Raw genomic sequence first — 140,243 nt, 5'->3', positions numbered from 1 at the left:
AGCTCGCTTTCCCTTCGGCTTTTAAGTCAGGAGGTGGGGAGAGACCATGCATCCATTACAATTATCATTTGTATTACACGTGATACCAGCTGCTGGAGCTAAAGCTGTTTCATATGCAAATGGTGCTCCTTATTAGGGTCCTTATGAAGATTAAAGTTAGGTACAACACATGTTCAGACCCTTAGTCGACCCTCTATGAATGGTAGCCACCATCCTGAACAGCTGAAAATTAAAGCCATTAAGAGCAGGAGAAGTACTGATGCAAGTTCCATAACTTCTCTGAGACTTAAGTTCCTTGTTAAAATGGGAATAATACCTTTATTATTAGTAAGGAATAGGCAGGATATTTTGCCAAAATGGCTTAAGCACCATACCTGGTATGTACCCGAAAACTGTGAGCTGTCCCTATTTTGTTATTGTTGAGTGCTATAGCAGATTGAATTTGTCATCGATCAGCTCAGAAATGGGATTCCAGCTGTTAAAACATTCCAAGTATGTGCCTGAAGATGTGTGGATGTAGCCAGTAGTGCTAACTTCCTGAAACTTTCATTTGGTTTTGCTGCAGGCTGGCAGCCCAACCTGTAAGTGGAACTGTTAGTAAGTCATTAAATTCCCCTTGGTCACACTCACACTTCTGAAATGGCTGTGACTTCTCTCCAGGCCAAGAAGCTAAGAGGATTGGTCGTCTTAAACAATTGAGCTTAATGTAATTTTTCTATTTGGAACTCAGCTAGATTCTTCTAATTTCTCCTGTCAATTCTGCTGGTTCTGTTTTCTTCCAAACTTTAGAGTTGTTCCCATCAGACAACCAAGTTTCAAACGGGATATGTATGTTTGTGTTTGGAGGGTAGAGAGTGGGGAACAAGGGAGGAAAATGATGTTTCATCTGATGTCAAAAATAAAGCAAGGGAGGAAAAGTGGGGGTCGTAAAAAAGGGGTTCCTTATATTTACTGAGTACCTACCAGTTGCACATTTATTGTTTTCTTATAGACTTTCTTTTTGCCTTTATTTTTTTCTTATGATCTTTCTTTTGCCTTATTTTACATTTAATTTTTAATTCAAAGTAATACATGTACATGGTCAAAATGTAATTGTATTTAAAGTGTATTTTCATTCAAATTTTGAGCGTATTTGCATCCAAAAAATGTGAATGACAGTAAACGTTAAAAATTTCAAAAATTAAAATTATTTTTTACGTTTCAAAAAATGTTACCTTTTAAAATATTATAAAGGACTTATCAAAACTAAAAGGCAAAATGAAGTTATAGTTAGTCACTATCAAATTTTTAAAGACAAGGAAATAAGCTGAATAGCTTATTATTTTAAAAAAATGCAATCTCTTTCAAAATAACTTAAAAAATGCCCAGTTTTTGCATTCAATGTTCCTCTATTTGCCAACAAAAAAATGATGTTGCACTTCCCATATGTAATGTTCAGATCTACACAAGTGTAAATTTAAGGGTAAAATAAATTGTTTAATATTATGAAACGTTCCTCAGACACTGTGCAGTGTCAGTGACTACTGTGCTAATTTATGAGCATCTTCAGAAGCATGAATTGGAGCACAAAGAGAAGCAAGAAAAGAGCTGCTTGGCACTCTGGGAAACAATACTTTGTTATGCAAGAATCTCTTGCATTCATTCTAAGAAGAAGGATTTGACAAGTTAATTGATTTGTCTTTTCTCTTACCTAAGCATTCCTGCCACTCAAATCCTTCCTGCGCTCCTAAATTGTGCCTCTCTCACATGCAAAACTTCTCAGTATTCTGAATCCCGCACTTTCTGTTGGAGGAACTGGCACAAGAGATGGGAGGAAGGTTGTCTCTCTGGGGCTTGATACTGTTAGCGAGAAGGGTGAGTGTCTAGGTTTACTGGGTTGCCCTGTCTGGCGCTCACACCAAGTGACAAGTGACAGAGGTGACCCTCCTCCTCCTACCACCCCCACGCTGCCTTTGAGTGTTTTTGACGTGGGTAAATCTCTAAACTATGGGTCATAGAGTAGGAGCTCCTCTTGCCTGAGGCTAATGGCGATGCTGTTTTAAAATCTAATTAAAGACCATGCAATCTTTAATGGTGTACAAGACTATTTTTAAAAAGCACTACAGTGAACTTTCAGCAAAGATCGAGCTACAAGGTCATGCTATAAAAGCACTCCTGCTCCAAACATGTAACACCGATAGTTTAAAAAGGAAATTTAAATAAGATGGTGACCACTACCTCACACTATACTCGGCAGCTGATTGAGATGCAACAGGGCCCAGCTGTGAAAGAACAGTGAAAATAAAAGAACACAGAGTATCTTCACAAACGTTTTGAGTTAGGCAAAGAGTTTTTAAATGGGACACAAAAGTAGTAACCATTAAAGAAAGTATTGGTAAATCGGACCAATAAAAGTAAGAGCTTCTGTTCATCAAAGAACGCTATTAATTGTAATGGGGCAAGTCACAAGCTATGAGAAAGTTGCAACACACACACCCACTAAAGGATTTAAATCCAAAATATAAATTAAAAGTTTACCACAAATCAATAAGAAAAAGACAAACTAATTTTAAAATGGACAAAACACGCAAAGGAGGATACCCAAAATGCCACTAAGCCAATGAAAATGTGTTTAACCTTATTACATGTTTTGTAAATGCTAATTAAAACCACAGAGAGATATGCCACTATACCACCACCAAAATGATGGAGATTAAAGAGAGTGATAACATGAAGGTTTGGTGCAAATGTGCTAGTGTGAAAAATGCTAGTGTGATGATAGTATTTTCATACCCTGCAGACAGGTGCAAGTCGGTACAATCACTGAGGAAAGCGGACAGTTCTCCTACGATACAGCAAGAAATGAGTGTATATGACCGCAAAACAGCATTATAAGGATATTCATGACAACTTTATTCATACTAGTAAAAACCTGGAAATGTTCATCATTGAGAGAACGGATAAACCGTGGTGTGGCCATCTAACTGAATACTGCACACCTGTGAGGAGTGACGCCTGCCCACACGGAGCAACACCATGGGCATCGTAAACGTAGCACTGGGTCGGCCAGAAAGTCCGTTCAGTTTTGTCCTTAAAATAAATGGCACATTTTTCATTTTCCCCAAGAACTTTATTGATTTGGGTATTTTTAGTGTGTTGGCTATTTCCCATGTGGCCTAATGTTGGTTGTTCTCAAGTCATGTTGCGATTTGATCGCTATCCACTTCAGCTGGTCTACCCAACCGTGCAGCATTGTCCACTGAGAATTCCCCAGCACAAGCTTCACAAACCACTTTTGACACACTGGATCAGTTGCAGCACCTTCTCCATACGCTGCACAAATCTTTTTTAAATTTCAGTTGCATTTTTACCTTCGTGAAGTAATAAAGCATAATATGCTAAAAATGTTGCTTATTTCTTTCATCTTAAATATTAAAATGGTTACACAAAATTCACCAATTTTGATAAGTTTTGTTTTCAAATGCACACTGATATGCCACTGGTCACAAGACAATGTAAAAAATTGTTTTGAATGAAGTTAAAGACAACTAAACTCTACTAGAGGCATTGTACGGCAAAACCGAATGAACTTTTTGGCCTAAGCAATAGTATGCAACAAAACCCATACTCTATGATTAAGAACAGGCAACACTAATCTATGATGATAAACATTGCCTTACAATAGACTAGAAAGGGGCAGAAAAAAGCCTTCTTGATTATTGGCAAATTAATATATTGATCTGAATAATGAGTAGCTAAGTTTATGCACATAAAATTTCATTGTGCTGGACAATTAAATGAGTGCACTTAACTAAACATGGTATATCTTTTTAAAATGTCTGCTAAAAATATAAATATCTCAGAACACAGAGACAAAGGAATAAAAGCAGCTGAAAATACAACATGATGAACTCTGATTCTATTCATTGTTTCCTTCTTTTCTTTTTGTGTGAAAGAAACACAAATGTCTATTTTTTAAAAATTTATTTATTTTTGGAGGGGAGGGAGAGAGAGAGAGGTCAATTTGTTGTTTTGCTGATTTATAATTTCATTGGTTGATCCTTGTATGCCCTGACTGGGGATAGAACCTGCAACCTTGGCATTTCAGAATGACACTCTAACCAGCTGAGCTACTAGGCCAGGGCCAAAAATGTCTATTTTCAAGAATTGACAAAAAATACCATTTCAATGTAAAAGTTGTCATTTTTCTTTACAGACTTTCAAAAAAAGTTACACTCATCCTAACCAGATATAACATACTTGATGCAAATGTTCTACCTCCTATAGATGTAAGGCCTTCCCTAATTGGAAGGCTGGGTAAGCAATGCTTTAGACCCTCTCTGAAAGAACTACTACAGTGTATATTCAGTAAGAAAAAAGAAGCAAAGCTAAACTGAAGGACTATAGGGCAAGAAACTGTGAACATGGTAATTGTTAAAATATGTTGGCATAAGCATATTAAATATGTTATCTACTGCAGCAATTTTCAACCTTTTTATCTCATGGCACACATGAGATAAACTAATTACTAAACACACACACATTGCCGATCTTGTAACAGGGTGCTGTCAAGAGAGGGAGCCCCAAAGAGGGATTTGTAATGGGGTCCAGAACTCAAGGTGTCCAGGAAATATTAGAAAAAAATATATAGGATGTCCTCACTCCCACAAGTCTGAGCTGGCAGATGGGACACATGGAGCACATCCATTCAGAGCTGTTTTGTACAGCAACAGCTTTGCAACTAACCTCTGGCATGGTCATTTAACATATCTATAACCTTTAACTGGTTTCATAGGTATGTTAAATAGCTGTGTCCATGCTTTGAGCCAGAGGGATGGAAGTGACTTCCACCCAAGAGGTAACTGGGAGGCAGCTCCCCCTGATTACAGTGCTTGCCTGAGAGTTTGGAGATGATTGGCTCCACGCCATGGGCCCACACCTGCCCAGACTCACTATGGCAGCCCAGAAAAAGGAGTAGAATACAGGAATGCTGGCAGGTGTAACTGATTGTAGGAAGAGTGGAAAATGGGGCTGCAGAGGAAGACTGGCACGGGGATTTAAACCCAGGTGAGGCAGCCATACCAGGGAGAATCTCGCAGCTTTGGCAGAGTCAGGACCACATGGCTTTGGGGTGCTTCCTTTTGCCACGTGGCTTAGGAAGCAGGAGAGGCTTTACCTGGAAGAAGAGGGGTGAAAGGACTCTTGCTGGTGGGCCATGACAAGGTGCCACATGGCTTTGGATTAACTGGAGATCGTGGCGGCGACACAGCTGATGGTGCTGGGAGCCTGAACCATGGACTTCTACTTCTCTTCCTGAGATGTGGTACCCCAGACTGGGCAGAGGGAGAAGGAAAGACTGTGTGCATCTGTGGGTATCCTAAAGGACTTTAGTATTTTAATGAAGACATTAGGTCACTACTCTAAGTCTGTGTAGAACCTTTAAATAAATAATTCCTTTCCTTTTCACAAATCTCTGGCATTGAGAGATGTCTTTCCTCTGGTGGTGGGCATAGGGAATCTAGTGGGGGGTCCTTTCATTATAGTATATTGTACACCCCCACTTGGGTCTGTTCTGCAACAGTTTTTGGCGGCCCAGTTGGGACCATAATTGCCCGGGCAGACCAGGCCCCTCAGGTGCGGGAGAGTGAGACTTCGGAATTTTCCCAGTCTCTGAGAATTTCTCTGCACTCCTCTTGAGGGCATCAGCTGCCTAATCATACCCAGAAAGGTGAAAAGGAAATGAAACAGGGAACAGAGCAGAGAAGTGAAATGGTTTGGTTGAAAAGTTGTTTCTGAACACTGTTTTGGAATAATGGAGTTTTAGATCATGGTTTAGTTAGTATGCTGCTCCCAGGTTGCCCCGGTCTGCTCACTTACAGTTTTAGTGAGTCCAGGTGGCACTAAGGGAACCTGTACTCAGGTTTGGGGAGAAAGCAAACCCCTAGGCTCTGTAAGCTGCCCCTGCATGTATGTTGGGGGCTGGACAGCAAGCCATGCAGGTGCACCACCATTTCGGGTAAAATGGAGGATGAGCCCCACCATGGAGGACAGGTCATGCATGCGTGTTGCCATCTTGGATGACCCAGCTGGCATGGGTGCTGCCATCTTGGATGAGGGGTCACGTGAGAGTTCTGCCATCTTGGAACTGGGCAAGGTGGTGGGCTAAAGGTTGTCTTCAGTTTATGGGCTATGTGTTGCTGCTGCCAGTCAGGTTCTCTGTGTAACTGGTTCTGACACGGAGGGCTCTGGTTCTGAAGGTCATGAACTGGAGTCCAAAGGTGACCATCTGATTTATAGGGTGTTTGCAAGGTCTAAGCTTAAGAAAGCTGCAGGACGTCCCTGTGAATCAAGGGAATTTTAGTGGAAGGTATCCCTGTAGTGCTAGGGATTTTTGGCTGCCTCATGCTCAGTTTAAGTATAGTCCTTCCCAGTGTGGGAAAGAAACAGATTAAAAATAATTATGGTTAAATCTGGATGGGTAAAACTGTAGGAAAGGTTGTGAAAGTTTTAAACTGGGAGGAAATGAAACCTCAATTACTTGTTTTCTGGTTCTATGGGAATGTGGTTTCAGTTTGGTTCTGTTTCTGATAAGAAACCCTCTGTATCTGAAGACCTAGTTCAGGTCACCTGTAAGACCTAGGAAAGGTCACCTGTAACCGGCTGGGGAGAAAGCCTTTGCTGCTCGGGACACAGGAAGGGTCATTCAGGACTGATGAGTGTTTCAGCCTGAGGCAAAGGGGCACGTCTCTGCCACTGAGACTGGGCCTGAAAGAGCATGTCTCTGCAGGGGCACCGGTGGACGCACTGGTACAAGAGAATGCCTCTACCTGTGTACTGTTCTATTTTGCTCTGTATCTGCTCTGAGAAGGAAATTGAGGATTCCAGGGAAGTTTAAAACTTCACACCCTATAGGAAAATAAACAAATGAAAGTATAAGATATGTAAATGAAAATGGTATATAAAAGGATATCAGAAGGAAAAGGACTTTCCTTCACACTTTGTATTTTCCTCCCTACCTGATCCTTCCAGAATTTGGCATTCTGAAGGAGTGAGTGATGACATAAGGTTTGACATAAGGTTTCTTTGCATAAATCCATAAAGACTAGTCATTAATGGTGGTTTTGTTAATTAAGATTTTGATTGGAATGTCATACCTGAAGGAGGTATGTCTTAGTTCTGGTTGTTACCAGAAAGCCCTGAGGAACTGGGACCCACTTGGGAAGCTAGCAAATGACCATGAGAAAAAGCCTGATACTTTGGTTGGTTGTGTGGTTTGTGGCAGTCTTTCCAGGGAAGGAATAAAGGTTGTTTTTCTGAAACATGGCTAAAAAGAAACCTGTAGGCACAATGAAAGCCTCAAGGGTTTGAATGAAACAGCTGGTACAGGCAAACCTGGATGGCAGATGTGTGGCTCTGCTTCTGCGCCTCGAGGGGCAGATTGAGAAGTCCATCTAAAGGTTCCTTGTGTGAGTTCCAGCAAAGCGGAATTGAAGATCATAGGTGATCCAGGCTGCTCTTGGTGTGTTTATGCAAACAAACAGGCAAAATTAAAAGCTGGACTCAATGTAGTCCCTTTAATAACAATAAGGGTGATCTTATAACAGTAAGGGAGAAAATTTGTGGTTTAAGGAAAATCACAATGTTTAGCATTGGACATCAGAATGGCGCAGCTGTCTAGAAAATTTGTTTTTCATTTAAAAGTTACAACTGGGTTTGTAATATCACCAAAAATGTGCAGTTTACAGGCATGAAGGACCTGTCAAATTTCCACTGTTAGATGTCATTGCAGCAAGGGCCTTGCAACAGGATGTCTTTCCAAAAGACAGTCTTACAGGCATAGAGACTGGCTTGGGGATTTTTGTGTAAATTAAGATGTGTTCTGCTTTCTGTTTTCATAGGGAGTATGCCTAGGACCTCATTACCTGAGGGATTGGTTGCAATACAGGGCTCACTTAAGGAGCCCATTCTCATCATCGCCCCCTGAGACTCAAAGGTTTGACTGAACTAAGTGGCTGGGTTGGAGCAGTCTGTGGGCTTCATTTTAGAACTGATTTTCCCTTTTCTGTCCCAAAGGCTTAGACAGAAAGGACCCAGAAATCTGAAAGGAGGGAAATCCTAATATATCCCCCTTAGCCCAAGTTCAGTATAGTGAGCCACAAGGGTTTTGGATAGGTGTAGCATGTCTTGTACACTTTCCCCCAGATAAGCCATTCTTTACCTCCAGAATATGACAAGGATGCCAACTGTCCAGTAATGCCAGCCTTTGCACATCGAGCCTGCAACTTCTGATGACAGCCAACTGACCTGGATTCTGTAAGGTCCTTCTCCTTCTAGGAAGGACTCCCTCTGTGCTGCACCCCCCCTTTCAGGGCACCCCGATCCAAGTATAGGTAGAACAATGTCCATGTCCAGCCAGAAGTAGTTACAAGATGAGACCTTTGTCCATTGTCCTTTATATGATTATAAAGGGGTTGTATATCTGAAAGGAGAGATTTGTAACAGGGTTCAGCCAAGAGGGGCACCCCAAAGAGGGATTTGTAATGGGGTCTGTTGCGCGTGGGTCCCTGGCCAGCAGTGACCACGGAACGCTGCGGATGGCTCGCCGAAAACACGTGAGAAAAAACATGCACAGAGACAGACCAGTTTCTGTGGGGAAGTAGGGATGAAATGGCCACCCCCCCTAGTGGGGAGGGTGCAGACTTACAGTCCAAGCCTGCTTTTATTGGGCTCATTTTGCATAATAATTCAGGTAAAGTACAGTACTCATTAGGGGGAAGTAAGGAACCATAGAAAACAAGGAACTCTGCCGGTCTATTTTGAGTCGGGGTCAAAGAGCTGTAAGACTTTGAGGAACAAACTAACTTCCTCCTTGGACCCCTCTCATTCAACTGAGAGCATTCTAAACAAAGAAGGTTTCACAGTAATTTACATGTTCTTTCTTAGGCCTGATCACCTGGAGAATCCACCCTTTTCAGCAACAGAGCTGCACCACCCTGTCATTGTTTCAGGCTTAGGTGGAGCAAGGGAACTAAGGCAACCAAGAGATAAGGAGATTTTCTCCCAGACAAAGAGAACTCAGGCTATGTCAAAGCCGAGGAGCGAGGGTCCATCACCCACTTTTGCTGCATCCCCCCAAGTCCTTCTTTTGGGGGCCCTCCCAAAGTGATCGTGCCTGTCTTAGGTCGTTCCCCCCTTGGGGAATCTTACCCATCTTTGGCTAACCGACCAAGCTTTTTTGGGTTCAGTTATGAATAAAGCAGCAGAAGCAGCATTCCTGCCAGGGAGATAAGCTTTTGTCTCCTTGCTGTCTTCCTGTTCCAAGGGCGTTCCCTTAGCCTTAGCCTAGGTGGGGGTTTCAGCTTCTGATACCAGTCAGGGTGGTTCCCAACAGGGGTCCAGAACTCAAGGTGTCCAGGAAATATTAGAAAAATATATATAGGATGTCCTCACTCCCACAAGTCTGAGCTGGCAGATGGGACACATGGAGCACGTCCATTCAGAGCTGTTTTGTACAGCAACAGCTTTGCAACTAACCTCTGGCATGGTCATTTAACATATCTATAACCTTTAACTGGTTTCATAGGTATGTGAAATAGCTGTGTCCATGCTTTGAGCCAGGGGGATGGAAGTGACTTCCACCCAAGAGGTAACTGGGAGGCAGCTCTCCCTGATTACAGTGCTTGCCTGAGAGTTTGGAGATGATTGGCTTCATGCCATGGGCCCACACCTGCCCAGACTCACTATGGCAGCCCAGAAAAGGGAGTAGAATACAGGAATGCTGGCAGGTGTAACTGATTGTAGGAAGAGTGGAAAATGGGGCTGCAGAGGAAGACTGGCACAGGGATTTAAACCCAGGTGAGGCAGCCATACCAGGGAGAACCTCACAGCTTTGGCAGAGTCAGGACCACATGGCTTTGGGGTGCTTCCTTTTGCCACGTGGCTTAGGAAACAGGAGAGGCTTTACCTGGAAGAAGAGGGGTGAAAGGACTCTTGCTGGTGGGCCATGACAAGGTGCCACATGGCTTTGGATTAACTGGAGATCGTGGCGGTGACACAGCTGATGGTGTGGGGAGCCTGAATCACGGATTTCTACTTCTTTTCCTGAGATATGGTACCCCAGACTGGGCAGAGGGAGAAGGAAGGACTGTGTGCATCTGTGGGTGTCCTAAAGGACTTTAGTATTTTAATGAAGACATTAGGTCACTACTCTAAGTCTGTGTAGAACCTTTAAATAAATAATTCCTTTCCTTTTCACAAATCTCTGGCATTGAGAGATGTCTTTCCTCTGGCGGTGGGCCATAAGGAACCTAGTGGGGGGTCCTTTCGGTATAGTATATTATACACTCCCCCTTGAATCTGTCCTATAACAATCTGACAAAAAAAAATAGGCGTAATTTTGACTCATTCACACCAAATATCTATTGTTGTGTTGGCTTTGTCATTTTTTCATTTGACAATCTAAGGGAAAAGAGGTTAGTGTCCCTGACTAAAATAGTCAGGTATTGCATATTTTAAAAATTCTCAAGGCATAGCCATTGAAATTGCTGATCTACTGCATGTCATGGACTGAATTATGCCCCTCCCCAAAATTCATAATCCTGACCCCTCAGGATGTGATTATACTTGGAAATCAGGTTATAAAGAGGTAATCACAGTTAAATGGGGTGGTTAAGGTGAGCCTTAATCCAATTTAATTGGTGTCCTTGAAAGCAGAGGAGATTAGGATATAGACAAGTGGAAGAGGACTTAGAAGAAACCAACCCTGCCAACACCTTGATTTTGGACTTCTCACCTTCAGAAGTATGAGGAAATAAATTTCCACTGTTTAAGCCCTCCAGTTTCTGGTACTTTGTTATGGCAGTCATAGCAAACTAATATGTTGCAGTAAAATAAGAAGTTGGTCTGTCTCATAAAAGTAGATCAAAACAACAATGAGAAAGACGGGAGTGTTTGGTGGGCAGTTATAACACGTTAATATCCTGTTTGGTTTCCAACCATGTAAGAGAAAGAAGTGTTCTCTCCCAGAACACTACACCTTGGCAGAGCAGAGTAGTTGCAATAGAGACTATGACCCACAAAGCTTAATCTACAATCTAGCTCTTTGGAGGAAAGGTTCACCCAACCCTTCTCTACAGCGGTTATTTTGTAAATGTTAAAAGGCATGAGCAAGACGGGCAGTTGGGAAATGAGATAAAGAGAAATATGAAGAACTATTTTAAACCACATATGTATATAATGAAAATAGTAAGAAAATCTAGTTAGTGAATGTACAGGTATTTTTATCACTCACTGTATTTTTTCTATATGTTTGAAATAGTTTATAACAATATATAAATTTCAGTGCTTTGGAAAAATATGTTACTATGTACAGATATTATGTTTGTACTTTGTGAGGATATCATGTTACCATAGTATCGTTGCTGTACTATTTACTACTTCCCATTTTTCTTCTTTGGTTTCTTTACCCAAAGTGCTTGGTGGTATATAGCCCCTATTTCAGAAGTTGAAACATACTGCTCTGAGCTTTGATTTTAGATCTAAAGAGTCAGATGCAGAGGGCTCAGCGAATCAGAACTTAAGATAAAGGAATGGATGCCCTGGCTAGTGTGGCTCAGTGGATTGAGTGCCAGCCAGCTGACCGAAAGGTTACCAGTTTGATCCCTGTCAGAGCGCATGCCTGGGTTGTAGGCCAGGTCCCCAGTTGGGGGCATGTGGGAGGCAACCGATTGATGTCTCTGATCTGTTTCTCTTCCATATCAATGCTGCTCTCCCTTTCTTTCTCCTTCCTTTCCCCCTCTCTAAAAAGAAATAAACAAAATCTTAAAAAAAAAAGATAAAGGAATGGAGGAAGGAAGTAGGTTTGCCCTTACAAAGGAACACTAAATTAGAACACCTGTCCTGATAAAATTTTTTTTCTTAATTTGTAAAATTATGTATATGAACATTTTCACAAAGTTAGTGAATTAGTATCCCTCTTAGATTAAAAAAAAACAACGATCTGGCAATAACATGAATAAAATTCATGATATTCAGATGGTTACAGAAAATCTAGGTCATACCAAAGTTTGGTTCTTAGAAATTTCATTTTCTTACATAATTTTCAAGTTGCTGAAAGAGATAGTCACATACTGCTTTAGAAATGCTGTCAGCCACTTTACTTCAGTTCAGAAGACAGGAGACTTCATTTTTTCTTAGTTTGTACCTTCATTATAAATGGTAGGTAGGCTGGTGAAACAAGTACATGTTAATATTTAAAACAGAAACCAATGGGGAAAAGCCCTTTTTACAAGGGCAATGCTCAGCCAAATACATTTGTCTATTCATATAAAATATGAAAAATTGTTGTCACTTCTGGTCAAGATGGAAGCACAGGTAAACATGCCATACCTCCTTGCACAGCCACATCAACATTACAACTAAATTAGGCTGTGCTTTATCCTCAGAATTACAACTAAATTATAGAACAATCATCACATAGAACCATTAGCAATTGAGTTGACCAGAAGTCTGACAACAGTGGAATTAAAGAAACCACATCCACCCAGACTGGGACAAGGGTGGTTGTGGCTGGTCCCACATCCCCACGTAGTGGGTAAAAATTCAGGAGGGATATCTTGGGAGTGAGGAGCCCCAGCCCCATTCTAGGCCCCCCAGCCCAGGGTTCCAGTGCCAGGAAGATAAGTCCCTATAACTTCTGGCTGCAAAAACTAGCGAGGATTGAGTCAGTAGAAGAAACTTTTGGAGTCCCAAGCAGTTCCTCATGAAGAACCCAACACACACTTACTGAGACTTATTCCCTCTGAGCTCTAGTACTGGGGTAGCAGCTTGAAGGGCACCAGTGACATACAGGGAGGAACTGAAGTTTCTAGCCTCAAGGTTAGGGCTAGGGGAGAGTTTTTTCCCAGACAGAAAGGTGAGCAGAGGCCATTGTTCCTTTTCTGAACCCTCCCCCGCACAGAGCCACAGAACTGGCACACAGGTGCCTTATCTGAAACTCTATCAGAAACTGGCTAACAGTTTGCCCTGCCATGGAGACCCCCTGAGACTGTGTCCCACCCAACTTACGGGACCACCCAACCTGTAACTGGAGACTTTTCCATATGAATGTCTGGCTTGGCTCATGCTTCATAACTTCCTAAATCCTCTCAAATAAGCAATTGGCCAGCCTCAGTGAGCCCTCACTCCTAGTACCTCTTGCTTAGAGGCCCCAGGCCTGGCACCACCAGCAGCCAGACTAAATTAACAGTTTGGCTTCACCTGGGAATCTCCAAGCCCAGCACAAGTAGCAGTCATCTCAGATTGCTTTATAGCCTAGGCTGTGTGGTTCTGGGCAAAACTCAGGTGGGGCTGACCTTGGCCTGAACCACCCAGGAAATCCCAGAGCCTGCACACCCAGTGAATAGCTGCAGACCGTGTTGGAGCACGGCCACCCTGCCGCTGCACAGCTGATCCTCCACTGAGGGTGGAGGTTGGTGGTCAGTGGTCGCAACCAGTGATTGCAGTTGACTGGCCTGGATAAATCCCTCCATTTGACCTGCCAACAGCAATCAAGGCTTAACTATAAGAGGAGGGTGTACTCAGCCCACACAAAGGGTGCACCTTCAGTACCCAGCTTGGGTGATAGGGGAGATTATGCCACTGACCCCTACAGGACACCTACTACATTGGGGCACACTAACAAGACAGGAAGTCATAGCAGCTCTACCTAACACATAGAAACAAACACAGGGAGGCTGCCAAAATGAGCAGACAAAGCAACATGGCCCAAATGAAAGAACAGATCAAAACTCAAGAAAAAAATACTCTGGTTTCTCTTTAGATCATATAAATCTTTTGTCTTTTACAAAACTCAATGGAGGGAACTAAGCAAAAGGGAGATAAGCAATCTATTAGTTGCAGAGTTCTAAACACTGGTTATAAGGATGCTCAGGAACTTAGTGAGGACCTCAACAGCATAAAAAATATCCAATCAGAAACAGAGGATAAACTAATTGAAATAAAGAACAATTTACAGGGAAATTAGAGTGGATTAAGCTGAGAATGAAATCAATGATTTGGAACACAAGGAAGCAAAGAAAACAACTGATTAGAACAGCAAGAAGAAGAAAGATTCCAAAAAACCAAGGATAGTGTAAGCAGCCTATGGGACAACTTCAAGCGTCCCAACATTCGTTTGCATCATAGGGGTGCCAGAAGGAGAAGGGAAAGAGCAAGAAACTAGAAATCTATCTGAAAAAATAGTGAAAAAAAGCTTCCCCAATTTGATGAAGTAAATAGACATGCAAATCCAGGAAGCACAAAAAGTCCCAAACATGATGGATGCAAAGAGGCTCATTTCAAGACATGACATGAGGAAAAGGCCAAAGGCTAAAGATAAAGAGAGAATCTTAAAAGCTGCAAGAGAAAAGTGGTTATCTACAGGTGAGTCCCCATAAGTCTGTCAGCTGATTTCTCAAAAGAAACTTTGCAGGCTTGAAGGGATTGGCAAGAAATATTAAACTCATGAAAAGCAAAGACCTACGGTCAAGGCAGATAAACGACTTCCCAGACAAAATCAAATGGAAGGAGTTCATCATCACCAAACCATTATTATATGAAGTATTAAAGGGTCTTGTTTAAGAAAAAGATCAAAACTATGAACAAAAAATGGCAATAAATACATATCTATTACCAATTGAATCTAAAAAAATAAACTCAGCACACAAGAAGAACAGAGACAGAATCATGGATATGTAGAGAGTTTTGATGGTTGCCAGATTGGAGGGGTGAATACAGGAGAATGGGTGAGGAGATAAAGGGATTAAAAGGCACAAATAGGTCGTTACAGAAGAGTCACAGGGATGTAAAGTACAGTAAAGGAAATGGAGTAGCTGAAGAACTCATGAGTCACGGATAAAAACTATGGTGGGAGGATTGCCTGAGGGAGTCAGGTGTGTTGGGTGGAAGGGAGCAAAAGGGAAAAACTGGGAGAACTGTTATGGCATAATCATAATATAATTAAAAAACAACAATAAAAGAAGAAAAATTGTTATTAAGAAAAACTAAAAATAAAAATGAATAAAACAGCACTAAAAATATTCTGGGCTAGCCATGCTGTTTGGAGGAGAGTTTCAGGCAATATAGCAAATACAGAGTCCCTGAGGCAGGAAGGAGCTTCCTGAGTTTGTCTGGAGTATGCCACATACTGGGGAAGAGGGCAAGGAGAAGTGGGCTCTGCCCACCAGGTTGTGGAGTTGAAACTGCATTTTAAATGTTATGATAGGCCACTGGAAAGTTTCAAGCAGGGAATTATGGGATAAGGTTTTCATTACAGCTGTAAACCTCTGTACTGCTGTTTAGAGGGGACTGTGGTAGAGCAAGGTAAAAGCAGAGAGACCAGCTAGGAAGTTGCTGTTAGTAGCTGGGGTGAGAGGTGATGACCTTGGAGACACAGTGAACAGATCAAAGACAGAGTTTACAGGTAGAAATACCTACTAGTATTTACTGAACACTTTCTTTGAGTGAGGAACTGGGAATAAACAAAAATGAGAAAAATGAGTTTTACTCAAGGGTGTCCAGTGAAAGGCAACTACTTTGAAGAGTCTTTCTAAATCTTTTCCTATGCATTTGTTGAACTTACACAGAATTGTGCTTTTATGCCAATGTGAGTTTGTCTTTAACATAAATGGTAATGTACTGTACTGGGGTTCATTCAATAGTATTTCTTGGAGATCTATCTAAACATTCACATAAAGGTCATTCTTTGTAACAGCCTCATAAGAGTATCAAAGAGCCAGAAGTAACCTCCAGTGGTCAACCGGCCCTTTACAGTTCCTACTCCCCATGCCCTTTCTTTTCTGATTGTGGCTTCCTTTCCTCAGTAAGTTGTAAATGTTTTTTGTAAGCTAAAGCATTGCCTTTTATTTTCTTAGAAATTATTTTATTAATTGATTTGAGAGGGAGAAACACCAATTTGTTGTATCACTTACTTATGCATTCATTTAAAAGAGAGAGCAAGGGAGAGAAAGGAATATCAGTGTGACAGAAAAGCATTGATTGGCTGCCTCCGGAAGCAGCCCAGGGATCAAACCTGAAACCTTTCTGCTACAGGATGAAGCTCCAGCCAGCTGAGCCACACCGGCCAGAGTGCTACCTTTCATTTTCTTGATACCCACGTTCTAAAAGGACTCTACACACAGGAGCTAAATGCTTGCAACACCCTGATGAGGAAGCCTTCCAAAATCCTTTGCCCTTGAAATGTTCCTGCCTGTGCTTATAAGGGGCTTTGAATAGTCCTTGAAACTCGAGGCCTTCAGCCTAAGGCAATGTGTCATCTGGGTGCTCTGAGCGGGGAAATAATGAAAAATAATGTTCAGTTGATGTCACAAGCAATTCATCATTCAGACAGTGATAGTTTTCAGGGTGGATTGAAATGAGCTTTTTTTTCTACTTCAAAATAACCTGGAAATAGGCTGCACTCTGCATTCTGGGAGTGGCTTTGGAGGGGGAGGTGATAGTTAATATTAAAGCTGGGCTCCTCCTCCAACATTTTCTTATGGAAAATTGCAAACATACAGAAAATTTGGAAGAACCACATAGTGAACACTTCTATACCCACTACCTAGATTCACCCTTAACATTTTACTGTGCTCTATCTGTTCATCTGCTTATTTGCCCATTCGTGGGTGCACCATCAATCCATCTTATTTTTTGATGAATTGCAAAACACACTACAGTTATCAGGGTACTGCACAACTAAACTTTCAGCATGAGCTCCATTAACTAGAATTCAATATTTATGATTTTTAACTATATTTGAGGGAAATTTATATCATGAAATGAACAAATCTCAGGTGGACTGGTCTATCAGTTTGCTAAATGCCTACTTGGGGAACCTAAAATCCTATCAATACCTGCTAATGTTGTAACAGACTAGGATCAAGGGATCACAGCTTTTAAGACTTTCATCCTGCTTGGGTGAGAATGGCAAAAAGATCTGGAAACAGCAGAGCCAGGAGAGGGTAAAAGTGCCCTAGGGATAAAACACACTGAGCAAGTTGGGGGAGGATATTTCCTTTTGCTCCAACATTGCTGTTTAGATCTACAAACTTTGAAAAATTTTCCATTTGTATGTATCACTGTGCTTTAGAAATTAAATGAACATAGAGAATCTAGAAAAAGGATAGAGAAAATTAAGTGGAAAAAACAGGATGGGAAGGGGCACGTCTCCAGTGAAAAGCACATTCCTTAAGGCGACACTGGAATTGGATGAGAGCTTTACGGCATGCCGAGAATTTTATAATCCTCACATTGTGACCTCTATTACATAAAAATTATGACTCACGTTATGAAAGCAGGGCACTTGGTGAAGGGTCCTGAGGAACAGCCCTGGGCTCTTAAAAGCTGCTTTAGAAAGGCTGACCAAGAGTGCACAACTTTCAAACGAAAAACTGAAATGTTTATTCCTTGTAACTAAACAGCACCGTCATTGTCATCAACGATGTAACAGTTTCAATGATAGTTGAAAACGCTGAGTTAAGGTTTTATTTATTTATTTATTTATTTATTTTTTAAAATTGAGGACAAAATCAACACTCATCTTTTTGGATGCTTGAATTTTTTTTTCTTGGTTAGTATGTATGCTAGTGGTATCAGTTTTGAAAATTGGAAATTATAGAAAAGAATAGAGCAAGATTATAATCCCACTATGCAGAGAACAATCTTCCTGTATTCTAACTTTTCCCACTGCGCATAGATTTCACTCCCACAGTGCTTTTAGACAATTGTTTTTAACAACTAGCATTTTCAAAGAAAAATTACAGAAAATATTAATAGTCTTTTTCTTCCTCTGGCAGATTGGATCCAGTAATCGCTACAGAAAAAAAAAGCGTTCTTAATTTTTTAAAAAGTTGGACAGAAAAGTATTTAAAAAGAGAAACAGAAAACATCACGCCTTTATTTTGGTAAATTAGCAACAAAGAAAAGGATTAGCATGCACGGATACTTTTCAAAGATATTTTTTTTCCTCAGACTCCCGCTAGGGTGAAGGAAGTTCTCGGTTCCGAAAGGGGATGGAACAAAGTGGAAGAACAGATGACTGGGAATCTCCCCCGCCCCCCCCCCCCACGCTCGGGAGTACAGGGGTCGGCTTTGGGGTCTGCGGAGATAGAAGCAGCCAGCAGGTGCCAGGGTTCCAGCTCCCAATCCCCCGCCCCCCATCCCTCAACCCCACCCGAGCTTGGCCTCGCCCCCTGGCGGGAGAGTGCTAGGTGTAGAGGCGCGGGGGGTGGGGGGCGCCAACCCCTCGGGCAGCTGGAAGGAGGCCGAGGGAAGCCTCTGTGCTCCTCCTGCATCGCGGGGAGGTTGGCAGTGCCTCCACGCACCCTCCGTTCGCAGCCCGAGGAACATGTCTGCGGCCCGGGCGCAGAGCAGAGCCCCGGGGAGGAGAGCCCGGGGAGGGCGTGTGCAGTGGCGGTGGCCGGGGAGCCGCTAGTCCCCTCCCTCCCAGGGCAGCAGCTGCAACAGCGGCTGCCACAGCGGCCGCCACCATCAGCGCGGGCCGCGGCCGGAGCGAGCCGGCGAGCGGCGCGAGGGGGAGGGCTGGGGCGGGGAGGGGGGTGGGGGCTGGGGGCGGGAGGGCGTGGGGGGAGGGTCTCGCTCTCCCTGAGACTAGAGCGCGGGAGGGCGACCCTGGCAGCACCTCCTGCGGTGCTCCGGGAGGCATGTCCGAGGCTGGCGGGGTTGCACTGGGCAGCGGGGCAGGGGCTGGGGCCGGGGCGGGTGCCGGGCTTGGGGCGCTGCCCCCACAGCCCCCGGCGCCCCCGCCGTTGCCGCCGCAGGGCTCCCCGTGCGCAGCCGCCGCCGGGGGCTCGGGCTCCTGCGGACCGGCGACGGCAGTGGCGGCAGCGGGCACAGCCGAAGGACCTGGAGGCAGTGGCTCGGCCCGAATCGCTGTGAAGAAGGCGCAACTACGTTCTGCTCCTCGGGCAAAGAAACTGGAGAAACTCGGAGTGTACTCTGCCTGCAAGGTACTCGCTCGCTCGCTGCTCCCCACCGCCACAGGGGCAAGGGCCCAGCCCGCGGGACCCCCGCCCTCTCCCCTTCCCCCGCCCGCCCCCGCCTCCTGCCTCCTACCTCCCGCCTCCCGCCTCCCGCCTGGGGCCGCTGCACCGCGGAAGTGCTGCTGTAGCCCGCGCCCATTTAGCTTCTTCTAGGACAGGAGTGCTGTTGGGTTGGAAGAAGGGGGATCACCAAGAGACCCAGCCTTTCATGCCTCCGTCTTGGAAGGAGTTACCTGTGTACCAGCACTCTTGGGCTGTCCTGGGGCTTTGTTGCTTAGTAGGAGCTCGGCAACGGCGCCTTCCAAAGAGTGGAACGGTGCTCACTATGTGGCGAGATGTTCCCAGGACCAAGGGAACATCTTGGGGGGTATCTAAAAGCCCTTCTTGTGTCCTTTCCTTGTGTCCCATTGGGAGGACCTGGGGGAGGGAGTGAGGGTAGGAAAGGCTCCCGGATTCTTGCGCTTTTCTGGAGGTAGACGAGGCGGAACGTGCCTATTGGGAAGGTGGGCACAGCCCCAGATGAAGGTTCTGGAGCTCCAGGCGCCCTCCGATGAGATCCGAGGTGCTGTGGCGCGCAGTTACAGTGTTGTATTATTGTTTAGTTAAAACGCTGGCCCGGTGGCTAGGGGCGTAAACAGGATTTGGCAAGGTGACAGCCCGGCAAGGCGGGCGCTGTTGCTCAGTTTGAGGACACACGCTTCTTTTTTCGCCTCTTCATCCCAGCACTCGGCACCCCGTAGTACCTCAGCTGCAGATCCAGCTGTGGGCGTCGTACTCCCGCAGTGGGAGGAATGCCCGAGGCCGCGGGGCAGCCTGGCCCAATGCTGTCAGCAGGAGCTTTGTTTTGACAGGGTGACAGCTGAGGGGGGCGGGGACTTGGCCTTGTCAGCTCCCTGGGCCTGTGGCTGAGTCCGGGAAGAGACAGCCTCACACACTCACACACTTCCCATGTATTCCTCTTGCTTGCTGCAAACGATCAAGTTCCGAGATTCCAGAGTCCCATAACCGAGCTGCAGTGGCCACTTTTGAATTTTGCTGTAAAGATTATTAATCCTGATAGGACCTCTACCCAATCTGGCTGTTTTTAGTAGTTTACAGGAACTTCTCAACCGCAGTGGAATGTCTGTGTGTACCCTTTTCCCACACCATTCACATCCTCATGTATATGTTGACCACCTAACTGGGAACCCTATACTGGGTCAATACATATTTGTTGAATGAATATAGGATCCAGCCCAGTGCTTCTGAAACTTTAATGTGCACAGGAATCAGCTGGGGTGCTGGTTAAATGGTTGATTCTAATTCAGTAAGTCTGGGGTGGGGCTGAGATTTGTCACCAACCCTCAGGTGATGTGGTGCTAGTCCACTGATTATACTCCAAGTGGCAGGACTGTAGTTCAGGCCTGGATAACATACAGGGTCTGGCAGAAGTAACACCTGTGTGAGTGTGGTTGGTAGAGTAATAATATGGATGTAATAATTTATAGTTTTAATTTGAACATTTCACCTAGAATGTCATATGGTATGCTTCAGTGTGATATTGTTATGTTACAGAATCACATGCTTACGATTTTGTAAAAAAAAATTTGTAATAAAAAAAGGGCATTATTTGTTACGGACTTTGTATTATTTGTCCCTTTTGAATTCAGCTCAGAAAACTGAAACTGACACAGTAATGCCACATGGTTGGTGTTTCAGAAGAAGGAATGCAAAAAAGATAAAGTGGTGAGTGTGCTTCTAAGAAAGGTGAAGGGCCAGGAGTTGGTTATGAAGGGAGTTAGACTAATTAAGAGCAAGGTCAGTTACTTAGTGGACTTGTTGTTTAGCAACCAGAGTTGGCCCTTGTAGGAACTGTGTCAGCTCAATGTTTCCATCCTGGCTTTTTATTGGGTTACTATCATTAGCACCTTCTCTCCCTGTTGCCTGTTATTTGCCTTAGTATCTGAAAACTTTTCCTGAAGTTTTGGTCCTATATGACATTATGTATGAATGAATATATGGGCCTTTGAGATTTCCAAGAGTGAGATGTGGCACTTTTCCTAAAGTTTGTGACTTGAGTCTTTCATGTTCATATTCACAATCAAACTTACAGGAAAGGAAAAACTCAATCATCCAGTATTTAAAGGGGTCCCAACTGGGTGCCAGGCATTGCGCTAGATGCCCGGGCTCCAACACCCAGATTCTGTCCTTCTGGACTTACTGACTCTATGTGTGTATGTGTGCGCATGTGTTGGGGGCCTGGGGAGGTGGGCAGTGAACCAGTTACAATGAAATTTTTAAAAAACTGCTTTCTTAGAGTGGTGATGGAACTTGTAGCAGGGCAATTCGTGGGCTGGAGCACTGCTGGGGTAGGAATGGCTTCCTGGAGGAAGTGTCAGTGGGTGTTAAGGACTCTTGGCAGAGCAGGGTGGGGTGAGTGGAGGCTTCTTGTAGTGGAGAAACTGAAAGTAGTTATGAAAGCTTGGAGTTGTGCCAACAGGAGCTCCCTCCATTGGCTGGGGCCCCCAGGTTGGTGTGTGTGTGTGTGTGTGTGTGTGTGTGTGTGTGGCCAAGAGAGCATTGGGGAATCCAGGAATCTTAACACCTCTGGAGTGACATGATCTCAGATTTGCTTTTGTTTTATTTTTTTAACTACTTGATGGGGCATGAGGGGGTGTGAGAGAGCAGAATCAGTGGTTCTTTCGCAGCTTGTCTCTACTTTTGGTATTGACTGGCCCCTTGGCTAGTCAGAGAGGGCAGAGAGTTTAGAAAATGAGGAGGGACCTGGAAAGATACAAGGTAGTTTGTTGGGGGCTATTGAAAGAAAAACAGGCCCCAGACCTGATAAAAGATCTGGCCTTTAAACTTCACAAGTGAAACAGAAAAAGAAGGGAGCTGGTTCACAGACAGGGTGATGTGCCACACCCTAGAGAGGAGAAAAAAAGAAAAAAGAAACAAACAAACTTGTTTTGCAGGATCCAGTGTAGAGTTTTTGCGCTATGTTTTGGCTGAGGCTGCTTGAGAGTTACTTGGCTGGTGTGTGGCACATAGCCAGAATGATGGTTAAAAATGAGGTCTGACTATGTGTTGCTTCTGCTTAGGCCCCTTTAATTTCTCTTTACTGAGTCTCCAAGGCCCTGCGTGGCCTGGCTATTGCTATCTCTGGCCCCTTTTCAAGGTCATGCTCGCATGGTGTTCTCCTTTCTTAGGGCCTTTGCACATACTGTTCCTGGTACTGAAGGTCTTCTCACCTTCTCAACTTTCCTTCTCAGATCCCTCCAGCAAATCTCAGATTCCTTGCATTTCCTTTTTTTTTTTAAGAGGGAGGGGAAGGAAGGGACAAAGAGAGAGAGAAACATCCATGTGAGAAAGAAATGTCAGTCCATGATGCCTCATGTATGTGCCCTGGCCCAGGACTGAACCAGTAACCTAGGCATGTGCCCTGACCTGGAATTGAACTGGCAACCTTTCAGTTTGTGGGATGATGCCCAACCAACTGAGCCACACCAGTCAAGGCTCCTTGCATTTCCTTTATCGCCTTGCCCAGCCTTCCCATTATAAGTTTTCTGAACCTCTCTGTACTTACTTTTCCTTCCTGGTGCTTTTATCAGGGGTTTTAATTATATGATCATTTGATATGTGTTTGTTTCTCTGGATAGATTTTAAATGAAGTGGTTATTGACTGAAAGAGCTAGAGAAGAGAAAACTGGAGAAATGATTAGCAGTTAGGCTAGTAGTGAAATTTTAACTTGAGTGCTTCTCGATAATTTGTTTTGTTTCATGCAGGGCACGTCTGGGTGTCTTACAGATGTCCACAGACCGGGTTTTTGGTGTTTTAAAAGAAACCCTAAGTGAATGTATGAGCCCAAACCCAAATCTCCTTGAATTAAAATGTAATTTATCTACTAAAAAATGAAAGCCAGGAACTGACTCTTCTTAATGAAATAAGCCATTTATACTTGAGGAGGGGCAGTAGGATTTAGTGGCCTGACCACAGAGATCAGAGTTCAAACTGACTGTAGTTCAAATTTAGGATATCCAGCTGTGTGACCTTGGACAAGGACTTCACCTCGGCCTCCATTCCTTTGTTTGTGAAGTAGGAATGATAATGCTACCCTTATAGCTTAACAGTGAGGATTTAAAATGGGCTAATAGGTTTGAGTCAGCCAGCAGGGTGTCTGGCCCATGTGAGCTCCTTGTAAAGCAGCTCAGATAGAATGCACTTTTAAACTCTGAAGTCAAAAAGAACATGGGACCTAGAGTTTGTAATTTTAGCTCTGCCTCTCGTGTGATCCTGGGCATAATTCAGTTTTTCTCTGAGCCTTGATCAGTTCATCTATAAAATGGGGGCCATAATTTCAACCTTGAAATTAAAAGAGAGAAGGTCCCCCAAAGTTCCTGGAGCCTAAAATTGCAGGGTTAATACTGGCTAAATTGAATTGTCTGGTGTTTGACTCATTGTCTCAGAATCAGTGGCCACAAAGCATTTAAGGAAAACACAGTTGCTTCAGTTCTTGGCATAGTGCCATACCTAGAGAGTCGCACGGGTGCAGGGCTATACAATTAGCCTTAATTTAAAAGACAATGCTTTATATTGGTGTCCAGCCTGCAGCCCAGAATGGCTATGAATGCAGCCCAACACAAAATCATACATTTACTCAAAACTTTTTTTTTTTTGCTCATCAGCTTTCTTTAGTGGTTTTGTATTTAATATGTGGCCCAAGACAACTCTTCATTTTCCAGTGTGGCCCAGAGATGCCGAAAGGTTGGGGACACTGACTGTATGATACATAGAGAGCGGAGGCAGCGGTGCCACCATGAGAGAAAAAGTGGCCTCTGTTGGCTGGGGGCTGGTGACTGGGGCACCAGGACAAGCCTTAAAGTTGGGGAGAGGCCCCAACACTTCGTATTTGTCAGTCACTCCTGCAGAGAGCAAATTTCTTTTTCAGTTTGTCAACATCTAGAGCAGTGACTATCTCCCAGGAGGGATTCTGCCCACAGGGGATATTTGGTCATTGTAATGGGGGGAGGGGATTGCTTCTGGCCCCTAGTGATTGGAGGCCAGGGTTGTTGCTAAACATCCCACGATGCAAAGGACAGACCCCGACCCACAAAGGATTTTCTGGCCCAGAATGATAATACTGCCAAAGTTGAGAAACCCTGCTTCAGAGGAAAATTGTGTTGTCCCATAATATTAATACCATAAATACATTGGCAGCACAGGAAAAGTCAGTGCCTTTCATGTTAATTTGAGTAAGACTCAAAATCTGAAATGCTTTGTCAATCATGGGCATATTTTTTATCACCTTTCCTGTGGTATGTACTCTAGATCATAAAATTCATTTAAGTGTACAGTCAGTTGCTTTTGAGTAAATGCATACAGTTGGGCATCCCTCACCAAAGTCCAGTAAGAACTCTTCCATCTGCAGTGGGTTTGTTGTTTGAAGGTGATACTTTGTATCAGTTGATTATAGGTTTGCAAATATAGGCAATTAAGAATATCTTTTCGGATTGTCTTCAGATAAGTAGTATTGCTACAGCAAAACACAAAACATGGAGTGGGTAAATAAAATGCTTTAAAAAATCTGTTTTTAGTCACATAACGTCTAGAGCATACTGTTATTTCATGTGTGGTGACTTCTCTAAAAGGAGGCATCACGGAGCCAACACACACAGGAAAAATGTTTCATTTGGCAGTCATGATACACAAAGTCTGAGAGAAATAGGACCAATTTTAATTCTGTTTGCTCATAAACTTTCAGGGAAGATGGAAATTCAAGCCTGCAAAGTCTTCAGATTGCAATTTGCAGTTTTATGTAACTGAGAAAGTAGTTTATAGGGCAAAACACAAAATCTGCTGAGGACTGTTTTGTTTTAGGAAGCATATGCTTCCAAATAACATTTTGTGATGCAGTGCTGGTTGGATTTTTTGTTTCTTGTTACTTTTTTTTTTTTTAAGCACCAAGAAACCTAGTCACCTGTCCACATGGGCAGGACTTCATTCTGTGTCTGTGAGGTCAAGCCACAGGGTTGGACCTGTCACGGAGTTTTGAGGGTAAAATATAGAGTTTCAAGGGAGGAGGTACCTTGGAACAATGAGAACATCTGCTTCTCAGATGAGAGATCTGGATACTTAGTACAGTGCCAATAAAACATGGATTTCCAAGGCTCAGTGGCTTCTGATTTAGTTCATTTGTCTCTGAATGTAGAGAAAGGTTGCTATTTAGGAACAGCAGTCAATGGTTTCCTGGTCTTGATGATTTCCTACCCCTAATCTGTTGCAACCTGAAGGCACCTGTGGCAGAATGGCGTGCGCGCTGGTGACCTGGCTGCTTGGTGAAAACCGGGAGCATCCGCGCTTTTCATCCGCCAAGTGCCTTTGGGTACCCGCTTAGCTGCCAGTTTCCTCTTTGGTGAAGTGGGAGTCAAGGTGCTGTCTCCTCGACTTACTGAGAAAATGAAATCGTGTAGCAGATGTGAAAGTTCTTGGAACACCGGCATTTCACAGACATCTATTTTATTTCGGTTTTAAAAACTCCATCGGTCTCAGCAGTTTGTGTTTTGCCAAAGTGTAGGTAGGCCTCTTGTCAGTTGATTTTCCTACCTGGGGTTAAGAGAAAGGCATGGAAGGTCAGTTTACTAGCAGGGAACCGAGACAGACCCAAAGAGATAAAGCAACTTCCTCAAGCCGCAGCGGTTACTCAGGAAGGAGTTAGCCCACCCAGCTTCTCTTTCCAGGGCAGTGTTTTGCATCTCTTCCCAAACTTTCTCATGGGGTAGAGGGAGTGATGTTCCTCCAAATGGTTTACAGGGAGGATTTCCTTTGTTACGGGCATTCTGCTGCTCTCACTGATGTTTATGGTCCCCCTGTTGAGAGGTTTGTTCAAAGAGTTTTCTAGGTCGTTGAAGCCCTGCAGGCCATAAAACGAACAAAGTAAGTGTCCTTTATGACTGGCCCAGGGCAGACAGATGCATACCTTGATTGTTTTAGAGCTGACAATCACGAATGGCAACTGTGTTGGCCCAGTAGGATTTCCTGTAGGAAGGAAGGAAGACGAAAGAGGTCCCTACTCAGGTTGTAGAAGGTGCCAGGAGTGCCAGTGAGGCAAGGAAATGACTGTCCTGGACACTTTAGAAGTCCCCGAACTGCTCTACACAAGACGGCATGCATAGCAGTGTTTCAGCACGATCCAGCAGAAAGTCACTTTTTAACTTTTAATTTCATTATCAGACAGTAAAGGGCTGACGTTAGAAGCACTATATCTAGCCCAGTGAATTTTTACATATGCATGCATCCATGCAACTGCCACCCAGAAAGAACTAGAGAGCATTTCTAGCGCTTGAGAGGGTTCCCTTGTGCCCCCTCCTCACCCCTGGAAACCCTCATTCTGATGTCATTACCAGAGATTCTTTTGCCTTTCTGAAACTTCCCCTACATGGAACCATGCAGTGTGGACTCTTTTGCGTCTGGCTTCTGTCACTCAATATGATGTCTGTGAGCTGCATCCGTGGTGTGGCATCTAGCAGTAGAGTGTAAAGACACTGTTAAAACGAAAATAAGTTAAAAATTGGCAACCATTTTCGGGATGGAAGGCACTGGATGTGGATGGCTTTATAAAATGGATTTTAGTTAGGGTTTTGAAAGAAAAGATGGGAATTCAAAATTCAGGGTCACTGGGAAGACCCCCTGAGGGCAGGCATGTGGACAAGAAATCAGGCATGTGTATTTGGCTAACAGATATAGATAAGGATTGACAAGAAGGGGAGGCAAAATGCTGGGGAGGTGGGGGTGGGGGCGGGATGTCACAGCTGGTGGAATGCCCAGAATGCAGAGCTCTTGTCCCTCGGGTCTCTTTTGGTGAGTCCTTACTCGGCTGTCACCCATCCTGGTTCTGGAAAATGACTGTAGTTAAATCTTTTGTCCTGCATGCCAGGCAGAACCATACATGTTGGGACCTGTGGCAGGGTTCCTAGAAGACTGGGCAGAACCTAGTCTGTGAAGCTCCAGTGGATACTGACACCTCTGTGAAACTGACAGCAATTCATCCCAGAAAACTTGTATTAAAATACAAGATAAACTTATTACTTAATGGAATCGTATGGACCATCCACTTATAAGTTTTTCCATAATCAATGTGTTTAATGTGATTGGATTTTCATCTTTTTTTACTTGTACATGCATGTACATAGGGGTGTTATATCTATTGTCATTTATTTATTCATTTAACATTTATTTCTATGGGCCGCTTTAGAAGATTTCTGCTCAGGTAGCTCCTGTCTAAACTCCTCATGACAATTCATCACCAACTGATAATTGAAATAGAATTGATTCCTTTATAATGTCGAATGGCTTTCATCTGTGGCATCTAGGTGTGCATGCTGGTACTCCTTGCACTGCACACTTTCCTTCTCCAGGTATCCGTGTGGCTTGTTGTCTAAACTCATTTAAGGCCAGCTTCTCAGAGAAGCGTTCTGACCAGCCCCCTGCCCCGCCCCAGGTCTAACATAGCAGCGTCTCATCACTGTATAATCTGACCTTGTTTTGCTTTTCTTTACTGCATTTATCAATACTTGGAAATCACGTGTTTGTTTAAAATAATTTCTGGTCCATTTCCTTTATGATGACAGAAACTCCATGAAGCAGGGGCTTCGGTTCATTCCGTATCCCAGGTCCATGGATCGTGCCTTGTGTATAGTAGGTCCTCCATACATATTTATTAAGTAAATGAGTCATTTCATATTTGCAGTGAATTTCATACTCACCTGTGGGACTGGAGGGAGGAAAATCCTTTCTTAAAGATGAGGACACTGAGGCTTGAAGAGGTGGAGTAACTTACCCAAAGCACGTGGTCAGTGGCGGGGTCGCCCTGATGAACGTCTGCTGACTCGGAGCTGGGGGTGGTTCCCGTGACCCCGGTGCACCTGATGACACGCAGTACTCATCTCGTGGCCTGGATTTCTGCTCTAAGATGGAGCAAGTCACAGCCACTTTTAATCCTTCTCTAAGCAAATGACATGGCCTTCTCTGACCAGTGGTTCCTCTTCCTCAACTGAGAATTAAATTCTCACCAGAGTATCATGAGTATTGTGAGACCAGAGAGTTAAAACCTGTGACGTGAGAAAAAGGCCCTATGGTATAGTCTGAAAGTTAACATTATGTTAGTGAACTAGAAAAAACAATCAATGGCCTATAAAGGCATGTTTTCTAACTATATTTTTTGTTGCTTTGCTGCCTGCTTTATAATAGGGTTTCTTTAATTTATGCTTCTGTTTGCATACAGAGACCCTGGCATACGGCTTATTATTTGTTAATCAGGAGATGAATGTATTTATTTTGGAAACAAAGTGTGAATAATATCTCTAATGATCCACTTGGAGTGATACACCTCCTCGCCCTCGCCCTCGGAGAAAGCTTTGCATAATCTCTCAAGTGACCTCAGGGGAAGACTGGGATGCTTCCATTAATTCCACCCTGTGCTTATCAGTACCATTCATTGTGTGCTCTTATCCTGTGCGACCTTCTGTGAGGCTTCTGTGGCATTCAGGAGATTCCAGAAGCACAGGAACGAGACCTGAGTGCTATCGTAGTGCCTGATGGTGGCAGCTCTAATTTGCATCAGCTCTAACAAGCTGGTGTTGAAACTGGGTGGCTGGGTGCCAAGGATGCGAAGGTCAGCAGACTTTGAAACAGTGCAGTGAGTCATATAACCCAGGATTTGCACATACCCACAGGGCTACCTGACTCACCCCACCTCCAAGGGAACACGTTCATGAGTGTTGGTTAGGGGCCCATGCACAGCTCTGTCCTAGGTGCGTGGTGAGTGATAAAAGGAAGTCAGAGTCACTAGGATCTCCTCATCTTGCTCAGGAGATTGATTTAGAGGGAAAGAAAAATTACAGTGAATAATCACACATGAGGTCAACGGAGAGAGAAGCCATCATGAGCAGGGGTAGGTGGAAGGGTAGGAGAGAGGCCCGGCCCAGGCAGAGTGAACTGTACAAAACAAAGAAGCAGAGCTGATGTGAGTAAAGACTTCAGAATGGCTGGGATGTGGACCTGCTCAACAGATGGCCTGGGTGTGAATTCTGATGCGCAGCTTTCTTGCTGCGTGACCCTGGGGGAGGTTACTTACCCTTTGCAAGCCTCAGATTTCATAGCTGTAAAATTGAGATTGTGGTGATGTCGGCTTTTTCCATTCATTCAACAAATTGTTATTTAGTGTGCTAGGCGTTGATTTAGGGACTGGGGATACAGTGACAGATGGATCCTTACTCTTGCAAGAGCTTGCTTTTGGTGGCAGAAGCAGACAGTACATAAGAAAATAACCAAGTGGTAAGTGCCACACAGAGGATGAAAACAGGGAAGTAAATGAGAGTGCCTGGGGGTTCCCTCAGATGTGTGCCCAGAAAGGTCTCTCTGTGGAGGGTGCAGGATCTGGGGCTTGAGTGAAGCCAAGGAGGAGGGTGCCAGGCGGGGAGCGCAAACACTCAGGCCCAGAAATGGCTTGGCGAGTTCATCAGCTGCCAGGCAACAACCAGTGTGGCTAGATGGGGACAGGCAGGGGTGCGGTGGGGGGCAGAGTAGGAGGAGAGTTGGAAGAGGTAATAGGTAGATGGGGACCAGGTTGCCGAAGTGTAATTTTCACGCCGTGAACTGATCTGATCTTCACTTCAGATCTGTTTTGATGAATGTGTATCAAGACGCAAAACGGTTCCATTGCCCTGGAAAGCACCTTCCTACTCCTGGCCATTCATATCCCTCTCCCCCAGAGGCAACCACTGAGCTAATCGGTGTCCCCCCAGGTTAGTTTTGATATTCTAGATTTCATATAAATGGTATCACATGGTACAATCCACACTCTTCTTCACTCAGCGTAGTATTTTTGAGATTCATCCACATTGTTGCATGTATTGCCGGTTATTATTATTATTATTATTATTATTATTATTTGCTGAAGAGTATTGCACTGTATGGATGTACCACAGTTTGTTTACCCATTCATCTGTTATGGACACCTGAGCTGTTTCTGATGGTTTCAGATTAGATTTGCATTTGAAAGCATCACCTTTGGCTGGTCTGGGAAGAATAAAGTATTCTTATTAATAAAGAAGACCAGCCAAAGAGCAGAAGGAGTACAGAAAGAGCAGAGAATGAGGGCCAGGTGGAGTTGTGGTCTGGGTGTGGGTGGGCAGTGGTGCCTGGCGGAGGGTTAGCTGTTGGAGGGGTGAGAAGTAGATAGTCTGGGGCCGTGTTACGAGTGTGGCAGCAATGGAATTTGATCCATCCCACCCTAATCCATCCTAATCCATCCATTGTTGGAGGGTGTTGTATGAATAAAATACAGAAGTGAACCTAATATCGAATTTGTTGGCCTGAACAACCGAAAGGATGGTAGTTTCATTTGCCAGGATGGGCCAGACCGTGGGAGAAACAGGTTTGGGGTGGGTGGGAACCAAGGGTTCTTTTTGGGAGGGGTTAAATCAGATATGTCTCTTCCTAGTCGAGTGTTTTGATAAAATGAGATAATTTATTTAGCAGTTTGGGATAGTATCTGGAACATTCTAAATGCTCAGGAAATGGTAGCTAATATCACACTTAAAAGCAGTGCTAAATCATAATTATTGTGCTTATAAAGGGACTAGCCAAATGGGAGGAAGATGAAAAAAGGGTGAACAGGAATAGTGAGAAATAGGATCCAGTGGGTAAGGAAGAAATAAATCAGTTGGTAGAAGGTTTTGAATTTCAGGTAGAAAATTTTGAGCCGAATCCACTAGAGAATAATGTGTCCTTGCCCTTTAAGAAGGAGGAGACACACACTATTTAGAGTGCCAGCGAGGAGTTCTAGGTTTTGGCTCCTGACTGCTTGGTTAGCTGGGTGAACTCGGGCAAGCCACACCCCTACTCCAGGCATTGAATTACTTGTCTTATGGGATTGTGGGGAGGGGAAAATAAGATGATGCAAGCTAAAATTACCTTGAAAAGTATCAAACAAATGCTTGACAGTATTAAATGGCTTTTTGGGATTGTATGATGTGTTAGACAGTAGGTGCTAGAAATGGGGCTGGAAGTGGGAGTGACTTGCAAGTGGGGAGGAAGCTGTGTCTATTAGCTGGTTTTTAAGGGCCTTCCCTGGAACCTTATGAGAATGAAGAAGGTATAAATCTGGGAGAGACTTTGCAAGAAGAATCAGATGGCTGAGGCTGAGGGTGTTGAATGCAGATGAATTGAGCCGTGGGAGCTGGGAGAACATTGAGGCTGGTGAAGAGAACAGGATAGTTGAAGAGGGGGTGTTGGAGTTGAGGGCAAGCCTTACCGGGCAAATGTGCCAGAGGTAGGCAGTTGGGAATGTGGGCTGAAAGCTCTGTTATGCAGGTTCGGCTGGTTATGTCTGTTTGCAAGTCATCAGCCCAGATAATGACTGATACCAAGAGATTGTGATCTGTCCAAGGAAGCAACGTATGTGGCGCTGTTTATTTTGCTCATCCCGGTTGATTTGGTGCCAAAACAACATGCTGAAGAGTGAGAAATCCTGTCAGTCAGCTGGTTGTCTGGGCTGCTCAGTGCCAGCCAAGCAGTTTGACAAACCTTCCAGTGTGTTGAAAACTGAGCTGACTGCTTTGGCGAGTTCACCGATGAAGTCTTGAGTTGGATGTGTGTGTATTAAAAGAAATTCCAGGAATTGTCCTGGATTTAGAACTCTGGGACACCAGTTCCTTCGTCCTCACGCAGGACCTCTTGAAGTCCTTTTGGGGGTGGTGCATGTTTGGGTTTGGTCCTGGAGAGGTGACTCAGCTGTGGTGAACGGTCTAGCCCACCCCTAGGACATTTGGTAGTGGTGGAGTCATTCGAGCACCTTCTGAGATAATATCTGAGTGACCTGGGTCCGTGATTCAAGCAGACCTGACTATTTAGCACGAAGAGGACAGTTCCTTGTTCAACTCCAGCACAGACACAGGCACGTCCTCCAGATGGAGATGTCCTGATGCTTTTCTGTTGCTTTGATGTTTGTTAATCTTAGAGAGCATGGAAGGTAAGCTCTCAAATAGGGTGTTTATACCTGTTTTTCAAAATTGATTAATGAATTAACTTTTATCCTCACTTAAGGATATGCCCCCTGACTCTAGAGGAAGAGGAAGGAAGGGAGGGAAACATTGACTGGTTACCTGTCGCATGTGCCCCGACTGGGCACTGAACCCACAACCCAGGCATTGTTCCCTGGCCGGGAATCAAACCCACGACCTTTGAGTTTACGGGACGACACTCCAACCACCTGAGCCACACCAGCCAGGGCTATACCTGACTTGTTTTACCCTGGGTCATTTCTTCATGACACGACTCCATTATCTTTCTTTGTCTTTGACTGCTGTCTTCAATTTTTGTTGTTGTTGTTTCTTGTGGCTTTCCCGACCAAAATTGCACTTGTAATAAAGGTGTTCAGAGATACTTCTGCTACTGAATTACCTCTCTGGTGATCTTCTCTCCCCTTCTAGTTCTCTTTTCACTTTCAATTCCAGGCAGATTTGATCTTCTGAGCTAAGACCTCTTCCCCCACTCCCACTCTCTTCTTTTCACTTGTGCCAAAAGTTCCCAGGTTTCTAAAATCCCAGTTTTAAGTCATAGCTCGATGGTGTCTGCTGGCCTTCTATGTACAACTGGGTGACCCAGGATTGTCCCAGAGCAGAGAAGGAAAGAGGGTTTGTGTCCCGGAAAGCATTACTTAGCCATTTAAATTGAAGCTGTACATGGAAAGCTAATGTGGGGAGAGGAGAATGGTTTTCACACCCACATGCCTCAGACCGTGTTTTTCCCCTCCAGATCTTTGCTGCTCATAGTGTTACCTCACATGTGAACTCTTTAGAAATGCAGAATCTCAGGCCCCACCCTGGACCTGCCAAATCTGAATCTGCATGTCCACAAGATTTCCTAGGGGATTCCTGAGCAGGTTCAAGTTTTAGAAGGATGGCTGCAAATCACAAAAGCAGTATTCAGACTGTTTCCAAAGCAGTTCATTGGCAAAGACAAAATTTATTGGGGTCACAACTGCATGCAGCAGACTCCAGGTGGTGTGGTGCTTTTAAAATAGGATTAAAAGATTTTTTTCCCAAGTAATACACGTACTCCATTAAAGAGGAGAATTCAGACAGCTCACAGTGGCAGCCAATGAAAATGTAGACCCTCTTATCCCAGTTCTCCCTATCCTCAGTCTCATTCCTCACCCCCTTTTAATCATTTCCAGAAATTGTTCGCCTCCCCTCCCTCACCCTGCGCTGCAGCTTACATTTTACACTGCAGTTGCAGGAGGGGAACTCGATTCACTGGACAGAAATCTGCTTTAGATTCCAATTAAGTGCGAGTGAATTTGTGAATATGCTAGAAAGTTGGATGTCAAAGGTGTTGAGTGAGGGAGGCCAAAAGGAACACCAGCAACATGGCCTTATTATTAGCAAGTTTTAATTGTTTCAAACTCGCCACTAATTTTAAAAACAGGGCAACCTACTTTATGACTCACTTATTCCTGTTATTTGCTCTTTCTGTCTTGCTGAGATAAATTCTGTCAGCGGAGGTGTGGCTACCTAGACACTGTAACGCTTTCTTTTTTAGATCAGAAAAGGGCAGATAGAGACCCCCCATTGATGATCTTTTCTACTTTTTCTTTTTTTCCCCAAATGTGATTAAGCTATTTAATTCGTGAGGAGAAATTAACCCTCCCTCAATTTTGGGATGCACTTTGATGCCACTTTGCAGAAGACTCATTTGCAGTGATGATTAGTTGCTTGCTGTTCCTGCCTTTAAAACAACAACTTTATTGAGTTAAAATTTGTATGCCATAAAATTCATAAGATCTATAATCTGTCTCTATAAGTCGGCTTTTTCTGGACATTCATATAAACAGAATTATACAATATGTGGCCTTTTACGACTGACTGTCTTCTTACACTTGGCATACTGTTTTGGAGGTTCATCCATTGTAGTATACATCAGCATTTCATTGTTTTTTATTGCCAAGTAATATTCTAATACAGGGGACTGCTACATTTTGTTTCTACCGTCATCAGTTGATGGACATTGGGGTTCTTCCCACTGTTTTGCTGATAGGAATGCTGTTGCTGTGGACATCCGTGCAGCCTTAGTGTGGGTATATGTTTCCACTCCTCTTGGCTCAGACACTAGGAGCAGGTTTGCTGCGTCCGTGGTAAATGTATGTTTAACCTTAAAAACATTTTTTTTTAGTTGTGGCAAAAGACGGATCACATAAAATTTACCTATTAACTATCCTAATTATTTTTAACTTTACAGTTCTGTGGCATTAAGCAATTCACATTGTTGTGTAAGCATCACACCATCTAGCCACAGAACTGTTTCCATCTTGCAAAACTGAAACCCAGTGCCCATTCAGCAGGAGCTTCCCATTCCTTTCCTCCCAACTCCTGGCAACCACCATTCTGCTTTTTCTATGATTTGACTATTTTATGTAAGTGGAGTCATGCAGTATTTCTCCTTTTGTGATGGGCTTATTTCACTTAGTGTAATGTCTTCAAGGTTCATGTGTGTTGTATCGTGTGTAAGAATCTCCTTTCTTTTAAGGCTGAATGGTGTTCCATTGAATGCAGCTTATCCTGCATTTTGTTTATCTACTCATCTGCTAATGGATACTTGGATCACTTCAGCCTCTGGCTGTTGTAAATAATGCTTCTGTGAACATGGGTGTACAAACACTCTTCAGGTTCCTGCTTTCAGCTGTTTTGGGTATATAGCCAGAGTGGAATTTCTGGGTCATGTGGTAATTCTATTCTTAATTTTTTGAGGCACATCCATACTGTTTTCCATAGTGGACCATTTTGCATCCCCACCAATAGTGCAGAAGGGTTTCAGTTTCTCCACGTGCTCACCACACTTGTTTTCGGTATTTTTGATAATAGCCATCTCAACTGGTGTCAGGTGGTATCTTATTGTGGTTTTGGTTTGCATTTCCCTAACGATTAGTGATATTGAATGTCTTTTCGTGGGCCTGTTGGTCCTTTGTGTATCTCTGCAGAAATGTCTGTTTGTCCTTTGCCCATTTTTCTTAACCAGGTTGTTTATTTTTGTTGTTGTTGTAACATTGTAGGAGTTATTTATATATTCTGGATCTTAACCCCACATCAGATATTTGATTTGTAAATATTATCTCCCATTTTGTGGGTTGCCTTTTCACTCTGCTGATTGTATTCTTTGATTCATACAAGTTTTAATTTTTGATGGTTCGGTCTATTTATTTTTTTCTTTTGTTGCCTGTGATTTTGGTGTTGTATTTCAAGATTGCCAAATCCAACGTCATAAGGCTTTCCCCCTGGGGTTTCTTTTAAGAGTTTCATAGTTTTCGGTTTTATGTTTAGGGCTTTGATCCATTTGGAGTGAATTTTTGTATGTGGTGGAAGGTTAGCGTCTAGCAACTGCATTCTTTGGCCTGTAATTACCCAGTTTTCCCAACATCATTTGTTGAAAATATTCCCCTTTTCCCCACTGAGTGGCCTTGGCATCTTGTTGAAAATCATTTTTTTTTCTAGTTATCTTTTGCCCTATAAATGCCTTCTTTCAAGAGACTTTTCAGGGAAATCCTAGCCTAAACGTCTGTAGAGGGCCCAAGAAAATCAGTCGACCACATATGTGAGGATTTATATTTGGGCTGTCTATTCTATTTCACTGGTCTACGTATAACTTTTAAAGAAACCGCCAAACCGTTTTCTCAGGTGGCTGCACCATTTTACATCCCCTCCGACAATGTGTGGGGATTCCCCTTCCTTCACATCCTTGACAGCACTGGTTACTGTCTGCCCTTTTGATTGCAGCTGTCCTCGTGGGTGTGAGGTTGTATCTCATTATTGTTCTGGTCCTTGACTTTTAAACACTCTGCCATTGTCCAATCTGGAGCAGAGATGTCGTTTAATAGAGTGAGGACCACACACAGCCACAGGACCAGTTTTCTGCCTACGCTCAGTTCCTCTGCAGAGCTGACTGAATAAGCTCAGGCAAGTCTCTTAGCCTCTTAGATCCTCAGAATCGTAGATCTTATGAATAATGGCGAACAATGGACACCTTTCTCACACAAAGATTTAAGTGCTTTTCTTACTTTAGGTTCTTGATAGATGTCAGATTCATGCTTTTACTCCATACATTTCCTGTCAGTGTGTTCTTGCTGTGGGACATCCCTGTCACTGGTTTAAGTTTTCCAGCAAATAATGACTTTTAAGGATGACAGAAGGATGTCTTGCTAGACAGCTTGGCTGTCGCTCTGCAGGTGTGGATGTTACCCAAATACCTGCACACCCATCTTACTCATCCACATGGAGTGAACTGTGCGCGCCCTACTCCCTTGTCTGTCATCTGGGTCATGATCACTTGTTTATCCAGATTAGCTTCCTTCTCACCATCCATCCTAGCTTCTGCATCCTATGACAATGTCTGTTGCATTCTCGACCTCTAACCCTGGATCCTGTTGTGGCATAAACATTTTAGTCCCAGCCCCATCAATAGCATTGTGGCGGCCTTTCCTTCCAAGGTTCTGCTCCGTTTGCAGAGACCTGCTCTTGGGGGCGGTGAAGTCACCTGGGCAGCCTTCCCCTCCTCGTGCCTGGGCTGCTGGCTGCTGCAGTAATTGGCCTGGCCGCACACTCCCTAAAACGCTGTCCTTCAGCTGGTACTTGTTTGAAGCTGCAAGGCCATTTCCCCTGTGAGTTCCCGGAGACAGCAGCTGTCTTGCCTAATTAAGGAGAGACATGGGAAAGGTGTTTTGAAGGGAGCCCTCTTATCTTGAAGAACAGTGGCTGGGCCTGAACATATGGGAGGAAGATATGAAAGCCAAGGTAGAGGGCATGGTGGCAGCAACTTGGAACACGGGGCAGAAAATGCTTTGTTGGCAGTCAAAGGATAATGTCTGAATGCTTTCTAAAGGACTGAATATGTCCTCTTTAGTAAATTGGGCAGTAATCCCCACATGCACTAGAAGTTTTGCGCACTTAGGTTTTGAAGAGTCCTATGATACACATACACAGGCAGGAAGTACTTTTTGTAGCCTACCCAAAAACCTTCTAAAGCAAGTGAGCAAAGCTATCACAAAGGGGTATAACTGTCACCACGTAGGACCCTTTAGGAACTGTTGGGACTATTCTATGCCTAAGCTATTAGGGTCCATAGTGAAGACTTTGGTTTTGGAAGTGGATTCCTTTTAAACTCCAGCACAGCAGTGTCCAATAGGAATAAACTGTTGGCTACAAGTAACTTAACACTTTCAAGTAGCCAGATATGTTAGTTTCATAGGATCACCATAACAAATGATCACAAATAGGGTGGGTTAAGCCACAGAAAGTTTCTTTATTCACAGATATGGAGGCCAGAGGTCTTAAGTCTAGGGGTCAGCAGGGCCATGCTCCCCCTGAAGGCTCTGGGAGGAACCCTCCCTCGCCTTATCGGGGCATCCAGGGGCTCCTGGCAGTGCTCGGTGTTCCTTGTAGGCGTGTCATCGCTCCAGTCTCTGCCTCTGGCTTCACACGGCTGCCTTCCCTGGGTCCCCATCTCCCTCTCCTTTCTCTTCTGCAGACACCAGTTACTGGTGTTAGGGCCCGGGCTAAATCCAGGATAATTTCATCTCAAGAACCTCAAGTAATCATATCTCTTTCCAAACAAGGTCCCATTCTGAGATTCCAGATGGACGTGAACTTTGGGGGAGACACTAGTCAACCCACATTACTTAAAATGTGAGAAAAAGGATCAGTTAAATTTCATTAATTTTACTATCTGATTTAACCCAATTTTGAAGTATCACTATAACATGTAAAAGAATTTTTAATGACGTATTTTAACATTCTTTCTTGTGTGAGTGTTAAGTCTTTGAAATCCAGTGTGTATTTTACACTCACATGGCAGGTCAGTGTGGCCCTGACACCTTTGAAAGACTTGATATCCATGTGTGGTTGGCTGCCGTGTGCCGGCCAGCACGACTGGAAGGCTGTGTGTCTGGCGACGCTGTTGTATTTCTCAGTGTCTTGCCCTGTATTTCCTCCCTCACTCTTGTGTTCTCTCTCTCCCTTCATCCCCCTCTTGGTTTTTAGGGAATTTTCTATTCATTTGGAAGAAGTCTCCGTTGTTCTGAACAAAACAAATTAAAATCTACTTTGTGAAAACTACTGGGATCCCAAGACTCAGGGGGAGAAGAACAAAGTTAGCCAGTGTTGAAAGAAGAGCCCTTTATTCAGTTACATTTCTGAGCATCAGTGTTTATTGTTGGTAGAATTCATCAAGCACTTCAGTCACAAGCGGCTTAAATAAGTGTGGTTAATATTTGGGATGTAACATTTTTATACTGAGTATGGGAAACACAAGACTTTATTCTTATAAACCCTCCTGCCCTTGGCTTCGTGACCCACCCATTTATCTGCCCCCATGAACACTGCCATTATGCTCTGTCAAGTTAATCAGACAAGAAATTGCATAAATTTCTTTCTGGGCTGATTGCTCTTGTCTGTTGTAATAATGAAATTAAACTTTACAAATCTTTAAAAATCTGTGTTGTCTCTCCAAGAACTGCAAGCTTGTTATTTTTTTGGCTGGAACCTCGGTGAGGAGGAGGGGTCTTTATAAGCAGCCCCACAGGGAGGAAAGTTTTGGATCCTTGAATTCTTCACTGTGGTTCGGGATAAGATGTAGTTTCCACCACCCCTAGCCCCAGCTGATTTATGCTGAGCCTGTGTTACTGTCCTTGGAATGTTTCCCTCAGATGAATCAGTGTTAAAGAAAAGTGGCAAACAACCTGTGAGTGTGAGTATCATCGAGAAGAATACATAGTACAATGTGAAGGTCCCTTCTCCTATCTCACTTTTGCCCCCTACATGAGCATATATTTATCTTATCTAGTTGTTCTGTATATCCACATACACATATATATTTAAATTGCATATTCATGTCTTTCTAAAAAACATAATCACATTACACTAAGTATTGTTCTATAGCTTGCTTTTCTGCCATTCACAGGGACTTAGAGAGTTTCCATGTCAGTATAAATAGCCTTATTCATTTTTTTTTAATCATCACAGTGAGGACATTTTTTTTTCATTGCTTTCAGAGAGAGAGGAAGGGAGAAAGAGAAACATCGATGTGAGAGAGAAACATCTTTTGGCTGCCTCCTGCATGTGCTTGGACCGGGAGTTGTATGCACCCAGATCTGGGATAAAACTGCAACCTGAGCAGGCACCCTGACCGGGAATTGAACCCAAAACCTTTTGGTTACAGGACAATGCTCTAACCAACTGAGCAACACTGGCCAGGGCCAAATAGCCTTATTTTTGATAAAGGTGGCATAATAGTCTGTGGTATCAGCCTGCATAATTTTCTTCTGTTATTGACCAAAACTTAGAGGACATTTTTCTTTTGCTCTGATAAATGGTGTACATGTATCATTGAGCATAAGTGATTACTTCTGGAGGAGACTTTCCTAGTGGCGTAGTGGGGCCAAAGGGCACAGACATTCCAGTTTGGCTTCTGAAAGGCTGTGCTGTAACCAACATGTCCTCCCCTACACGGTGTAGGAGATTGGCTGCCCCACACGGTGTATGAGATCTGCTCCCTCAGATCTTGGTCAGCTTAAGATAGCATCACTGTCAGCCCTTTATTTTTTGCCAATCTACTTACTCTGAGGAAATATCTCATAGGGCTTGTGATTTTTCATTTCTCTATTACTGTTTACTTTGATCATTTTGTATAGGTTTATTTTCCATTAGTATTTATCACCTGAATTTGTCCTTTTTTTCCCCCTTTCAGACTGTGCCCTTTTCTTACTGTCATAGATGACTTTTGTATATTCTGGTTAATACTGCGATATTAACTTCGATATATACTTCGATATTCTATATATATATATATATAGAGAGAGAGAGAGAGAGAGAGAGAGAGAGAGAGAGAAAGTATATGTTCTCTCAACTGATCTGACTTATAACATTTATAGATTAACTTGAGAATTGTTATCTTTATAATATACAGTCTTCCTTGAAGAACAATGCTTATTTCTTCATTTATTCAGTCATTAGTAGAAAGTTGTAGTTTTTCCTCCATAGGTCATACTTCTTTTCTTGAAGATTTAAATATTTTATGACTCTTGCTATGAGGATTCTTTTTTCTGTTATATTTTTTAAGTGGTTATTGCCAATATGGAGGAAAACTTCTGAGTTTTATGTGTTGTTATTGTATCTAAATGATTTAGTGACTTCTTTGTTAGGGTTGGTAATCTCTAAGAATTGCCTACCAATTTTTATGTATTTTTTATACTTCTAGTACAATGATGAATAGTGGACAAATTGAGGGATTTCTTTTTTTCGTTAACTTTAATGGGAATGATTTTTATGCCTGTACAGTGTAATGTTTGTTTTCAAGTTAAGCCAATTTCCTTCTATACCAAATTTGCTATTTAAAAAAAATTCAGAAATTGATGTTGAATTTTATGAAAAGCTTTTTGTAATCAATTGCAATGATTTTTTTACCCTTCTATTTTTTTCACGTAATTAATCAGTTTGTTTCAAAGGGTCTACTTTTGCATTTCTGTAATAAACTGGGCCTTTTGAGTGACTTCCCATCACTATCACCTCTGGTGGGAATGAAGCTGATTTATTCTGTGAGGAGCATAATTTGTTTAGTAAGTACTGTGGCCGATTTCATAGTGGTTGGGGCCATGGGGTAACCTCAAGCTACATTTAGTGGTCGCATCATCTTCAAGTCCTTGCTTTAAAGTATTGACTCTCACGGGTCATCTTGACTTATAAAGCCCTTGTCCTCCGCACACCCTTCACCTAACAGGACACTCCTAGCATATTATCATTAACGGCTCCATCGTCTTTATCATGACTTCCATTCATATAGCACCTACCCACATTAATTACTTAATGCTCCAGCAGTCTTGTGAGATGAGTATTTTTATGCTCATTTTTTAGATTGGGAAACTTGGAGAGGGTAAGTGATTTGCCCAGGGTTCCCACAGTTAGTAAACGTTAGCATTAAGATTTGAAACCACATTGATGTAACTGCGAGGCCTATCTTCTTGACCATGTCATGGATACTGTCACTTGTACCCTTTCTGCCAACTTGCACCTAAGCTGAAACATTTTGCTGACCATGATTCTGCCTCTATTCCTTCTCCTGTTGCTGTTGTGGCTTGTTTGAGGGCAGAGTGTTGAGGGACAGTGGGAGAACGGAACAGGCCCTTGCAGGTGTGCTCAGCAAGGACCCCTGTCCCCAGGTCTCTTGCCTGTCTCTCCTGTGACAGAGGATAGCCTCCAACGTTGTATCTCCCTTGCCCTCTGGCCCCTTTTCTCTGTGTCTGGCTACTTTGCTCCTCCGGAATCTGAGGAAGGCAGGATGTTCTGAAAGAACATTCTGGTTTTACTGTAAGAAGATCCAGTCTCTTTCTACAAGGCTACCAGGGAAAATTTCCAGGAAATCCGTTTGCTAAGCAGAACTTCCGGAGGAATAGGTATACCTCAGCCTCTTTGATTCAGTCCCAGAGTTTTATCTTTTCTATGTCAGTAGTTCTTAACCTTTTGTTTTTAACTTAGGTTAATTTTTTAAGACAAACTCCATAACTAAGAAAGGCAAGGGTAATTTTATTTATAATACATATTTTTTTATGGTGATAATTTTAGAGTTTTAAATTACATATGTTCCTCTGTCCACTTCACAAAAATCCTAGAAAATTCTGACATGGGGAAAGAGTTACAACCTCCCCTTATCCCCTGCCTTTCCCCTCTGTCACACTTGAGATGAGCCTCACTGGTCTCCCATCACATAACAATGTTCTAGAGGAAGCGAGTGCCTACATGTATTTGACTGTACATGAGGGGGATGGGAAGAGGCGTGTCCTGAAGCACACACATACTATTCTCTTCTGAAATGAACTATCCCACTTGATGTTCCCCTCATCTGTTTATATCTCCCTGGCATGCCCTGTTAGCATGCTTTTAAAAAAAACAAAAAACAAAAAAACAAGAAACTGAAGTACCATTGGCTTAAAGCATGGGTTCAGGCGCACATTATGATTTGATACCTGTACCTGTGTACAGGTACACAGTACCAGTACTGTGTATAGTGTACCTGTGTACACTATAGCACGTGCACCACCCAGATTCTAGTTTCTATCCACCACCATACATTTGACACCCTTTACTCATTTATTGCTCCCCTCGCCCTCTTGCCCTCTGCTAACCACCAATCTGTTGTCCACATCTCTAAGTTTGTTTTTTGTAATACACATGAGTGAAATCATACAATTTTTGTCCTTTTTCATCTGACTTATTTTGCTTAGCTTAATGCCCTCAAGGTCCATCCATGTCATTGCAAATGACAATAGCTCATCTTTTTTATGGCTGAGCAGTATTCCAGTGTGTGTGTGTGTGTGTGTGTGTATCATATCATATCTTTATTCAACAATCAGTGCACACTTAGGTTGTTTCTGTATCTTGGCTGTTGTAAGTAATGCTGCAGTGAACATAGGGGTGCACATACATCTTTTTGAATTAGTGTTTTCATATTCTTTGGAGAACCCGGAAGTGGAAAGAACCAAAAGGCAACCAACGAAATGGGAGAAGATATTTGCAAGTGATATTTTTGGTAAGCACTAATATCCAAAATATATTAAAAGCTCATACAACTCAACAAGAAAAACAAGCAGCCTGATTAAAAAATGGCAGAGGATCTAAATAGACATTTTTCTAAGGAAGACCTGCAGATGGCCAGCAGGCACAAGAAAACATGTTCAACACCTCTGATTATTAGGGAAGTACAAATCAAAGCCACAATGAGATATCGCTTCACACTCGTTAGAGTGGCTATTAATCAAAAAGACAAGAAAACACAAATGTTGGAGAAGATGTGGAGGAAAGGGAACCCTCAGACACAGTGGATGTGATTGTAAATTGGAGCAGCCAATATGGAGTATGGTATGGAGGTTCCTTGAAAAATTAAGACTAGACTTATCATATGGTCCAGCATATTGTTTTTTAATGGATCCATTACTAGTATGCTTTTCTTTTAGATCAGAGGTGCTTAGCATTGCCTACACATTGGACTCACTAGCTTAAAAAATACTGATGCCTGAGACCTGTCCCCAGAGATTCTGATTTAATTGGTCTGGAGTCAGGTGTGGGTTTTGAGCTTTAAGGATCTCCTCAGTAATTCCACTGTTCCTCTGCATTTGAGAACCCCTGGGGTAGATTTTTATTTTTGTAGAGATTGCTTGTGTCCCCAGTATCCAGTCCTGTGATTGACATGTGGTAGGTGCTCAGCATTTGACGAATAGCTAGATGAGATGAGAGGTGCATGAGAGCAGAAGTTCGTGTTCGGTTTACTCTCTTCCCTCTCCTCTCTGTGCTGTGCCCATTCCCCTCCGAATGCAGAGAAAACATTCATCATTAGCATTGTGTTCTAGATGATCCAGTCCTAACGCTGTCTTGTGTGAAAAGCAATGGTAAGGTCCCATAGGCATGAACCTCAAGCGAAGTACTGAGATTTCTTGCCTGTGGATGCATGTCTTGGAACCAAGAAGTGGTGCTTTGTCAAGGTTGATGGTGCTTCCTACAGAAGTAGAGTGTAGGCTGGATCGATTCAGAGCAAATTTGGCTTCTCAAGCTTCCTTGTAATGAAGGCACTTCATGCTTAACTAGCTGACTGTGTCTGAGATGTGGAGTCACAGTGCTGGCCGTGCTTGGTTTCGTTCTGATCCATACAGAGTTCCTGCCAGTTTTACTTGCTATCCACGGACACCCTGCTGCAGGAGACTTAGACCATGGTTGCCAATGTGTCCAGAGATGCAGAATCCATCACATTTGTCAAAACTGAAATGGTTATGGAGGCAAATGCAGACTGACTCCTAAATCACATGGTTCTTCGGAGTTTTGAACTTCGTTCATTATCCATCTGACCCCTACCCTGAAGTAAATCTTGGGCCTTAATGAGAAATGAAACTTTTACCTAGACACCTTGGCGTCTTTATGATAATTTAAGGAGAATCCGTGTTTCCTTGGTGGGCCTTGGCTAAGGTGTTCATGTTCACATATGTATGTGTGTGTCCTTCCCGATGGCAAAGATTGTATTAGTGACTGTTGTGCTTTCTTGTGCCATAGAATGCACGGTAGATCCCGGCCTGGCAGTTTAAAAGAAAACAGAAATTGGATGTCAGTAAATCACTAACAGGAAAATGGATGCATTTTTTTTTTAAGTTTCAATGACTGTTTTTAATGAAAAAAGAAAGTGGGGATGCTTTACGGTAATGACTGAAACAAAAAGTGAAAGAGAAACAAAGGAATTTGAAGACGTCTGCCTCATGCCCTTATGTTCTGTCCTCATCCGTGTTTCATCCTTGGGAGATCTATTTGAGGACAGAACAGATCAAGTAAACCAGCTAAAGTCCTTATAATTGCCTATGAGCTCGGCCTTATAGGATGTCTTCTACTCCCCACTTACCTTAATGTCTACAACTCTTTGTTTTACTTACTATGCTCCAGCCACACTGGTCTTTGCTCTTAATGCAGCCAGGTACTCTTTGCCTTTGCCTTGGCTGTTCCCTCTGCTTAGAACACTCTTCCACCAGATATCTAATGGTTAACTTCCTCTGTTCCATCAAGGCTTTGCTTTAATGCCACCTTCTTGAAAATACCCAGGAATAATTGCAGTCTATCCCACCCTTCCCCCAGTTCTCCTTTCCTCATGTCTTTACCTTTCATTTCATAGTACTACCACTTAGTGATGTATTATATAATCACTTATTTGTGTAGCCTGTTTCCTCATCTCCCAGCACATTTCCACGAGGGCAGGATCATTGTTTCCTTACATACCTGGCAAAAGTACCTGGCACATAGTAGGCCCTCAATATATACTCTTGAATGAATGACTCAGTATGATTCTTTGCCAATGATTCTTTGGCTTAGAATGCTGTTCTCCAAACTTGAAGGTTCTGGCTATTACAGTTTTTTCCTGTGAGGTTTGGCCTGCCGTACTTAATTGATTTGTTGCGACTGTTTTGTCATTTTTCTGTCTGTAACCAAAGAGACAGAAAGCGCAGTAAGATCAGGCCAACTGCTCAGAAAAGCCGGAGGCTTTGGGAGTCCATTGAAGTCCATTCCACTATTAGGAGAGGAGCCGTCCACAAAGGGGCTGGCTTCCTCTGTTCCTACAAAACTGGTAGGAATGCAAGTTCTCATGAGAGTCTTCCTCAAGAACACAGTCTCTGAGATCTTCCCAGTCTCAGAAGAGGTGGATGGCTCATTGCAGAGAATTCCAAGGCCCAGCTCAGCTTAGTATCAGAGCAGTGGGGTAACAGCCAGGTCCTTTCAGACACCTGGCCAAACGAAAGAGGGTCACTTGAGCTACTTACTCACGAGGGCTTGTGCCTTCGTAGTTGCTGGTGTAGGCTCCTTCTTTTGGTCCTTCCTTCTCCATATCCAGTGTGGTGAAATGTGACGAGCAGTAGGCTGGGGCTTGCCAGATTTGCAGGGCTCAATGAAAAGGACTTCGTTTCAAAAGCAGATTTTCCTTCTCCCCTCTTGACCCTTCTTGCTTTGCCAATTATTTATTGTTTTTCTCCTCCTCTTCTATGTATACACACACTTCAGAAATTGTCCCTGTATTGGAGAATTTTCTGTATGTGGTCAAGGCAGCAACCATTCTGTAATCTTTTACAAATCAGACTTCTACGAACATCAGCTGTCTGGTACACACAGCGGGTGGCATGGGGAAGCCACTGCAGGGAGAGAAGACCTCTGGGGGACCAAGCTCTAACTCAAAGCCCAAGCACAGAAATCCATGCAATTTGTTTTATAGGCCAGCGCTGCCCAGTAGGTGCATAACGTGAGCTGTATGTGTAATTTTAAATGTTCTGGTAGCCACATTGAAGAAGTAAAAAGAAACAGGTCAAATGAATTTTAGTATCTTCCGTTCAATTCCATATAACTAAAGTACCAGTGTTTCAACATGTAATTAGTAATGAGGATTATTGATAAGATATTTTGTTTTATTTTTTTTGCACCAGTCTTCTAACTCTGGTACATATTTGACATCTACAGTGCATTTCAGTTTGGGCACTTCTGTGCTCAGTAGCCATGTGAGGCGAGTGGTTACCCTGCTGGATGTGTACCTAGAAAGCTCTCACTCAGAGTGACTCAGCCTATGTTGCATGTTACTCGAACAGTTTCCTGGTTTCCCAGCCACAGCAAATTTGAAACATTAAATTCATGGCAAGAGCAGTAGAGTGGTAAACAGCAGCAGCGAATGGGTAGAAGTGGCTGGAGTCACTCACTGCAAGCATGCTAGCCTACCAATCCATAGGACCCCAGGAGTATGCAATGTGGTAGCTTGGTAGAGTAATTGAAAATAACCAATAACTTTCCATGCTTGTCCTCCTCTTCATAACCCAAGTCACCCCCAAAGGGCTAAATCACATTCATTGTTCTCTAAGAAGGTAGGTGAGTGTGAAGAGTTTGTGGAAAGAGGTAAGGAAGGTTTCTATCAAGTGTTGCTAAAAATCCTAGTGCCCTAGTACAGGAGATGCAGGAAATAGGCACAGATAGAAATCCCAGACTGTCTGATGAGGCCCTTTCTGTGTGTAAAGCTAGGAGTCCACAAAAGACTTGGGAGAACCTGAGAGTGTGGCTTCACATGGCTGTGTCCCTCCATCACGTCCCTAAGATTGCTAACTTCTTCATTTCCTGCTAACTTCTTAATTTCCAAGGGTTTCCCTTCTGGCCCCTGGGGCAGACCTGCAGCTGGAGCCCGGGAGCCAGCAAGACTTGCCCATAGGATGGGCCACAGCTGTGTTCCAGGGACCTCAGGAATCTGGCTTGTCATTGTGGGAAGCTTTCTGGATGGACTCCCTTGGAACTGACCACTCCGTGGACATTCGCTTGGGGCAGGGGTACCAAAGTGTCTGGGATTGCTGTGTGAGCCGCAGTACTCAGAGTCCAGCCAGCAGAAAACACAATAGCAACAGAAACCAGAATGCTCGAATCTGACACCCTCTGCCTTTTTTTCCCTTTTTGTTTCTTGTGCATATTTAGAAAATTACAAAGTCAGGAGCGGAAGGGTAGCTGTCATATAACTAGTGTGTATTGTTCTCATGTAAAAGATTCGGTCTGTTGCATAATTTTGTCTCTTTATTCCTTTTTTAGGCTGAGGAGTCTTGTAAATGCAATGGCTGGAAAAACCCCAACCCTTCTCCCACTCCCCCCAGAGCCGATCTGCAGCAGATGATTGTCAGTCTGACAGAATCCTGCCGGAGTTGTAGCCATGCCCTAGGTGAGTTCCTAAATCTTCCAGGAAACTCAAATGATGTCATGGTTGCCAGAAAGTTCTAACTTATATGAATTCCGTGGGTTAACCAAACTTAACATGAATTCTGTGGGTTAACCAAACTCTGTATGAGACAACAACAAAAGAGTCTCTTTAGTCTCATGAATTTGCTGGGGAGGGCTTCATGGGAGAGACAAACCCTGCACTGTCTGCTCTGGTTCTTTCCCTGTTCCCCAAGAGCTGCGTTCCACTGGGGGATTGCCAGGTAGGAGGAACCGCACAGCTGAGCTAGAATAATGTGTAGCATGTCCTGATTCGTCCTGCAGGTCTGTGACCCCTGAGGTTGAAACCTCAATGGAGTGGTTGGTTGTCTTATTGCTGTTGTTATTTTCTGGTTCCCTCTGCTTTCTGGAAGTGCTTCATTTTTTATCTTCCTATTCTTTAGCTTCCTTCATCTGGTGGCTCTTTCCTCAGAGGGGTTGTGCTCAGTAAACGTTTACTCGTGTTTTCCCTTTCAGCTTTATCTGTCCCTGCAAGATAATCATCGTCACGCTGGCAGGATGGACTCAGACAAAGTTACTCAACTGGACTGTGCTAATATGGTCTTGACCTCATACTAGTTTGAGGTTATTTTTTTAAAATTGTATTATGTTTGAGTAGATAAAAGTTAATGGGTAATATGGGTAGTTTTCCCTAGATACTAAAATTCTAGTTAATAAAGGATCTTGGAAGATTACACTTAACATTTTTGCCTTCAGTTATTCAGAAGTCCCAAAGAATGTCTTTATGTCCAGTTTACTGTCTAGCATTGCCAGGGCATGTAGGAGAATATTCTCACTAAAGGAGCATTTTCCACCCGACCGTTTATAAGTGGGTGGCTTCTTTTTGACATCATTTTTCTCACAAGCTTCCAGCTGATATCAAATGGTACAGCATTGACCTTCAAGGTCAGCATGGTGTTAGGCCAAGTCTCAGGTTTTATTTTGTACTCAGCCGGAGAGTATCTCAGTACTTACAGAGCAAAACTGGGGAGAGCATGATCCTCCCAGGAAGTTACTGCACTGGAGTAACCTGAAAAGGGAAGTTGAGAACACTGATCTCACAAATGAAATAAACACACTAATCATTGCATCACCGTGTTGATTTAACTGGTGTCTAGAATAGTCTAAGTCCTGATTTTTGAAGCAGCCAGTGCAGAGGACAGATTTCAAAAGTTAGAGAAACACCTTTGCTTATCACTTACCTTTTCTGCAACTGATCCCTGAGTGAATGCCCTTTAGAATCACCTCAGCAAAGCTGGTGCAGTAGAAAGCTGGGCTCAGGCCTCAGGCAGTCCTGTAGCCCTGGGATTGAACTGCCTTTGGTGTTGATTGGGAAACATCAGTTCACGTTCAAAAACAGTCTTTTTCTTAGCTGAGCACAGTGTCTCTATGACACATGTGAATGCCCACAGGCAAGCTAACTTTGTTCCCTTTCATATTTCTTAACCAGATTTGAAAACAAGTACCCTTATTTGGCAGTGTATAATAGAGTGGGGATAAAAGGATACATTTCTTTTACCTGGCAAATTTATAACAAAAATTTAACCTACATAATAATGAGTTATGATGTGCCTTCAAATTAACCAATAAGAGAGTTATTATAGACTTTTTAAAAATGATATTTAAAAACTATAAACAACTTAAACTTCACAATGTAGGAGATAAGTGGTTAAATTATGAAAATCTATGTTATGAAATTTAATATGACCATCAGAAAAAGATGTATTTTCCCACATGGAAAGATATGATTAAAATTAAAATATTATTAACAGAAAAAGCAGGTCATAAAGCAACTTAACTGGAGGTTTTATAATTTAGGAAGTATAGGATCTGTCAGCCTGGGTTCAAATTCTGGTTCTACAATCAGTAGCTGTGAGTTGGAGCATTTCATTGAAATCCACCTGGGTTTCAGTTTTCTTGGTTCTTCAAAGATGGAGTTAATAATAATATCTAGCCCTGGCCAGTGTGGGCTCAGTTGGAGTGTTATCCTATAACTGAAAGGTTATGGGTTCGATTCCCAGTCAGGGCACATTACCTGGGTTGCAGGTTCCATTGCTGGTCCAGGTGTGGGTGTGTGTGACCCCTGGTCTGGGCAGTCCCTGGTCCGGGCAATCCCTGGTCCTGTTGCGGGTCCCTGGTCAGGGCGTGTTCAGGAGGCAACTGATTGATGCTCCTCCCTCACATCAGTGTTTCTCTTTCCCTTTCTCTCTCTCTTAAAGCAATGTAAAAAAAGAAAAAGTTCTGGTCCAGGGTGGTGGTGGTGGGGGATAAAAAAAAAATAGTATCTACCTCATAGGATTGTTGTGAGGATTCAATGAGGTAACACATGTAAAGATTTTAGAATGGTGCCTAGCAAATTAATGCATTATGAGCTCTTCTTTCACTTCAAACAGCACGTATGAATTCTATGTAGTTTAAATAAGAAAACAGGGTTTATGAGAGGGGTACTGGTATAGCTCCTCGAAGCTGAAAACAAAGGGAAACCAGGTTTCAGTAGACGATCTCAGCTGCTGGAGTTTATGGGCCTTCTGTCCTGGACATTGCTGCTGGGTGATTCTGTTCCAACTGCCTCCATCCCTGAGGTTTGGAATCTAAATCCCCAGAGAAGGGGATCTACTTGGTGGTGTGCCTGTCACGTGCCCAGCTCTCAGCATGTCACCGGCACGGACAGCTACATGGAAGGCAGTCATTCCCAAGTGCATGGATATTGACTCAAGAACAGCCCTATGAAAATAATCTCATTTTGTTAGTTTAGAAAATATGACATTTTAATATATGTAAACAGGAAAATATCTGGAAGGATGTATGTTGAGTTGCTGACAGTGATTTTTTTTAGGGTATTGGGGTTATTGGTGCTTTCAAAATGTTTTCCCCTTCTTTCTTTTCTCCCTCTTTACTGTTCCTCTTCAGTTTGCTTTCTTAAATTAATATGTCTACACCTTTTCAAGTACTCTCTGAATTAATTACTTCTGAATGCCATAGTATCTTAGCATCAAGGCTGTAGAAAACCTTTTTCTGAGATTATGCTTCCTCCCACTTCCTCCCTTTAAGAATTTGTTTTATTATGGAAAGCTTCAAACATATATAAAGTAGGAAGAATAGTTTGCTAAACCACCTTCTTCCCATTACCTTATTTACATTTGCCATTTACCCTCCCTGTTTTTCCCCTCCAGAGTAGTTTAAGCAAGTTCCGGACATCTTGTTCATGCAGATCACTTTTTTCCAAGTGGATATTTTATTTTATTATTTATTTATTTATTTTTATATACCATGCCACGTGCCCCCTCACAAATTTCCAGTGTCCATCTGACACCATACATAGTACATTATTATTGACTATGTTCCCTGTGCTGTACTTTGCATTCCCGAGACTATTTTGTATCTGCCAGTCTGTACTTCTCCATCCCTTCACCTTTTTTCACCTAATCCCCAAAGCCCTCTCCCCTCTGCCAGCCATCTGCCTGTCCTCTGTATCTAGAGTCTGTATCTGTTTTGTTTGTTTGTTGTTTGTACTCTTCTTTAGGTTCCACATATAAGTGAAATCATATGGTATTTGTGTTTCTCTGACTTACTTCATTTACATGCAGATTACTTCTTAATGTTTACCAGCAAAGTAGAGGTTGGGGTCCAGGGAATTCTGCAAAGCATCCTGCAAGCCTTAATTCTCAAATACCTTTCAGTTTGTGCATGCCGTTCTGCTTTCACTGTCACTATTCTGAGCATGGTTAGTTTAGGCAGCAGTAATCATATACATGTGTCAATGTGTAATACTGCTGGACTGGTCGAAACAAAACATTCAGGCTCATCGATTGAGGTGATATCTAGTCTGTTGATTTGCTGTTGGGCATCTCTTGGCTCAGCCGTATGGGTTCTTTCGACAGTGAGCTCTGGTTTCATGTGGTCTGACAGTCACTTCCATGCCAGGCATCCTTGGCCTGCCATAATTTGATACTCTCCTGTGTCTCCTGGGTATGAAACACAGGGCTGACAACAGTCCCGTCAAGTGGAAAGAACATTCACCTGGGAGTTAAGAAGTAAGCATTCTAGGCCTGGCTCAGCTGGTGACGAAGTCCTGTAACCTCGTTTCAGTTCAGTATCTTCATCTGCAGATTGAAATGGTTAGTCTCGTCCTTCTGTCTCATAGTAGAGCCACTCGTTACATGGGGCTAATGAGCACATGAAACGTCGCTCCTCCGATTTCAAATGTACCATAAGTGTAGACAGAATACATGCGAAATTTTGAAAGCTTATTGTGAAAAAAGTGAGATATCTTATTAATACTGACTTACATGCTGAAATGATATTTTGGATGTATTGTGTTAATAAAATTTATTAAAATTAGTTCCACCTATTTTTTAAACACGAAATATGTGTATGGCTCATATTATATTTCTGTTGCATAGTGATGGTCTAGAACATTATAGTCCATTTTCTGAGATTTGACTTTTGAGATCGGTATAAATTTATTTATAAACTTTTAAAAAAGATTTTATTTATTTTTAGAGAGAGGGGAAGGAGGGAGAAAGGGAGGGAGAGAAACATCAATGTGTGCTTGCCTCTCATGTGGCCCTCACTGGGGACCTGGCCCATAACCCAGGCATATGCTCTGACTGGGAATTGAACTTGCGACCCTTTGCTTTGAAGCCTGCACTCAGTCCACTGAAGTACACCAGCCAGTGCTATTTTATAAACATTTGATGAAGGGTGCTAACAAAGCACTTCAGTTGGCCCAAACATATCTTCTTATATTATAGAGCATTAATAAAAATTCCTGATTTTGAGCCAGCTTGTTTAAATAGCTACCTGCTTCCATGATCAGGAAAGGAAAAAACACCATTGTTATCAAAACACAACTGGAATTTTTGTCATTTTGGAGTCCATTGTTCTGGACTGTGCCAGAACATACTGATTATTAAATTTGACTACTAAAATTTTTTTTGTAGTTTTATGTAGAAGGTGTTGATTATTTTTCAACACCATCAGTTTTTTTCTGATATATAGTTAGTAAATATGATATAATACTTAACATATATCATATATATTATATACACACATACATATTTAAACATTACAGTAATGGAAAGTGGCAATTGTTTATTACTATGGTTACCTCTGCTACCTGCTTATTTACAATAGAAACTTTCAAGGAAAGTAAAAAGTTAGCATTAACAATTACTCCAGAACTTGTTTCTTGAATAGTATGACGTAGGAAGGGACTGCCAATATTTTTTTATGGACTATTTCAGGCATTTAGCTCATAGGCAAATCATTTGGTCTAATACATTTTCTTTGGCCTTCCCACATTTGCTTAGACCCTCTGCCACCTCAGTCACCCCAGAGTCCCCATTTCCACGTGTGCTGTGCACATGCCAAATGACATGGTGCTCAGCCAGCATGCTGACACAGCCTCCTGAGCCAGCATACTTCTCTTGGCTGGGTGTCCTTTGTTTTTCTAATGCTGCCTTTTACACACAGGTCTCAGAGTTGTCCGGACCTGTGATTCTGGGACAGCAGGAGGGAAGGGGATAAACTGATAATACTGTTTTTGCGTGATATAAGTTACTTTCCCCTACCTTCCTCTGGTCATGAAGTCCTGTTGCTTTTCTCTCCGTGTGCCCCTCTGGCACTGCCCGAGTTCAGGCTTGTTCCCTCTATTCTTTGGCTGTGTCTGCACCGGCACCTGGTGTACTTACCTCCGTTCTTATGCATCCAACTCCTCAAGGAAGTAGTGATCTACTCTGATTGCAGTGTAACCCCTCAGAGCTCCCCATTATTCTCAGAATGAAGCCCAGCTTTGGCTGGGCATGTGGGATTCTTCAGGCTTCTACTGTCTGGCCTCCACGCCCCCCCATCCGTGTTGCATTTTGGCCCCCAGGCTGTTTCATGTTCTTTACACTTCCTCCCACCTATACCTTAGAAGAGGAGGCTAATACCACCTGCAATGCCTTTCCTTCATTTTCTGCCAGGGGAACCCTACTCACCTTCAAGGTCTTACTACTATAGAACTCGGTAGAGAGAATAGAGAGACCTTCTTGGAGTTTGATTGCAATGCATTTTTTTTGGACAACTATAATTATCTATACCCTTATTGGTTTTCTTTACTGGGCTGAGATTAAGGACTGACTTTTGCTCTAGTTCCTAATATATGTAGTTCCTTCATTGATAAATATTCATTAAATTCGGTGATAGTAACAAGGTGGCTGGTTGCTTTTATCTGAGCAGAGGCTTTCATAGCTTATCACCTGCACAGGCCAGCACAGCAGTCACTAGATATGTGTGGCTGCCCTGCTGAGCGCCTGAAGTGTGGCCAGCTTGAATTGAAATGTGTTGCAAGTGTTAAACACACACGGTTTTATTTATTTTTTAAAAGATTTTATTCATTTACTTTAGAGAGATAGAAAGGGAGGGAGAAAAAAGGGAGAGAAACATCAATGTGTTGAGAGATACATCAGTTGGTTGCCTTGTGCACACCCCGAACCAGGGACCTGGCCCACACAACCCAGGCGATTGCCTTGACTAGGGACTGAACTGGTGACCTTTCAGTCTGCAGGCTGATGCTCCATCTACTGAGCCACACCAGCCAGGGCTAAATAAATGCACAGTTTTAAAGCCTTTGTATGACAGAACAATGTAAAATATTAATACTTTTTTATATTGGAAACATGTTGAAATGAATAATCTGGTATGTATTAGATTAAATAAGATGTATTATTAAAATTAATTTCACCAATTTCTTTAACTTTTTTAAAGTGGCTACTAGAATATTTAAATGGACATATGTGGCTTACATTGTATTTTTACTAGATTCAATTCACCTAAAGGACTCTTAATCTTAAACTTCTCTTTTTCTCCACTCCAGTGGTGAGATTACAAAAGATGAAACCACTTTTAAACTATAAGCCTTTTGCACATCATCAATTCACAAGGTTTCATTGAAGGAATTTGTTTTACCTCTTTTAGCCTCGATCTCAAATTCCCATGAACCAGAAATGTATTTGAACAGCTTACAAATCCTACAGATGCTGTGCCGTTTGCTTTCTTTCCAGTGCAAGGAGCCAGAGACACATTAGCTGCTGGCCTGGCTTCTGCCTGCTCACCCTGCCTGGCATGTGAGGACTGGCAGGCTGTCCTCCAGTGGTACATGGAGCCAGAGCTTAGTGAGGGTCACAGCACACGGTGACAGTGCACTTCCTGCTCCCAGCAAGGCAACAGCTGCACCATGATTCTTAGCAGCAGGCTTTTGGCGGTTCACTCTGTGGCACCCTGGGTATTTGCAAGTCTGACACAGCACTGAGAGGTGCCGTGGCACACCCTCCTGGAGAGATGTAAAGGCAGAAAAGCCTTCCCCTGTCCTCTGACTCACACCTCCCCTCCCCGCTGCCCTCCACACGCAACCAGGAGGAGTGAGCTCTTCCCAAGAGTCGGGTTGGCCATTCTAGGGTAATGATAGCAATGCTTTGTACCAGGCTCTTGGAAGGCTGTTTGAAATGACAGCACGGTTGTTTACATTTGATAATGAAATTCCAGGTGGAGGAAAGATTTTTTAAAAACTTTGTATTTGGAAATAATTTTAAACTTACAGAAAAGTCTTGAGAATGAAAAGAAAGAACATCCTTTTTGTCTTTGCCCATATTTGCCTACTGTTGTTGGACCTGGACTGGGACCAAGGTGGGTCTGCCAACCGATCTGGAAATACGATTCTTGTACAGTTGTGAGAAAAGAATTCCAGGGACTCTCACATGGGAGCCTTTGAGGTATAGTGGAAGATTTACTGGAAGTGGAATGGCACACAGGGTACAGATGCCCCTGAAGATGCAACTGCACTACTGCATTCATGACCAGGTGGCTTAGCTCCCTTGTTCTGCAGGACTCCAGCCTCTGGGACTGCACAAAGCCCACAAAGCCACGACCCAGAGATTCTGTGCCCTTACCGCAGAATCAGCATCCGAAGCTTCATTAGTCTTCAGCTTAGCCTCTATTCTCCTGCGACCCACTTTCCATATTATGCTTTGTCCTGTGTGGCTGCTACAGAGAGAGAGAGAACATGTATGTCTCGGCCTTTGTTAAGCTTTGATTATATTTACTTGGGTTTGGGAATGGCTAGGCTTTCTTTTAAAATATTCAGTCTGTTTCCTGGGGCTATGCTGGTGCCTCCTGCTATCCAATTTTTTTCCTGGACCTTTTTGGGTTCTGTGCCCTTAACCTGTCTGATCCTCTCCGCAGATTTTCCCAGGCTAGACTCCTCCTCTTTATGATTGCCATGTTAGTTCCTACTGTGCATGCCTCAGAGTTCTGCTTCATCATCTGGCTTCTACTGCACATGAGTTTATTAGCAGGATGACCTGCCCTGTGCTGTCTTGACTTCTACTGCACCTGAGCCCAACAAAGGAATTTTCTCCTTACTCTTTATGGCTCCCCTCTCCCATCAGTAATCTACTTAATGGAGGCTGGTTGTTCACCAAAGAGATTAGAAAGCCAGCCTTTCCTGCCTGGTCAGGATTAAGTCCCCTGCAGCTATTGCCTGGGGTTCCGTGTAGCTTTCTAGTTAATCAGTCTTAGTTAGTTAATTTCCCTTCTCTTTTTTAAAATACGTAACTAGCTACCTGTGCTAATACTACAGTAACATTTTATCCTATTTGGTTTTTGAGTTTCTCATATATATATATATTTATATTTATATTTATATTTATATTTATATATATATAAATGAATGAGCATGTACACTGTGTAGCTGTTGCATTCAAAATGACTGGGTAAGTAGAGCAATGAATCTGCATCACATTTTGTGTTAAGCTTGAACATGAAGGAAATAGTTTCTTCCATGGAAACTATTTGGATGATTCAGAAGCCCACAGCTATGGGCAACTGGTGATTGGCAGCTTCATCACATCAACGTGTCCGCTCATGCATCACATCTTGTGCAGAGTTTTTGGCAAAACATCATATCGCCCAGGTGACTCAGCCCCACTACAGCCCAGACTGGGTGCCCTGTGACTCCTGGCTTTTCCCAAAACTAAAATCACCTTTGAAAGGGAACAGATTTCAGACTGTTGATGAGATTCAGAAAACTACAGTTGGGCAGTTGATGGTGATTGGGAGAACTGTGTGAGGACCCAAGGTGCCCAGTTTGAAGGGGACTGAACTGTCATTGTCCTGTGTACAATGTTTCTTGTATCTTCTTCAAAAAACAGCTCTATTTTTCATACTACATGGCTGGATACCTTCTGGACAGACCTTTTGTGTGTGTGTGTGTGTGTGTGTGTGTGTGCGCGCGCGCACGCAGGAACCTGTACATATGTGTTTGTATTTGTACATGTATAGTTCTTTTTTTCCTGGGGCATATGAGAATAAGTTGCATGTATATCATGGCCCCTTCCCCTATATACTTAAGTATATATTTCCTAAAAATAAGGATATTCTTTCACATAACCTCAGTTCAGTTGCCAACTTCAGTAAATTTTAACATGAATGTAATACTTTATTTAATCTACTCTTGGTAGTCCAGTTTTATGAGTTGAGCCAAAAATGTTCTTTACAGCATATTCTCCTCTCATTAAGCATCTAGTCTGGAATCGCAGACATGTGTAGTTGTTATATGAAAGGAAAATAGTTTCTTAACTCACACTCAACAGTTCTGACATCCATTGTGTGGGCTTTCCCTCACCACACAAGTCTTCCAGCTCTCCAGTGGACACCGAGTGGATGCCCTGCAATTTAACTCAATTCTGACACTAACTGCACGTAGGTAGTGCAGACCCCACTCGTTAAGGGCTCAGTCCCCCTCTACTCCCCACTTCAGATGCCAATCTCAAGTCCAAGTTACTACCTGTGTTTCTGACAAACCTGCTGTAAATGGGAGGTTCCCACGACCCCCTCTTCAAGTTTGATAATTTTCTTGAGTGACTCACAGAACTCAGGAAAACAGTTTAGTTATTAGACGACCAGTTTATTATAAAAGGATGCAACTCAGGAACAGCTGAATGGAGGAGATGCGTTGGGCAAGTTAGGGGGAGGAGCATGGAGCTGCTGTGCCTCTCCAAGTGTGCCACCCGCCCAGCACCTCCGCATGGACATTGGCCTGGAAGTACTTTGACCTTGTCAGTTAGGGTTTTTATGGAGGCCTCATTAGAAGGCATGATTGATTAAGTCAATGGCTATTAGTGATTAAGTCTACTTCCAGACCCTCTCTCCTCCTGGAGGTGGAGTGATGGCCTGAAAATTCCAACTGCTTAGTCACTTTTTTTGTTACCCTGGGAACCAGTACCCCCTAACCTCACCCTTAGGGATTTCCCAAAATCAATGAATATGAACTCAGGTTTGGTGGAAAGGAACTTGTTGTAAGGCCCTCCTTTCACCTGTATTGCTCTCATTTCTTATGAAATTCCAATGGATTTAGGAGCACTGTGCCAGGAAAGGGAATTAAGATGAAATATATTTATTTCTTCTTATAAATCACAGTATCAAAGCAGGTCTCTTTAGCCTCTTTTAATTGGCAACAGTTCCTCAGCCTTTCTCTTTTATGACTTTGACATGTTGGTGGAGGGGTGTTTTAAATTAAAAAAAAAACCTGTTAAATAGCTGGTAGAAAATACATTTTGTTATCTTTTGTTCACAAAGGAAAGACTTTTGTAAGCAAGACCTTAAAGAAATGTCAACTGTAGATTTCACTTGTAAAAAATTAAAAATTCCTATACAACCAAACCAGCCACCCAATCCAAACCCCCAGCAAAATCCAGGAGCATTTGCACTGAATATGACAGACATAAAGCTCTTTCGAGGCACATAAAAACATAAAAACTAAAACAAAACAAACCCCCCCAAACCAAAAAACCAACATCCTCAAAAAGCAGGCAGAGGACATGAATAGGCAGTGCGCAAAGGGACAAACACAAATCACCAGCAACGTGAAAAGCAACTCCAGGGGCATGTCAGTGAATGCTGATCAAAACACTGGGGGGCCTGTGTTAATTTTTTGGAATGATTGATTAAATTACTGAGAATGATTCTCCACTGTTGGCATGGGTGGGGAAAGGTGTGTTCTCTCACACTATATGATACATTGATGCAAAATTTATTGGAGGGAAAGTTAGAACATATATCAAAAGTTTAAATAATGAAGATTTGGTGTTATGAGTTCTGTGGCAGATTACTACTGATTTGTGCACTGTACTTTACAGATTTTTGTTTCATTTTGTTATTATTTTTACTTTTAATAATGCTTCCAGACTTCTGTAGCAGAGGAAGGAACTTTACTCTCTCAGGCTCTTTTGGCTGGTCTAATAATTTAATTGAAATGAGATGGATTAACAAGAGAAAAGAACCAGGTTTAATTACATACGTACACATGGCAATCCCACATACATGGGAGAGTCAGAGACCTCCCACCCCACGGGAGATTCCAGGACAGAAAGTTGAGATGAGGTCTATGTGACATTCTGAGCTGAGGACGAGGGAAGGCGCCACTTTGGAGCTTCAGAGGGGAGGAAGGTCACTGTGGATGCTGACAGATGTTTGGTAATCAGTAGTTTGCTCTGCCATATAGATTGGTCAACCAAAAGCTGTTTCTGGTGATAACTCTTATTATGGGCGAGGCCTCTAATTTAAATTCTTTAAGGGAGAGATAAAAGTTTCTCACGAGCCTCTTGATCTTGATTGCCTTCAACTCAAAATAATTCGCATGTCAAAGTGGAACATTCTGGGACCCCCTTTCGAAACCCCCACACTTGTAACTAATAGAGGTATATCTTTTTAAGAAAACAAAAACATGCTTTCAGATAACTGAAGGGAACCCCTTTGCATCAAAAAAGCTCCTTTGGAAAAGATTAAGAGAAGGGTTTCTTTCAATAATGAGTGACATTTTAAAAATTAAATCTGAGTTGATTTTCAGTACAATAAATAGTTTAATTTTACAGCTAGAGGGAGGTGTGCCCCTGGGTGTTGGCACGAGTTGCGATTGGTTGTGGGCCCCTGAGTAAGCCCTGTCTCATTCTGGTCAGCAGCCTCAGAGTCAGGGGCAGCATTTGGATTTGGGAGAGACAGTTGTCTGCGGGAAGTGGTAGCAGAGAGCACACACAGTCTGGGGATTCTGTTGGTGCTGTAGGCTTGAGACCAGAGGTGGGAGTGGTGATGACTCTGGGAGAATTAGGAAGCTCAGCTGACTCTGGTGACTGGCCATACGTGGGAGGGAAAGGACAATGATCGAATGAATGATGGGCTCCTGGGCAGAAACAGGTCTGGCAAGAGAGAGACACCATTTTGAGGAGGGCCATGAGGCTTTTACTGCTCGAGTCAAGTTTGTTGTGACGGTGGAACACTCGACATCGTTAGGATGGGAAGGCTGTGAGGGGGAGTGTAATGGAGACCTGAGCTTCAGGAGAGGTTAGCTGGTGATACAGATTTGGTGAGAGAAAAAGCAAAGAGTTAGGTGCTCAGAGACTGAAAAGGAGTCTTGGTCACAAGGAGCTCCTGGTGGGAGCATCTGGGAACATGGCAGCCAGGAGACTAGGTGTTCAATATTTGCAGTTAGTCATAACTGTCCTTATCTGGCTTGTTTATGACGGGGAAGCTTCTCTTTCATAGCAGCTTGTCCAGACCGTCTGTTTTCCTTCTCAAGCAGGTGGTTCACTCCCTCTCCTTTCCTCTGATCTTCCCTCACCCCCTCATTCGTTCTAGGAAGCCTAACTCTTTCCATACCTGTGTTTACCCTCTCCCACCTGAGCCCTACCTTTGCTTCATTCTCTGAGGAAGAGAAACCCATCTCTGCTATAAAAGTTGTCCTCATTAGTCCAGTAGAGCGTCACCCTGCCCCTCTTGGGAAACTTGCAGCCTCCTTCACATTTCCCTCCATCTCCAGCTCCTTATTCCTTCATGCTTTGGGTTACACTCAGAGATTTGAGAAGAGATCACAGATTCCCTCCTCAGCAGAGTCAGAGGGCAGCGAACTTCCTCAGGTCTCACTCTTAAGCATTTTAATTTTTATCTGATCTACTCTTCAAAATATGTGAGAAGATGTTTCCGAACTGGTTTTCAAACCAGGGAGCCCCCGCAAGGGGAGGGCCTTCTGAAAATAGGACTTTCCACCTCCGTTTCAGAACAGTCCTTTCTAATTCTGATTAAGAATTCATTTGGGTGAAGTGTTTTATGGGTTAATAAAAAGCGAGCCACTGGTTTTAACCATAAATCATGGCACGTTCTTCTGTGAGTTATATGCTAACACTATATGTTAGCACCTCAGAGTGTTTCATCTGTAGACATTTATCTTACATTGTAGACTGCTTCTTTTCACAGCTTATCACTGGAAAGAAATGAAAACATGGCTAGGTAAAAATAGTCTTAAATAGAATTACTTCTGTGCATAACTGACATAAAAATCTTGACCTAATTGTCTCCAGAATGAGGCTTATCTCCCAAAGGCTTCAGACTGACCTCAAGGGAAATGTTTCAGTCATCAGGAAAGAATGACCTGACAAACGTACTACTTAAAAGGAGGTCTAATTTCGGGCCTCCTTTAGAATGTGAGGGAGCCGTAGCATGGAGAGCCAAGTATAAAATAATAGATTTGAAGACTAATTTTTGTGTTTCCACACATACATATTTGTAGTTTTTCTATGATGCAGGTCATTTATGTTCTTAGAAACACTTGAGTCCATTGTTCCCTTTCTATTGTAATAATACAATATTGGCATTTTCAAGTTTAGATGCATCCTTAGATTTGCTCTGCAATATCTAAGGCAGACAGATCACCAAAATTTCCTTCCTCCATCTTATGATTTAGAAATGCTCTCTAGGGGCACACACGCATGCACATGCAGTTGTGTGTACACGTACACTCATTGCCAGTGTCCTATGACCTTGGGCCCATCACTCTGCCTTTCCACTGCTCCGCTGCATTAGATAGGAATTTCAGCTGGGTGGCCTCTGTCCCTCTAATTTTAACCCCATTAATTTGGTTTCCTCGTGGACATTTGGAAAGTCCACTCTCGATATTTAATCCTCCTATCTCTCTGAAATTGCTTTTGATCAGCTATCTTAGTTTGGACTCCCTCAGAAGCAGACTGCAGACAAGGATTTGAGTGTGAGTAGTTTTTTCAGGGTGAAGGTCGGGAGTGGAAAAGTGCGACAAGGAGGATGAGAAGGTCAATAAAGGGTGCATTACTAAGCCAGCTCCCACTGGGGATGGGACGGCTAGTGCTTGAGTCTGGGGGAGAACGTGGGAGCTGGTGTAGAATGCTTTCCTCACAGTTATTCCACCTGAGGGGCAGGGGAGGGGAATTCGTGCTCTAACTTCTCTAGTCTTTGGTTGAAGGCTGCTCTTGCGGGGCAAGAGTGTGGCAGAGCTTAGTATATAGGTCGGCAGCCAGGACGTGTGCCCCGAAGTGGTAGGGGAAGGCATGTGGGCAGGGCACCCGCAGCAGTTTCTGTCCTAGGCTCCTGGCTGAACTTTGTGGTTTAATGTCAAGAGCACTGTGGTTTCCGGAGTAGACTGACCCATGCTGACAGCTCGCAGGTATTCCTGAATAATGCTCAGTCCCATCTCCCTTTAGAAAGGCAAGGCAAAGCCTGCCACTCTTCTACACGTTAGTCTTTCTCTAAAGATCATCCCAAGCACTTCAGGGTCTGAGCAGGAGCAACACCTGAGAGGATCGTGTCCACTCCGCAGCAAGCGTGGTGATAAGTGCTGGGGACCCAGAAAGGAGAGACCTGCTCCTGGCCCAGAGGAGCTCGAGGGCTAGCGGGTGGTCATTGGTTGGCTCACCTAGAGAGGCCTTTTCAAGCGGGGAAGGACTTCAAGTGAATCAGCTAATCATAAAAACTTTGTTTGTGGGTGCTTTAGAGTTTGGGTCAAACATTCCTCACTTTCAGGCCCTGGTTCTTCCTGGTTGGCTGAATGACTTTGGGTGAAACAGCATTCAGTCTCTCTGGGCCTCAGTTTCCTCAGCTGTCAAATAAGATTACTGATACCTATTTTATGGGATGGTTTGAGGCTTAACAAAGATAACCTTGAAAACCAGGCTGGATTTGGGTAGAAGAGAGGACAGGGACATGGGAGAGAAGGTCAATGGATAAGTCACGTAACTATTTTAAGACAGCAGGCCAGAGACAGGAAAAGTGGGTTTGGGGTCTTGATCCTGGAGGATGTTCAGTCTCAAGCTCCAGTAGGAACTTCACTGCAGAGAGGGTGAGGTTCAGTGTGTTCAGAAAGGCTGGGGGAAAGGGCCTTCATTTAGTCTTTGTACTGATAGGATATTCTTGGCTGACTGAACTGTTCACAGGATCTAGAACTCAGCTTTCAGGGAGCTTGGTTTTAATCCCCTCAAGCCCCTCCAAATCCCAGGTCCACCTCTGGGACCACAGAACCCTCTTGATGTGGTGGAGCATTTGCTGATGTGGAAACACATAAGACTTTAACACTATCATGACCAGACTTGGTGCTAACGAGTTCTGGATTTTAAATATATGTTAGTATTAGACTGGTTAGCCACTGGTTCGTTTTTGAGGCAAAGACTCAACAAGGTGTCAGTCTCTTAATTACAAGTCACTTTTGTGAGAAAACTTAAGTCTTACAGGGGTTCAGAAATTTCCTGTTTGCCATGCAACCTAATGGATTGGTATCCTCGAAGGTCTGTGAGAGAGAACCTTCCATTTTGAAGCTGAGAGTGTTTGCAGTTTCCAACTAACTTCTCACATGTATTCCTGTGATCTTTGTCCTAAGCTGCTCACGTTTCCCACTTGGAGAACGTATCGGAGGAAGAAATGAACAGACTCCTGGGAATAGTGTTGGATGTGGAGTATCTCTTTACCTGTGTCCACAAGGAAGAGGATGCAGACACCAAACAAGTTTATTTCTACCTATTCAAGGTGCGATTTTAACCTTGTGAAAGGCTGTTCCTCTTTCTCTCATTGTTCGAATGTGCTCAGTGTCTGTACGCCAGGTCATGGGTGAGAAGGCTCTCAGCTCTTGCTACATTTTCCCCTCAGGGTTTGCTGACGCATGCGTTTCTACGTGACATACCAAACGTTGAACAACACGTGACTGTCCTTGAGAGCCTTCATACTTGTATGCCAAGTTCAGTGTCCTTGTTTGCTCATGCTTACGGATTTCTGTCCATCCCCCATCCATTCACCCACCTGACAAACGTGTGCTGCACTCCCGCTCTGCGCATGGCATCGTGTAGGCATGAGGGATAGATCAGTGGGCAAGGAAGTCTTTGCCCTCATGGAGTTTCCATTTCGGTAGAAGAGGCAGACAACCAACAAGTAAATAATATATTTGCAGGTGGTGATAAGTGCTGTGAAGAGAAACAAAGTAGGGTAAGTGGAATCAGAATGGCAGGGATGGTAGTGGGTGGGGGGCCATGGTAGTGAGGAAGCCCAGTTAGGAGAGGCCTCTCAGAGCTGACAGTTGAGCGGAAATGCAGATGGGGTGATAGGAGCCATTCCTGAGCAGGGTTGGGGGAAGAGCCTTCCAGGCAGCAGAAGGAACAAGTGTCTGGGCTGTGCATCAGTGAGGTTGATGTGACGTGGGTATAGCAAGGAGGCCAGTGTGTGGAGCCTAGTGAGTGAGAGGCGGCTTGGAGGAGACAGGGTCAGAGGGTGGTGCGAGGGCTTTGACTCTTAGGCCTCAAGGGGAGCAATCAAGAATTTCCATATTTGCTCTGGCATCTGACCTCTCTTCTCTGCGTCTTGTTGACACGAATCACCGATTCGTGCCACCACTCTCCGTAGCTGTGTCTTCATGGCTCTACCTCAGCTCCTTTGGATCCTGTCCCTTCCCTTCTTACAGACATATGTCCCCCCAAGCTGCTGATTGCAGCCGGACTGAGACAGGCGGGAGGGAAACTGGTAATGGGACTGGATAGAAACACTCCAAGGTGCCAGAAACAGATTCAGAAAGAAGATTGACAAAAGGAATAATTAAAAAAAAAACCCAAAACCAAACACCCTGTTATTGAAGACACTACTATGTTGTAGTTTGTAACCTTTACAAGGATCTTTTAAAAACAAAAACAAAACACAAAACACTCCACTCAGAGCTTATAGCTAGGGAAAGTTTTCTGCTTCCAATGAATGCTGGGCTTCATTTTATGTGATGAGTTCAGATACATTTGCCATTGAGTTTCCTCTTTTGCTTTTGCAGCTAGGAATCTCGGTGAAAATTCTGTGCCCAGTTCCTATAGTTTTTTTTTTTTGGTTGTTTGTTTGTTTGAATTTATTTGGTACACCATTTTCCCTTCTCTTTTTAACTAATGGGTTTTTGGGAGGTCAATAGGGGATAGGAGTGGAGAATTATATTTTTAAATTTTGGGGTCACATGGAAATATTAACTCCAAAGAGGTTAATTGGGAGGAGAAAGAGAGAAAAGGACAGAGAGAGAGAATATATGAATGAATAACTGAATTCCCCACAGCCATTAGCAGGCACTGGGCTGCTCCAGGTGACAATTTGTTGACATGGCTCTGAGGCCTGAGTCATCAAGACTGAGCCCTGGCAGGTTCATACGGTTTAGAGCTTCTTTGGAAAAAGATCTTAGTTGAAGAAAAACAACGCTTGCATGACTGCAGCTATTATTTGTCTTGGAACTTAGCTCCCTGGCAGTCCCCTGCCACCGTGTTGGAAGCAAAGGTGGTGTCAAGGTTTCCATCCTGTCAGCCTCCTCTTGATTCTGTGTGTAACCAACCGAGCAGGCCGCAAAGCACTGCTCTGCTTGGAAGTACATTCTCTCTCTCCCTCTCTTACCTCTTTTTTTCTTTAACAGTGCCAATATTTTTGCTTGGGGAACAAAATCCAAAATACTCAGCATTCTCCCCCTCCCCCCAAAATCATTCTTTGGGCAAATATGTTCTCAATCATCCTTCCTTAACTTTTGAAAGGCAGCTCCTATGTCCTGTATGTTTCAAAAATTAAAATGTAGTATACATTTTAGTAGCATTAAAAATAAACTGAAGCCTTAGATGTTGAAAATAAACTCAGTGAAAAGCTGCTTGCTAAAGCTCAGTGTAGCCCAGCGCCTGTGAGTGTGGCCCCGGAGCCCAACTCTCTGGGGTTAAATTCAGCTGCATCACTTATCAAATGGGACCTTGGGCAAGTCCTTCTCTCTCAGTTTCCTTATCTGCAAAATACAAAAAATAATAGCACCTATATCAGCAGATTGTTTTGACTATTAGATAATATGTACAAAGAACTACAAAGAGTGTCTGGCAGAAGTAAGGATGCAAATGCTTGCTGCTATTATTAAAATTTGTTGATATGCCCACTTATCCCAGCTTTATTCTTTTGTAGAAAATAAGATTCAACAGCTCTCCAATCCAGCAGTTTATCTCCACAATGAAACCCCCAACGGGCCAAGTTCCCAAATGGTCTTATTTTTACTGGAGGGAAAAAACGGCAACCGGAATTATTTGTATTTAAATTTTATGATCAATTCTTATGTATTCTTAGAATCACACACAATGGCTTATAGCACATTTGCTCTTGTAAAGATGGGTGTGATACGGTGACCAGATCAACAGCGCCCGGCACTGATAATTTACATGGCACCCTTGGAGACCACTGAGGCCCTTGTAGTACATACCCAGTGGGGTCACCTGGGGACCTGCAGCCTTGTGGGGTTGTCCATGTTCCTTAACTCCTGGGAGAATGGTTGCCTTGTTTCGTTTGTATTGAAAAGGCAGTGCGTTGAGAGAGGAGGGGGAAAAAGTAACTTCAGTAAATGCAGGGTAACGTATCATAACCGGCCCACGTGTGAAGGTTCGAGCAAAGGTGGAAGGTAAAGAATTTTAATATTAAATTTATTTTCAAATTAGGTCTTGATTAGAGGCTCTCTGTTCCCTTTTCGTTCTGATACTTGCTCTTCGAGGGCCTGGAATTCCAATGGCAGGGATTAGAGCAGCGTTTTGTTTTGTGGGTATTGAGATGCCAGAACACTTGGCCTGCATTCTGTGGGCGGAGAGGAAATGAAAAAAGACCGCAACAGTGAAAGTTGCCAGTTGAGAGCCCTGCAAAATTCCTTCCAAAGAGCTTGGGCCCTGGGATTATGACTGTGATATACAGCTGCCACAGACAGTCCCTGTCCCCCCAACCCTCCCACCTCATTTGTGCACAATGGACCTCGGCCTTTCAGGGGCTTAAACAAGACCCTCCAGGGTGTTGTTTAGCACACCTTCAGTGTTCTAGATGGGTGTGTGCGAAGTTTACATGGTGTACACCAGACCCCTGAGTCAGTGGAAAGCCAGAAACAGAGTGGGGAGAGGGGACAGTGCATAGGATACAGGTGTCTGGTGGCCCCTGCTGCCCCAGGCTGCCCGGAGTGTGAAAGGTGCTAGTTGCTCATAGCTGTGGTCGTGGGTGTGTGCAGACTTGGGTTACCGGGTAGTCCACCCGTTTTATGATTTGAGGCTTTGTTTACATGTAGTTTGGATAAATAGAATATGGTGACTTTCCTTCAAGGCTGTGTGTGTGTGTGTGTGTGTGTGTGTGTGTGTGTGTATGAGAGAGGGGGTGCGGAGAGAGGGAGGGAGAGGGAGAGGGACAGAGAGAGAAGCTCTGATTGATTTTTAAAAATGATTTCTTTGCAGCTCTTGAGAAAGTCTATTTTACAAAGAGGAAAACCTGTGGTTGAAGGCTCTTTGGAGAAGAAACCCCCATTTGAAAAACCTAGTATTGAACAGGTAAAAAGAAAAAAGAGAAGCACCCCGCCCCTTTTTTAATTGCTTTAAGGCTGAACAAACCTTTTAATCTTCCTTTCACATCTTTTTTTCTATCCTCCATCCCTGCTTGAGAGATGCTTCCAGTCTGTAGAAATTGTCCCGGGCCCTTTGGCTCAGAAGTGAATACTTAATTTAATAAATGACCTAGCTTTTGTCTTTTAGGGTTGCTGTATACTCAGAAATCACTGTGTATTTGGGGAAGGAAAAAATTAAGTAGAACATGTAATTTGTAAAAATACGTGAAATGTGCTTTTTCTTGGTGTTCATGTTTAAAAATGAAGTCTTTTATCCGTTTGCTTGGAATTGTCTGAAAAAGCTTGTTGATGTGAGGGAGTTCACGAGCAATGTGAAAAAAACAGTAAGCCCAGCAAGCAAATCAAAAAAGAAATGAGATTTTCGAGTCCAGAAATTGACTTCCTGCTGTATGATGATTACTGGAAAGAAGTCGATTTACTCGGGGAATCTGTTGACATGTGCAGACTTTTTCTATTAGGTGTCGCCAGTCTCTTTCATCAGCATCACTTTCTAGCCTGTCATTGTTGGCCGAATAAATCTCGTACTGTTGACTGAATTTCTTGACGAGGATGATTCCAGAAGACATGATATCAGAGCCCTTACAAATAAATGTATTTTTATCAGTCTGTTTTCAGTAGAAGAAATTTTGTTTCTTCTAAACTCTATTAAATAAGAATTCATTGTTGTTGTTTAAAATTTGACATTAGGTTAGATGGGACTGTTCTGTAGACAGATTAAATTAATCCACAGATTCTTGACAAAGCTCATCATTTTGAATAGGATTTGTTTTAGGGGGGTAAGCTTGCTGAAACTGAGAGTGACAGTAAAGAGCTTAAAATCTAGTGAAGTTTAGGTTCAGTGGAAAGTATACTAGTATCCTTTTCATTAAAATTTTCCTAATGTAAAAACATATTTATCCAAGAGCCTCATTATATGTGAGCTATTGTGTTGATAGTACAGCAAGAATTATTCTGCAAAGTAGTCATATTTTATTAAGGGGCTTTGACCTTTTCAGTCTGCGATTTTGATTTTCTTTTTAACCTGTCAGGACTGCAGCAGGCACAGAATTGCAACTCACAGCCTCTCTCTCCTGTCACTTTTCATTTGCTGTGATCTGAGGCACAGCGGATGCCCTCTTGGCATTCCTGCTCTCTGACAGGGAGAAGGAAGAGATTTTCGTGACTAGGGAAATGTCTGTTCCTTTGCTAAGAATCCACCAATGCTGCTGTCTGTGTGGGTGTTCAGAATTAGTGTGATTCCAAAGCTGCACGAATAAATTGCCTTTCTTCCTTTTAAGGGCGTGAATAACTTTGTACAGTACAAGTTTAGTCACCTGCCACCCAAAGAAAGGCAGACAATAATGGAGTTGGCCAAAATGTTCCTAAACCGTATCAACTATTGGCATCTGGAGGCCCCGTCTCAACGAAGACTGCGATCTCCCAATGACGATATTTCTGGATACAAAGAGAACTACACAAGGTAATCAGGTGACCAGTTCTTTTCCTTTGGGCCCCATTGAGCACATCGCATTCATAAAATTGCTACTTGTCTCTGCAGTCAAGGGTTGTCCAGGTCTCGAGGTGACACCATCAATTCAGAGAGAATGTTTGTGTAATTTAAGTCTCCAGACTTCCACTTTTCACTCATACTGTGATGTTGGGGGCGGGGGGTGAGGAATGCAAACCATAGAGCTGTACTTTCCAATATGATAGTTGCTAGTCACAGGTGGCTTCTGAGTGCTTGAAAAACGTGGCTAGAAAAAAGAATGTAAACTATTTCATCAATAGTTTTTTCTGTTGACTACATTTAAAAATGATGTTATTTTAGATATAGTGAATTAACTAAAAACGTTAATTTTACCTGTTTTCATTCTTTGATGTGACTCGTGGAAAATTTTAAATTACACCTGGCTTGCGTTATATTTCTATTGAACATCGCCAATCTAGATAACAATACTATAACTCTGTAATTCTTACACAAAGATCTCATTGGAAAAATGCAATGACCATGAATATAATAATTTTTAAAAGTGATTTTATTTATTTTTTAGAGAGAGGGGAAGGGAGGGAGGGAGAGAGAGAAACATCGATGTGGGATCAATTAGTTGCTTCTTCCACACCTCCAACCGGGGACCAGTCCCGTGCAAACCAGGCGTGTGCCCTGACTGGGAACTGCACCAGCGACCAGTCTGTTTGCAGGCCGGCACTCATCCACTGAGCCACATCAGCCAGGGCTAAAGAACTTTTTTTTTTTTTAAGAAGGAAAGATCACCCTTTTTTTTTTAAAGAAGGAAAGATCAGTCCCAGCACCATGACAGAACTAATGTCATTATATATGTTGTCTTCCAGCCTTTGCTCTTTTAAGTAAATATTTGACATTAGTTAGAATGAAAGAAAATGCAGAATTTGCATCCTTTTTGTCTTTCCACTTAACATCGTATCATTTTACTAGCTACATTACAGTTCACTGAGTTGATGTACCATAATTTACCTAACCATTTCCCTGTTGGTGGGCATCAAACTCTGAAGACCCTTGGACTGCACATGTTTTTTTCTAAAGTGGGAGTTTATTTTTATTGCTTATGAACTGAAAAATAACAAGTTGCTTTAAAAAGTCTTAAGCATGGGGTATACAAAATAGAATGACCTATATTTGTTTTCATTAAAGTCAGAAAATGACTTGGATTATCCATTCTATTCACCTTTTTATACCTTTCCGTGTAAATTCAATATATATATACATATTTCAGATTTAAAGTACAGAATGATTTTTGATAGCTAGTAAAGACCACTTGTCCCCAGGTTATTTTCTGTAATGGCTTGCAGGAATGGGTATAGTTTAAGATAAGCTTTCCTTCCTGTTCACTGGCCTGATTTCCTGAGAACTTCCCCATTTCCCTCTCCTCCCTCCTTTTACAGTAGATACAATTTGAGTATAAAGTATTTTCTCTTAATTATTGACTTTTTGAGGAATTTCAGATTTCTTCAGAATCAATTGTTAAAATATACCTTCATTTCTATACCTCCATTACATTGGAGTTGGAGAGTTTTACATTAACAACCATTTCTGTATTGTTGTAATTTTTGTTTGAAATGAGTTGAGATAAATCTCTCAAAAATAAATACCCTTTAACCCCATCTGTGACAGTGGACAAAACCGAATGTTTGTTAGAGCCCTGGAAGTGTTTGCCATTCTTAACAGGAAAAATTGTTTCATCAAAAAGAATTAAATGTGAAGTAGCATAGAGAATATTATAGTGTTTTAGAAAGCAGGATAAAAATACTATTAGCACTTAGGACTCACCAAGAAATGGGTGGAACTTACAAATATTTAGGGAGTAGTAAAACTAGAAATAAGCTCTGGAGTGAGCGATGGGTTTGAACTGCGGCCCTGTTCCTTCCTGGCTCTGTGCGCTTTAGACCAGTCCTTTCACCTCCTGGACCTTCAGTGTCTTTCTCTGTCCAAGTCTCACACATGAGGCTGTTCCATGAGGTGGTTTTGTGCAGAGTGTCTGGAGCACAGAACAGGTGCTGGGAGGATGCTAGTCATCAATTTCCTCCCACACATGTTGTCGCCTAAAGCTCAGTCACTGCCAACATGGGACTCTTAAGCTGGAGCGTGTACCACTGAATAAGTGCACTGAGAGTGCACTTGGAACATCGCTTTAGAAACTAAGGTAACAAGGGGAAAGGCAGCAGCAGAGTCCTCTTCAGCCCAGCAGCCTGCGCCAACAGCTGAAGGCAGAGGAGGGGAGTCAGCCAGTGATGAAGAGGAGCCCGCTCAGAGGCTGAAATGAATAGGCCCCGATGAGTTCTGAAACCTGCTGATTTCTAGGTGGAATGTAGACCAAGAGCCTCTGTTAATAATACATAAGGAAATGAAGGTAGACAACCCTTCCTCTGCTTCCCCACCATCACACCGTGGCAATGAAGAAAGGGAAGTAGAAACAACCTGTGAAAATTATGAGGATGATTGTTTCAGGGAGAAACCTCACTATCCTGACTACTTGGGAATTTAAATAACCAAACACCACTGTGACATGGTGTCTCACTGATACTGGTCGTCTGAAAAATGGGTAATATTACAGGCTGCAGGCACACTGGACTTTATCTTGATGTGTAAGTGAGCCTTAGGGCCGGTAATGCTGGCTCAGGATATAATTTACGGCAATTGTGGCGATGAGAAGAAAGGGGCTGAACCTGGAGCTTGCATCAACATGAAAATGGGGTGAGATGGGATTCTCTGAGGACAAGAGTGGACTCAGAAAACGGTTCTGTTCATTACAGAGCTAACTCCTGAAGACTGATCCAATAAAAAATTGAACATAAAATGAATGATAGAACTGCTTAAATTACTCATACTGTCTGTTCTGAGTGAAGGAAAAAAAAATATATATATTGAAAATATTTGACATCAATGTTAAAATATACTTAAAATTGATCATTGATACAGGTATATGTCAAATATGCATTATATATATTCCCCAGAAATCCCCATCGTTTCAAAAAAAATCTGGACAAATTTTTGAAATTCCCTGAATTTCATGGTGGTGCACTAATATAATTCTATGAAGAAATAACCTGAAAATAAATTGTTAGAGGTATATGATATATTATAAAATACACCTGACCAACAGAATCTGCTAAAGGAAAGTGGCAACTAATTTGTCTTTGATGCTGAGATGTGCAGAACTTTTGAAAGCTAATGTCACCTCTATATTGGGGAGATGTTTTGTAAGACTGTAGGGCAAGTTAGAAGTAGCTAAGTTGATTTTGGTGAAACAATTTTAGGTAAGCATCGTTCTGTGAAGTATGGCCAGCCACCATACTTTCTGAGCATTCATAACTAGGCTAAGTCTAGGACAGTCTATCAGCACGCACAAAAAGTGGACTAGGGGATAGGAGACCTAGCTTCTAGTATAAACTCTAATAGTAAGTAGCCTTTAGTTCAGGCAAACTAGAAGAGGTCATTTCAATCCTGTGAAACCCTTAGGACTTTCAGTCCAGCAAGTAAGGAGGAAGACATGGTCTGCTGCCCTCAAGCTCCCCAGTTCTGTTCGTGCTTTAAAGAAAGCAAGGTGGGTTGCAAATGATCGCGATGCTGTAAACAATCTGAGTTATTTGAACAATCAGTAAAGAGCATACACAGGCCATCACTATTAGGCATGCAAAAATGAATGAGCTAGCCTTTCACTTCTTTTCAGAAGACCTGAAGCCAGTCACCTAGGCAGAATCTTTCTGTACAGTTAAGTCTTTGGAGGGATGTGTGTGCAGAGACGGGGCATGGAAGTTCCCATTTCCATCTCACTGCATGCAGCATCCCCATCAGTTACTAAAACAGCACTGAAGCACCACACTGTGACTCAGTCTCTTTGTCTTATCAAACTTATTTATGAAGTAAGATTGATCTTGGAAGCAAAAACAAAACTAAACTAAAAAGTGTCAATGGAGTTCTACAAAATAATTCTCAAGAAAATGAATGGAAACTTGTTATTGGAAAGATTTTTCTAGATGACAATCTATGCTGCCTCCCTCTCATCCTGGGAAGATTAAATGACCCCGTAAGTACTTTTGGGTAACATTTTGTGATTTTATGATGATACTTAGAACCTACCTTTGCTGTAGCAGAAATAACATCTTTTGTAAGTAGAGTCGCAGATATCTGTGACCCTTTCACAGATGGAAATGCTATTTGAAAATTAGCACTGCCCAAGAGGTACATAATGTGAACTATATATGTAGTTTAAAATTTCCTTTAAAAAAAGATTTTATTTATTTATTTTTAGAGAGGCAAAGGGAGGGAGGAAGAGGGAGGGAAACATCGTGTAAGAGATACATCGATCCATTGCCTCTCACATGCCTCCAACTGTGGGGACCTGGCCTGCAGCCCAGGCGTGTGCCCTGACTAGGAATTGACTCAGTCTGTTTGCAGTCCAGCACTCAGTCCACTGAGCCATACCAGCCAGGGCTAATCTAAAAAGTAAATAAACACAGGACATTCACTTTCATGTTTTATTTTACCCAATATATAAAAATATTTTTTCACTGTGTAATGTGAAAAATTATTAATGATATATTTTTTTCCTACTAAGTCTTCTAAATCCAGTGTGTATTTTATACTTACAGCACATCTCAATTCATTCTCTAAATGTTAGGTGGTCAAAGCTGCATGGAGACCTACCAAAACAATAAAGTAGTGGTTAATAGAAAAATATTTCACATTGTGTCCATTTAAAAGTAAATTTAAACTCAATTAAAATTAAGTAACAATAAAAATTAAGCTTCTTGGTGTACTAACCACGTTATAAGTGCTCAGTAGTTACCTGTGGCTGGTGGCTACTGTACCAGCACAGGTGGAGGACATGCTCATCATTACAGACAGCTTGATTGGACACTACTGGTCTGAATCCCGAGACGCTCAAATCTTCCATTGGGAGAGATTGGACATATTTTAACATTAAGTCTTTCAAATAGCCTCGTGAGAGCCTAAGTCTCATGAAACTGGACTTCACTTTGTTAAAATTTGTGACCGTTTAACTCTTAACATTTGTAGTGTCATAATATTTTTCTAACCTCATTAGGGGGCCACAGACTGACTAACATCCAGAAGTGAGTGGCCTTGACGGTGATGAATGTCTATGTGAAGTGCCCTGTGGATTAACAAAATAAATGCACTTCCTAGCTTGTTTTTGCTACCACCCAAGATCGCTGTTTCCGACTTGACAAGATACAGCACAACACTTAAGATCCTCATTTTGGTATTACAATCATAAAATGACATTTGAGTGTAAATTATTAAGACAGAAAAGTTGAGTGAAATGTCGAAATGATAGCAGAGTTTTAGGGTTAATTTTGAATGGACTAGCACTTCAGGAAAGTTTTCTTTCCCAAAAGATGAAACACCACACACATGCACCAACACATGGGAAATATGAAGTAATACAGAGGAAGACAAAAAGCTAATAAGCACCAGTAACTCCATATTACTCCACTCCTTCCTGAAGGGCTGAGAGCTCCCGGGGAGCTTCCCGTAGCTGCTTGGGCACACCAGAGCCCTTCCGCCCACTCTAAAGGAAGTCCGGAAGATAGACAGGGCGGCTCGGTTTCGATTTTTAGAAAGCAGGCCCGACCTGGAAGAGGATGTTTAGATCTGCTACCAAGGAATAAGGATCTGTGCAGTGAAGCTTCTGACCCTGCCCTGGTCTGGTGCTGCCCTCTGTGACCCTCAGGGTACATTCCTGTTGCTCCGTCGTCCTGGGAATGAAACTCCCATTCCCCGTAGCTCTGGGAGACCAACATGAAAGAGGGCTGATGTTTGAATAGCTTTCCCGGACTGAATGAGCTTTCCAAATCACGTGCCCGACATAGCCAGAGAACCCCAGAACCGTGGTCAGATCTCAAGAAAGCCCCTGGTTTCCCTCTGGGCCTGGGCATTGCTCCAGCCTTGTGAAATGCTGGGGCATAGTTTTGACTTTGAGTCTGAGTCATGAAGATGTACCTAAGCAACAGATGGTGGAAGCTCATTACTTCCTGCATTTTGTGACTGAGTTTTAAACAGCGTTGAAGATCTTTATCTTCCCACCAAAGCTTCAGGGGTATGTTGAGTGCTGTGTAGGCATTTTAAAGAAGCCTTAAATTTTTCTCAGAGGACATGACGGTGAAATTTTAATTCTTTCACAAAAGCTTCCCCTTTAATTTCTTTAAAAAAAAATTAAACTACTATTTATGTGCCAGAATCTCTAATTGCTGTATGCACTTTCGTGCCCATTTTACAGGTAAGGAAATGGAGACTTAAGAGTGTAATCAAATTTCCAAAGTCACGCAGCCAGCTAAGTGACAAAGCAGAGATTTGATCCCAGGTTCTCTGACTGCAGGACTCACTGCACGACACTGTAAAGTAGAAGGGTTTTCATAGAGTTGGACCCAGGTGGTTGTCCAAGGGCGGGCTGGTCTAGTTCACAAGTTTCACTAGCTGGTTGTGAGACTGCTGTTTGTCACTGCAGCCCCAGTTTCTCCTGCTCTGATTAATAGTGTGAGAGAAGCCCTAATTAAAGATTTCAGATGAGCTGGGGGTTTAAGAGATATTGACCGTGCTTGTCTCCTCTTGTCACAGGTGGCTGTGTTACTGCAATGTGCCCCAGTTCTGTGACAGTCTACCTCGGTATGAAACCACCCAGGTGTTTGGGAGAACACTGCTTCGCTCTGTCTTCACCGTTATGAGACGGCAACTCCTGGAACAAGCCAGGCAGGAAAAAGACAAACTGCCACTTGAGAAACGAACTCTAATCCTCACCCATTTCCCAAAGTAAGGGAGTGGTCTTGCAAGTCTTTGTTTCCTCTGGGAGCTTGAGATCGATAAATACGTGCCAAAGCTGAATCAATAACAAGATCAGGAATGCTAGGAAAAGCATTCAGGGACGAGGGACAAAGGGACCCCCTCCTTTTAACCACCCTCCCCAGAGTCCTCCTGGGGATTGCACAGCCCATCTATTGTTAGCCTTGAATATGTGTTGACTGCGCTCATAGCTCCCTTAGCCCCCACCTCATCCCACCTGGGTGTCATTGTCTCTGAGCTTCATAGAATGGGGTGGTGCTTTGTTTTGTGTATTCAGCTGCCAGGAAGCTAGAGGGGGATGGGAGGGGGGTAGTGTACAGAAGCAGTTTCCATCTACTCAGAAGTGGTGCAAGAGAACTCAAGTGGTTGGTTTTTTTCCATTTTAGACCTCCAACCCTTTCTAAGACGAGTGAGTGAATCACTCCTGCCTCAGCTGCAGTGGGCCTGCCCCCTCACTCTTTGTAAACCAGACCCCAAGAGCGGAGCTGGACAGGAAGAGAGGGGCCTTCTTCACAGTGCTCTTTGTACTTCAAATGCTCAGTTTCTTGAAGAACGTACCTATTCTCGTGCACCTTGCTCCTTGCACCTGCCAGAGCTCCAATATACAAATAATCCCGAAAATATTTTTCAAATGGCGGCCACGTGTCAAAGAGAATAGGAAGTTGCGATGTTGCACTATTGGCTTTGGAAATGCATTTTCCGATCTGAGAACTGAATATCTGAGCTAAGAGGCTGGCTGCCGGTGACAGGGGGCGAGTGTGCAGTGGATGACTTGTCAGGGAGCAGTGACAGCAAAACACGAATGAGACAGTTCATTTTGTGGGTGTCATCCTGCCTAGAGCAGTGCTGGGTAGGGGAGGTACAAGTTAAAATCTAAAAAGGCTTTCTAGGCTTGCTGGTGTAAAGAAAAAACAGAATTTAAGAGAGAAGGTATTATATTCTTTGACCAAAGACAGAGGGAGCCCTGTTTTAGTTGTAAAACTAGGTTTTTATTATTAAGTTACTATTACTGGATTACCCAGTTTGTGTCTGAAGAATGACAATTCTAATTTTTTTTTAAATAAGCTAGGTCCATGCCCTGGTTGGTGTGGCTCAGTGGGTTGAACATCTTGCCACAAAGCAGAAGGTCCCAGTTCGATTCTCAGTCAGGACACAGGCCTGGGTTGCAGGTTCAGTCCCTGGTCAGGGCGTGTGCGAGAGGCAACCGATCGATGTTGCTCTTACATCGATGTTTCTCTCCCTCTCTTTCTCCCTCCCTTCCCCTCTCTCTTAAAAAAAAATAAGTTAGGTCCAAAACAACAACAAAAATGATTTTCAGGTAGAAATCAAATGAAAATTCCTTTGTTGCTCAATATAAGCCCTAAGCCTTAGGTAAAGGTAAAGGATGTCATGGGTGTATCTGATGAGATTTCAGTGAACATCCAATATTCGCATGTAAGTCCTAGTATCCTGATTTTCAGTATTTCCCTGAGAAAACCGGCAGCTGAGACTGAGACAGGACGTGAACAATTTGTCTCCCTCCAGGGGGGAAGATTTAGAAGCACTTAAATGGCAGTGTGAATGTTACCCCTAAATGCATTACGAACTCCGGGCATGCTGATCTGTTTCAGTGGCTGCCTTTTAACTAGTCTAAGCGCCTCTCCTTAGAGATTAAAGCAATTTTCTTACTACTGTCTCTATTGCATTTGCCACATAAGCAGCATTTTATGTTTTCAGATTATAGTTGTCATTTGGTCTCTAAGCCAAGGGACAAAGAGGAAAAGAGGACCCCCCTCCCCACCTTTGATGGTGCTTAAAGAAAAATTTTAATTACGTTGCATAGTGACAATTTTTTCCCCATAGCAAATGTATTTTGCTTCTTGCAGATATTTGCTAATTATAGGGCGGTTTGTTCCTTCAACCCATAGTTCTGGCGTGCTTGTGCTGTTGAGCTAATCAGTGCTGCTTTTCCTTCTCTTTTACTAATGGTAGGGTAAAATTACCACCCACTTCTCTTTTTAAATCTCTTTTCATGGACTAGGACAACATTTGAGGTTATTAGGGATTTGTACCAACAGGTTTGGCAGCAGAATCACACATGTGTTGAAGCCCAAGGTTGAGACTTGCGCACTGTCACCAAGCGAGAGCTGCGCACGCTCCCCCCATCCCCCCCAGGGAGGTCACTGGTTCTCCAGAGGGATTTTCAGGGCCTTCCTCCTTACCTGCCTCCTCTTCATGCATTGCCCACGTGGCTTTAACTTGTGCCTTTCCCCAATCTATCGGCTTACCAGGTTATTGTTAAGAGGAGTTTAGTACCTATATTTCATTCTAAAAGTGATAAATGTGCATGTTGGTGAAAAGCTGGTTAAGAAGCAGAACACCAGCCACAGCCCTGCCTTTAGTGCTTTCAGATATTTCTATATATTCTATATGTCTTGTGTTCTTTTGTTCTTCATACAATTTTGTATCCTGTGTTTATAAAATAAGCCCACTCTCTTGTCATTACAGGAGACCGTTCTTTATTATTATGAAAAAACTACATATGTATATACATATATAACACACACATAATTATTTTCCTAAAATTGCTAATGGCGTTTTTCTTTGGCAGGTCTGTGCCCCACTTTGTGAAGAGTGTTCTGATCATATAATTACTAACAAAGAAGGAGTCTAGGTCTAGAAGAGGAAAGGAAATTCACTTCTGTGATGAAGGGCAACTGGGAAAATCTTGAGGGCTGTGTGAGGGAAGGCAGGTCTGCTTAGGAAAAGGGGGCAGTGAAGCAAGAATCTCTCATCTGCAAGATCAGCGTGTGTGTGATCTTAGGAAGGATTTTAGCTCCTGCTGCTGTCTGTCATTCTGTGTTTGGCAGGGCGCATGCTAACGTGTTCTAAAACATGCCTTAATGGTGGCTTGCATAGCAAGAAGAAGTGACTCCTGTGGTATCTATAAAGCATGAATTATTCTACCGAGTGAGGTTAGGCCTTCACTCAAATGGATCTTGTTTTTAAATCTTCTATGAGTGGCAAGTCAGAACTCCCAGAACCTTTTCTCATCTGTTTTTACTTCAAGAAACCAACTCCTTTCTCCTCTGAAACCATCTGAAATCTCACAGGCATTGATAAATGAGAAGAATAGTAGTATTTTTACTAATAGTATTGATGCTACTGATGGTGCTGCTGCTGATGATGATAACAAGTCTTTGATCAGTTATTCAAAACCTCGGTACTAAATATGCTTTACAATACAAATATTTAAAGCTTTTCTAAAGGTAATCAATATAATGCATGTGCCATATATTAGCTCCAGGGATGGGGTTAATTCTCCTAAATTTAATACATTCATAATTACAAAGACTACAAATAATCTTATGTAGGTTAAGGTCAGTTTTTGTTACCAAATGGGATATGGGAAATCTTTCTTTAAGGGCTTTTGGATTTTACAATTTTAGAGAAGGGATATAGATGGCGTATAATAGCTAGCCTTTATTATATCGTTACCTGCAGACTCCATGAGGGCAGGTGGTTGTTTTGTTCACCCTGTCCTTCTAGCACCTCACTCAGTGTCTGGCCCATGGTAGGTGTGCAGTCAATATTTGTTGAATGAGTGAATGAATGAATGAATGAATGAAGCACATGCTAGGGACCATCTTAGGCATGCACATTAGCTTATCCCTCCTGACCACCCTATGCAGGAATTACTGTTGATATTTCCTTTTTATAAAACAGACTGGGGAAGAGGAAAGTTAAGAACTTGTTTCAAGATCATACAAATAAGTGGTGGTGAGCTTTGTAAATGAATTCTGGAGCCCAGGCTCTTAGCCATTATTCTTTGTTCTTCCCCTAGAATTAGTGTACCTTAAAAGTGGCTTGCAGGAAAAGATTCCAGGACGAGAGGTGTAGATTCGTGTTGGTATTTTAACCATAGTTCTTCAGTTTTGGTGTACATAAGAGTTGTCCAAGGGACTCACCAAAATTTAGTCCTCAAAGCCTCTCTCACGGACTCGGATTCAGTATGCCTAGGTGAAGTTGGGTAACTATTTCAAACAAGGTCTCCAGGTAATTTCTTTGGGCCCCTAGAACTTGAGATTCCATTGAGTTTATAGCACAACAGGCAATGTAATTTAGTAATTAACCACTGGTTCAATCTTGGTCTTGAATTTACTAGTTGTGGGACTTGGTACCAGTTATTTAACCTCTCTCTGCCATAAGTTTTTTCATCCGTAAGGTTATGAAGATCAAGTAAGTTAGAGTAAGAGCTATGGTATGTGTGGGATAAAGAAAAATAAAATGTGTAACTCAGTGGGTTGCTGTGAGGATCCAGTGAGTCATGAGAACAGTGCAGGCTCATAGCAAGTACTCGGTGAAGGTTAACAGCTTCTGTTACGGTAATGACAGCTGCCTGGAGGATTGGAATCTGCATTTCCACTGGTGTCATGCTCTGTGTAGTCGGTTGTCAGTCTATGCAGAGTCAAAAGAAAACAAATTTCTAGAATTATATTTTTGTGAATATTCCAGGGCTACTCCACTAAATCATTTGAGTCATAATTGACTAGCATGTCTCTGAGTTGAATGTGAGATGCTAATGTTCAGGTGATTGTCACAGATGGTGAGGGCTTCCATTTCTCTGGCAGTGCATGAGTTTTGGGTCTTACTATTGCTTTTGCTCTTGTGTCCAGGTTTCTGTCCATGTTAGAAGAAGAGGTTTATAGTCAAAACTCTCCCATCTGGGATCAGGACTTCCTATCAGCTTCTTCCAGAACCAGCCAGCTAGGAATCCAAACAGGTAAATTTCTTTTTGCATCAACCAGAGAACAACCAGGAAGTGTTACTTGCAGTTCACTCTGCATTTATTTGTGTTTTTCATCAAGAAATTGAAGACTGGAGCCAGCAAATTTTGCATCTGCACCTCTGTTACTGAGAAGAGCAGGTGCAAATCAGTTAAAACAATTACTGCTCCTGCTCTTGGGTTTGCTTAGCTTGCACATTACAATTTTGTAATTGTAATGGAGGTGTAAAATACCAGGCAGTTCAGCTCTGTAGTCTATTCCTGGCTGTTTTTAAAGATACTTACAGTCTTCGTCAATGGCCTGATATGCCCAGGAATCAAGGTTCAGTCTGGGTTCTCCATCCATGATGTCTGTTTTGTGTATCAAGTTACCATCATGTATAATGACAGGATGGTGAGTGGAAGACAGCAATTTTGAGTCTCAGGACACAACGAACTTCCCAATGGGGCCAGGACATCCTTGCCATTGCTTTGAGTCAGCCAGTGGCATCACCTGGCAATTTGGTGAGGATGGAAGGCATGTGATTTGTGGAGTCACACTGATTCCAGAGAGAGGGTCTGGATTTTTGCCTTTGAAACTAGAAGAATTGAGAGATGCCAAAACAGTCATTTATATGTGGCCATTGGGAGAGACAGAATGCAGAAACTTTTAAAAAAGATTTTATTTATTGTTTTTAGAGAGAGGGGAAGAAAGGGAGAAAGAGAGGGAGAGAAACATCAATATGCAAGAGAAGCATTGATTGGCTGCTGCTTGCGTGCCCTTATCTGGGGACCTGGCCTGCAACCCAGGCATGTGCCCTGATGGGGAATCAAACTGGCTACCTTTCAATTTGCAGGCTGATGCTCAAGCCACTGAGCCTCACCAGCCAGGGCAGAATGCAGAATTTTGATCTTAAGAGCTTTTAGTAGCTCTAGGTCAGTGTGTAATAGGGGGACTTGTGGCCATCACTTCCAGGAAAGATACTTTTATTCTTGCTATTTTTTTCCAAAAAGAATTTTACATGAAATAAAAGTGACCCTTTTTAGTATATGGTTCTGTGAATTTTGACAGACACATTACTGTGTAACCACCACTACCATCAAAATATAGAACAGTTGCATTGCCCTGGAAAATCCTGTTGCACCCCTATGTAGTTCTTTCATTGCCATACTCCCAGCACTGGCGACCCCAATTTGTTTTATTTTCCCTATAGTTATTATTATTTTTTGCCTTTTCTGGAAGGTACATAGCTTTTTGAGTATGGATCCTTTTACTCAGCATCGTGCATTTAAGAAGGCATTTAAAGATTTTTTTTCACCTAGACCCCAAGTTTGGGTGTAAATATAATTAAACTCCTACAAAGCAGAATACTTAAGGAATGAGGTATTTTGTTTTGGATCAAATCATTTTTGTTTGCATTTTTGTTACCAAAAACATGTTTGTGTTTTTTTTTTTTTAACCTTAGGCCATAGAATATCATGACATGTTTTTCTGGCCCCAGACCTGTTGAGCTTTGGGGTCTGTCTGTGCATCCTGCATGCTTCCTCCAAACCTGAGTTCACCAGACGTGTTTTCTGTGGTGACTGGGCGTATGCCTTTGTGTCCCTGTGCTGTTCACTGTATCTTTGTCCTGACTCGGCTAGCTTTCAGATGGCATCTCTCCCACAGACTCCTCCCTAATTCTCCCTGTGCCTTCCAGCCAACACTGGATCCCCTTTCTTCCTCACTGCCACGGAACCTCGACTGTGTCCTCCCCTTGGTTCTCAAACTTGGCTGCACAGTGGCCTCACCCATGGTGATTTAAAATAATACTAATTTCTGAGTCTCTTCTCAAGAATGTGTGATGTAATTTGCTTAGGGTGCGGCTTGGATGGTTTAAAAGCTCCCAGGTGATTCTCATGTGCAGCAATATTTGAGACCTGCTGGGTCATACAACACTTCTCTCATGTTATGCTAGACCCATTTTTTATGGGTGTCTTCTTTCTCCTCTGAGTATAACTCTTAACTGGTCAGAGACCCATTTTGTCACAGTAATGATAATAAATGATACTTCCATTAAGTGCTTGTCTATGAAGTGTGCCTCACGTCTTCAAGCTTTAACACAAAGCCTGGGAAGTTGCTATTTCAATCCCTCTTACTTATAGGTGGGAGTTGCCCAAGACCCGGCCTTGTTTAGTGATAGAACTGGGTTTTACACCTGGGTCTGTCTAATTCTTAAACACCGTATCCTGAATTACAAGCCAGAGTTGTAACTGCTACATTGCACTGCTTTGCTGTGCATTGCAAATGTACAGGCACGTGCTTGTGGAGGGAGTGAGTGAAGGACAGTTTCCTCCTTCAAGCAGGGGGATACTGAAGCTATTCAGCACTTAATTCTTCTCTGGGGGGTCTTCTGGAGAGACCCTCCCTGTTCAAAAGTCCCCCTGACCCTTGCCTGCTCAAAATGCTTCCCAATTTGTCCCGCTTCAGCAAATTACCTGTCATGGCACGGGATGGAGAAGGTCGAGGTTGTCACTGTCCCTCTGGGAATTGCATGTTTATTTCTGTGGCTAAGGTTGTAACCCAGTTCAGCTGGATGGTACTCATCAGTATTACCTGGAGCCATCGGAAACAGGCTGTCTTCTCCTGTTCTACTTTAATTGCAGTGTGTTCTCTTTGGGGAAAGAAGAGTGCAATCATCCACTTAATTGGCATGTCTGCACATCTGTGCAACTGTGATAAATGACATTCATAATGATGGCTCTGTAGTTGTGCAGGATACTCAGATGTCTTCAGAATCATCAGAGCTACCTCTTTGTGTAGACTCACTCTAGTGTACTTTGAAATTCAGGAGGCCTGCGTGCTGGAAGAAAAACCATATAGCCTGGCACTTGAGTATAGTCTCAGTCTTTCATGCAGACGACTATTACTCAGTTAGGAGTGCTGTGGGCTGGTATCTCTCTGTGGCTTGGGTTACTTATTCCATCTCTTTCTTGGCTGCTGGGAATGTCCTCTGCACACTGAACATGGCTGCATTGAAACTTAGATAAACATTGTCTTTGGACATCTGCCTGCCCTGCTGTACTCTGTTGTATATTTCACCAGTGACACTGAAAGTGTCTCTATCCCTCAACCACTCTCACCTCATCAGCTACAGATCAGGTGCATGCCAGCAAAGCAACATCCTATTTCTTACAATGGCTTTAAAAAAAGGTTTTGTTTGGAAATACTCTCAAACTTACAGAAAAGTTACAAAACTACAAAAAAGAAATCTTGTGTACTGTGTATATTCCCCCCCCCACTCACCGATTATTAACATGTTGCCATACTTGCTTTCTCGCCCCTCCCCTCTCTCTCTGTTTCAGTTCTATCTCTGTCCCTCTCTCTGTTTTTTCCTAAACCACTTGAAAATTGCAAACATCATGCCCCTTTACTGACTTCAGTGGGTATCTCCCAAGAACAAGGCCATTCTCTTACTTAAGGGTATAGTTATTAAAGTAAGGGATTTTCATCTTGATGCAAGGTCAAACCTTATTACTTAATCTATGAGCTATTTTCTCCTTTTGCCTCTTACCTCAATCTGTGGTTTATAGCATTTTTTGCATCACATCAGGGGGCACATAATGATAGCCTGTCCTGTTTTGTTGGTATGAAGTTTGATCACTTGGTTAAGGTGGTATTTTATGAGGTTTCTCCACTGCAATGATACCACTTTCCCTTCTGTAATAAAAAAGTACTTTCGTGGGGTGATACTTGGAAATTACCCGTCTTCATCAGCATTATACTCTCAAGGTTTAGCCTGCATGGATGATTCTCTTGAATTGATTATTGTATACTGGCTGCCATTTGTTCTAATTTCTATCATTCCTTCCTTGTTTATTTGTTGGCATTCTTCTGTCAGAAAGAGCTTTACCTTCTCCCCACTAATTTATTTTTCTTGTCCTTTGTGATTTTATCAGTATGGACTGAGATATTTGTATTCTGTTCAGTGGGCTGTAATGCATTACTGTCTTTATTATCATGCTCACATTGACCCCATTGCTTTTATTTTAGAGACGACTTCTCTGAGGCATTGGGCAGGAATGGGATGCTCACGTGCCCTTGGTTCCTCATTGCCTAAGAAAAAAGTCATCTAATACCTTATTTTCCTTTCCTTGGGACAGTCATCAATCCACCTCCTGTGGCCGGGACGATTTCGTACAATTCGAACTCATCTTCCCTTGAGCAGCCGAATGGAGGGAGCACCAGTCCTTCTGGCAAAGGCTCTTCTGGGCTTGAGGCAAACCCAGGTAATCATGGAGGGGACATTGCAAAGGGCTGTGAATTGCCTTAGAGGTTCTCTTGTGATCCGAGAAGTACCAGAAGTAGAGTTAGACCAACTACAGGTTGTTCATATCCAGGATTTTAATGGCTAGAAATGACTTTGATCTGTATTGGGTAGTTACTATTGTGTAACAAACCAACCAAAATGCAGAGCCTTAAAACCAAACCATAATCTTTTATTATCACAGCTCGCTCATGCTGTGTGTTGCCTGGTTGGTGGCTGCTCTCAGCTGCCGCATTAAGTCTTAGCCGGGCTTCCCGAGTTCTACCTGCCGATGGGGGCTTTGTGCCGGGCTGGACAAGAGTGTTCAAACTGGAGCATCTCTGTTCCACACGTTTCTCACCCTCCTGGGATCATTGGACTTTTTTTTCTTTTCTTGGAACAGAATATGTCCTTATAATGATGCCAAAAGCACCAGAAAGGAGGCAGAAATGGTTTCTTGAAGCCTAGGCTTAGAACTGGGATACCATCACTCCTGCCTCATTTTATCAGCCAAAGCAAATCACATGGCAAAACTCAGAGTCGAGGGCTGGAGAGATATTCTCTACTCCTTTTGCAGGAAGAACTGTGAAGTCACAGGGCGGAGTGTGGATACCAGGAGGGACGACATTGGCCATTTATGTAATCTGCCACGTGGGCAAAAATGTCCCTTGATCCTAAAGTTTTGATTTCACAGATAGAGAGTGTTTTGAAGGTTGCATTTCTGTCCTCAGGCTTGACATCCAACAAATCTTGGATATGACCAAAGTTTGACCTTAAAGAAGTGGCACAAAAGAAGGAGAGGAGAGGATTTCATGCGAAGCACCAGATTTTTAGCGTGTGTGTCACCATGCTGTGTTCTCTTTTCTGCTTTCAAAGCAGACACCCCTCGATCCAGAAACTCCACCAGTGAGCTTGGGTGTCGCCTCAGATTCTTTCTTATCATAACACTATTGGCAGTCAGTCCGTCAGACTGGGGGCTGATTAGGCATACACCTCAGCTACAGAATAAGTAGTTCACAGAGTTACTTTCGGGGCATCATGGAATTTGAGGTTTGTTGGTCACCTCCCATACAACAGCGAAGAGACTTATAAAAACAAGTACTCAATGAAGTTCATTTAGTAATTAACATAATATTTCTGGAAGCCTCTCGCATGGATAGGATACTCTACATTGCCCTTCTTTTAAATGAAAGCTAGTGAGATTGCTGCATGGAAACATGCTTAGTGGGATTCACTCCTGAAGAATCAGTTAGATGGGAATATCTAAAATTTTTAATAAAATTAACTATAAAAATAAATACATGATATACAGAAAAAAATTAAGGAAAATCATGCATGATAGTAGAAAAGAAGAAAACCAAACGCCACCATGCAGTCTAATGAGGAAATTGGGGGAAAGTCCTCCTGGTCTTTGCCTGGCCTTCCCCAGCATGTGACGAGTCAATAATGGCCCTGCTTACTTTCTGAGGCATCATTTTAAGGCAGAAAAGCATTTTGAGAGATAATGAATGAAAAAAATTTTTACTAGTATATTTCAAATATATATAGACATATATACATAAATACCCACACATACCTAAATATATATACATATGTATATAAAGGAGAGAATTAACAGAACTACAAGGAAAAATAAATCAACCCACAGTTGAAAATGAAGAAACATCTCTGGGTAATTCATAGATCAAGGAGACAAAACTATCAGTAATAATATAGAAGTTCTGAAAACATGACCAGCAAGCTAAAATGGTAGTATAGAAATTATTACTCCTAAAAGTCAGAAAATATGCATTTATTCCAAGAAGACACGACACATTTATAAATAATTGTCCATGTTTTAGGCCATAAAGCAAGTTTCAAAAAAAAATTGTGATATTTTGGTATTACATGGACTATTTTCTCTAACCACAAAGGGACTTAATTAGAGAGTAATAATGAACGATAACTAGAATTACTCCTTGCATTTACAAATGGGCAAATTATGCTTTAATAACTCATATATTAAGTTAAAAGTTATCATAGAAAACAGGAAATATTCAGAGTGGATCTGTAGTTGGCAGTTATTGGGACTTCCTCCTTTTTCCCACTGTCCATTGCCACCTCTTTCCAGGGTAAATGGAGATCTGACTTTCATACCCATTAGTGTTACTGGAAAATTGTTTGGATGAGTCAACATATGTTATCTGTGTTGTGTTTAAAATAACCCACTGTTTGCCCTTTTATTTTGATCCTCATAGGAGAAAAGAGGAAAATGAATGACTGTCATGTTTTGGAGGAAGCCAAGAAACCCCGAGTTATGGGGGATATTCCAATGGAATTAATCAACGAGGTCATGTCTACCATCACGGACCCTGCAGTGATGGTTGGACCAGAGGTCAGCAGGGTGAACCTGGGCAGCCAGCTGGTAGACCCCTTCTGCTCTCCTAGCCAATCTAGTTGCCTAAAATGGGAGTGGTATCACTGAGAGCGTGTCATGCTACCCTAGTTTGCATTTAACCTGGTGGTCAGGGCAGAGAGGGCAGGAACAGCTGGTTGGAGAAGCGATTCCCTTTGATGAATATCATATCACAGGGAAACTGACTAATAATCTCACACTGTTGAAGCCATTTCTCCTCTCTCAACTTTTTTTCTTTTTAAATCCTCACCCAAAGATATGGTAATTGGTGGGCAAATTATGCTTTAATAATTCATATATTAAAGAGAGGGAGGGGGGAGAGAGAGAGGGAGAGAGAGAGAGGGAGAGAAAGAGAGAGAGAGAGAGAGAGGGAGGGAAACATCTGTATGAGAGACAAACATTGATAAGTTGCCTCTTGTCCACACTCTGGCTGGGGATTGAACCTGCAACTTTTTGGTGTACAGGATGATGCTTCAACTAACTGAACCACCTGGCCAGGACCTCCCTCAACTTTTTATCTTGAAAAATTTAAACCACCATAAATGTTGCAAACATTCCATGATAAAGACTTTTTAAATTTCCCAGTTATTAACATTATACTACATTTGATTTGTCTCTGTGTCCCTCCTTCCCTCTCTCCTTTGAACCTTTTAGAACCATTTCAGAATTGAATACAGATGTCATAACATTATATCCCTAACTATTTTTCCTGTATCTTGTAAGACTAGACTATATTTTTACATTAACAAAATGTAGTTATCACTATCAGAAAATTTAGCTAGGTTATAGTATTGTCTAATATGTGGGTTGGCAAACTACAGCCTGCCGGCCAAATCTGACCCACTGTCTACTGTTGTCAGTAAAGTTTTATTGAAACATATTGTCTGTGTCTGCCTTGCATTACAAGAGCAGACTTGAATGCTTGAGTCGGGCCATGTGGCTTACAAAGTCTAAAATACTTGTTAACTGACCCTTTATAGAAAAGTTTGCTGACACCTCCCCTAATGTGCAGCCTATATCCAAATTCCTCATATATCCAAATTATGTCCTTGATAACATTTGTTGCATTTAGTTCTAATCTCTTCAGTCTCTAATCAAGAATAATTCCCAGCCCTCTTTTGGTCTGTCATGGCAGTGTCTTGTTGAAGAGGCCTGGTCGCTAGTTTTGTATAATGTCCCTCCATTTGGATTTTGTCTGTTTGCTCAAGGCTGGATTCAAATAAAACATTCTGGGTAGAAGTGCTGCCATCACCTCATGCCTTCCCTCCAGTGGCAGGGCACTTTAAGGCATTTGTGACAGGTTCCAGGAAATCAAGAAATGGCTTGGAGATTATTTTGCAAAACATCTTTTTAAACATTTTTTTAAGCGTGGCTCTGCTAGATTAAAATATCTATTTTTTATTTGTCATGTTTCCTTAGATATTTATTTCATGGTATTAGGATAATTTAGAGAACTAGAATGTTGTAAGAGAAAGATCTCATTATAAAGTTATCCTTCCCTTTTCCTTCTAGTTACCCAAACCTGGGGACAAAGGCCATATGTAGTACCTTTTGTATACCTGTTTTTAGGGATTTAGGGATTTCACAGATTCGATGAGCTCAGATCTTTCAGCTGTAAAATGTAGATGCAGTCACAACTTTCAAAATTTGTTGTGTGGATGTAGTAGTGTACTGGAGTTGGTTCCTACTGGCATGCAGAGCCAGTTGTGAAATTTTCAGGAATTTCATGAGCTGGTTGTTAAATATGTTGGCAGTTTGAAATGACGGTAGTTGCATGTGGTCACCTGTAGACCAATGAAAGGAGCAAGTACTCATAAGCAGGGCTTTTCTTCTCTGGGCAACCATTTGTTGAACACTTAACCCACTTACCGCCAGGTGGGTTAAATACGATGGGGAGTATAAAGTGCTGGCACAGCTTGGGCTGCCTGCTAGGATTGAGAATGGGTCAACAGATTCTCTGGAAAAAAACTGTCCTCCAAAAAAGAGGTACTGACTATGTAAATGTGACTGCCACCACTGGTCCTGTCATGAGAATTTGGGATCTGTCATCCGAAGGGTCCTATAGAGCTCAACCAGAGGGGATTCCTCCAAAGAGCTCAGCCAGAGGGGATTCTCTGCCTCCTGGCAGAGAGCTCAGCCAGGGGTTCACAAACTATAGCCTGTAGGCCAAATCCAGTCTGTCCCCCTCCTTTCAAATAAAGTTTTATTGGAACGCTATTATACCCTTTCATTTATGTATTGTCTATGGCTGCTTCCACGTCACAACAGTGTTGACTAGTTGCACAGAGACCTGACCCTTCACAGAAAAGTTTGATGACTCCTAATCTGTACCACATATCCATGTACGTGTATGATACTCTGATCTCTCAAAATGCTTTACCTACTTTTTCTATTTTGTTTTCATAATGCATGTGTTGTTTGGGACCCTGCACGTCCATAGCTTATTAGAACACAGAAGAGCACCATTGTTGATTATGTCCTATCCCCACTGTCTTAAGAGAAGAGCTCTGTGTAATTTTTTCCTGTCTCCTGCATCCCAGAACAATTTTTTGTCAGCACATTCGGCCAGGGACGAGGCAGCCAGGCTGGAAGAGCGCAGGGGCGTGATTGAATTTCACGTGGTCGGCAATTCCCTGAACCAGAAACCCAACAAGAAGATCCTGATGTGGCTCGTCGGTCTGCAGAATGTGTTCTCCCATCAGCTGCCCCGAATGCCCAAAGAGTACATCACACGGCTTGTCTTTGACCCGTAAGTGGGGCTTTGCCCTTCCTTCTTTTTATTTTTCCTTTTTAAATGAAAGAGGAACTACTCAGAAAGTGAAAGTCAGCCATGGTCACCCACCGAATCCCGCTGCCTCTTGTCACGCTGTGGATACAAAGCTACCCTAAAAGAATTGCCGTGTCTAAAGCATTAAGATTAATTTTTCAACAGTTCATACATTTTTTTATTAATGATAATGAAGCTTTGTGCTTTAAGTTGCTGGCAATTATCCTGTGCTTCATTCATTGTAGCAATGAAAGAGCATAAACACTGAGAGGAGGCCCCGCTTTTTGAGTAGTCAGAGCATTCTTGATTTTGGTGTCTTAACTAGGTATCATGGTTGCCTGGGTCCACAAGCACTAGGAAAATTGTTGGGATACCAGACGTTAACTTTGAAAAACCCGTTGCTTAAAAAAAGAAGCCTAAAGAACAGTCATTACATTGCTCGGACAAGAGCTAATGCTATAAAGTGTTGTACATGCATTGTAATTTCAAATTAACTTTACAGTCTAAGAAGCTGTCATACAAAGTTAAACTTTGTAAGTTTTTCACGTGTAATATTTATATAAGTTAATCTTTTTGAATATAAAGGTGCTTTCCTATATTAAAAAACCTAAAACAAAAAAAAACTAAACTTTTCTGATTGGCCGTATTTTAACATATATAGTGCAATAGCCTATATGGACTGTGACTCGTGTACGACAGCTCAGAGGGACATTTTGACAGAGAGGAGGCCTGACAGGATTCGTAGTGCAGGTTTGGGCAGATTGTGTATGTGGGTTTTGTATTCTTTCCCATAATGTTTCTGTCCTATTTCTGAGTACGAGTCATCTTCAGAAACACATGCCACTTCTGTCCATGACTTTGTGCTCTCCCGCTGACTCCCCAGCACAGGGCCCTTGGCACTGGGTGTGCCCCAGTTCTAGTTCTCTGGAACACTTACTCTGTTCTTTACTTGGAACCCCCAGACCATTTTTAGATGGCTGGCATTTTGTTCAGGTGGAACCTCTGATGAAGACTTGTGTAAGCAAACATGCTCTAAAAAGTCCACATGAAAGAATGGTCTGGTGAGATAATGGCTAGATAAAGGAGGTTTCCATAGAAACTCAAGGAAAGTACTGTCCCCCTTTCCTGGTTGGATAATAAGGAATGCACCCCCAATAGTATATTTATATAACCAAGAGAGGTAACACTTTGATATGATCTTACTGTTTCAGGAAACACAAAACCCTTGCTTTAATTAAAGATGGTCGTGTTATTGGTGGTATCTGTTTCCGCATGTTTCCATCTCAAGGATTCACAGAGATTGTTTTCTGCGCTGTAACCTCAAATGAGCAAGTCAAGGTAAGAGTAACCCAAGGTCTTAAAGAAAAATAATGTGGTATTTCTCACTAAAGCTACAGAGCTTGGGAAGGTCTCTGTGGGTCCAGAGCAGGTTTGAAGTGGAGTGCAGGACTTTCTGAGAAGTCCTCTCACTGCTAGTGTCTGAACCTGAGGAGAATAAATGTCCTGTATATTGTCCCATATATCCACAGGTGCAGCTCTACTGAGACTTTGTTGGACCTTGGGACAAGGTGCAGGGACACTGAGCAGCCCCAATGCAACTCAAGTATAGTCTATGGCAAGTGAAGGATGTTTGAAAATAAATCGAGTGGTCACTGTTAATTCTCTCTCACACACACGCGCACACACACAGAGCTGGTGGCAGTGAAACCCCAGAAAGGGTATGGTGTGGTGTGGATTAGGAAGATGATTTAGGCGGCTTACACTTCAGAAAGATTTCTTATGACTTGGTCCCTAATGGGGTGGGTGGGCAGAAACTAAAGAAATTCTATAAGAAGAGAAGCTGTGAAAAAATTTCAATTTATGGCTGTATTTCAGAAGCATTCATGCTGGGTTTGGAATGTAATGTTTTTAGAGGGTGGGGAGTGTGTGTGTGAATAATTTACTTTCCCAATTATCCTTGGCGTAGGTCCTTCCCTCCCCAGGAACTATGGCTGTTTTATTGATGCCGCGGGTGGTATCCCAGTCTGCCTGGAATGAGCTACAGTCTCAGTTGGCTGGAAGAGCTCTGATCTAGAGGAGGTTGTGTTTTACTCTGCTGCTCTTAGGAAAATGGAGAGAGGAAATGTGTCTTTAGAATATTACTCATTTGGTAGTTGGGGAGCCCTAAAGAATATCGTGTGAAATAATGTGGGTGGTGGGCGGTGGAAAGATAAGCCGCTCAGGACTAGACGGCTGCTGAGAAAAGTCATGGGAAGGTCTGAGGCAGTGCTGGTCAGTGAAAAATAATGTGCCGTGCACATGTGAGCCATGCACGCGATTCTACATGTTCTAGTAGCCACATTAAAAATAAAGCAAAATTTGTTTTGTAAATATATTTTATTTTATCCGGTAAATTCAAAGTCTTGCCACTGCAAAAGCACTCAGTGTTATGGAGAATTATTAATGAGACATTCCACATTCTTTGTTTCGTACTAAGTCTCTGAAATGAAGTGAATTTCACACTTACAGTTTGTCTCAACTTGAACTAGCCGCATTTCCAGTGCCCACTGTGCACATGTGGCCCGTGGTTCCTGTATTGGACAGTGCAGGTTCAAGGCCATTGTTGCCTCGTGCAATGCCATTTACAGAAAACAAAAATAAGTCACTGGAAGGAACTGTTCTCTGTGTGAGGGCCCCAGCCAGTGCTCTGGGTACTTTTGCTTTCATAACAGCTTGACTGTGGTTGTGGTGCCAGTTATAGCCACTGAGATTATTTATTCTCACAAAGCACAAATGGGGCTTTTTGCTTTTGACTCATAGTACTGAACATCAAAGGGGAAAGTTCATTAGTTTTATATTTGTCTTTCTGACTGGGAAGGTGAGGTCCCCCAGATTTGCTTGACACAGACCTCTGGTTCTTTCTCAAGGAATTCTGACGGTGTGTCTTTAGATGGTGCTGTTGTTGTGTTTATCACTTTTTTTTGTCTCCCTCTAGCCAAAGGGAGAAACAATTCCAAATGCCCAGAGTTTCAGAACTTATTTCAAAGGAAATTTTTGTTTGGCTTTTCATGGGGAGAGGAGCTGGAAAATATGTCCTTGGTTTATAATTTCAGAAAAAAGATTGCATAATTTTTGTTTTCAAAGAAAGCTACACCAAGCACCTTGTTTGGAAAGGTTGGTTAAGGTTGACTTGGACACGTTCAGGGATACCAGGGGGAAACTATAAAGGTATTTAATATGAATTGGACACTTTGTCTTACTACTTTCCAGAAGGGTACTTTATTTTTTTTCCCAAACCATGTAATTTTCTAAAGACTTAAAGGAAGGTGGCCAAACATCACAAACCCAGTAGGAAGAACTAGAAAAAAAAATCACTTTTGGTAAGCGACTTATAACGGTAGTTTTAGAAAATAAAAATTATTCTTTCAAAACTGAATGGAACGGTTGAGTTTGGTGGAAGCCAGTGCTTGGTATTAGTAGGATATTAACTCCTATTTGTGAAAACAGTGTTCATAAGTAGTTTTACATTTTTATTTAATATATTAAAAATCTTGGCTACATTTAGGCTTTGTGTCCACTCATTTTGGCGTATCGCACCTACCACCAAATTTCTGTGAATGCTTTAAGTAGGATTTGTCAGTGAATTTAACACAAGATAATATTCAAGAATTTGCTTTAAGTTCCTCACCTGGTTTGAGAATGTCTTGTCAACTAAAAATTATTTGGATTTGATATTCTGTGACTGTGCCTCTTCAGAGTTGCATACCTAATACTTGTTTACCATAAAAAATACTTAAGTAAACAATGAAGTTTCCAGAGAGATTTGGGAAAGGATCCTTTTGGTGGCAGAAATAAAGACATAACAAATAAGCATAGTTGTGGGGTAAAAATCTAAACATTTGCTTGTAGTACCATCATGTTGCCAGTGCCTCTTTGACCAGAGAAATATTCAAGCTGCCACTATTGCCGGTCACAGCGCTAGACACAGTGCGGATTCACGTGAGAGGACACAGCCCCTACTTACAGGCAACTTGGTGTATGGGAAAAACTTTTGGAGAGGTGACAGATCAGTGGCCGCTGATGAAAAATATCTCTTGTAGGTTTTGAGTGGTTGTTTACAAAAGAACCATATTGGTGTTCTTGAGTAAATTCATTGGATTATGGGAGAAGGGGAGGAAATTTATCATGCTTACAAGATAGAGGTTGTACATGGCAAAGGCCTTGCTGTCTTCCACCAACCACATCTGTTACAATGCATCCTGTCAGAAAACACGTTTCTTACTCATACCTGGATGTGACTTTTTCTCTGCATAGGCAGCTCCCTCCATGTAGCCAGCCCTTCTTTTTCCCTCAGTTTTTTTCATGTTTCCTTATAGATAATTTAAAATTACATGGGTCAGACACAGATACACTGTCAGATAAAACAAAACCCCCACTGTCCCTCCCAGTCCCTACCATCCCACTATTGTCAGGTGGGTGTGCGTCCTGTGTGCAAGAGGCGACTCTGTGCTTTGTCATTGTCATTTGAATCAGTGGAGTCCTTACTGTACATACTTTAAAAAGCTTTCCATGATTTCTAGGCGTCCTTCAAATTCAGTGCTATATGTAATTATTTAAATTTATATTCAGGTCAATTAAAATGAAGTAAAACTTAAAATGAAGTGTTTTCTTACCTCAAGGACTCAGTAGCCACATGTGACTCCTGGCTACCATGCAGCTTGGGACTGCTCCCATCGCTGCAGAACTGTCTGTTAAACGGCACTGATGCAGGGCTGCTCTATTCTCTGTACGTAGTATTTCACCATGTAGATGCATCGTCATTTGTGTGGTCCTTTTCCTATTCACAACATTTATGTTTTTTTCTATCATAAATACATGCTGTGTTTGGAAATGTTTCTCTAGACATTGAGAAGTAGAATGGCTCCATGAATGAACATGGCCACTCTAATAAAAAAATTATTTCCAGATTCCCCTTTTTAGTGGATTTACCACTTTACATTGTCACCAGTGGTGTTGGAGAGTACCGTGTCCCCTATCCTTACTAACACTGGGTACCATCAACCTTGAAGATATTTGCATGCTGTCTAGTGCAATACTGCTTCTTCTGCTAGAATGTTGTGATCACTCCTGAGGTCATACATCACTTTTATATTTGTCAGTAGTATTTATTGCTGGCTCCTTTCCTTTGAGAATTTTTTAAGGTTGTCTCTCTTTTTTTGGTATTGCTCCTATAGATGATATTTATACATTCTTGATATTACATCTTTATATGTTACAATTATACCTTTCCCATTTGTCTTTTTTTTATTTAGGGTTATCTTAAGTTGCTTAGGATATCTTTAAGAAATTAAAAAAGTTGAAGTAGTCTATTGAATAATTAGTCTTTTCTTTTTGTTTTTGCATTTTATGTTTTCTTTAAGAAGCCATTTTGTACCCCAGGTTATAAACCCACTTTTCTATCTTTTGTATAGGTTTATTTTTCCTTACATTTAGATTTGTAGTCCATCTACTTACCTTGTTGTCCATTTGACTTACTCTTTTAATGCCTACCTTAAACATCTTTTTTACCTTCTATATCCTTTTCCTTGTCTTCCTTAATTATCTTAGAGTCTTTTCCTCTATGATAGGTACAGATACATCACTCTGTATCAATGCTGTGGAATAGAAATATATTGTGAGCCTCAAAGCCACATACATAATTTTAAAAGTTCTAGTATTGCCCTGGCTGGTGTGGCTCAGTGGATTGATCGCTGCCCTGTGAACCAAAGGGTCTCTGGTTCAATTCCCAGAGAGGGCACATGCCTGAGTTGTGGGCCAGCTCCGCAGTAGTGGGCACGTGAGAGGTAATCGCACATTGATGTTTCTCTCCCTATCTTTCTCCCACCCTTCCTCTCTGTCTAAAAATAAACAAAAAAAATTTTCTAGTATCCATATTTTTAAAAAGTAAAGTTAAAGAGGTGAATTTTTTATATTTTATGTTTAACTTGATATGCCCCAAATAGTGTCATTTCAACATATAATAAGTATAAATTGTTATTAATAAGAGTTTATTTCCTGATGAGAATTTTATACTCTCGTATATCTCCATTTGGAGTAGTCACATTTCAGTTACTCGAAAGCCACTTGTGGCTAGTGGCTACCATATTGAACAGTGCAGCTCTACACTATAATTATGTGTTTATGTCATTATCTTCCCCATTTAACTATCTTCTCCTCAAGGAGTTATTTCATTCATTATTTTATTTGAGCTTTATCCAGACTCACAATGTCAGTATTGTGATATGTTTGGGAAAAGCTAAAATGTGCTTAGGTGACATCAGTAAAAGAATAATTTCCAGAAGAGGGAAACTTCTAACCTCACATGCATTAGAAAATTAGAAGAAAGATAGAACATTGTACTGCAACAACAATTTAAATAAAAGAAAAAAAAAAGAAAATTAGACCAAATGACTTCTAGAGATCCATCTTGCCTTGAGGTAGTACAGTTCCATGGGATCATAACTTATAAACACTTCAGAGTTCTTTAGAAAAGTGTGTCACTGAACCCTAAAATATTTACCATATTTTTTGGACTATAAGATGTACCTATGTTTTAGAGGAGAAAAATAGGAAAAAAATTTTTGAAGCAAAGAATGTGGTAAAAAAAAAGTGCATCTTATAGTCTGAAAAATATGTTATGTGAAGGTGTTTGGGTCTGGATGCTCAAGTTTACTTTCACCTCTTCTAATGAGGCTCTAAAGCAGTCACTTTAAATTTATAGACTTTCTCTAAGCTTTATACATCACTGAAAAACCTGGTAACTGCATTTCGTTTTTCGTATTTTAATCGTGAATTTATTCAACATTGTTCACTCACATTAGTTACTTCCTAAAGTCTTCTGGCTCCCTCAGAGACCTGGGCTTCTCAGACCTTGTTTGGAAAGGTCTGGTAATACCGCGTTGAAAATCCCGCGTGTGTGATGGTGCAGTTGAAGAACTGCTGATCTGTAGTGTGCAGGGGGCACTCGGGTTAGTTACCATTCCGGTAGAGAGGTCAGCACTCTTTATTCACATTGCTCCTTTCGTCTCAGGTTCTCACATACTGTGAAGATAAGTAGAAATTCATAATCCATATTCACTCCAAAAATGTCTTTATTAATGATATTCAGCAAGTAATCTTTAGATTTGAACTGGCAGTTTGTATCCTTTGCGTAGTTATTTCTCAAAGAACCAGAAACTTGTATTTCTAAATGAGTATATCTCAATTCAGGATTTTGAATGTTTTGGTTTTCAGTTCATTTCAAAGTCCAGAAATACAAGACAGGGTATTAGTATTATATTGGTAAAATCAGTATCAAAGTACAAATTCCTAAACTTGCCAATATTTCCTGACGAATTTGTAGGACATACTTTTTTTTCCATCAGAACCTAATATACTTGTTTGTGTCCTAATTTCTGCATAGGGCTATGGAACACACCTGATGAATCATTTGAAAGAATTTCATATAAAACATGACATCCTGAACTTCCTCACATATGCAGATGAATATGCAATTGGATATTTCAAGAAACAGGTAAGTTTTTTACTGCACAGCACTATCTGTCATTCTTTTTTTAAATATGCACTCAGGTGGCCTTCCTTCAGATACGTTCCCCGCCCCTCGCCCCAGTGTTTTCTCCTTATGAGAAGGACTTAACATTTATTTTGTAAGCCTTAAGCCAGAAGTAAACTCCAGACAGGATCAGAGGGTATGACCAGCACGTAGTAAGTACTAGGTAAATATTTGCTGAGTGAATGAATGTCATCCACAAGTGAAGTATGATATTGCATCCTGCCATTCTAAATTATGGTATCTCCAGTCTAAGGAGAAATTTTGCTGGGTGAATCATGTTCTCCCTGTATGAGGGAAATAGATTCAGTCTGTGGAAAGGCTCTCTTTACTGCAGAGAGGAAATTCTCATGGTTAGAAGTAAGCTCCAGATAACTATTGGTCTACACTGGTAGGGGTGTCCAACCTTTTGGCATCTCTGGGCCACACTGGGAGAAGAAGCATTGTCTTGGGCCACACATTAAATACATTGTGACACATAATCACACAAAAAATCCTCATAATGTTTTAAGTAAATGTACGATTTTGTGTTGAGCCGTATTCACAGCCATTCTGAGCCGCAGGCGGCCCGCAGGTGGCAGGCTGGGGAATGGGTTGCCTACTCAGTCTTTTCTCATCAGTTTTCTGCTTGGCTTTTTAAGAGCTATTCTTTGCATATTTACTTTTATAGTACTTTATGTTTCTATATATTTTTCTCTTAATCTGACTACAATAGTAATCTGTAGTTATTGTAGAAATTTTAGAAGAGGAAAAATTGCTTGTAATTCTACCACCCAGGGAAATTTAATATTAATTGTTAATGTTTGGATATATACCCTTCTAATATTTTTTTCTGTGTGTTTGTGAATGTACATGTGTATATCAATATAAAAATTGGCTAATACTGTCATTTAATTATTTGCCTTTTTACTTAATGTATTCTGATTATTTTTATATGACTTTTGATAGTTCTCTGAGATTTTTTAAAAAATATTTTATTTATTTATTTTTAGAGAGGGGAGGGAGGGAGATAGAGAGAGAGAAACATCAGTGTGCAGTTGCTGGGGGTCATGGCCTGCAACCCAGGCATGTGCCCTAACTGGGAATCGAATGTGCCACACTTTGGTTCGCAGCCCGCGCTCAATCCACTGAGCTACGCCAGCCAGGGCTGTTCTCTGAGATTTTATTGCATAAATAGAAAATAGTTCATTAAACCAATGCCACCTTTTGGGACATTTAGGCGTTTTGTGTATATCAGCGTGTGTGTGCGCGCGTGTGTTGTGTTACCCTCATCTATGGTAATTTGCTTTGAATAAATATCTAGAAGCAGAGCTGCTTCCAGACATATTTAAGGTTTTGCTAGGCATTGCCAAATTCTGTAACAATTTCTGTTCTTGTTAGCAATATAGAAGAGGGCTCAGGAAATTAGTTGATAATTGAAAAGTAGGTTTTTCACCTCATCTTTGGTAACAAACTGTGTATGTTTGCATTTATTTGGTCATTGTGAGGTTTGACTTGTTTTTCCTTGTTCACTGACCCCTTGTATTAAATTTTTTTGAATTGCCAATTCATTGTATTTTGCCTTTTTTTCTATTAAAATATTTAATTTTACAATGATTTATATGAAAACTCTTTGCATTTACAGATATTAACCTTTAATTTATGATTTCCCCCATTTGTCATATTTCAACATTGTTTATGGCTTTATTTAAATGTACAGAATTTTAAAGATTTTTATTACAGAAAGTCTATTCACTTTTCCTTAAAAAAAATATGAGTCCTTATGGACTAGAGAGCTTTCCCTCTTCTGGTGTTAGATAATTAGTCACCTGTATGTTTTTTCCCTCATCCTTTGGGATGAGGCTTTTATCCTCATACTCACCTGACAGAACTCAGTGGAATTGTTTCATGAGCACTTGAGCATCAGCTTTCCTGGGTTGTCGGCGCGTTGCAAAACGTGAAGTTGCAGCCCTGGTCCTTGAATGACTTGCCTGTAGTCCTCTTTGAAGGCAATGGCAATAATTGCTTGGAAAGTGTTTGCTGAAAGAGTCGGCAGGAAACTGCTGGTGATAGTTCTGAAGCCCATGGAATTTTCTGCCAAAAACTGAAATAGGCACTGTAAGGAAAATTATGTTTATATTATAAATATATGAATATATACCCTGTGGCACGATGTTATTACAGCTTAAAGTATGTAAATGAATAGATGGTAAAGCAGGTATGTCACTGAAACAACCACTCATTGTGATGGTCTGGAAGTTTTTTGCCTGTAAAGTTGGGATTTCATTTTTCTCAGCATCAGGGTTTTACTAGGTGTATGTGTTGACAAGCTTTTCTTTCAGACTTTAGTTCAATGTTAATTATGGATTTGTTGAGAATCCTGGGGGGCCCTCTTTTCCATTTTGGGAGAATTTGTTCAATTTAATGCAAAATTAAACCTTATGTTTACTGTTAACAATTATGTTTCTGTTAACAAACCACTTTTTAATAATGTTGTTATGTTTTACCATGATTAATTTTTTTACATTGTGTTGCTTCCTGTTTACACATTTGATTTTTGATGTTTTCGAACTTCATGAAGTGTATCTTGGTGCCTAGCACTGTACCTAGCACGTAGTTAGCACTCAATAGATATTTTATACATAATGCCCATATGAACGAATTTATTTGCTTTGTAGGGTTTCTCCAAAGAAATTAAAATACCTAAAACCAAATATGTTGGCTACATCAAGGATTATGAAGGAGCCACTTTAATGGGATGTGAGCTAAATCCGCAGATCCCATACACAGAATTTTCTGTCATCATCAAGAAGCAGAAGGAGGTAAGCCTGTGACTGACTGACTCCTGTTCCTCTAATCAGGCCCGTCTTAGCTCTGTGTGTACGGATTTACTGGGTGTCACAATCTCAGTTTGCTCTGGTTTGTCCAGATTTCTTCTTGGAAGCTATCCTTGGTCTGCCTCCTCTCTAGGTCACTATTCCTGAGAGCGTCCACACTTCTTAAATTGGTATAAAAACGCAAACTTGTAAAATCTGATGAATCAACTTCACCTTCAAGGCCTTATTTTTACATTTTGGTCTCAAGCATCCTTCCCAAATTTACCTCTTTAGTTTCCTCTCTAAACTGTTCTCCAAAGGCTATTATTACTGATGCTTTAACCCTCTTGCTTGGTGTCTTCATCCCTTGCCCACCTCCCTCTCCTAACCCACATGTAAATTGAACCACTTCAGGCTGTGTTCCAGTTCTTCTTTGGAACTTCCCCAGCACTAGTTGGAGCCACCCAGTGGAATTGCAATGATTCGTCATCTCACTTAGACATTTGAGTTAGCGTGTATTAATCTCACCTTTTACAAGGTTGCAGGGTCTGAAGGCTACACTTCTAGGTATTAAGAGATTTGTGATCTAGTGTTGGGGTAAAGTCTTTTACACGTCTGGACTGGAAGAGAAGCATGAAGAGAAGGCTTGATAGATTTGAGTACATAGCACTTCTGCATTTCTCTAAGACAGGGAAAAAAAACACAAAAAGAGCATAATTTGGGACGGTGCAGAGGCCATTTTATAAATGAATAAACTTTGTGTGTTAAGCCTAGTATCACCTCGTTGCTCCTCTAGTTTGCTGGAGCTCAAAAACTTGGAGTTAACAACTGTGTGTCATCTTATACAATTCCACTTTATACTTCTGTTATTCATTCTGGTGCACTTTTCTCCAGATGTAACTTCCACAAGTTCTTCTATCTTAAATCTTTTTTTTCCTAATTTTTACCAGTGTTCCTTAATCTCAGTTCTTAGTTATTTGTCAGACATCACCAATGTAACAGACATCTGTGCACAGTGTCTGGTGCATAGTAGCTGCTCAATAAGTATTTTCCTTTTACTTAAAGTGGTTCAAATTGTTTTTTTTGTTTGTTTTTTGTTTTTGTTTCTTATGGAGGTGAGCAAAAGTTTTTTTTTTAAGTTAGAAAATAAAAGCAACCTTTGTTGTTGTTTGGTGAAAATGTCAGCCTCAGAGAGAATTCCAAACAGGGTATACTTGGAGAGTTAATAAAAGCACAGCGGGCTCCTGTCTCTGTCTCTCTCTGAAGAGCTAGCTTTCTTCATTGTTCTCTTTGGGGCTTAATGAGCAGGTCTGAATTCAGCAGCTCATTGTTCAGCATTAGAGGCTGCTGGCCAACTAAAGCCATCAGGGCGCCGTCAGCTGCTCATTCCTCACTCCTCCTCCCAGCAGCCCAATTCATCTCCGCAGAGTAAGCAGGATTCCCCTGGCAGGGTCTGCAGATTCCCATAGTCCAGATCTGTTGGCTCTTCCTCCACGAAGGGGAAAGCCATAAGCACAAAGCTGACAAAAGCAGTCAACGTTTCAAAAGACAACGCTCCTTCCCCCGTCTTCTTTTTCCTCTCTTGGATCTTTTTTCCATCTCTCCTCACCTTCCTTCTTTATCGCCTTCTCTAACATACACCATTGAATGGATGAAGCAAGCTTGGAGCTGTTAACCTAGTTCTTTTAAAAGAGATCCAAACTCACCAAAATAAAATACTTGGATTCACATAGTACCTACTTGTACTGAGTTCAAATGATTTTTGCAAGTATCTTTGTTCCAACTTTGAGATTCCCCCTGTGGAAGGCGGGGACTAATGGTGGTAGTGAACAAACAGTAAATATATGGAGGACTTTCCTAGCCCTGAAAGCCTAGAGTGCAGGGTCAGTTGTGGTTGTGGTTAGTGGAGAGAGAGAGAGAGAAACCTATTGCGGTTGGACAGGTGGTGCAGAGTGGAGAGCTGAGTCCTCCTTTGTGATTCTTGACTCCACGGGAGCGGTGGGAGCCCTAGAGGCCAAGTGTCATCTGAGCTGGCTGTGGGGCAGACGTACGTGCCTTGAACTCAGCAGCCTGCTAGGGAATCAGCATGAGTAAAGACTCAGAGTCCAAGTAGATTCACGGGCATGTGAATAACTAGGGCCATAGATGGGTGGGTGGGTAATGAAAGCCACTGTTTGAGTAAGTGCGACTAGGCTATGAGTCGGCACAGTTGGCTCTGTGTGTGTGTGTGTGTGTGTGTGTGTGTGTGTGTGTGTGTGTTCATGTGTGAGAGTGCAAGGGATTGATTGGGTTTGGAGGAGCCAAAGGCAGGGTGAGGCGAAGGAATGAGGTTTTTTGTAAGAAGACATGTGAAGACTTGGTGACATATTAAAGATGGGGAAGTCTCCCCCAGTTTTCTGTTTGGGAAGACTAAAACTGACAGCAAAGGAGGGAGAGATGGATTTTGAGGAGAAAAAGATGAAGACATGGTGGAAGGTAAAGACTTTTTTCTAGGGAGGTGAGGAGGCTAGAACAGAAGTAAAGTGTGTCGTTTCTCCAAACTGACTCTTGGAGGCACAGCAAGATTAGGAAGCCTCCCCTCCCATTACCAGTCACTCACCAGGGGCCCACCACCTTCGAGGTGCTGCGTGAAGGGTGTGGAGACCACCTCGTAGGTCATCACATTGGAGAGTCCCTTGGTAAAGAGAAAATGCATTTCAAAGTATATTTTCTCAAGGCATTCACTTAAGAGATTGCCATCAGGAGTCTTTTTAAAAAAGATGTGTACTTATTAGTAAATGAAGGGAGAGTATCCATCCAGACCTGTGCTGTTCAGAGTGGCAGCTGCTAGCCACGTGTGGCTTCTGAGAACTTGATATGGGGCTAGTCCAAATTGAGATGTGCTGTGAGAGGAAATACACTCTAATTTCGAAGATGTAGCATGAATAAAAGGATGCAAACTCTCTTGGTTTTCTTCTCTTGATTATATGCTGCAAGGATAATGTTTTGGATATATTGGATTAGATAAAAATGTTTTGTTAAAATCAGTTTTACCTCTTCTTTTTTAAAAAATGTGGCTACATAACATTTTAAATTACAAGAGTGGTTTGCATTATGCTCTGTTGGATAGCACCGAACCAGGTTAACAGGAGTATACTTTGACCAGTCCCGTGATTTTATGAAGTTCTTTGTTTGATGGTTAGGTTTATGAATTTAGGTTGTTGCAGCATTTACCAGTGCTAAGTCTGAAATCAAGCAGTCAGGAACTGGACATTTTTGTTTTCTCTTGTGAGTTCAGTTAATGACTGCTACTGTTTTATTTTTTTTTTTTCTTTTCCAAAATCCAGTTATGATATGATTAATGTCAGGTTGGCGATTTTTTTTTGTAATTATATTAGAAATACTTAGCTTGATACATTAGGAATTGTTTTATAAAACAAATACCTCTCAAAATTGTCACATCATGGTTGTGATGCTTTAACAGACAACACTTTGGAGCTGCTATTTTTGTGCAAAAAGCAAAGGTTGCCACTCAGGCCTTGAAAAATTTGAGTAGCAAGGTCGTCCTCCCAGGCTTTCGGGCCTCTCTGAGGCCTGTTCTCCTGCCTCTTCCGTCTGGAGGGAACGGTTCCCCGTCATGGGATGGGAGGAGGTTCTGACGCTGGCCTGGGTAGCAGATCTCCGCCGCTTTTACTGTAGCTCTGACAGAGATTCTGGGACAAGCTGGGCAAAATAATTAGCTCTTAACACTAAAGAGGACAGTGGGCCCTAGGGGTAGAGTGTTCTTTTAATATTGACATTTCTGCTGGCCCGGGACAAATGCTCGTAAAGATGGTTGTATGAATGCACTGAATGGGCATGATATAATAGAATGTTTTCCTGATTTACCTGTTAAATTGAATTCACCCCTTTCTCCCTTTTTGGTTTCTAAAGAATTTATTTTTTAGGGAAACAGCTTCTTAGGTTGGCAGACTGAAGCTGTGGCTGCAGACTTCAGCCACTGAACACGTTTTCTCCTGTGCTTTACAGATCATCAAAAAGCTGATAGAAAGAAAACAAGCCCAGATTCGAAAAGTCTACCCTGGACTCTCATGTTTTAAAGATGGAGTTCGACAGATTCCGATAGAAAGCATTCCTGGAATTAGTATGTATATAGATCTTCTTTTAGTAACAAACTGTAGAAATGATCCCTGAAAGGATAGTCTTTATAGATCTTCATTTAAAAACAGAATCTTTTGGTAATGCCATCAGCTGTGTTTGAAACTATTACCAGAGTGCAGTACTTTAAAAAGCTTTTTGCCCAGCCCTTCTCCATCTGTGTTATTTCTAGTCTTTTAAGAAGCCAGCAAATGCTTTCCTTTGATATCTTTTCTCTACTTCCCTTTGCAAACAAACCAAAGAGTGCTTAGATGACCTCTTGTTGTGGCTATTAATATCTATCATTGATTGAGAGCCTGCTGTTTGTAGCACAGCGCTAGGCACTACACACACGTGTCCTTGTAAGTAGGGGACTTCTGCTTTTACAAGCAGGGAAGTTGAGTCTCGGAATGGTTAACTTCTCTGACCTCACGCAGCACATGGCCAGTAACTGTCAGAATGAGAAACAGGCTGTTTCTTACTCCTCCACCGTCTTGCTGTTCTCACCGTGTCTCATTGCCATCATGGGTACAGTCTGTATAGATCTGTGCTGGGATCAATCGGTTTTTCAAATTTCTAGGAAGGATGGTTGAAAATCACATAATTTGTTTCCCTATTTCACACCAGTTTTCCAGAGGGTTCGTACCTGTGACTATGTTAGCAGTGAGTTGTGTTGAGTTAAAACACACACAGTAGCTCTTTCGGTAGATGAAAAGCTATCAAATATCAGCACTTTCGTTTGGGTCAAGTCCAGGATCTTCTGGTATATTTAAGATTTATACAGCAAAACAAAATCAAACAAACTAAAATTCTCCAGAAGAGAATAAGACATTATTTGTTTTTTCATGATATGTTTTATATATGTTTCTTCTTTACAAAATCTACTCTGTAGGACATCTTGCTTTCACTGCCAGACCAGAAATTTTACATCCCCATATTATCCTAACTAATGGCATAATAACTACCTTATCACTGAATGCCAGTTTGTGCCAGGCATTCTTCTGTGGGATAACATCACCTAATTTTTAGATTCCTGTTTTATAGATTGGTAAACTGAGAGCCAAAGGTTAAATAAATTACCTGGGGTAAAAAATAGCTTTTAAAAGAGAAAGCAAGAAATCAAATCCAAGTCTACTGGACTCCAGAGTATGTTTTCTTTCTGCTACACTAAACCATCTTGCATTATAAGCAAAGTCTTTGCCAAATAAAATAGAGACTAGGACAGAGTTTATTCTAACCTAAAATAGCAGCTTAACTCTTCACATGATGATTGGCAAAAAAAAGTGATGTTTTAAAAAAAGTTAAAAAAAAATACACATGCTGCCCTGGCTCGTGTGGTTCAGTGGACTGAGCTTGGGCCTGCAAACCAAAGGGTCACCGGTTCCATTCCCAGTCAGGGCACATGCCTGGGTTGCAGGCCAGGTCCTCAGTAGCAGTTGCATGAGTAGTACAACCACACATTGATGTTTCTCTTCCTCTCTTTCTCCCTCCCTCCTCCTCTGTCTAAAAATAAGTATATAAAATCATAAACATAAACAATACATGTGCCTACAGTACTAGGCATTATTATTTTTTATGCTTTTTTCTGAAAGGTTGGAGTTCCTTCTTTAAAAAAACATTAACCTGTAGGGCAGTGTTGTCAGCCTTGGAAATGTTTTGTACTGTTGGCTGTATTTGGAGGTAACTAACTGCAGTTAATTTCAGTCTTCAGGAATAGACTTACTGAGGCATGGCTGTAATTTATTGCATTTTCAATAAGTGTTAACTGTTATTCTCTTTACCAAAAACAGTTCTCACTCAGTCTTTAATTTTGTTGACATATAGGAGAGACAGGCTGGAAACAGAGTGGAAAAGAGAAGAGGTAAGTGTGATGGGTGAGAGGATATTAATGGAAGTGGTCCCCCTTCCCCTCCCAACAACTTAGAGAAAATGGACAAACTGATTGCAGTCACCAATACAACACTTGTTGGGTGTCAGTTTTCATACAGAATTCAGGAATAAATTCAGTTTTAGGTTTTTGTAGAAATGAGCTGCATAGGAATCAACTGGCAAGAGGATGAAAAACTAATCGTTCTTTGTTGTTCACCCTTTTCCTTTCAAGTAAAGAGCCCAAAGACTCTGACCAGCTTTACAGCACACTCAAGAGCATCCTCCAGCAGGTGAAGGTAGGTGTTTCCTTTTCATTCAGCCCATAGAAGTATTTTGAAATGATTTCCCACACAGAATTTCCGTATTAGATACCTTGCTTTTTTCTTTACCCAAGAGCCATCAAAGCGCTTGGCCCTTCATGGAACCTGTGAAGAGAACAGAAGCTCCGGGATATTATGAAGTTATAAGGTTCCCCATGGGTAATGCCATTAACATTTTCTAAGTATAGATTTAAAACTCTCTGGATAGCGGCGTGGGGGACGAAGGGTTACGGAGGTTAATTGTACTCTTCTGTGGTAGGGTAGGGTGTGTATGGTGGGTGATGAGATTCCATGTACCTGGGGAGGGCAGTGATGTCAGAGCAGAAGGACACAGGAGAGGTGTGTGCCTGTGTTTATGAGACATTCTGCAGCTGCCTGGGAGCCCACACACCAACAACACTAGGTGCAGAAAGCCCAGGTGGGGACTGCAGACAGCATGAGATATGAAACGCTGACTGTTTGGACATAACCTTGCTTATACTCTACCTATTGGGTTGCAAATGAATAAGCGTCAGGTTGTGCTCTTGACACATTGTGAGTCTGTTTAAGGAGTTTTGAAGATCGTGCAAAAGAAGTTAGATGAAGCTGCTTGACTGCTCTACTTCCAGAGGGAGAAATCCCAGTTAACACAGTCCTTGATCTTTCATGCTCTTGATGGATGCTATTAATGTCACTCCTTATACTCCTATTTTAAGCTTTGTCCTACATCCAGACCAACCAAACAAAAAAATGCCATTCGACAGGTACTTAGTAGAATTTGCTGCTGTGCCTGTAGCATGCTAAAATGAATGAATTGAATGAATTAAGAATCCTCAAGTTAAACCAATTTGGCATAGTGCAGATGACAGACAACTAGCTGAACAAAATTTGTTTTCAGTCTGCTATGTGGCCATTTTGGGGAGAGAGCCTGTGTGAGCCTGTGTCTTCTGTACCTTTTCTACTTGTCATCTATTTCTGGTGCCAAAAAAGGATTCAAGCGTGAAAGAAGGAATTAGAGGGATCTAGTAGCTCCCTGATAGCGAAGTTACTTGTAGATGTTTTCTACGGCACTCATTTTCACATGAACATTCTATACAGTCGTGGAAATGGTTTCAGTAGTCTGTACTCCTTGAAGTGGACATACAGCCACATGCTCTTCTTTCCCTTTTGTCTCTCTCTGTCTTGCTTCTGTGTATTTCCACGGTGAGGGTTGACTGGGTCTAGAGTTCTGAATGGAAGGGTGGTCTGGGAATGAATATTTCCCATGACACAAAAAATATGTTAGAACCTTTTATGTACATTTTAAAACTTAATTGACCTTTGCATCCTCACTTCCTTGACCATGTCAACTTCTCTTGTGATACCCTCATGGGAGGCCATAGGTGTTTGGAGAGAATAATTTTCTTTTGGCCGGGCATGTGCACGCTGAAGACCTGCGGCGGTAGGTCTAGCAGGCTTGTCTGTCATAGCCTGCTCACAGCCTGCTTTCTGGAAGTGTTTTCCTTGGTCCAGTCTGAGAAGGATGTGAGCTTCCCCAGTTGATGACCACTTGTGTGTGGAGCTGGATGCTTGGCAGGGGAAAATTGCCCACGCTGAGTAAGACCAGCGGTGGGCTGAGGTGTGTGCTGGGCAAAGTCGACTAAACCAGCAAGTGGTGCTCTTTAGTGGGGCTGTGATAATTTTGTGGGGATGCCTTTAGGTTCTGGACAAAATATGTAGTTTTGTCCCCAAAATGGTCATGTTTTTAAGGACAAGACAAGTCAGTAATTTTACTCTTCCTCATTACCTTCTCTTGTCTCTTTATAAACACATTTCTTATCTTTCCCCTGTGCCTTAAAAAACTCTTTTCTTCCATATGAATGAGATCTAACCTGTTTTATTTAGGGAACATTATCAGAATAGTCTAGCCCAAATGGTCTAGCATGTTTTCTTAACTGCACATGGGTTGCTAGGCAGGATTTCCGATTTATCTAGAATTCACAAGTTGGTGGCAGGGAGGAGTGAAAATAGAATAATTTAATGGTGTCTCCAGATTTGGTATTACTGATGTTTAGGATGTTTATCAGTAATACCAAATCCCCCTCTTTTTTAACTTTTGCTATTTGGTCAACTGAAAGAATCTAAAAAGGCTAGAGGAAGAAAGATGGCTATCTATCACTTTAGAATACAAAGAGAATGTGTAGAATTGGTTTTAATTCTTCAGAAAGGCCCAAACGCTGCTATGATTCTTGTTTTGTTTCTGTTCTGTTTTAGGTTCTCCCCATCTCTTCTTACCCTCTCCCTTCCAAAAAATATATTTGAAAAACTTTTAGATAAACTTTTTTTTGTTAAGTTTCATTGTCTTCTTCCCCTTTTAGTTTTTTTGGGTTAAACCTCTCTTCTAAAACATTATATTTGGCAGGATATTTTAAGTAGCCTAGGTATTTAGGTGGAAGAAAGATAAACATCTAATTTCACTTAGAGAGGCACAGTTCACTTGCTCTTTCATTGTTAAATAAGGAGACATCTTCATCTGTTCAATCACACCTGGGTGAGACGTTAGGTGGGTATTTGCTGAGCCTTTGTGTGTCTTAACATGTTTTAATTTTTCTCTCTTTCCAAACTATTTTAGTTAGAGAAGAAAGAAAATTGAAAGTCAAACTCACACTTGTGATGGCCTAACTCTGAGACAGGCTTCTGTCAAAGAAATAAGAAAAAGTGGATATTTTCCATTTTTTCTTTGTGTTAGATTTAGAATTTTGATGCAAATTAATGTCTTCCAGTTTGGGGATGTTGCACATAAATTTATTTGTCCTATTAAATGGTTATCCCAATGTATTTGGTTATAAGTTTCTTTCCCTCTGGAAAATTTGATAATATAGTGGGAATTTAGATTATTGATATTTAGAAATATTTCTTTAGTGATTTTGACTTACTTTTCCATCTATAGTTAATGGAATTTTTAATTATAGAACCAGACTTAGAGACAGCTAGGGACCTATAAGTAGACAGTATTAATAAGTAGAAGATGTTAGCATCTTCTAATTTGCAGGGAATTCTTTAAACCAGTCCTGAGGCTGAGTGTTACAGGAGCCCCATTGTATTCTTGTAAGTTCAGACAAAGCACTGTTCATTTGTAAAAATAATACAATTTAAAGCACGTAGATGTACTGGGAAATTCTTATTTTTTTTTACAATAGCCTCAGAAGGCTTACTTGCTTTAGAAAATAGATTATTAAGTAAAGTTTGTCATCATTCTTGAGTCACTTATGGAGCATGAGAGGATATCCATTTGAACCGTTTCACCTGCCAGGCCACTGGTATACTTGCAGATGGGTTTATGATCAGTTTCTCTACCTTAGTTCCCTATAACAACAAAACAACTGTGACTTTGGTTAAAGAAACTCTGTCCGATTGTTTTAAGTAATGAAGTGATTCAATACAAGTGTCCTACCTGATTTACTCTGTGTAGATAAAGCCTCTTCTGTATAAATCTGAATGAATAGCTAACAGTACTTAATTCATCATATTTATCGCTGCTACTCTACTACTTATCTTCTTGTGCTGAATAAGGGATTAGACCAGATGATTAATAACAGTCCCTTCAGTGTTAAAATGCTGTGACTTTATACAAGCAAGAACATAAGATTTAAGAACTCTTTTCCCTGATGATATGAATTTCTCTTACACAAAGGCACTGGGATGGTAAAAATGTAATGAAACTGATGACACAGCTTTTTCAGTCTCACTTTTGTCAACTAATGTTCAAAAGAAGTCACAGTTGCTAATATATTTTTTTTCCTGTGCAGATCTGAAAACCATGAGTGAACGCCTCAAGAATAGGTACTATGTGTCTAAGAAATTATTCATGGCAGACTTACAGCGAGTCTTTACCAATTGCAAAGAGTACAACCCCCCCGAGAGTGAATACTACAAATGTGCCAACATCCTGGAGAAATTCTTTTTCAGTAAAATCAAGGAAGCTGGATTAATTGACAAGTGATTTCCCTCCCTCTGCTTCTCAGAAACTCAATAAGCAGTGTGCCTAAAGCAAGGTGGTTTAGTTTTACAAAGAATTGGACATAATGTGTTGAAGATACTTGTAAATGTAATAATTAGCACTTTTGAAAAACAAACAAAAACCTCCTCTTAGCTTTCCAGATACATATTTAAATTTGAGTCATAGGACATTTTTATTTTATGAAATAGATTTTAATCTATTTACTACTATCAATGTAAATTTTCTATGGCATGTCCACTAGGTGAATATTCAATAATAGATGATCAGGGGTTTCCTCAAAACCTGTATCTGAGGAAATTGCACATCGTACCAAGATTTGGGGGAATCCAGAAAGTTTCAGACCATGAATGTTTCCATTTTTCCTAATGGAATGTGAGAATTTATTTTTATTTTTTTTTCTGAAGGATTTTAAGGAAGGGATACATGATTAAAAGCCCGTAAAAGGTGAAATATGTGATGTTTGAAGTCTCCTTGTAGACTTCCTATATATATATTTTAGAAACACTCATCCAGATGAGGTGCTTTGAGCAGTTCTGAAAAATGCAGTTTCATAAAAGCAACTGCTTTGATTTCTAAGGAAGAAATTCTAAATAATGCAAACTTTTTTATAAGCATCAGGTTTTTGATAATTCTGTCTACCTACAAAAAACCTTGTGAGTGTATAACCACTATTTTAATAATTATTTTCTCTACACAAATGTGTAATATTATATTTGACTTCGCTTATGCAGGCCATAAGTTCCAAAAGGCAATTTCCTGGTCCACAAAGGCATACATTTGAAAACACTTGAAATCGAATCAATGTGCTTTAATAGGAAAAGAAGTGTAATCTATATAGGTACCAAATATGGTGAATACTTGTTCTAATAAATGAGAATTTTTTTCCTTTCTATGATACACAACAACCCACTGATAATGTACATGTGGACATTTTTCCTTTTGCATCTTCAGATTGTGTATATTCATTGTCTGAGTTGAATTAAATGACCACCAAGATTTGCTGTCAGTGTTTCGACACCTACATTGGTTTGTAGACCCAGGGTCATATCCCACTGAAATCCACCACACAACCTGATTAACCAGCCTTGGGGTTCCAGTTCAGTGCTTGCATTTATCTGCCGATTAACACTACAGAGATGAGTAGAACCCCTGCCATCCCAGCTCTGGGAGAACCAGCTAATACAAAACAATTGAAGGCCATGTTGATGGTCTCGACACTAATTTTTATGACACAAATTTATAAACTGATTTTTGTAAAGAACTAGGTTTTAAAAGTGTATTTAACATGATGTTTTCTATCAGCATAAATGAATTAAGACGATCACTTAAAGTCATTAAAAAAAAGAGTTGCCAGAGATAATCTGCATTAAGGAAAAAACTTTAAGGCGGAAGTATTGTTTTTAATATGTAAGAGATATTCAGAATGCTCACAATGAAAAATGCCTCAACTTTTTTAAGGATAAGAAACCACCACGAGTGGCATCTAGATTTCTAATGAAGAATGATGAGACAGTTTGGATTAAGTATCCTGGACTGGTTTTCAACAGTGCTTTGTACTGGATCTGCCGAAGCATCTGTCCAGCTTGGTATCCTGTGAAAGTTTGTTATTTTCTGGGTAGACATTCTTATAGAGTATTGTCTTTAAAATCAGATTGTCTCTTCTATATTGAAAGCATTTTTATGTTTTCTAATTTAAAAATTAATATTTTCTTATAGATATTGTGCAATAAAGCTGAAGTAGGATGTGTGGTTTTTGCAAATGCTTTAACAGCTGATGAAATTTTACATTTGTAAAATTAATATATTGTACTGGTACAAAATAGTTTTAAATTATATTTTAAAAAGCTCTTGAATCTGGTGGTGTGTTTTCTTCTTCTAGCAGATTGGTTTTTAACAGGGAACATGTACGATCTGATTGACGACCATTGATTGTAACCTCAATTCTTAGTTTGTAGGCATTTTGTCCACCATGTTTAGAACTGTCGCACTTGTGGGAAGTTTCATAAAAATCTATAGCCCATCAGTGAGAGATTTTCAAGAAGGGAGTCACTTAACTCTATCTGTGTCTCTTGAGTTGTCCACTGCATTTTGTCTACTGTCACTCTTTAAACGGGAAAAAATCCATATAAAAGAGGGCTATTGGTTTAGAAATTAAATTTTTTCCCAGTTTGTCTACTTTGCTCCTGTGAAATAGATGAATGAGCAGAGATAAAAACACAGCTGATTTCTGGATATCTTCCATATGAGCTTCCAATGTTACTAAAAAATCTGACTGTAGGAAATATTACTATAATATCCTGTTGGGGTATCAGAGGACCCACCAAAGAGCACCCCTGTTCCCTTCTGAATTCTGAACTGAGAGGTCAAGAGCATAAGGCATATAAGATTGCCAGAATATCTTTATTAATGACAGAATGGATATTGGAGAATATGGCTTACATATCTGTGGAATATGGGCTAATAGTGAACCCTAGAATGTAAGAGAAACTCTGAATGCTTACAATGAAAAATGCCTCAACTTTTTAAAGTATGAGAAACCATCTTGACTGGCATTTCGATTTCTAATGAAGAACGATGATACAGTTTAGATTAAGTATCTTGGACTGGTTTTTAACAGTGCGTTCTTTGTACTGGATTTGCCAAAGCACCTGTCCAGCTTGGTATCCTGTGAAAGTTTATTTTCTGGGTAGACATTCCTACGGAGTATCGCCAGCACCTCTGCACCACTGCCACCTTTCCCCTCCAAGGGCATGGCCTTGACCATTAAGCTCAATGCCCAGCCAGGAGCAATTGTGCTATCCGAGAGCAGGCCAACTCCGAAGAGGCACAGGTGAGTGAGAACCAAAACAATCCAGTCTGGTTCCTCACTGTGGCTCACCAGTTAGGTAAGTCCCTCCCAGAAGAGGAATGAATCAGGGGCAGAGGGAAGCCAGAGGGTGATGGATGTCCTTCTACGGGAAAGTAAATGTCTGGAATGGAGGTAAGTTTCTGTCATTCCACCCCCATATATTCATAGTAAGAAAAACCTCTAATTTTTTTGATTATTCAACACAACTAAAAACTATTAATTAGAAAAAAATCGTGAAAAGACTTTGAGGTTTTCACAATACTTGGAAGTAAAATTTATAGTTCTGGAATCTAAGAAGTAGAAATAGGATCAGACTGAGGCACTATGGAGAGGTTAGTAATGTGTTGTCCCTTTTAAGCTGATACTCTTCAGACCAGCCCTCTGTGCTTCTTTAAGGGAGCCTAAGAGCTGCATGAGGAAAGGTTACTGGGGGCAGCTCTGGGGCTTTTCCATATTGTTCTGAGCGGTTCTGCTCTGCCCCTCCACCAGCATTCTCCTTTTAGCAAAGTGAAAAACCCAAAGAGAAGAGGGCAAGCTACTATGGAATTTCAAAAGTCAAAATGACTGCAAGAGGTAGTAATTAAGTTGACTTTTTCTCCTCTTTCAAGATGCTTGCAACATATGTTTAGATTGCTTGACTATTTAAACATTCTTTTCCCTGGCAGGCAAAAAGTAAGTGTGTAGAGGGTGGTGGTTGGGCGCAGGGAAAGTGTTGGCAGGGACTGAAATCAATGCCTCTACTTGAGTCTTAAGGCTTCTGGTGGTGTGGTGCTATTTACCTTCTCCTTTGGGTGCTATCTTGGTTACCAGTGCTATTAATATAAGGTGGAAATTGGCAGGGCAAAAAACTGAGTGTTAGTAATGCCACAGTTAGGTAAAGAGATGAAAAGTGAACTTAAAGAGAAAAAGTAAGTACAAGGTTTCCAGGTATATTTGGAGGAAGAGCTTAAATAAAAAGATGGTGAGGAGGCGAGAACGCTCCTGTGTCCTGAGAAGACCTCTACGGTATGCTACGTATATTTATGCTTTGGATTCTCCGTGGGAACATCTTTTTGTGTGTGTGTGGAAAAAGGAAGCTGTTTGACAATAACAAAGCTGGAGATTTTCTTTAGGTTTATTAAAAAGCAATATAATTTCAACAAAGCAGAGAAAAACAAGGAAAACAAGTTAACTTTCCTGCTCCCTCTATTATTGGGAAGTCTGATACTTTAACCTTGGCAGTTTAAAAATATGAGAAACAATATATGTAATGTGTGTGTGCGTGCCTTGCCAATCTATGCCAATTTAATAAAACTAAAAGTAAATAATGAAAACTTTCTATCAAAGAAAACCCAAGGCACATATTGCTTCACTGGTCTGTTGAACATTGAAGGAAAAAGTAATATCCTACACAAACTCAGAAAAGAGGTATTTTTCAGAAAACATTTTGTGAGGCTATTATTACTTGAATCTAAAGCCAGGAAAAAAACAAAACAAAACCAATAGCTGAGAAAAGACAGCTGTAACCCATGTAAATAAAGACAAGGAATAGTATTTGGAATATATAATCTGTATTAGAAGAATATGTTCTAATAGAAGAATGGGCAGAAGATGTAACCAATTCATAGAAAGAATGAGAATGACCAATAAACATCCTCACAGCTAATGAACTCAATAAAATAAATCTTTTAAGTAACTAAAACAGAAACTATTTCACACTCATTGGCTTGGCTAATTTCAGTGTCCAATAACCCAACGGATAGTGGCGGAGAAACACAAACTTAATTGCTCTTAGGAGAGTGCTGGTGCTACTTGGGTCAGGAGAAAGGGTGCAGCCACTTTAGAGAGCCACTCCACTCCTTGGTATCAACTCCACGGAAACTCATGTGCATACAAGGATGTAGAACATTCACTGCAGCAATAGTTTACAGTAGTGAAAAAGGGGAAGAAAATTATCTGTCAAAAGAAGGATGTCTTATTTATATATCAAAATACTGTACAACAATGAAAATAATCTACATTTGCTAACGGGGATAAATTCTCAAAAATGTTGAGCTAGCAGTTACAAAAAGATATATACAATATAACATTCATGTAAAATGTTAAGACACAAAATTCTTGACAGTCTATGGATAAATGCTACACTAAGAATACAGAAATATTAACAGAACAAAAACACCAAATTTAGAATAATGATTTTGAAGACAAAGGGAAGGATCAAAGCTAGATCAGAAAATGTTAGCAGAGAAAGATCTATAAAAGTAAAGGCAGCAAATGGTTTGGAGCTGGAGTTGGCAAACTTTTCCAGTAAAAGGCTGGAGAAAATATATTTTAGGTTGCAGGCCAAGGAGGTGAAATCAAAGATTTTACGTAAATACTTAATTAGGGTTCAAATTTAGTGTTTTTTAATCACCAAAATCGATAGCCATGATTTCTGCCCCCACACCCCCAAACCATTTAAAAACACAAACGCCCTAGCTGTTGATTGGAGTATAGTCCCGTACACCTAAAGGTTGTAATTTTGATTCCAGGTCAGGGCATATAACTAGGTTGTAGGTTCAATCCCTAGTTGGGGCGTGTACAGGAGGCAACGGATCGATGTTTCTCCCCCTTTCTCTCTTGCTAAAATCAATAAACCTTATCCTTGGGTGTGGATTAAAAAATAAAAACAAACTCTTTTTAGCTTGCAGATTATACAAAAGCAGGCAGAGGGCTACGTTTGGCCCAAAGGCCGTAGTTTGCACCTGCTGGCCCAGAACAGCATTTTCTGATATAACTTTCTCTGGTGGTGGTGGAAATACTCCTCTATCTGCATCATCCCCAATATGGCGATCACAAGTCATATGTGGCTATTGAGCATTTGAAATGTGGCTACTACAACTGAGAAATTAAACTTTAAATTGTATTTTATCTTAAGGTAGCCATTCAAGAGTTTTTATGAATGTAAAGAACAGGTGTAAGGGGAGTGGTTGACTAGTGGAAATATAGAGATTGTGATGGGAGAGTAAGACATGAATCAGTGAGGACTGATATTTGAGAACAGGGACATACGAATTTAATACAAAAAGTGCATGGCTTTGGAGGTCAGGAATAAAAAATTTTTGGCTAATAAAAAGGATCTGGAGTGTGACTGATACAGAATGCAGGAAGATATGAAGATATGGTCAAGAAAACTTGAGGTCAGGATTGGAAGAGCTCCCTCAGTAAAACAGAATTTGTTGATCATGGACCTGGAGATCCCACAGTGGAGAGGTGAGAGAAGCGTGAGGTTGAGGGTATGGGGGCCGGAGCAGGGAGCTGAGAGCTTCATGGCTATAACTATAGAGAAAACCAAAATGTAGGGGGAGAGATGTCCAAGAAGGATGAGAACAGTGAAGGCGAGAAAGTAGTATGACTAGATCCATGTTCTTTGATTAAAGGCCAGTTTAAAGACCAGAAGAAAAACGCAAGCACTACATTATACAAATTTTATTGCTCTTTAAAAATGGATAACTTACAGTGCTTTAAAGAGGTATATACAAGCAGTGGCTTCAAACTTGCAGAACTGAACTAATTCTCTCTCACTGGCTAATCTAAAATACAAAAACCAATCCTTGGCATTCATATATTTAACTTTCAGTTTTATGACTAAATAAGTAACTATCCTGAAAGTCCATGACATGATTTGTGATTTTGCTTAAGTATCACTTTGAGCAACGTACATCCAGAGCTTGGGGTACAGAGTTAGTTACTTACCTAGTCCCTTATCCTAAGCAACCATCAAATCTCTAGTCATGAGCTAGTACACATTTTACCTGAAAAATTAAATACAATAATGGTGTAAGGGAACCACAAACAATAGGGTATACCCTGCAGTGAATGTCAAGAATTTATTTTATTTATTTTTAAATCCTCACCAAGGACAAGCTTAATGATTTTAGAAAGAGAGCGGAAGGGACAAAGAGAGAGGGGAGAAACATCAATTGGCTGTGTTGTATGTGCCCCAGCTGGGTACCAAACCCACAACCCAGGCATGTGCTCTGACCATGAATCAAACCCGTGACCCTTCGGTTTACGGGATGAATCTCCAACCAACTGAGCCACTGTGCTCAGGACAAGAATTTATTTTATTCAAATATTATATAAGGTGTTTCAAAAGATCCTCAGCCTGTTTTCAAAAATCATTCTAGTATTCCCCACTTAAGGGAAAAATAAAAGTACCAGGAGCTTATAATTAGAACATCTTATTTGAATAATTATTAATTTCCAAGATGTTGGTATAAGATACATTTTGACTAAAATTAAGGGTTTTAGGCAGTGTAAGAAATGCAACTATAATTGTGCTTAAGTCCAGTTATTTACATTTCAATGAAAAAAAAATAAACCAAATCTATTAAAGGTTTAAGAAAAAAAGATCATATTTGAAGTACAGTCTTTAAGAAACGTTCTCGATCTAGAGTCCCATCAGAATATTCGAGGGCAAGAGTTCAACCCACTTGTGTGCTATTTTGCAGATTCTCTCTTGGAGCAATAGAAGCGGGTGTGGGATAATTTAAACAGCATCCAACAAATGCTTCATTGTATTTTCTTCACACTTTTTTTTTTAGAACTGCGTCTGCAATCCTTTTTATGCTTGAAAACAGGTGAATTCAAGAAACACAAATCTGTAAAAGGGTCTCCTCTTCTTAGTTTCCTATAAAGGTAAAAAGAGTTCTTTAGCACCCCAATCAATACTAACTTACTCTTCAGTATAAAGTTATTGTAAAATATGTCAGTATTAATATTCCCACTTCAGCTTTTTATAAAAAATATTTTATTTCAAATAAGACTCACTCTTGAACAAAGCTCCGTAACCTTACCTACCCAAAACGTTCCATTAAAAGTGAGTTCCCACAAATTAAATACTTACGAAGCGAGTGTGGGCTCCTTGTAGTTCACGCTGACTGTGCACCGACGCTTAGGCAGAGACACTGCTGGGCTTTCTTTATTCTTTTTTGGAGAAAGAGAAAGTTTTCTCATTTTCACTTCAGGATGCAAGGGGACATTGGTGATATCCTTCAGGCCAAAATGAGGTGACTGGTGAGTTTCAGGTAGTGCACCTACAAAATCAACTATTATTGAATATGGTTCAAAACAGTAAAAAAAGAACATCTCAAGAAATTAAATTGTATGCAGTTAAATATTCTAAATATATATAAAATCCAGAATTTTAGATAGATTTTTAAACTATCATTTTTCATCCCAGATGACATGGAAATATTTATTATTATAGATGTGAAGAATGGATACAATAGTTTACTAAAAGTTAAAACTCTTGAAAATTAAAAAACTTAAAATTCTTCTAGGATAGCTTGGGCATAATGAATTAGTTTAAACTATGGAATTTCATTGTAGTCACGCCTTGCTCTGTAGAATCTCTTTCAATACCAAATTTTATCATCATGGTTTCCCATAGTCTTACAAATCCACCTAAACTCACTCTATTAAATAAATGAGAACTGGAACTTTACAGCCTCTTGTGTAAACCAGGAGAAACAGGGTTCCCTCTAGTAAAGCTAGTAGGTTAAGAGTTACCCAATGTTTTTCCTATCATAAGCATCAAAATTATTCTACTTTGAAACTACATCTACGTTGGGAGACAGGTACCCAGCACACAATAAACACACTGCAAGACCATCTCTTCAAAGAGCTTTATTTAAAAAAAAAACCATTCCCCAAGAAAAACTAAATTGTAACTATAAAATGACTTTATATTTAGTAACCCTGTTCTCCGGGGTTATCTGGGTTTCAAATATTCTTTTTTTGTCCCCACATAAACATATTGTACTAATTATTCTAATAATTTTCAGTTTAGAAAATACGGTTAAGCAGTAACATTAGATCAGTTGCCATGTTCTGGAAAGTTTAATGTATATACATACCCCCCAGGGAACTTGTTAAAAAGATGTAGATTTTGACTCAAGAGTAAGGGGTATAACCTGGGATTCTGCAACTGTAAGACATCTCCAGGTAATGCTGATCCTGAATGTCCAGAGACCAAACCCTGAGTAACACTATTTAGAATGTAGTTTATTTTCTTTCAAAAACTTATGGAAATTTTCCAATGTACACAAAGATGGAGACAATAGTATAATGAACCCAGTTACCCAGCTTCAATAATTATCAACATTTTTCCAATCTTGTTTGACTTATTCTAACATCATTACAGCTTATTTTTACAAAAGATATTTGCATGTTATTACCACCTAACTGGTTGACCTTGGAAACTCACTTAACATTTGAGCTTTAGTTTCCTTATAAACGAAACAAACATGATGACACCTTGACTTTACAGTTGTGTTTAGAATCAAATGAAATAGCACGGCAAAAATTTGAGAATGATACAACCTGAATGTTTATGTTATTTTTACCAAACTAAAATTCCCAGATGAGAATCTTCGTGGGCAGGTGCAGGACTGTATGCTTAACTTTTGAATCATGTTGACTTTTGATCTAACAAAAATGAGATGTTTTACAAATATCTTACAAAAGAATACTAAGAATACTAAGTCCATCAATTGAGATTTTGGTCTTACTAGGCAACCGTCACTAACTAGAAAATTATTTAAAACCATGGTTCCCATCAAATTGAATATAAAACAAAGTCATTATATGACAGATCACTGGATTTAAGTTTGAATTCATTTTCAAGGTAATGTTTCAGGTTAGTGTATAAAAGATACTTTAATTCAACCTAACTCCACAAAAAAACATTTTGCCCTTGCCTTGGAAGGCTTCATTGACTTTACAGTAAAAATGCTTCCTCCTGAACAAAGAGTATTTATTCTTTAAAAAAATTTTTAATTCAATTTATTGGGGTGATATTGGTTAATAAAACCATATAGGTTTCAAGTGTACAATTCTACAATACATCACCTGTATACTGTACTGTGTGTTCACCACCCAAAGTTAAGTCCCCTTTGGTCACCATTTATTCCCTGCTTTATCTTCTACCTCCCTCCACATTTGTTCTTAAAGAGGATTTAAATTAACTTAAAGCAGTTGAGAGCAACACAACTGTGATTTCCACCCCCAACCCCCCACTATTTAATCAGACTGTTACTTCTCCCAAAGAGCAGATGGGAAGTCTCTAACCTCGCCCCAAAAGAACAGATGGTTAGTAACAGTATATAAGATTAGGAGTGATCATTTATCATAAACATTAAAAATGCAGGCTAACAAGTGGATCACTTACTGGTAGGAGTTTTTGTTGGCTGAGAACTGTCCAACTCTTTTTCATCCTCACATCTTAGTGCCCTCTTAGGTCGAGGCCTGGTGACTGGGCTCCTACATGAGTCACTGCTGAGACTTGGACTGTACTTGCAATTGGGCAAATAGAGGTCGTCAGACTCGTCTCCAGAACCACTTGATTCACAGCTGCTCACCTCGAATACATTGCTGTTTTCTTCTGTTTTAGAATCATTGCTCATTTTTTGTCGGAAAGGAGTGAGATGAACACCTTCTTCTAAATTAAAATTGTAAGCATCATCGGAAGTGATAAAATCACCCACCTTTGTTTTGGAAACAGGTTTTTTAATTTTACTTTTGCTGCCTTTATATTTAGACACAAATTTTGCTTTTCTCCTTCTGTTAGCTTTTCTTTTCTCTTCTCTTTTTCTCCTTTGTGCATCTCTATGCTTATTTTTAGTTTGCTCAGATTTATTCTCTAAAATGTCTTCCTTTATTTTAGCAGATCTTTCTGGGTGAATCAGCTTTGGTGATGAGTTAATTTGGTCCTTGTTCCATTGACAAACATTTTGTTCTACATTTTGAGATAGGTGCATGTTTACTAGTGTGTCTACAGATCTAATTGTTTCCAATCCAAAAGACTGCTCTGACATAGGACTGATTTCAAAATTATCCAAGGTGTTGATTTGGCATAGATTATTAAACGGTTTCTTTAAGTTGCGACGGAGAGATACAGTTCTAGGTAAGATGTTATCAGCAGACTTATCTTCACCTGAATCCAAATCAAATCCCAGTCTGTCTTGAGGAATAGTAGGTATTTGCTCTGAGAATTAAAAAAAATAAATAAATGAGAAAAATAGTTTTACTTAATGAAAATTTTAATTTCAAGGGTCTTAGAATTCAAAGTTAAAAATAGAATAAATGAAAAGTCATTCTGTAGTTTCCCAACATTTATTGTATATAAAAATTTGGGACACTTAACATTACCATTGATTCACTGGGCAATGATCAATTGAGAGCTTATATCTGACCTATGGAAGAATCTTATATAATCAAGCAGCAGTCAAGGCAGAAGCCACATGCATTTCTTCAACATTGATTCAGTGAATAATCTACTATCCCATGCTATTTTTCTAAGCTCAACCCTTAGAACTGGCTCAATTTGAGGTCACTGTCATGCTTAAAGTATGGAAATAAAAGAATCTGGATAGTAAAAAAAAAAAAAGAAAAGAAAAGAATCTTATATAATCTTCAAAAATATTCTAACTTGGGGTTTCATGTGTCCCTCATTGAAAAGTAACTAGTAGTTTACCTATGTGTATAGGATTGAGGGGGAAAGAACCTCATATTCCACAGTAGGACAAATATACTAAGAAAGTAGAAGCTAAGTTGTCTTGAAAAATGAGTAAAATTGGGATACTTGGAAAGCCTTTCAGGTAAGAAATACAATTTTTTTAAAGATTATATTTATTTTTAGACAGAGAAGATGGAAGGGAGAAAGAGGGAATGAAACATCAATGTGTGGTTGCCTCTCGCATGCCCCTTACTGGGGACCTGGCCCGCCACACAGGCATGTGTCCTAGACTGGGAATCAAACCTGCGACCCTTTGGTTCACGGGAGGGTACTCAATCCACTGAGCCACACCAGCCAGGGCTAATTTTCTTTTCTTTTCCTTTTTTTTAAAGAAAAGTGAGGATCTTTGGTGCTGCTTTATTCAAATGCTTTACTTTCTTCAAAGCTTAGTTCTAATATAGTATTGACTGATATTTGAGAATAGGGACATAAGTTACAAGTAGAAAGAAAGGCATGGCTTTGGAGGTCAGTTTTGAGTTTAAACCTTCACTCTCACTATCTCATAAGAGATTATGAGATAGTTTTCTTCTTTGAGTCTATACAAAATGGGACTGACTGTACTTATGTAGCAAGGTTGTTGTGAGGGTTAAGTGAGACAATATGTGTAAAATGCCCAACACAGGGCTTGACACACTGTAGGACTCAGTAAATTGCAGCCATAGTTACAGCCGAGGTTTCTAATTAGATTTGGCAAAATAAATGAATGGATTTTAAAACTGTTATTATTCTGTGTAAAATAAACGGATTTCCTTTGAGCAGAAGAATACCAGGCAAGATTTAAAAAGTTAAGGAAAATTTGAGCAATTTAATTATGTTACGTATTCTCAAAGACCTCACCTTGCCCTTACTCATATTTTTAGATTTTTACTTGAATTACCTTCTGTTTGGAATGATTCTCCTTCTTCTGGAGGGTGAGCTTCCTGAAGAGGGGCTTGCCTTAGAAAAAACCATTGAAAACAGAAACTTAATTAATAATTATATAATAAAAATAAATTTAAGATTTTCTTAAGATTTTTATTTTCTTTAGCATTATTTCATAATTCCATTCTAAATCAGTACATCTATTTTATGTCAAAGGAAACACAAAGCATTTATACTGATTACATGGAGGCTGATTTGTTACGACTGATATTCAACTCCTACTGGAATAACTAACATATTCAATTGGACGTGCCATAACTCGTAATTTCATTTAACTGGAGAAACAGCCAATCGGAAATGACTTATAAAATATATTAAAGGAATGCAGTTTGATTACTCAACACTTTAGGAGCCTGCTTTATCATTAGCTGAGTTGTGTATTTTTTGGTAGTACCTGCTTAACTACTTTAACTACTAACGTCAACAGTGTTCATTTTTTCTTCAAAAACCTTGTCCCTCTTTGGTGCATGGACAAAGAAAACTTTTTATTCTCTAATACTGTTAGTGGCTGTTTCATTTTATTTATAACTTTATTCTTTATTTATTGTAGAGAATTTTCACTTCTAGACATAAAATTTAAATACAGGTTTAGGCAACAGAGTTATGGTAACAAACTACACAAAAAAAATTTTAGAAACTTTATAGACTCAACTAACTCCTCTTACTTTTTGCCTGTTACATAATTATGTTGTCAGGTGTTAAAGTTGAACAGTTTTAGAATTAATTATTAAAATTAATACGGGGATACAAATCATATTAGTGATTACTTCACTAAGGAAGGGGGGCAGGGCATAGGCTCAAAAGGGATATGAAGGAATGGTTTGTGGCAGTAGCTCTACTTGAGGACAATTATGGTCCCCTAGGGGACGTTTGGCAATGTCCGTAGACATTTCTGGTTCCCATAACTAGGAGAAGGGAGTGCTATTGGCATTTAGTGAGTAGAGGCCAAGGATGATGCTATATGTGCTTTAGACAGCTCTCCACAACAAAGAATGACCTGGCCCAAAATGTCACAGTGTTAAGACTGAGAAACCCCAGGCTGGGGTGATGGCAATGCTCTATATCTTCATTGAGGTTTTGGTCTGACTATGCATTAGTCAAACTCATCAAATGTATAATTAACATCTGTGCATTTTCCTGTATGTAATTACACCTCAATAATTCATAAGCAGACAAATAAAGTACACTTGATCCAAGAGATGGGCAAGAAAGTATATGGGATCTGACTGTACTTAAGAGTAAATCAGTTTAGCTGTTAAATGTTGTATTTCTTTTCTATAACAGACTATTTGTAGTACCAGCAAGATACCATCATTTGACTAACCAATCTTGCTTAGAATAAAAACTTGGTATAAGAAAAATATAACTGAATGGCATAATTTAAAAGCTTTTATTCTTAGACACATCAGAAAAGTAATTATAAGAAAGATTTGGTTTGGTTATACGTTGTATAACAGAATTTCAACACATCAAACTTTCTTAACTATATTCTCAGTAGTAAGAACATCAGACTGATAATATAACAATCAATATGATGTAAATTTCCTTTCATAATGGATAATGGAATTACATCTCTTTTGGTATTAGTGAGCATAATAAGGAATTTGATACTCACGGTAAATCCTTTGCAGAGAAATCCCCGGCATTGTTGTCAATATTGGAGTCTATTCCAGAGGAACTCACTTCATGATTCTAGAATGTATTAAAAAAAAGAAACCACTAGTAAAACTGAAATATTCATAACAAATTATTCATTTATTCAAAAACAAACACTTATTGAAAGTCTATTAGGGTACCAGTCGCTGTTGTAGGATACTAAAAAAAAAAATTTAGTCCTACCCTCTTAAAACTTACATTCTAGTGTAGGGAGAGAAAAATTTCTTAAAAGACAGATATATACATAATTTCAGATAGTGTTAGGTGTTACGAAGAAGATACTCAGGGTGATGTGACAGAGTAATTGAGGTGGAGGGCCCTTATAGATAGGGTGACTTTTCATCTGAAATCTGAAGAATGCAAAAGAGCCAGACATTGAAAGAGCACGGGGAAGAGAAAGCCATGGAAACAGCAAATACAAAAGTCATGATATAGGAAAAGCCTTGCTGTGTTTAGCAAAGGCCATTGTGGCTGGGATTTAGTCACCAAGAACAACGATAAATGTGCATGCAGAGGGCAGATAACGTACAGCTCTGAGAGCCATGAATTTGGATTTTAGTCTGAGTCCAGACTGAAAATCAGTCTGGCCACTGTGCGAAACAAGGACTGAAAAGAGCCGAGGGCAGAAGGCGTTAGGCAGTCACTCCAGTAAATGAAACAAAACATGATACTAGCTAGGACTGGAATTCTGTGGCTATGGAGGTGACACCAGGCCGAAGGTCTTGAGATAAAGTGTGCTCAGATTGAATAGGGGTGGAGGCGAGGACAGCGAGGAAGAGCATTGCTTCTCATGATTTTGAGTAGGACAAAATGGTAAGGCTGTTTTACTGAGATGGCTAAGACTTAGAGGGAGGTAAGAGTATACAATATCTTTGTCAGGGAAGGAGTTTCCCTTTGTACAAAATATGTTTGAGATCCTTCATAAATGTTTAAATGGATATATATTGTGTGTGTAGGTCCTGACCTATAAATTTATAATATGCTAATGTTATGAGTAGGTAAAAACTCCATCAGAAACAAAACTAGAAATTTAATCCCATTAAAAGTTTTAAATTTATTATCAGTATAGTTAATGTTCTAAACTAGTATTTTTACTGTGTAAATAAAGGAGAATATTTACCTACAGAAGGATATAATTAAAAAACAGATTATTAAAATGATCCTTTATAAAATATAGGGAACAAAAGGCTATACGAAATTAATTTCTGATTATTAAAGCATCTCCTTATTCAAGCATTTTAAGCTTCTCGATGACTGCTGAAATGACTCGCTGAATATGGAGGCACAAGTGTAGACCAATGGTTGAGGATGAGTGATATAAGCAACATATGGCAAAAATGCTGATGTTTGAAATGCTAAGAATACTTTTGCCCAGCCACTAACAATATGTTTTAATAAATACTCAAAAATCATTGATAAATATCATAAGGCCTGCAATAATAGTGTTTTGCTCCTAGTGTTTTTGTAATTATCTTATGAGGTAGTTACTTTATGTCAGTCTATGTGTGATTTTAGCAAAGGCTTTGGAAAGGGAAAAGGGAGATTCAAATGTCTTTGGAAGACTGTTTTTTCCCACCAGTTGACAGAAAAAGAAAAAGAAAAAAAATTAAGAAAGATTATATTCTGAAGAAAAAAATGTTATTAAATAATCTACCACATGAAGGTAAAGAAATCATATTTAATCATTATAAAGATAATTCTTTACTATACTGTATATGAATAGAATGCATATATGTGTGTATATACATATGTATGTGCATACACACACACACACACACACACACTCTCTCTCTCTATATATCACACAGAAAAAATGTGGAATCCCCTTAGTTGCAGAGAAGGAAGAACTCTCACTGACTCTGGTCAACAGAGAGGTGACCTTAGTTCCTCTCTCAGGTCCATATCCCTACCCTAATCCCTATGGGTCTGGCTTTCTTTTCTCATCTCCTGCTAACACAACCATCTTCACTGGCACAGCAAACATATGGTCCCCCGGGAAGAAAGGAAACTCTTAACACCTGACACTCAACACTGCTTTTTTCTTTCTCTGCCCTGTGAGTTTCCCTGGTAGTGGCTTCTGGGAGAAGGAATGACGAAACGGGCTCATAATCACTCTTCTCAGGATTAATATGCAATGATACACAAAGAATATCCTAAACCAAGCTTACTCCATGTCTGTTATATTGTGGCCGGCTCTTCTCTATAACCTTGGACACAATCAGAATTAGATTAAAAACATGGACACAAAGTGTTCAGGATATTTCTTGCTTGGGAATTAATGTGTAATCTTTATCTAGCCAACTAGTAGGTAAAAATGATTCTCTAAAAGCACTGTATTTAATACATCCCACCCCCAAATTATGGTAGTTCATACAAAACCCCATTGGATGTAGCAAAACCATACAGAAAAGCTAAGATTTATAGCACTGATCAACAGTTACCTGTAATTAAATAACATACTTGGTGTAAACTAATTCATAGCTTTACCATTTCTTCCTAAGAAATTGAGCCCTTGTAATGAAAATACCTGAGCAGGTTCTTCCGTTTGTTGTGAAGTAAGTTTCTCTTTCAATGCATATAACTGATATGTGAGGTAGTAACATTCCCTTCTCAGCTGTAGGATGATGTCTTGGGCTTCTCTCACTCTGGATTTTTCATTTTCCAAAGCTAAGACTAACATTTTGTTGTTGTCTTGGTAGTTTTTTAACAGTGTAGAGGTGTTGGCTAAAAGAGGATAAAATTTTTTATTAGTTATTAAATCTAAACTTAAAAAGTGATGCAAAAGGACAACAAGAAAATCTTACTGATTATTTGGCATGGTGGAGCTATAAAAGACTTTCGTTTGCCAATCTCTGCCAAGCTTTTATTCCTTTTCTCTTTCATCCGTTTCTTTATGTCTTCAAGACTATCTTGAAAGGACTTTTTGAGATTCCTTTCCTTGGCCATCTTCTGCCTAGGAATTAAAAATAAAACAATATTTAATTTTTCTAAAAGACAATATCTAATATAAAATAAACATGAAAACACAAGCTATTCATAAAAAAGGATTAAATAGAGACTTAGTAATTGAAGAATTAGCTCAAAGTATGTAGCTAACTTGGTAATAACCTAGATTGTGCAGCTTTTAAATCTCGTTAATATTTTGTGCATAATATTATCCTTCTTGGTACTTTATAGGGAAGGTTTTAATAAATATGGATTTCCAAAGCAAAGATTGTAATATACCTCTTATTTATTTTTTAACAAATACTCATGGGAGGTTTACCATATATTAGGCACTATGGGAATGCTTAATATTATATTTTGATGTTATTATTTGTTTCCTATGGGCAATATTTATGACCAACATTTAATGTTAATTTAACTTATAACATTAGTTCAGAGGTAATCATGTATCTGGGCTTCATGTTCCAGTTTTTCTCTGTATTATTTATCAAATTAGATCATATGATTACTTCTCTCTTCCACAATTTTTTAACCCAATATTAAAGATATGAGCACACTGTCGAGAAAGTCAAAGTGATCTTCAGAAGTTTAGTTAAATTATGCAACACTATATACAATTTTAATAGGCTATGATTACAATAATAGAGCTAGAACCAGCAGGAAGTGGGGTATAGGAACATGTCAGTTTTCTGAAAATTATTAAAAAACTCAGGGCTGCTAACTCCCAGTGCATCGTGAATATAGCAAATCAGACATTAAATAATGACTTTTATAATACAGTTAAAGTAGCAAAACATGCATTGACAATGGAATATGCTATTGAGTATATTAATACATAAGTATACTTAAAAATGCAGTAAATCAGATAGACTTCAGTATTCTGCTAAGCATGTCAAAGTACTTTTCATGCACATTTACCCTAGATCGCACTTTTGCAGATCTTAATATTGCAAAAAATTGTTTCCTACAACAATCCATGCATACAATTTCACTACAAAGGCTATACCTTCATCTCCTCTTAGTCAAAAAATTCCTGAAACTTACATGTTCTAGAGAATGTTCTCCAGGCCTTGTTTTCTTCTATGCAGTGTCTGAGGTCATAAATTTAGATATCATAGATCTCACTTAAACATTTCCTTTCTGCCAACATCGATAGATGATACACTGGGATGTTCCCAGTAGAGAAAGCACAACTATTTTTAAAGCACTTAAGTGAGTTGTATAAGACAATGTAGACAATGTACCACAATGTAGTTTTTGAAGTTCCAGCTGGAGATGTTTGAGAGCCACGCGGATTAAATAACCTATCAGGTTAGTTTAGTTGTGGTATTTTAAAAACCAACTATTATCTAAAAGAAAGAACATTAAGTTTAATCAGCTTAATATCACAAAAATTGCCCTATCATGTTTTCCTGTTGAGGCCGATGATGGTACTAACAGGGGGTGTGGCGGAGAGAGCACGAATGAAAACAGGTTAGAGTGCGAGACCACAGTCTCGATCCGTATTGGTAAGGGGTCTGGATTAAAAAAAAAGTATGTAGAATATTTGATCTCCATCACATTCTTTCATTCACTCCTGCCGCTGAGGCACCCCGGAGGGGCACTGGTCAGGACCGCTTCTCCAGGGCGACAGACCGAGCAAAAGCGAAGGGATGCACAATGAACAGCCGCCGGTTTGAGTGCCCTTATGCTGAGCCTGCCTTTTAACTACTGTAAATGCTTTATCTGCATACCACTTAATTCACACCATTCTACAAGGCAGGAAGTTCGGCTCTCCATTTATTAAAGAGAAAAGGAAATTGGATCACTGGGAAGCGCGGATCGGGGAGCAGGGCAGAGAAAGACACCCGGTCAGGCCTACTGCACAGACTGAGTTTTCGGCCACCGAACTTAAAAGGGCAGATGGAACCTCGTCGGAGAGGAACAGGGATCACGACCCCTCTGATCCACACCAGCAAACATCGAGGCCTCCCCTTTGTCCGAGGGACTTCGGGAAAGCCAGCGGGCGGGGGTGGGTGCGTTGCTGGAAAGGGCCAGGAGACCCGCCTCCCGCAGGTACGTCCACAACGATACCTTCGCCACCACTTCTGCTGCAGCTGCTTCCCTCCTCACATTCCAAAGTTCAGCGAAACTGTCCCGCGGACAGCGCTCCGAGCTCCCGGACCTCCAGGTCTAAAGCACCGTCTCCCGTCAACCTCCGACAGCCGCCACCACATTCGAAATTCGCATCTGCGCCCACTCATTGGCTGGCGGGAAGGCAGTCACGTTAGGAGACGGCGCAAACACGCACGCAGGCAGAGCCCCGCCCCCCCCCCCCCGTGACCTCGGGTGACGCACTCCGGTCTTGCAACCACATCCGGGCATCCACCGTCCCAGTCCGGGGAGGGCGGGGCTTGCTGTCAACCTCTGTCAACCTGCCTGCACTTTTCCGCGGAGTTGTCGGCTTTTAGGCGTGGCGCCCGGACCTTTGTGTGGTTGGCCTTTTAAGGCGTCCAGAAGCTTCCTGTGTGTGCAGAATCTCCTCTTCGAGGTTGTGCTCTAGGGTTCCCCCTTGTGAGAAGAATCTCTTTGGTTGGTTGCCCGCCCAAGCAGTCGAACTGCAGCACGTAGGCAGCTTTTAGGGAGCAACAGTAGGGAGCAAATTTTGGATTAACGGGATGTTATTGGGGAAGTGGCAGATATCTGAAATATTTAGCTCCAGGTTCTTTCGCTTGCCCGGCTACCTCTGGCTCTTTAACCCTCAGGAAATGGCATCAGCTAGTTCTCCATCTCGAAGTCCCGGGAATCTTTGTTATTAATTTTTTATTCTCTTTTAGCCTTTCATCGTTTAGTCAGCCAGTCCTGTCAAATCTACTTTCTAAGTATTCCTCACGTCCAGACCTCACTATTTTCCATCCCTTAATCCAGCCTACTTCCTTTCTGTGAGTTGCTCAAGTACCTACTCTGACTGCCAACTCCACTCCCTTACGTTCTTAGAGTGGCATTTTGAAAAAGCAAATATGATTGACTGTGAAACTTATGTTATGGCTGCCCAAAGCATTTAAGAACTCCTAGGTGCTTGGTACTTAAACAGCCTCATGGCTCCTGGTTCCACCTCTTCTTAATTTTCTTTCATTTCCTCGTAATTCTTCTTCTTGCTTTTGCTCGTGCTGTTCTGTTTGTCAAGAAGATTCCTCCCCCTGAGCCCCACTTACTTGTATGCATGCTGCAGGTGTCACTGCGCAGCTAAATTCTTCCAGAGCCTTATCTGTCCCCAAAGCTCCATTCATAGCTTGTTTTGTGCTTCCTTAGTGCCATACATGCCCCCCTTGGTATTTCTTGTGGCACTGAATTGTCATTCATTGCCTATTTATTCAAGTTGCAAAAGGGTAGGAACTATAGCTTCCTGTTCATAGTTAGATCTTTAGCATCTGTTTAGCAATTTGAAGCTGGTAAATAGTCACTGGGAAAATAAAACAATGGATAAATAAAGCCTAAACAAGAGCTCTGCATTTAGGCATTCAATTTATTGTAAAGTTGTTTTCTAAAAGATAACTAACATTTAATTAGTGGGATAATCACATTGTTAAGATATAAAAATGTTGAATCTCTGTATCATACACCTAAAACTAATATAGCTAATATAAGATTGTATACCAACTATACTTACATAAAAATAAATTTGAAAAAAGATAACTAACATTTACCCCTTCACCCTGGTCTAAGCCTCACCTCAAACCTTCCTGGTTTAAGTGGAAGAGATTAGAACTTCCTTCTCCAGCCAACAACTTGTTCTCCAAGTGTCATCAGCTTCCTACACCTGGGCAGTGTGGCTCATATGCAGAAGAATCAAGGAGGAAGGAAGAGAGGTTTTTTAATCACTTGAGACTAGAGGGTATGAAGTGAAGGTGAGAGCAGAGCTGGGTTCATGGGCATATGATCTGTCCTCAAAAAGGCCCTGCATTTGCTTTAGTGCTCTGCTCTTGCCATTTTGAAATGCTTAATAATTTATCTTCGAATTTATGACTTGTAAGTGAAGTCTGATGAGACAATGGAGCATGCACATGAATATAGGAGATGCATGTGATATGTGTGTCCATCCCTGCCTTTTGCTGCCTCATTGCTATGCAGTATTCAGGACGCCCACTAAGTGGCTTCCATGGTACACTTAACTTGGGTAATGCATTCAGAAGGACTTTACACTTGGTTTAATGCTCTCAATCCTTCTTGAAATTCTTAACAATTTTATCTTTGAACTGTACTCACTTGGAATCTCATTGAACTTTCATGCTTTTTAGGCTAAAGAGACTATTAGAATCTAATTTGAGATTCTTTATTACCAGATAATTTTTAAAAACTAAAGTTGACTGGCATAGCTCAGTGGATTGAGTGCGGGTTGTGAACCAAAGTGTCACAGGTTCGATTCCCAGTCAGGGTACATGCCTGGGTTGCAGGCCATGACCCCCAGCAACCCCGCATTGATCTCTCTCTCTCTCTCTCTTTCTCCTTCCTTTCCCTCTCTAAAAATAAATAAATAAAATCTTTAAAAAAAACCCTAAAGTTGACTTTACAGAGCCAATAAAGCCCCTTGGATATTAGTAAAAGTTTAACTGAACTATAATATGTAAAAATGTGCATAAAGTTACTATTCTTGTTATATGTATTTAAAAAACTAGGCCAAATTTAACAAGAATAGACATATTTTACAAATAAATTAGTGTTACTAGAATATCTTTGATAAACATGGGGTGACTAGAGAGAAAAAATATTTTTCAGTAGAAAACTATTGTGTACCCATTATCAGATTCTAGTCCTGTTTATTGTCTTTGAGGTTTTGTTATCTACCTACAAACTGGACTGGAGCCTGAATTCTTCGAGTCCTCTAATATCTGGCTACAAATCTCCAAACTAACATTTCTATCTTTCTCCCACCCAATTTTAGTGACTCGGAATCATTAAAAACTAACACCTTCCTTTTCCCCCACACGCTAACTAGCTAAATGGGGACAACTCAAAACAAACTTCAGAGCCATCACCACAGCAGATCATAAACGTGCCATCTTCATGCCTACCTCTGTGTAGGCCACTGAGAGAGTTCACCAGAGCACCCTGACATTACCAGATATTCAAACTGCAAAGCAGGAAAATCCATCAGATCGAAACTGTCATCCTTATTCTGCCATCTAAAGATGTTTTGAACTCAAGGCTAGAAAATTTAGACTCAGAAACTAAGTTTATAATTTGCTCCAGCTATTAACCTTTTTTCTTTTGTTTTCATAGAAATACATCTCATTAAATACCTGATTACTCAAACCATATAGTTCTACTTAGATGGAAGTTCATCTGCAGTACCACCTCTTGAAGGTATGTATGTATAGAAAAAAAAATCAGTATATACAGGGTTTGGTGCTATTTGTGGTTTCAGGCATCCAGTTCTAAGACTGGGGGTCTTAGAACATATCTCCCTCCCCCTACCCACTTAAGGGGGACCAGTGTACTTTAAAAATCCATAGTGGAAGCAATTTGAAATAGGTAGTAATTAATCATCATATTAAAAAGTAGTTATTCCCCTTACCTTTTTTCTAAAGTATGTTATTCTCTTCAAATATTGGGAATTACTTACTGTTATGGTTTGAGTATTTGCTTTCCCCCAAATTCACATTTTGAAATCCTAATGTCCAATGGGATGTTATTAAGAGGTGGGGGTCTTTGGGAGGTGCTTAGGTCATGAGGGCAGAGTCCTTATTAATGGGATTAACGCTCTTATAAAAGAGACCCCACAGAGCTTTGTAGCCCCTGCCACCATGTGAGGACAGAGCAAGAAGTCACCATCTATGAACCAGAAAGCCCTCACTAAGCAGTGAATCTGCCAATGCTATGGTCCTGAAACTCTTGGCCTCCAGAACTGTAAGAAATAAATTTCTGTTGTTTATAAGTCACCCAGATACGGTATTTTGTTGTAGCAGCCTGAATGAACAAACACAATTAAGAGAACTAATTCATAGCACATTGGTAGTGTCCTGCAAATAAAGTGGAAAAGGTATACATAGGGCTTAATCTTTTTGAGAAAACAAGGTCCAGACCTAGGGAAAGTTGTATAACAATCATTTAATAGTGAGAAAGCTAATGACCTAAGATAATAAGAAAATGAATATTGCCAAGTGAGAATTAGAAACTGAATGTTGTTCATTAGGAAATTAAAGTGATGGAGTGACTTTAATGAAGATTTTATTTGTTCACTGAACAAATGTGTTTTTAAACACTAAAGTAGACACTGCTCTTGCCTATCTGATATCCTTTTTTGTCTTTATAATAGAATTTCTATATAGTTAGAGTAGCAATGTGCTCAGTGATAATAAACATTTGAAACCTCACTTTCACAGGAATGGCTAATGTGAGTGGAAGAAGTTGTACAGGGAACTATGTAAATTCTGGGATGTAGTTTCTTAAGCTTGGAGCTTAAGAAGAGTCTAATTCCTAAATCAACTGTAGCAAAAAAAGTTTTATTTTTCAAGACACAGTTTCTCATGCAGAACTTTCTTGTTTCAAAGTCTGTCTTTGCTAAAATGCATAAGCTCTATGAGGACAGGGGCTGTGTCTACTGTGTTTTATACTGTGTCCCAGAAGAAGCACAAAATAAATATTTGTTGTATGAATGAATGAATGAACAAATGAAGGAGGAAGAGGTGGCTGAACTTTGTGTTGAGAAGGATTCTGAGTTAGTGCTATACTCTGGGGAAATAACATCCTTGTCAATTTATTGTGACAGTCATGGTTATGCCATAGGGGAGGAGACACACATGTGCCAAAGATGTGTCATTTTTAATAAAACTTTGTTATTAATACAGAAAATAATGTTACACTATTTTATTACTAAGTTAGATTTTGTTATGCATTGGTGTAATGAACTACTGAGCACTTACATATCAGTAGAACAGTCATAAGCATTAAAGGAATAATAAGAATGTTAAAGTTGGAATAAAATTAGTTGGCTTTGTTCAATCTTTTTCAAATTTTATGTTTTGGAGGTTAAGTGATTTATGAAAGTCTTACAGCTTCTTGAAGTGATTTCTTGTGTTTCCCTCCCCCGCCCACAACATGTTCTTGCCTCATCTTATTAACCACCTCACCTCACCTAATTTAACTACCTATTGCAGAGCTATATGACTGATTATTCCAGTACAAGGGAGAGACAGTATTTTCTGAAGTTTCAGTTGCTTTCTTCTTCCAGTATCCTCTCACATCATTTTTATTAAGTGAAATTAATAGTAAGTACACAAAGATTGAAACTCTGATATAGCTATTTTTTCATTTTAAAAAACTTTCTGAATCATACCTACTCAACTATACATTTTGATTAGAAACATATTTATTCTACATTCATTTCTATTATGCAAAAATATGCCCAAGTATCTACATTGTAGTTTTCCTTGGAAATTTCCATTGCATTTGATATTATTTTCTAATTTCTTTTGTGAACAACTTGCTTCAAATAAACAGAATTTTTCCTAGCCCCACAACTGCTGAAAGACTAGAATCGAAATGTGTACTGAGAGAAGGTAATTTTTGCCTTAAGGTGGCACTGTGTGTCAGAGTAAGAGAGGGGCTGCCAACTGAATGGCAAAGGAGGTGTGACAACTAGAATATGATTTCTAGAGTAGTCAAGAGATGCCCACATAGTTGCAAAATCCCAAACTAATTACTTCTTAGATTTTTAATGGCAGTGCTGTTATATTAGCATGGCTGGTTACATATGCAATGAATGAATGAGCTTCATGTGCAATGTGTGACAATAGGAAAAATAAGAATTTATTATTTTCCAGAATTTTTGTGTTTTAATATTATTTTGCTCAAATATAAATGCAGTGTTTATTAATAGCATCATATTTTGGTCACAATTTAGTATGGAGTTATGATAAAAACGACATATGGTCAACTCTAGACATAGATCACACTATTCAATTGCCCCAGTTGCAGAACATTAAATAGTGAATTATTCCTATTAACAGTGGTTGGCGAACTGTCAGATTGGGAGGGTGGATATGTGCACTGAGGGAAGGTGAGGTTTGCCTTACTGGAGAGACAGCGGGAATGGTCAGATATTAAATCTTTTTCACTGGGAAACTTGGTAAAGACACGGAGGCACAGGTCTTGGCTTACCTCATTGAACCTTGGCCTCGCCTCTTTATTAGTTCTCCAGGTGACTCTGATGTTTAGCAGACCTTTATGTGCATAGAAATCACCTGGGGATCTTGTTGAACTACAGATTCTGATTCAGTGGATTTGAGGGCAAGCCTGAGATTCTGCATTTCTAACCAGCTTCCAAGTGTTGCCAAGGCTGCTCGTCTAAGACCGTGATTCTCAAACTAGGTGCACATTGGAGTCACCTGGGGTCTTTAGACATTTCTATTTAGTACCACCGCTAGGTATCTTGATTTGGTGAGTAGATAGATGGAGTGAAGCCTAGATACTAGGGCTTTTTAAAGGCTTCTAGGTGACTCTAATATACAGGTAAGCCTGAGAACCACTGCGTAGGTTACCAATTCGAGGACGCCTGGTTTTTGGCCACTCACCCTCTTGACCACTTAGGTTCTAACCCCTCTCTTGGAGACTGATCTACTTTCCTGTCTCCACCTGGGAACAAATCTATTCCATATCTAATTCAAATCAGGCTAAGGCAAACATCCTAAGATTTCTTTCCTGAAGTGGGTTTTTCTATCTGAATACCTTGGGCAGGAAAGAGAAGAAACCCATATGTTCTTTCTGAGTTTTTTGTTTCTTAATAACAAGCTTAAAATCAATATTTCTAAAGGCAAAATGTTTGGTCCCCTTCATTAGGGAAAAAGGACATTCTCATACACAGCCTCATCACAGTGATCAAAATGAGAAAATTTTACATTGATACAACACTGTTACCTAATGTGCAATCTATATTTGGATTTCAAATTAAAATTAATCATAATGCAGGTAAGTGAAATGTAGGTAAGTGAAAATAGGTGAGTAGAAATAATTTTAGGTGGGCCTGTACTTTTTAAAAAGTATTAACACATTAGAAAATATTATACTTAACACATTATAAGTGAATAATTACACAGGTTATCTTCCTTTTGAGCTTTAAAAATCAGATCTTGTCTGAACAGTTTTATTTTACTAAGTGTTAATCTTTTTTTAAGAGGACAGCTGTTATTCATAGGTAAGTAGCTCTTCTTGAATATATTGAGGAAAATCATCACTACCATATTAATGCAAATTATTATAATAAATATAAGGCAAAAGGCATAGTAATAATTTGTGGTTTTATTTTTTGGAAGAGGTCAGGAGAACATTAGCTTGAATTCCGTCATCTATCTACTTCCTTTACTGTGTTTTTAAAATCTCTGTTCATGAAACTTCTTTGGAGACAATTTAAGTTGAATATAAAATGGAATGTTAATGGGAAATTATTTGTAAATGTCTATCCTAAGTTTTTTTAATGAATTGAAACTTACTGTGGAATGTCTGGTTTTCAAGTATTTTTAAAAATTTTTCTTTAGTACTAATTTCTGACTTTATAAAACTTTTCTTTTTGCCCTTTGAAATTTTCTAAATATAAACTGAGGTAAAACAGTGTTCCAAAATCTGCTGCTTCATCAAAGGCATTAAAGCATTTCTTACAGCAGGAAAGAATCCTACTTGTCTTTTAGTTGCCCCTCAGCAGGTGTGCGGTGCGCACTATAGACTGGCTCCAGTGATCCAGTCATTACACCTGCCTTCTCCATCTTGAAGGTGGAGGGGATTATGCTGCGATTGAAACATTGCCACTGAGATCAGTGAGAAAAGCTCTTCTGTTATGTTGGAGCTCAGGAGCCTGAGTGCCAGCAGGTGGATAAGAGGTCTTCGGAGTAGCTTTTCTGAAAGAGAAATATCTAAGTCCAACATCTAAAATCTGGTTTGTGCTGGTCACACCTGGATGCTTGGTCTAGAGAGAACTATAGCTTTAAGGCATGCATACTCTTAGCTTTCTGTATACAGCTTTGCCTGCTGTTACAGAACTCCTGCAGCTTTCAGACATGCTCAATGACTGACTTTATCCAGTTGCCAGCAAGTTTATCTTCCTGGATGCTGTTCTGTAAGTGGTTGATAATGGCCGTCAGGGTAGTGGAGAGAACCATGCCCTGGACATACTGGGTCAGACCAAGGGTGAAGAGCTGGTGCCAGCAGGTCCACACGTGGCTGGTATAGCAGTGCTGCCCCCGTGCCTGAATGACAATGACTGACCCGGCCCAGTGCAGGTGAAGGAAAAGCAGCAGAAGGTACATTTGCAGATAAAGTGAATGTGAGATGCTCTGAAACTGGACTGAGTGTTGTGAGCCTAAGTGTGACGTGATTGTCTGAAGGGAGAAGGCCTTCGACTAGTCTCTGCTGATGACATGGATGTGCCCTCCTCCGCAGCCAAGATTATCTTGGGGAGGGGCTGCTTGTTCGTGAAGATTCTGGCCTCTGTGTATGCAGTGCTTCAGCCCCTTGCTCTGTCCCCACTCTGTATTGAACCAGCACCTGCATATCTATAGCCATGGGGAAACAAGATCATTGGAGAACCTCAGGATTTGGCACCAAAGTGGCCTAGAAGCAGGTAGTGTCTGTGATGACCCCAGGGGGAAGGGCAAGGCATGGGGAGGCCTTGCCCCAGGGATGGTGGGTGGCTGGAGCTCCAGGGGCACCAGCTCACAGGAGAGTGGGGAGGGTTGGGGTTGGGGAGACAAGACAGCAAGCTGGGATTGAGGTCGATGTGAGTGCTGAAAGTGGAGTGTTACTGTTTTTGCCAGTGTAAGGTCAGCATTCATAACCCTGGTTTCACCAATGCCATCTTTGCACTTGTTTTTTAAGGATGGGAAAAAATTGCTTTTTGAAGGCTTAAGAAGCACTGAGTATAATTAAATTGTAGTTCAGAGTTAGATATGATTTAATAATAGTTTAATTCTCAAATAAAAGTTTTAGGTGAGACCATGGTATTTCCTAACACTGGATTTTAATACATTGCACTAATTTTCTGAAACATCTTAGAGGAACCAATTATTATAGTAGATGGAGTATTTATTAAAAATATGGCTTCAGATATATTATATATGTAAATATATAAGTATATATCTCCCAAGAGTATATAAATTAGGAAACAGGTGTAGTATATCTCAACAGCAGCACTTGAGTGCAGACTTTGAGACTTGGATTTATAAACACTTTTCAACGTGTAGAGTTTTTGGAAAAGGAGCAGACATCTTGTTTTCAAAATCTGAAGTTTTTCTCAGAACTGAAATCAAAATGACAACTGTCTCAGAGGAGGAAAAAAGGGAATGTGAACTTGGTGCAGATCAACCCGGCCCTGCTCATTTATCTGGTGAAAGCACCAATGGATAACCCTGCACTGTATGTAGGAACATGGGTGCATGAGCTGGTTCTAGCTGTGATGACTATTGTAGGCAGACAGCTGTGTCTGCAGCCAGGTGTGGACAATGATGACCAAGCCACAAAAATAACCAAACATCCCTCATATCCTGGCTGATATAAATGATGGATGCTTCTCTACCAGTGACAGCTTTAGCCTCACTCTGTTCTTCTCACCTTCTAGATAAGAATTATTCAGCTACCCAATCATAGAATTACCCCATTTCCTGATAACATCCAATCCAGAGCAAAGCCCTGCTTTCTTCAACTCTCCCCTAAATCACCTCACACAATCCCAAATCCTATACTAAGTCCCTTCTAATACCTCTCAGTGAAATGCCCCATGTTTCCACACACGTGTGTTCTCTATTGTTGCAGAAACCCAAGTGTGTTCTGCTGCAGGTGTGTTCCCACTAGTCTTTGGCTGGAGAACATTGGCAAGCATAAGGAACATTCTGTGGGTTTTGTTCCTTTCCCCACCCCTTTGCTATTAGAATAAGAAGTCTGAATTTTTTATGTTCCGATAGCTGATGTCTTGATACTTGTAAGATCACAACATTCTGGCTAGGTTCTCTGTTAACATTATAACCCACTTCTTGGTCTTTTTGTATCATCAGATTTTTATAACCATTGACAAAAATCTTTGTCTTGTTAATTATGGGGTTTTTCTATTTGTAGCAAAAGTGGCTTTTTAAAGTGTGTTCAAGATTCGTAGTTGGTCCACATCTGTGAGGAAATTCCCAAAGGAACTTTGATGTTGTGTATCCATGGATGAGGATTCATGGGTGATGTTTATGGTTCATTACCTTTATGTGGACAAACTGCTGAAGAGTGACTTTTTTTGCACATAGCTTCTTTTTCAGCTAATTCTACTTGTAGAACACAATACTCAGCAACATTGTGTACCCAGTAGATTTATGACATTTTTTGTAGGTACCTACTTTCAGTGGCTCTCAGTATTTGAAGGCTATTGCTGAGGAGAGACATGCTGCAATGTTATTCAAGAATCTGTTTTCAGAATTGCACAAGCCTTCATAAGTTGAGTTACATACTGGTGAAATATACATTTCAAGCAAAAAGATAATCTTTATTTGCATGCATTTTGTGATCTGTTTGCAAAATTAAAGCAATTGTGTATTCATCCTTCTCACAATTTTCTTAAATTAGTGCACCGTTCTCCCATCCTTCTAAATTTCTGGATGGAAGTCTCTCCCTTTTGTGAGTCAGCCAGTCTGGAAGGTCAGAAGAACTGAAAGAAGGAGGCCCAGTGGATTATTATATGAAATGAGCTGCTAAATGGTAACTCTGATGTATCATTTTATCATTCTTTGGGGATGAGAATTAAGGTGGAGTAAAGGAGAAGTTCTAAGGAAGAAAAAAGTTTTGCAGCTAAAACTGTTATCACTTCCTCCTACATAATATTTCAAATATTGAATACTCTAAAGTCACCCCATTTTGATACTAACAGGGAAGAGAGAGAACCAGCAATGCGAAAAACAAATAGAACAAGATTTTGAGTGTCTTACGGAAAATCAATTCTGTTGTGTTTTATGAGAAAATACAAACATTATCTTAAAATAATTTAACCTTTTCTAACCATCATAAATAGATATTAAATGTAAAAAAATTAGTTTTAAATTATTAAGTCTCATGTTTTAAGAGAGAGATTGGCTTTATTATCTGGAAATTTTTTTAAAATAT

The 140,243-nt window shown here is 40.9% G+C and overlaps 2 protein-coding genes across 3 annotated transcripts; one reads left to right on the top strand and one right to left on the bottom strand.

Annotated features, from left to right (window-relative positions):
- The first annotated feature begins 18,606 nt into the window (after positions 1-18,606).
- Positions 18,607-112,085, top strand: KAT2B (lysine acetyltransferase 2B). The gene is made up of 18 exons (XM_045856970.1): positions 18,607-18,986; positions 47,178-47,304; positions 63,052-63,197; positions 66,914-67,006; positions 68,358-68,539; positions 75,173-75,364; positions 80,050-80,156; positions 84,282-84,407; positions 86,662-86,798; positions 89,360-89,568; positions 90,798-90,924; positions 97,007-97,117; positions 99,811-99,954; positions 103,957-104,071; positions 105,889-105,925; positions 106,166-106,229; positions 106,328-106,412; positions 110,021-112,085. Exons 1-18 carry the CDS (start codon positions 18,681-18,683, stop codon positions 110,212-110,214), a joined length of 2,502 nt encoding a protein of 833 aa, XP_045712926.1. The 5' UTR covers positions 18,607-18,680; the 3' UTR covers positions 110,215-112,085.
- A 4,991-nt stretch (positions 112,086-117,076) lies between these two features.
- On the bottom strand, positions 117,077-129,363 carry SGO1 (shugoshin 1). 2 transcript variants are annotated; one of them, XM_045857114.1, is made up of 9 exons: positions 129,216-129,363; positions 128,187-128,233; positions 127,001-127,149; positions 126,724-126,920; positions 124,156-124,232; positions 122,497-122,555; positions 120,273-121,088; positions 117,948-118,137; positions 117,077-117,731 (listed from the first exon to the last, which is right to left on the bottom strand). In XM_045857114.1, coding segments are annotated over exons 2-9 (1,608 nt in total). In that variant the 5' UTR covers positions 128,189-128,233; positions 129,216-129,363; the 3' UTR covers positions 117,077-117,613. The 2 variants fall into 2 exon arrangements, with proteins under 2 accessions (XP_045713070.1, XP_045713071.1); XM_045857115.1 differs by lacking the exon at positions 128,187-128,233.
- Between the last annotated feature and the right edge of the window lie 10,880 nt (positions 129,364-140,243).

The sequence above is a fragment of the Phyllostomus hastatus genome, unplaced genomic scaffold (assembly GCF_019186645.2).
Source record: "Phyllostomus hastatus isolate PE091 unplaced genomic scaffold, TTU_PhHast_1.1 phas_scaffold_129, whole genome shotgun sequence".
NCBI classification, from domain to species: domain Eukaryota; kingdom Metazoa; phylum Chordata; class Mammalia; order Chiroptera; family Phyllostomidae; genus Phyllostomus; species Phyllostomus hastatus.
The sequence above is the reverse complement of the archived record's forward strand: the minus strand, read 5'-3'. Positions and strand labels throughout refer to the sequence as shown.

Excerpts from the sequence above, each read along its gene's own strand:
- SGO1 (XM_045857114.1), bottom strand. Across the intron at positions 118,138-120,272 it reads GCCAACAAAAACTCCTACCA|GTGCACTACCTGAAACTCAC; the intron begins GTAAGTGATCCA and ends TTGATTTTGTAG. Across the intron at positions 117,732-117,947 it reads AAGGAGCCCACACTCGCTTC|GAAACTAAGAAGAGGAGACC; the intron begins GTAAGTATTTAA and ends TTACCTTTATAG.
- KAT2B (XM_045856970.1), top strand. The coding sequence starts at position 18,681 with ATGTCCGAGGCTGGCGGGGTTGCACTGGGCAGCGGGGCAGGGGCTGGG. Across the intron at positions 84,408-86,661 it reads TGGGCTTGAGGCAAACCCAG|GAGAAAAGAGGAAAATGAAT; the intron begins GTAATCATGGAG and ends TGATCCTCATAG. Across the intron at positions 89,569-90,797 it reads ACACGGCTTGTCTTTGACCC|GAAACACAAAACCCTTGCTT; the intron begins GTAAGTGGGGCT and ends TTACTGTTTCAG.